At 44.2% G+C, this 136,448-nt stretch overlaps 1 protein-coding gene and 1 pseudogene across 1 annotated transcript; both read left to right on the top strand.

The window, feature by feature from the left end:
• The first annotated feature begins 2,239 nt into the window (after window positions 1-2,239).
• RAB4A (RAB4A, member RAS oncogene family) lies at window positions 2,240-82,317 on the top strand. Its single transcript, XM_088472508.1, has 8 exons — window positions 2,240-2,482; window positions 35,367-35,447; window positions 36,003-36,117; window positions 39,922-39,984; window positions 54,688-54,842; window positions 62,823-62,918; window positions 66,436-66,573; window positions 77,924-82,317. The coding sequence occupies exons 1-7, from the start codon at window positions 2,452-2,454 to the stop codon at window positions 66,549-66,551; spliced, it is 657 nt and encodes a 218-aa protein (XP_088328634.1). The 5' UTR covers window positions 2,240-2,451; the 3' UTR covers window positions 66,552-66,573; window positions 77,924-82,317.
• Window positions 10,572-12,372, top strand: LOC148523916 (uncharacterized; annotated as a pseudogene).
• Window positions 82,318-136,448: the final 54,131 nt, after the last annotated feature.

The following is a 136,448-nucleotide window of genomic DNA, read 5'->3' on the forward strand; positions in this document are numbered from 1 at the left end:
CCCTAGTGTAGCAGAGCCCCCTCTCCATAGACAGATCATCTCCACCTGGTATAGCAGACCCCTCCCCACAGAAATATCATCTCCCCTTAGAACAAAATGAGCACACACCACCCCACAGACAAATCATCTCAGTATTGCAGCACCCCTCCCCCACAGAAATATAATCTCCCCTTAGAACAAAATGAGCCCACCCCACAGACAGATCACCTCAGTATAGCAGACCCCCCCTCCCCCACAGAAAGACCATCTCCCCCCAGTTCAGCAGATCTCCCCTCCCCCCCCTCCGACAGATCATCTCCCCTCACTCCCTCCCCCTTAAACAGATCATCTCCCCTCCCCCCTCCCCCTTAGACAGATCATCTCCCCTCACCCCCTCCCCCTTAGAGATATCATCTTCCCTCACCCCCTCCCCCTTAGACAGATCTCCCCTCACCCCCTCCCCCTTAGATAGATCATCTCCCCTCACCCCCTCACCCTTAGACACATCATTTCCCCTCCCCCTTAAGACAGATCATCTTCCCTCACCCCCTCCCCTTTAGACAGATCATCTCCCCTCACCCCCTCCCCCTTAGACACATCATCTCCCCTCACCCTTAGGCACATCATCTCTCCCCCCTCCTTGATGTTCTCCCCTTAGCAGGGCCCCCACCCCAGACATCCCGAGTCTCTCGAGACGGACCTAGTCCCATTGCCCTGCACTGCAGCTAGCCAGAATGTCTCCTCTGCGCTCTGCCGTCTCCCCAGGCTGTGAAATTAAACTTGACACTTCACAGCCTGGGGAGGGAAGAGTAGAGTGGAGACAGACTGCCTGGGCGGCCTCCCATCCCCACCGACGCCGCAACTAACTTCCGCCACTGTCACCCGCAGGCCGCTCCACTTCTTTCCTTCTTCACTCCGCGGCGTGTGACGTCGACGGCATGCTGGGCGGGGCTTAAATAGGCCGCCACTGGCCTCGCGAGAGATACTCAGGCAAGGCAGAGGTAGAGCTGACAGGCAGCCGGCCCAACTGCCTGTGAAAAAATAGTAAGTCTGTGTCAGGACCCAGCGGCTGCGGATGACGGGGATAAGGGGGCGGGGCCTCAATGGAAAAGCGGCCCCACAACCAACCGGCCCACCGGGATTTTCCCTGCAGAAAGTAACTGCCAATCCGCCCGACTGGGACTGGTGCAAAATGGGCATGGCCTCCAATAAATTGGGTGTGGCCTCATCTTACTGGGGCATGCCGAAAGTCACAGGGGCCTGGCCTCGCAGCCCACCCCCGTCTTTCAGTAAGGTGGTGTCTAAATCCCCTTCACGGAGAGGACCCTGACGACATCAGCCAGTGTCCAGCGTCATTCCCTACCATCCAAGTGGGCATAGAGGGGGAATATAACCATGTGGCGAGTGGACAACTTACTCATTTAAGTGGAGACAACTTTCTTCTTTAACTGGCCTTAATGGGCGTGAACTGCACTTTCGCCCTCACTCAAGTCACTTCCAGGTCACTAACATGAAGGGGAAATAAGCTCTACCCTTTCAGTAACCCCGACCAAGAAGAGCTGCTCAGCCAGGGTTTGACACCGCCCCGGCCCATCTGGCCATCAGCCCTGGTGGCATTTGTCGGAAGTGCCAGATCATGGGCAGAGACACAGGGGGCAGGGCTGAGACTATAGGGAGGAGACACAAGGGACATGGGGGTACAGGCAGGACCAATACTGCTGCCTCATGGATGTCCTGGCAAGAGGGGGAGGACCCCCTATTTATGTGCCCAGACTCCACGAGGGCTTAATCCGGCCCTTGATAAAAGTTAGCAGCTATGCCTTTCTAGCCCTGCATCTTATTTTATACTTGTCTCCCAGAGCACCGATCCTCCCAATGCAATATTTAATATGAAACTCAGAACATCAACACTGTGAAAGACGGAACATGCGCAATAGCGAGAGAACAACTTCAGCAACATCAGCTCTGACCAGCGCAGCAGGTGCCCGGTCAGAGAGGTATGTTTCCCCTTCTGTATTCGTACCTGAAAGTGACGTGCAGTGAGGGCGGAAGTGCGGTTTCCTGCCCACACAGTTCGCCAAAAAAAGAAAATTGTCCGCTCGTAACGCTTCGGGCTCACTAGCTCACTACAAGATTATATTTCCCCTATATGCCCACTTGGATGGTAGGGAATGACGTTGGAAATGAGCTGATGACGTCAGGGCACAGAAACTGAAGGGGATATAGCTGTAACCGTGCCCGGTCACGTGATGCCGAGCACGTGTGCTCTGTTTTGGTACGTTCCTGTGACTCGAGCCGTGCCAGCGGCTGTGTATTGTGCGCATGCGCGCTCGTGTCAGTGGTGAGGAGGGGGAATAATCATGCGAGGGAGAAGCGGCGCAAGTACGTGACCCAGTGATCTTCCCCAGTAACACCGGCCTGGCCCACCAGGCGCCGCTGACACCCGAGTGAGCCGCCGAGAGGGGACCCGACATGTCGCAGACGGCGATGTCAGAGACTTACGGTACGGAGGCGGGGACTGAGCTACGGGGTGTATGTTGCATATGACCGCACCACTAACCGGTGATGGCTGCGGTCTAGTGTGTTGTCCTGTGGGAGACAGGAGTAGGGGTGCTGGTTCTCTGCTGCTCGCTGTGTGTAACGCTCCTGTGTGGGGAGGGGGCAGGCAGAGCGTGTCCGGGTATACTGCTGCCTGTATTATACACCGTGCAGCTGCTGTCTGGCCGGAGGGGGTTTGAATAAGGTAGGGGAGCTGGGGACACTGAGGTGACAGGGGCTGGAGAGTAGTGCAGCGAATGCTGGTAATAGGAGTGTCGGCACCCAGACCGCCGCAGCATGTGTGTCTCTGTGCTGGGGGCATGGGAGTACATAGGGCAGTGCTGGGGGCATGGGAGTACATAGGGCAGCAGGACTATTCTCTATGGATACATAAGAGCTACTGTGTGTAGGAGACAGTGAGGTAAATACAGCTGATAACACTGCGTGCACCCTCCAGCCTCATCTCTCCGCAGTTAGTACGGGGAGCTGTAGGTGGGGTTGCAGGAATGTTTAGCGCATGTAGGTGAAGGTCCTATAAGAAAAGAGCAGAACAATGGAGGTACTTTTGCAAGTGGCTGCTACAAATAGCCTGTCAGGGTGGTAAAAAAGCCTGAGTTAGTGTTAATACAGCGCCCTTATACAGTAAAAGTCTATTTGGAGGTAATTTTCTGCCCCTAGTGATTCATAAGTTTGCTTAATTGTCAAACATTCTCTACCCATGTAGCACAGGGTCAGTTTTTATATTACCTCACAAGGTAGTCTATTTTTGAATTATATATTCATCATGATCTACACTTTTTTTATTTTTATACATGTACTAAAAATTATATTTACACTAGGGTGAAGTAAGACTCCCTCGTTGCTTGTGGCATGTTTGTAGCATGGATTCAGCAAGTTCCTGGAATCATTGCTTCGAGATCCTGGTCCATGATAATTTTATAGCATCACACAATTCATGCTACAAATCTCCTGTTAAACTGTATCAAAACACTGCTCTATTTATTGAAATCTGAAGACTGCGCAGGCCATTGGAGTACACTTAAGTCATTATCATGTTTGTAAATAATCCCCTTTTACACCGGAGATAAAACCCGGGTTTTTGAAGGGTTAACCCGGGCAACTCCCTGGTGTGAAAGGGGAGAGAGTTGGATCGCCGGGTCGAGTGACCCGGCAATCCAACCCAGGTAACTAGCAGGGTTTAACACGGGCGTAGCCCGTGAAACCCTGCGGTGAGAACAGAGCACTCCGGGTCACGATGACCTGGAGTGCGCTGCTAGCCAGCTGATTGGTCCGGCTTCAGTGGCGCTTGGAGATGACGTCATCTCCAAGCGTCCACTTTCACTCCGCAAAAGTCGGGTCTATGCAGACCCGACTGCGGTGTGAGCGGCGCTGACTCTGGAATATCCCCAGTCGGCACCGGCAAAATTCCGGGTCTGATCCGGATAGGAACTTTGTTCCAACTCCGTGTCAGACCCAGAATTTAGGTGGAAAAGGGGTATAACTTGAAAGGATATGAGCTTATGGTGTGTTTGTGTTGTCCTGCTGGAACTAGTTTTTAGAAGCTGGCTAGACTATGTAGACTATGGCCATATAGGGATGTACTGTACATGATCACAATCTCAGGTAGGCTGTGATGTTTAAGAAATGGTCAATTGACCTAATGTGTGGCAAGAAAAAAAAAAAAAACACTATTACACCACCAGCTTGAAACATTTTCACAATGCACTATGGATCCATTGATTCATGTTGTCTATGCCAAATTGTGACCCTACCATCTGCATGTTGCAGCAGAAATTGATGTTTGTTAGATCAGATACATTTTGTCCAATCTTCAACTGTCCATTCTTGGTGAGCCTGTACTCACAGTAGCCTTAATTTACTGTTCTTAGATGCAGGAGTGGATGCCAATGTGGTCTGCTGCTGATGTCCATCCATTTAAAGGTTCAACTTGATGTGAGAGATGCTATTCTGAGTAACACTTTTGTACCGCATGCTTATTTGAGTTACTGTCATTCTGTCATAGCTTGAACTATTGTGGCCATTTTTTCTCTCATTAACAGTGTGTTTCTGCCTATAGAACTGCTGCTCACTGGATGGTTTTTGTTTTGTTCACCATTATACGTGTATGCAAACTCTGAAACTCAGTCTCAGGACCCCAAACAAGTCACGTTTTCCAGGTCACCCAGCAGGTGTATTCAATACTCACTGACACATTTTAAAAGACCCACAAGTGGAGCTAATTACTTCACTTGTGATTCTTTGAGGAGACCTGGAAAACATGCACTGTTGGGGTTCCTGAGGACTGTTTGAGAACCTGCGCTCTAGAGACAATTGTGCATGAACGTCTCTGGAAATCATTAGTTTCTGAGATACTCAAACCACCTGTCTATCTTCAACAATTATTCCACATTCAAAGGGACATTCCATGGTAAATCATGTTACAAAGTAACATAGCAAATTATTAGCAATTCCTTTATACAGTTTTTAAAGCATGACCTATTTTATTATATTTTGTTTTTTAGTAAATAAAATTAATTTCACAAATTCCTTTTGCTGCTGACAGCCATGGAAATAACTTGCTATGTCACTTTGTAAGGTGAGTTAGCATGGAATGATGCAGGAGTTTAGCTATATGGAAATGCTGCTGGCCATCGCCATGATGCTTGGCAGTGCACATATCAGCCAATTACGGTAGTGTTGACATAGAAAGTTCTGTGTGCGAGTTAAATCTCCCACTAAAGCAAAGGTTCCCACACTCTGCCGTTAAAGTCCAGGTTTTATGGATATCCATGCTTGAGCGCACGTGACTTAATTAGTACCTCAGTCAATTTGATTTAATCATCTGAGCTCAAGTCTGGATATCCTTAAAACTTGAACTGTAATGGTGGAGTTTGGTAACCTCTACTCCAAGGGTTCCCAGCTATGGTACTCAAGGCACACTAACAGTCCAGGTTTCAAGGATAGTCATACTTGAGCACAGGTGTCTTAATTAGTACCTCAGTTATTTTATTTTGATTTTAACCATCTGTGCTGAAGCATCAATATCACTAAAACCTGGACTGTTGGTGTGCCTTGAGGACCGAGATTGGGAAACTATTATCTACCCTGTAGTAATTTGGGGTTTAATTGTTCAGTCTAAAGATCAGAATCGAGAAAAGATGTGACTAAACAACAACTGAACCTCTTGGCTATGTCTGCATACTTTTGTGCATTGAGCTGATTCCACACGATTGGGTGATAAAATATTTTCAGTAACGAGAACTTCTACCTAATAAAGGGCAGCTGAGTGTACTTCCAACTGAAAAAGTTGTTATGAATGAAATTACTTCCCTCACACCCCAGTATAACTGCTGCCAATTCAGTCTCACAAGGGGTAATGAAAAAAAAGTTACCTATATATTGCTGATCTATCATGAAAGGTGACAGTGGTGACTATTGTAAGAGCTCTGAACAATGTAGATCACAGATTTTCAAACTCTGTCCTCAGGACCACAAACAGTTCATGTTTTCCAGGTCTCTTCACAGAATCACAAGTGAATCACCTGTGGATCTTTTAAAATGTGCAGTGAGTAATGAATACACCTGTGCACCTGCTAGGTGACCTTAAAACACCATGAACTGTTTTGGTCATTATGACCGAGTTTGAGAACCACTGATGTAGACCTATAGGGGAATTCAATATGGAGCGATAAGTCCGTTTTTGTGTTAATATCGCACCTATGACGTCATTATCGCAGGTTTTAGTTTTACACTGTATTCAATTTCAAAGACTTCTCGCAGGTTCGAAAAGTCTTTGAAAAAAAACTGGGATAACTTTTCACCACTGAATAGGTGGCGAAAAAAAGTGCAGAATTGGGGTTTAGGGGTGCAGGCTTACAAAAAATAGCCTGCACCCCTGGGAATGACATTTTAAAAAGAACTGTGTCAAAAAAAATAAAAAAAATAAAATAGGGACACCCCAAAAAATTAATTTAAAAATTGGGGTGAAAAAAAAAAAATGGGGAAAAAAAGTGTTTAAAAATAGGGAAATAGGTTCAGGGCTATTCTGCAAGTATGCGGCAGGTGTATTCTAGAATAGGCTATTAGCGGCAGGTAGTTTATCGCAATTTCGTAGTTTATCGCAAATCCCACTTCGCCAGGTACCGTTTTCGGAGATTTTATATTGAATACGGGGATAAAGTGGGCGCGCGCCCTATACTTTATCCCTGAAAAATCTCCGATGTGAAGCGAAAAGTCCAGCACGGATTTTTCGCTCCCATATTGAATACCCCTAATAGTCTGATTGCTTAATACAACTTCAGGCACCATGTGTGCTATGCTTGAAAGGTGTCATGTAGCTCAGGTGCTGGCTGCATGTTTTGATATCATATTGCACTGTTTAAGATCTTAAATATTACAAGAGGCATGCATGGCTCTCTTGTCCTTGCCAACAGTTGCAATAGGTGTTTTCAACTCCAGTTTTCAAGTACGCCAAATAGAATGCTTTCTGGATTTCATTAACTATGCACAAAAGAGTCCATATAGGTTGCTGGGCCATTAATTATATTGTCTGTATTCACAGACCGAAATCCTTAAAACATGACATGTTAGCGGCGACTCCAGTCTGATGGCTGAGGATCACTCAGCCATTAATGGTTTTATACTGATGGTTTAAGACCTTCAATTGTACAGCCTTTGAAAACCAACCCTATGTAACAGTGGGGTAGATGTCTGAAGCAGTGAAAACAGTGGAGAAGAGTGTAAATGGAGCAATCAGCTTCTACCTTTCAGTTTATAGACTGTACTTGATAAATGCTACCTCAAAGCTGATTGGTTGTCATGGGCAACTTCTACACTGGCACACTTCTCCACTCTTTTCACTGCTTCATTCACAGACCTCAATATGTTTTTACTTATACCCCTTTTACACCGGAGCTAAAACCTGGGTTATTGCAGGGTTATAACGGGCAGCTCCCTGGTGTAAAAGGGGAGAGGGTTGGATCGCCGGGTCGAGTGACCCGGCAATCCAACCCAGGTAACTAGCAGGGCTTAACACGGGCGTGGCCCGTGAAACCCTACTGTGAGAACAGCGCACTCCGGGTTACGATGAGCCGATTGGTCCGGCTTCAGTGGCACTTAGAGATGACGTCATCTACAAGCGTCCACTTTCACATCGGAAAAGCCGGGTCTATGCAGACCCGACTCCGGTGTGAGCGGCGCCGACTCGAGGAATATCCCGTGTCGGCGCCGGCTAAATTCCGGGTCTGATCTGGATAGGAACTCTGTTCCAACTCCGGGTCAGACCCGGAATTTAGGTGGAAAAGGGGTATGTGTCATATTATGAAGGTGTTATTGGTAGCAAGGATGAGCACAGACGGGATGCAGTCAGGATAACGGCGGGCACTAACCCGCCCGCGGATATCCCAACTCTGACAGCCTGACGGGGAACTAAAGACAGGCGTTGAAATCCAGACGCCTATCATTAACCCCAAAACAAAATACAGACATCCGGCATACCGAACGAAGGTTAGCCGGGTGTCTTAGTGTCTAGCCGCGTGGGGAAGGGGTTAGGTTTAGGGGCCCCCAGGAGGGTTTCAGTAGTGAGAGGGGTGGGGGTTAGGCACCACTAAGGGAGGGTTAGGGTTGGGGGGGGGGTTTGAGAGGGGAGGGTTAGGTTACTCACCAGCCCCAGTCGGGAACTAGGTCCGTTGGGGGGAAAGCAAAATGGTTGGCAATGAGTGATGTACAGGTTGAGTCTCCGATATGCAAAATACTTGGGACCAGGGGTATTTTGGATATCGGAATATTCCGTATTTTGGAATATTTGTATACCATATTGAAATGTCTTAGGAATAGGGCCCAAATCTAAACACAGAATGCATTTATGATTCATATACACCTTATACACACAGCCTGCAGGTAATTTTATACAATATTTTCTATGCTTTTGTGGTTCAAACAAAGTTTGTGTACATACATGAAATTAATTTATGTTTCATATACACATTATACACAAAGCCTATAGGTAATTTTATCCTTTATTTTTAATAATTTGTGCCTTAAACAAAGTTTGTGTACATTAAACCATCAAAAAGCAAAAGGTTTCATTATCTCAGTCATGCTAAAAATATTCAGTATTTCGGAATATTCCGTATTTCGGAATATTTGGATATGGGAGACTCAACCTGTACTATAGAATAATATATATTGTTCCCGCTAGGCTGTTTTAGCGGGGTGCTGCGCCCTGCCCAATTTTAAAGGGACAATGTGTCCACTAAAATAGCCTGCCCTGTGCCTTCCCCACCCGCCGGCTGCAGTGTCCCGTAGATGGGAAAAGTTGCAGTGACTTATCTCCGGTTGAATAGATGTTGTGTGCATGCACGTGAGGTGAGAACTTGGGGGAAGCCCAGCACCTCCTTAAGTGTTGGGCATGCCCCCAAGTATGATGAATTTGGGGGTGTCACAAGGACACGCTGTCTCCCCAGATGGCCATGTCCATTTTTGGGGACTGCGCGTGCTATTGGCATGCACAGAGACTCCCTGCCTGCAACCTCAGTGCCCTGCCCACGGCCTAGCAGGAACACTAATATATAGTTTGACATAGTTACCATGACAAAAAAGTTATCATTTTTTGGATACCTAAGGTAACATTTTGTCCTAAGCTTTTAAAGGTGTTCGTGTGAAGTACATCACCTATTGCCAACCATTTTGCTTTTCCTCAAAATTGTAGATATTACATTTACATAAAATGTAATCACTGTCATATGCAGTTAGTACAAAACGTGACAATTAAAATGTATTAGAAAATGTAATTTAAAAGTAAATATTTAATCACCATTTAATTTGCTGAAATGACTTACAAGATTCTTCATAGGGCTTACTTTACAAATAAATTGATATTTTTTATAAGGCCTCTGATTCTAATGGAGCATACACACGGTCAGATTTGTCAGATGAACGATTTTACCAAAGTTTTGAACGATTTTACCAAAGTTTTGAACGATTGAACGTTTTTTGACTGCATTAAAATGAATGGAATCGTCCAAGTCTGACTGCAAACACATCAGATATCGTTATCTGACAAACGGGAACGCGCATCGTTCATCGTCCATCGTTCAGGCATGTCAGATTTTCCTTCAGGTATGAACGATTGAACGATTTTTTAATCGTTATCGTTCAGATCTGAAGAAAAATCTGACCGTGTGTATGCACCATAATTGTTACAAGTGTCTTCAATCTGAAGCTGACTACCTTCACTGCTTGTGGTAGCAAAGTTCAACACTTCTGTTCTCAGGTTCAACCCCATGTCACACACGCCATCAAACCCTTTTAGGGTCCCTTGTGAATGGGCTTTTTGGAACATCTTTTCTACTATTGTCCAAAGTGGCAACTGCTGCTGCGAAAAATACCATTTTATCCTAATGGTTCTCTACTAAGACGCCTGGTATTCAATGCTTTACCCGTATCTTTTCTATTCATTAATGGCTTGGACCAAGGCATCTGTAAATAACAAGGGTACAGTTGGCTTCCTTATGTAAACACACTTTCCTCTGAAACAAAGAGGGGCATGTACTACGCCTTGGAGAGAGAGAAAGTGAACAGTGTACCAACCATACTGTGTTTGTCAAATGGAAGGAGCTGACTGGTTGGTACTTTATCTCCACTTCATCTCTTTCCAAGGCTTAGTACAGCTACACCTAAAGCTGGGTACACACTGACAGATATATTGGCTGATCAATTAATCGGCCAATATATCTGGAGCCCGTTGGCAGTGTGTACCAGCGATATGTCTGTGAACGACGTCGGCTGTGCTGCACAGCCGATGGACAGCTATATCTGCAGACATATCTGTCCATCGGCAAGTGTGTACGGGCGATCAGCCGACCGCCCGTACACATGCAGCCGCGGCAATCCGCAGCTGCTTGTGTACCCACCTTTATACCCATTTCACTTTGCTAAAATAATCGGGATATTGCCGGGTCGACTCGTGTCAAAGTGCAGTGTGAATGTGCCACCAAAAATATATCGGGTTGAACACTGGAACGAACTGGGTTGAAGTGCCGTGTGAACAGGCCCTACACAGGTTATCCTAACCGGGATTTGGCAAACATCACTGATTGGATGTTCCTGTGTCTCCCTTGATGAGGTCAGCAGCCAGAGTCTTGGACACACGTGCAGCACACTGCAGACAACAAAAGAGGCAGCTGTCCTGCAGTAAACGGGTTTAATACCATTAACACCACTACAGCCATGTCCATTTGGAGTTATGAAGAGGTAAGGGAGTTGCTGGCCAAAAGGGGTGAGGAGGAAATTAGAAGACAGATGACAGGCACTGTCAAAGACGCTGTTGTTTACAAAATATAGCAAAGATGCTGGAATCCCGCAGCTTCTACAGGACACAGCAGCAGATGATCAACAAACTTAAGTCACTACAGAAACATTTTATGAAAGTACATGACCACAATAGAAGTAAAAGTGGAGCTGCTCGCTTAGATTGGCAATACTACGACCTGTGTGCCACTGTTTTTGGACACACAGTGCTATGCACGCCTGTCAGTCTGTCATTCAGCTTAGCAGCTGGGGAAAGCAGTCAGGCCTGTGCCACCAAAACTACAGCCACGTGCCAGGCTCACAAGCATGCCCGCCCTCACCACTGTTACTACTGGATGTCCGCCAACACTATTGAGCAAGATTCTGCGGCCCATGATGACAGCATTTCTGCAAGCATTGAGGAGGTTGTTGAGACACAGGCCGGTGCCAGTGGGATGCCCCAAATACCCAAACCCCAGCTTTACGCGGAAACAGTAAGTATTACATTTAAACATAACACACTTGATTACATGTATAAAGTGGTGAAAAAGGTGGAGAGGTGTGCCAGTGGAGAAGTTGCCCATGGTAACCAATTGTTCTCAAGGCTAACTACTCCACTGGCATAGTTCTTCACTTTAAAGTGTTTTTTAAAACAAAAACACAAAGATTAATTCATTGGGCGGAATTCAATTGATTTCGCGGCCCGCATCTCCCGTCTAAAGTGACAGGAGATCGCGGGCCACTATTCAATTGTGCTACCGTTTCACGCTGATCGCACCCAAAGTGGTCGGGTTTAGCCGCGTAAAACGGCTAATCCCGACCAAAGTGGTTGGCGCGATCGCGAAAAGTGATGTTTGGGCGCCCAAACATGTCACTTTTCGCACATTTCAGCTCTCATCCCCCAGGGGCTGCGAGCTGAAATGTAGCGCTTGGCAGCTGATCGCGCCCGACAGGAGCAAGAATAGAATAGCTCCGTCGGGCGCGATAGGGGATGAAAAGAATTGAATTCCGCCCATACAGTTCAAACAAAAAGCAAAATGATATCTGTTGCAGAGTGTAGCTTGTGTGCAGGTGGGAGAACACCACTGCTATTTTCTATATGCTCACTGATGATGCTGTTTTTTTGGTTTCTTCCCTCCGTATATACGGTTCCGCCAAAGAGGAGACCCAATAAAACCGAGCAAGCTGCCAGAGTCATGACTACTGCCCTGGTCGACAGGAGATGGACGCTGCAACGTCTGCACAGGAAGACGCTCATCTAGACAGGTTTCTACAGGCAGAGCGAGATATGCAAAATACATTTATTTCCCAGCTCATGGGCATGCTGGACCGTCAAAGGGAATCCCAGCAATTCCAGATGGCGTTTCTAGAGCGAATGTTCAATCGCAGTCAAGGCCAGGCCACCGTACCACCACAACAGCAGGGTCCACACTACCCAAATCTGCCTTATCCCCAGTACAATCCTGCCCCGTACTATGACCGTGGTTAACCACCTGAATGCCAAGAAAATCCTGAGTATTCTGTTTTCAGGAATTTACCATAACTCTGCATTTTGGTTTTGAAATACTTCCCCTAATACCTATGTTATAGTAGGCCTTTCTGTAATATGTTGCTAAAATGTTATGTTTTACATATTTATGCAGATTTATAACTTGTTCTAATATGTGCATATCATGTTAGGAGGCAGTGTTTTTTGGTACAAATATGCTTTTTTGAATGTTGTATTTTTGTGCATTACCTTTTCTATTTTTACAATTTTAAAATGTCTTTTGAACAATATCTCACACACATTGTAATGTGTGTAGAAGTACAAAATGATAAACAGGTACACTGGTGGAATCTAAAAATAAACATGTTTCATTTTTTCAACAACACATTTGCCTTTGTTTATCTCAGTAGTGAGGGAAGGTTGGCTGCTAGAGCTGCCCGGATGTGTCCTGCACTACAGCTATGGTCCCCGACATAGGCCAAACATTCTCATTCAGGGAAACCAAAATCTGCACAGTCCTGTGGCAGAAATTGCTCCTTCCTAAGCTCACATATGTTGTGCAATATACAACATGCAGCTACAACGTCAGGCATGATCATGAGTCCGCATCACAGCGCTTCATCAGACAGCGCCAATATCCTTTAAAGTGGCCATATGCATCCTCCACGGCCATCGTGGCTGAACTTAGGGTGTGGGTAAATGCAATTTGATCTGGGCTCAACTGTACATGTTGCGTGAAGCCCTTCCTCAGCCAGCGCTGTAAAGGGTAGGATGCATCCCCAATGATGTTTGCCGGGATCTCCATCCCATCGTCAGTCTTGGCTTTCTATTGTAAAAAAAATAAAATATATCTAAGGTGGAACAAGTATAATCACATGGAGTTAGCTGAACAATTACATGTACATCAATGCAGAATCTACATGTGTGCATTGAGTCTGATAGTGCCCTGGGTCTTAAAACTATTTACACATAATGGTTGTTTTTAGCGCATTACATAGTTGTAATAGAAATGATTTAGGGTTAGATATCACAGCATGTACACTTGAATAATTGGTGGGTAAGTTTGAGCTGCCGCAGCTGACACCTGCAGATAACAAATAGACTGTCCACAAATTGCCTGCTATGACGCGAGTTGAATATGACACAGTCTGAAAATTAAGTATATTTTCTTACCTCTCTTGGGAAAAGCCAGCCACCTCTTTTTTTCCTCTGCTAGGCGGAGCAGATTGGAATTTGCGAGGACTCTCGAGTCGTGCTCATCCCGGCCATCCAATAAAGACATCTGTGAAGCTAAAATTAATGTATATTTAGTTTTTAAAGGAAACAGATTGGACATATGCACACAATATAAAACACACACTGGTCAAAAAAAATGCTCACCAATGCTTGTGGTCCACTACGGCCTGTAAGTTGTAGGAATGCCAGCCTTTTCTGTAATAAGTCTGCCGGGTTTCACGGGAGCAATGATCGGGATGTGTGTCCCGTTGATGGCACAATCGCACTTTGGATACCCATGCCTCAGGAACATTGGATTGTGTCCTCTAAGCGCTCTCCTTGCGGAAGGGAGATGAACCGCTAATAGAGAGTATTCTGCAATGCCCGGGTCACCTGGTAGACTATGTTGCAGACTATGGATATCCCAACTCCAAACAAGCACTGTACTCTCCAGGGGTAGCATACCACTGCAATGCAATGGCTATCCTCCTGCTTGGCTCTCTGTCTATTGAAGCTGGTGGACTGCTTAGAACATGTTTGGGTCAGTAGGTAAAAGAACGTAGCACGTGACATCCGAAAGTGGGTCATCCACTGCGCATCCTGAAAGGCTTCCACAGTCACCATGAAAGCTTATCCGTGCTTGCGGTCTGTAGCGCACAATCTTTGGTCTTTTGACATGTTCAGTTTCAGGATGGTTGTCACGGTAGATTATATGAGGGCTCTCCTCCTGCGCAAATATTGGCATTGAGTGGTAGACTTCTCAGCCACAAACTGCGCCATCCTCCTTTTCCTAAAATAAGTGTACAGTGTCAGAAGCTGAATGAAACGGCAGTAAAGCACAAACACTCATGAACAAGGCTACACACGGGCACTCTGTCGGCCATGATTGCTCCAATTTCTTTGAGCAGTCCCCACCCCTCCCTTTTGTGACCTTATCTATGTAAGTTTGAAAAAGAAAATTTTAATGACATCTCTAGGGTTCTACAGGGCTGACCCAGGTTCAGTGTGAACGGGGCCGACCCGGGAATAACCTGGATTGAAGCAGTGTGAAAGGCATCTGACCCGGGTTGCAGCCGGCTTGGACTCTGCTTCGAAATCCTGTGTCGAACCCAGTTTGTGATGTGAAAGGGGTATTAGTCTCCTGAATTTTCTGAAACTAATACTGGGTACACAGTATGCGATAGGTCGTTCATGGGCTGATTGAACGACATATCGCATAGTGCAACGGTGGGGGTGTACAGAGTGGTTATTCCATGAAATATAGGACATACTGCATGAAAATTAGATTATATAACAGCAGATGCCAAGACATCTTGAACTTCATTTCTTTCTACTGATGAACTTAATGTAACTGTCACAGTGACTTCAGATGATGTGCTGTAGTTAACGTTGGTGACTGGTTCTATGTTGAATATGATGGAGTTATAGATGGTGAATACTTAGTGAGCACAATGGAGTAAGCTGACGGCAACTGGAAGTGGCCATCATCACCAGATGAAATATTTTATATATCTTCACAGTTAATCAGGAAGATAAACAGGCATACACTGATTAATTCACATGGATTCTACAGGCTTGAGTCATTTGTATCAACATAAATGTAACATGAGTCATATTCATATGTAAAAGGAGTCGCTTGTCAAAATTGATATAGTATAGTTTGGTTCACATTCAGTTTTTTGTTTGTGTCAATCATAAGGTTAGGGTCTTATAATAAGTGTATAGTATAACAATCATATTGTAAAAATAGTTAGGAGAGCAGGTTTAAATAAATATATAAGTTCCCTCAGTTCCTATGTCCATTCTGTGGTAACATAAGTCACGCATATAAACAATAAAATGTAACTACTAAGAGTATAAATTTGTTCTGCTTCTAAGCATTAATTTTGAGTACCCCATATATTAGTCCTTTTTTTTAAATGTTTCATTTCAGAATCATTAGTGTGTGTGTGTGTGGTGCATTTAACGCGAGTCACATGGAATGACCCAGACAATATGTCTGTAAAAACCGTGGTTCACAGATATAGCGCATTGACCCTGCAGCACAGCTGATGACGATATATCTTGCTGATATATCGGCACATCTGGCTATGTGTATGGGCCGAGACCGCCTGTACACTTATTGCAGGGACCACTGGTGACTGAACTCAACTGGGTGGGTAAATTTAAATGGCTGCCCAATTGTGTGATGTCAGCGCAGACACATTGAGTGGCCAGTTTGTAGGTGTGTATTGGCTTACCAATTGGCCGCTTGGTCTCCGGATCCCTGTTTTGGCGGATAAGTAGCCCAGGTGTGTTCCCACCTTAAGTCTAATGTCCCTTTTAAACAGTGTTTCTAAATTATTTTGTGGTACAATATAGTTGTGTCGAACCGTTGTTGTCATCGTTCTAATAGTTATCGTATATACCTTTTGCTACTTGGGTGTTAGATTTGTGAGAAGTCCTGCCATGTATAGCAGTTAAGCTATGTTTTCGTGTGACTGTAGCTTTATTTACCTTCCTTCTCTACATTGCTCTTGCTGTTACATCTTTGTTTGGAATAATCCATACTATTTATGTAATTCTGTATACATCTATTGTCATTTTTCTGCTGTTTGGAACCGTGTACTGCTTTGACTTAAGACACACTTAACAGATATATCTGCAGATGATGGTTATTCATACACACTGAACAACCATCATCTGTCACGCCCCCTCCCCAGGCCTCTGCAGCAAGTGTACGAGCGGTAATTTTTCAGGAGTGGCAAGGCCAGGGTCTGCGTCAACGGACGCAGTTCTCTATCCTCGCCAGCCAGCCAGCCAGCCAGCCTGAAAAGCGGCCTGGCACCATCCACAGGTGATCCCAGCCTGCAACCTCAGTCACAGTGCCGGAATCGCAAATGCAGCAAGGGGTTTCGTACACCACATACTACAGCCATGGCCAAAAGTTTTGAGAATGACACAAGTATTGGTTTTCACAAAGTCTGCTGCTTCAGTTTTTATGATGGCAATTTGCATATACTCCAGAATGTCATGAAGAGTGATCAGATGAATTGCAATTAATTGCAAAGTCCCTCGTTGCCATGACAATGAACTTAGGGCTCGATTCAGACCCACTCGCTAGATGCGTTTCACGCAGCAAAAGTATGCAAATAAGCGATCGCACGGCAAGGCGTTAGCATGCCCACTATGTCTTGGCGTGTGATTGTGACGTGTATGTGGACGCCCACCAGCCTGTCTTAAGATGCCCATTTATGCACGTCATCTCCAGGATGTGTATCCAACCTTCGGTAGCACCGCTATATACAATGTGGTTCTCGGCAGGCCTTAGCGTGGCTTAGCTAGCGTCTTAACGCTGAGGTCCGGGACTGCAATTGGGTCACAGAGATGTCAGGTAAGGATTCCTCTCGGGGAATCATGCGCGAAGCAGTCTCGCGCCTCCGGTGTAGAGACGCATCGGAGGTGGGTGCGGGTGAAGGCCTCGTCTAACGTGTCCTCACTAAGGCAGCCAGGGCCATATGTCTGTTGCCAGAGACGGGTGGTAAGACTCACTAGAGCGCACTAGTCAACGTCTTGCTACCTTGTAGTTCAGCGTACCCGACCGTCAAAATCGCAGCCTAGTGAAGATAGGCGCTCCTCCCCGCCAGACGCAAACTTCCGGTTACGGATTCCTGTGTCTGGTTTGCTATAATTGACCACCTTGTGTGTGAGATGCGCACAGTTTAGTGTTTGTTCGTGCACTGCTGAAGCGGTTGGTCTAAGAGGTTTGGTCTGTCTCTATATACCTCTCCCTTGGGTTTGGCATATAGCGCAATCTATATCCTACCATCACCCCTCAGGGGGCTGGTCAGTTGATCCAGAGTTCATATTGCTGTAGTAATTGTGCGTTTTTATGCATTGTGTGTGACTGTATGCTAGCTGCTGTATGTACACTGCCTATGTTTTCTAAACTGTCAGGTACAGCTATCACTGTGTTTCTCCTCATCCCTTTGCTGGTGTGTGGGGTGTTTCATTGATTAGTCACATTGCATTTAATACTGTAAACCTTATACCATTCATACCTTTTTTTGACATGTCTGAAGGTAAAGGTGAGGATGGGAGACCTCCAGTGCTTAAATCCTCTAAGTCCTGTTCTGCAGGCCTGTCTGACCAGGATGTTAATCTGATTGGGTTCTGTAAAAACTGTTGTAAACAGTTATTGAATTTATCTGGTGCACCTGCACCAGCACCAGAGTCATCCTGGATGGCTATCACATCTGAGGTTTTGTCCTATCTGATAGGCAAAACCACGGAGGTATGGGCTCCAGCTGCTGTAGTGCCTCATGCTATGGAGTACTCACAGCATGTACATCATCCCATGTGCTTGCCCCCCATGAATCCCTGTTGGATTAATGCGGCTGCTCACTCTAGCCAGAGTATATTACCGTCATCAGCCTCTCCGCAGGTGGATCGACCAGTGGAAATAAAGAAGCAGGGGCACAAAAGAGGTTCTCGTCATGTCTTACCTCAGGAGTCTGACTCATCGTCCTCCATCAGATAATGAGTCTCAGAGCTCTGGGTCGGTTTCAGTGAAAGAAGACCATCAATCTTGTGGATGTTCCCTCTCTAGTAAGAGTGGTGAGATCTATCCTCAATATAGAGGAAGAGGCGGTTGCTCTGACATCTAAGGAGGTAATCTTTAGACGTCAGGCGGTGGCGAAGGATTATTTCCCTCAGTTGGGGCAGTTGACAAATCTCATGTGTGAAGCATGGGATACTCCTAGTAACCATTTTCATGCCACTAGGAATGTAACCTCTTGGTACCCATTTGCACCGGGGGCGTGTAGTAAATGGGAGGTTCCACCAACGGTAGATGCTTATGTGACAAGGTTAATCAGGAGCGCTACGTTGCCCATTCCTGCAGCATCCTCTTTAAAAGAGGTTATGGATAGATAGCTTGATAATCACTTAAAATCAATCTTTTCAGTATCGGGGGCCGTTACCAGACCAGCTACGGCTGTATCCTGGGTGGCCAAGGCTATGGAGGATTGGACGAGGTCTCTGGAGGAGACTATAGTAGATCCAACAAAAGAGCAGCAGTCTCTTCTCGGTCAGATGCAGGAAGCGGCTATGTATTTGGGGGAAGCAGGGATTGACGCAGGCATCTTGGCTTCTAGGATTAACTCAGTGGCAGCCCGAAGAACCCTTTGGCTAAAAAACTGGAAGGCAGATGCAGGTTCTAAAAAGGCTCTGGAGTCTTTGCCTTTTACAGGCAAAGTACTGTTTGGACCAGGATTAGATGACCTAATGACCTCGTTGGCAACACTGTCTACTTCTAGAAGGCAGTTGTCATCTCTGTCCTTTCGCCCACAGAGTAGGACGAAGAAACAGTCCTCGGCCAGACAGGGTCAGTCTCATAGAAATCGCGCCCAAGAAATCTTGGTCAACCAAACGTCCGGCTTCCAAGCCAGACGTCGGGAGACTGGCGCCTGGCATCCCGATCGAGCGGATGCCGGGCGCCGCGAGCGGACAGCCGCTGGGGGGGAGGGTTAGGTTTAGGGCACCCAGGGGGGACTTAGGGTCAGGCACCCCCCCGGGAGGGTTAGGCTAGGGGGAGGGAGGGTTAGGGTTAGGCACCCCCCCCCGGGGGACTTAGGTTTAGGCAGCGGGGAAGGTGGGGTATGTTAGGGTTAGGCACCCCTAAGGAGGGTTAGGGTTAAGGGGGTTAGGTTAGATTAGTTGATACTTACCTTACCACGATCGGGATTTCCAGCGCTGTCGGGCTTCCGCTGCCGGGTTCTACTGTTTTGTCGGGCTGCTGGGATTCGAACTCCCGGCCATGCGGCAGCCAGGATATCATACCGATTCCCAGGGAAAGGGCTATTACTCAAATTTATTTTTGATTCTAAAGCCCAATGGGTCGCACCGCCCCATTCTGAACCTAAAATCTTTCAACAGATTGGTCAGGGTGCCAAAATTCCATATGGAGACTCTACGGTCAATTATGCTGGCGATGGAGCCAGGAGACTTCATGGTTTCACTGGAAATACAGGATGCCTATCTGCATGTCCCGATTGCAAGATCCCACCAGGCCTTTCTCAGGTTTGCGCTGGATCAGGAACATTACCAGTTTCAGGCTCTACCCTTCGGTTTGGCCACAGACCCTCGGGTATTTACAAAGATAATGGCAGTCATAACGGCTCGTCTCAGGCAACAAGGAGTCAGGATACTGCCATTCTTAGACGAGCATCTCTCAGGAGATGTTACAATGTCATGACCATTGTTTGTTTACAGGAGCACGGCTGGGTAATCAACTGGAAGAAGTCTTCTCTTTCCCCAACTCAGCAGATGCTGCACTTGGGGGCGCTGCTGGACTCTGTGGAACAGAGGATCTTTCTGCTGGAGGACAAGATTGTAGCACTACAGTCTCGTGTGCACAATCTACTGTGCAAGCAAACCGTGTCAGTTCACTTGTCTATGCAGATGCTGGGCTCCATTGTAGCCACATTCGATATGGTGGCTTATGCCCAGTTCCACTCCAGGCCCCTACAGCTGTGGATCATGGCCCAGTGGGATAGTCAGTATCATCGGATAAAGCATCAGATTATTCGCATCTCAGCAGAGGTTCGGCTCTCCCTTGCTGGTGGCTGGAGACGACTCATTTAGACAAGGGTCGTCCGCTATGGATTCCGGAATGGGTGCTCCTCACCACGAACGCAAGTCTGCGAGTTTGGGGAGCAGCGATGGGTCATCACACCTTTCAGGGAAGGTGGACAGACCAGGAAAGTCATCTACCAATAAATCTGGGCAGGCCTGTCCAGGTTCAGTCCGACAATGCGACAGTCTCTCTCTCTCTCTCTCTGTCTCTCTCTCTCTCTGTCTCTCTGTCTCTCTCTGTCTCTCTGTCTCTCTCTGTCTCTCTGTCTCTCTCTGTCTCTCTGTCTCTCTCTGTCTCTCTGTCTCTCTCTGTCTCTCTGTCTCTCTCTGTCTCTCTGTCTCTCTGTCTCTCTGTCTCTCTCTCTCTCCCCTTAATTATTTATATATCTCAATAGTTCACAGTTGTCCACAACGATTGTATTAAAAGCTTTACTGTAGTTGTAATTGACAGGAAGCTGAAAGCTTTGCAGCTCATAACCTAATGTCATTGCTGAAGGTAAATTGATTAGACAATGGTCCTAATAGAGAAGCATATCTCAGCAGAAACATTACCTAGAAATAGTATACACGTACCACTGATATCTGTGCAGTTGTGTGCTTGCCAGGTAAATTACAGAAAATATGTTCTGTGTTAAAACCTTCAGACTAGTGTACTGTACAAGAATGTGCTATTTCATGTTTTCTGCATGCCAACAGTAAAGCATCATGTGTGGGGTTGCTTCTCAGCCAAGGGAGTTGGGTCACTCACAATTTTGTCTAAGAACGGAGCCATGAATAAAGAATGGTACCAAAACATCCTCCAAGAGCAACTTCTCCCAACCATCCAAGAACAGTTTGGTGACGAACAATGCCTTTTCCAGCATGATGGAGCACCTGGCCATAAGGCAAAAGTGATAACTAAGTGGCTCGGGGAACAAAACATCGAAATTTTGGGTCCATGGCCAGGAAACTCCCCAGACCTTAATCCCATTGAGAACTTGTGGTCAATCCTCATGAGGCGGGTGGACAAACAAAAACCCTCAAATTCTGGCAAACTCCAAGAATTGATTAGATAAGAATGGGCGGCCATCAGTCAGTATGTGGCCCAGAAGTTGATTGCTAGCATGCCAGGGCGAATTGCAGAGGTCTTGAAAAAGAATGGTCAACACTGCAAATATTGACTCTTTGCATAAACTTAATGTAATTGTCAATAAAAGCCTTTGACACTTATGAAATGCTTGTAATTTTACTTGAGCATACCATAGTAACATCTGACAAATAGGTCTAACAACACTGAAGCAGAAAACTTTGTGAAAACCAATACTTCTCATTCTCAAAACTTTTGGCCATGGCTGTACAGTTAATATAGAGGTTCATCTTCATGATTTTTGTAGCGCGTCCTGAGTCCTTTTGGAAAAAGTGCTATATAAATCCTTTTATTACTATTATTATTTGGATTTTTTTTTTTGTTTACCATGTTTTATATATTTTTTTTTTTATACAGCACTGCAGATATTTGTGGCTTATTATAAATAAATAATAATACTCTAGGGTAAAGCTGAGAGTCTAAGGGGCAGATTCGATTAGGTGATCTTGCAACTTGTATGTTTTAAGGTGGCAATTCAGCTGTTTGATATTATTAACTCTAAAGTCGTCAGGAAAATTTTGTTTTGGTCGACCAGCCCAGAGGCTGTTGTTATCGCGGATTTCTAGTAGGGCTTTGGGGCTGGCCGTGAGTACCGGGCACACCTTAACTGCAGCGCGTCAGGCATGTAGCACGGGTGAAGCCGCTAAACACGGTTAATCCATTGCATTAAAGCGCGATCACGACCTGTGCTGGCTGGTTGCGCAAACAATTGAATTAGCTCCCTGACCACTTTAAACAGGAGCTAATTCTCTCAAGCAATTGAATCCAATGGAGGAAATTCAATTGTTTTTAGCGTGGCTGTAACTAATGAGTACCCGACGGAGCAGTTCAATTGCTGCTCAGATTGGACACTAGTGCTGCAGCTGCCCATCATTTTTGCTTTCACCCTCCTGCAGTGACTAGCAGAAATCGGGGAATGGTCAGTCTTTTGGGCGTCCAAACGGCATTAGACTGGTTTTATCTGCTTTACGCGGCTAAACCCGATGCATTTGAGTGTAACAAGCATTATAAGCAATGGGTACCCGTGGCAGTCGGGCCTACCAGCATTATTGAATACTGACTAATGGGGGCCCATTACGTATGGGGGCCGAAACTATTTAATTGCCCCATATGAGTCTTAAGCACTGACATCAATTCAATTAGCATAGTCGTGGTAAATGTTGGCGAGTTAAAACAGGGTTTCTACATCAGGGTCCATAGGGTATCCACAGGATTCCTTGGGGTATAGGTGATGACGTCAGGCATTGGGCACCATAGAGTTAAGTTTTCAGCCTCCCAGGATGCATCAGGGTCCCACTCCTATACCCCGCCCCCGAGCCAAGGCATCTCAGTTTCGTTGGTGCCTGTCTCAGAGTCGGAGCACCTGTTTAGAGGGGGGCTAAGAATAGCCCCTGAAGTTTCTTTCAAGGCAGCTGTGGCTGCACATCTGGGAGTACAGCATGGACAGTCACTGCTGACGTCCATGCGGTCTCCTCTACACCCCGCCGGTACCAGAACACCGGTACTGATCCGGGGATGCTGGTAAGTGTCTGGAGTCACGGCTAGCGGTGACCCCAGATGCTTCAGACCATGGCCGGACCTAAGGGGAGCAGGTAAGCAGCGTGGGTCCCGCGGTGGGTCCCTGCTGAGAACATGGTCCACAGTCCCCAGGCAGAGGGGGCTCCCTGGGGACTGGCTGCAGCATGGAGCCAGGTACTAACCTGCGCTTCCACTATCCCCCTGGGACAGCGGGCCGCAGCTGAGCGGCAAGCGCTGCGGTGTCCCAGGGGTTAATTGCATGCCAGGGGAACGCGCCTTCCCTGTATACAGCCGGCGCCTCTCCCGCTGCACACAGTCCTCTCTGCGCTGCCGATTGGTCCTGTGGCAGCGCTCCTCCCCCGGGCCGGCCTCCTGTCTGCTCCTCGGTGGCCATCTTTGCAAAGCATGGTGAACGCTGCTGGAAGCTTCTGATCGGTGGCATTGCGGTCTGGGTCCCCCGGCATACCTCTCCTCCGTTGGCTTAAGGTAAGTGTATGCAGCGCTGTGTCCTACCAGACTCTGTAGTTGAGAAACAGCGCTGATAGTGCAGGGATTAATTTCTTCTGCATTGTATGTGACTTCTGCTAGCGCTGCTGCCTGTACTTTCACTTTCTACTGTCAGCCATTTCACTGTCACTGCTCTTACTCTTTTTAAAGCCCTTGCGGTGCGGTGATTGCAGGGTGTTTCTCCCACTATACTAACAAGTATCAGTGAGAGGGGTCACATACTTCCCATCATGTCTGAGAGTGAATTTCCTCTCCAGCTTATGTGTATTAAGTGCAATGTACTAATGTCGGCAGTGTTATTTATTGGCGCGGCCAATTACTGTCACGGCTCCGGTAAAGGAACCTCCCTGGGTTTGTTTCGCTAAGGCGCTTACAACCCTAGTGGGCCAGTTAGCTCCGCCACCTGTGGTTTACGCAGTTGGGTTTGTCCCAGCAGTCAGTGGTGTCGTCACCCATGCAGGGTTTCCCGAGACAACTGATGGTACCCCACAGTCTCCCGATATCCCCTCCCCAGGTTTCACAGGAGCCTGCGTGGGTTAATTCTCTGACAACTTCAGTACAGCATTTGTCGGATGTTTTACAAGGGAGTCTGTGTTGCGGCCTGTGGTGTCTCTGTCTGCTCCTTATGAGGATGACGACGTGACGTCCGATGATGGGGAGATTCTGGATCTATCTGACCAGGAACCTCTCTGTACTTAAGAGTCAGACACTAAGTCAAAGGTATAATTCCTTGCCTTATTCGGGCAGTCCGCACGGCTTTAGTTATTGAGGATGATGATCCTCCGGTGTGCAAATCCAAATACGCCTTTTCCAAGGATATTAAGGGTGACTCCGAAGTGTTTCCTCTTTCTGGTCAGTTAGTAGACCATTTAGAGAAGGCGTGGAAACATCCCGGAAAACGGTATTGGCCTCAGAGGCGCTTAGCCGTGGCTTATCCGTTTGCTGACAATTATTTTTCTAAGTGGGAATCCCCTCCGCAGGTGGATTCTCATGTGACACGCCTAGTCAGAAGTGCCACTTTGCCCATGCCTTCCATGTCCTCCTTGAAGGATGCTATGAAATCTGCCTAAAGTCCATTTATTCCCTTGTGGGGTGGGCGTCCAGACCGGCTATGGCCATGTGTTGGGTAGCCAGAGCTATGGAGCGCTGGGCTGATGGTTTGGAGGCGTCTTTGGACTCTGACTGTTCGGCTGAACAGGCCGAGTTGGTGGGCAATCTCCAGGACTCGGCCACTTACATCAATGAAGCGGCCTTGGATATCCGTATCCTCACCTCTAGGATTTCTGCTGTTGCTGCTTGTCGCACCTTATGGTTGCGATCTTGGAAAGCGGACACTGATTCCAAAAAGGGCTTAGAAGGTTTGCCTTTTAATGGAGAAGTCCTATTTGGTCCGGATCTGGACAAAATTGTAGCTACGCTGGCATCAGCCAAATCTGCATGTCTCCCGTCTGCTACGGTCCCTTCAAGTTCTGGTACGTCGTCCTTTCGGCCTTACAGGGCCCAGGGTAGGCCTAAAGCACAGTCTTTTCCCCGACAGGCTGGGCCCAAGAAATCGGCCAAGCCCAGGAAACAGACCTGGAGTACCAGACGTCCAGCCCCTAAGTCAGATGACAAGCCTGCGGAACAAAGCTTTGGAACTGCGGAAGGTTTTGCACACTATGCTCCAGGCTGGAGTTATAGTGCCTGTTCCTTTCTCCCGGAGGGGCCAGGGTTTCTATTCCAATCTGTTTTTGGTGCAGAAACTCAATGGGTCTTACCGTCCAATACTCAACCTCAAGGCCCTCAACAAGTCCTTGAGGGTGCCTCGGTTCCTTCTATGCCATCTGGACCTGATGATTGCAGTGCTGCAGCGTCACGGCTGGTTGATAAACTGGCAAAAGTTCACCCTGACCCCGTCTTAGAGGATCCTGCACCTCGGGGCCTTGTTGGACTCCAGGCAGCAGCGGATCTTTGTGACAGAGGAAAAGATCTCTGCTTTGCAGTTGAGGGTGTGCAGTTGTCTGCAGTGTCGCTGAGTGTCTGTGCACTCGGCGATGCGGTTGCTGGGCTCCATTCTTCCGCGGGTAATCTGGAAATTCAAACAGGAAGGAGGTATGCTCCTGATAGCTCCCGAGTGGCTCAGGCGGCACTGGTTCTCGTACCTCCAGAGTATGTCAGTTGACGTTCCTCTGCGGTTACCACTGCGGCTGGACCTGCTGTCACAGGGTCCTTGTCTTCACCCGGACCTGACTCGGCTGTCTTTGACGGCGTGGCTGTTGAGACGGCCATGTTAAGGTCCAGGGGGTTTTCCGGCTCTGTGGTGCAAACCATGCTAAGAGCTCGGAAGCCATCCTCTGCAAGAATATACCATCGTGTGTGGCATACGTTCTTCCAGTGGTGTCAACCTAGAGGTTATGCCCCTCGGGAGTTCTGCCTCTCTAGAGTGTTGGCTTTCCTACAGGCTGGCCTAGACAATAGGCTTCGCCTTGCTTCCCTGAAGGTGCAAGTGTCTGCCCTGTCAGTCTGGTTCCATTGTAGGATTGCTGCGCTCCCTGATGTGCGCACCTTTATGCAAGGTGTTCTTCGCATTCAGCCATCTTTTGTTCCACTGGTGGCTCCTTGGGATTTGGCTGTGGTCCTGAGAGCTCTCCAGGGACCGCCGTTCGAACCACTGGCCTCAGTGGACCTTAATTGGCTTACAGCTAAAACAATATCCTTCTGGCCATTGCTACGGCCAGACGTGTTTCTGACTTAGGGGCTCTCTCCTGTAGACCCCCATTTCTGATTTTTCATAGGAACAGGGCGGTGCTGCGCACTCGTCCTGGATTCCTTCCTAAAGTGGTTTCAAGTTTCCACATCAACGAGGACATCGTTGTGCCGGCTTTTAATTCACCTGATCTTTCAGTGGGTGAGGCCACTTTGGATGTTGTGCGGGTCTTAAGGATTTATGTTGACCGCACTTCTTCTTTTAGGAATTGGGACGCCTTGTTTGTCCTCTATGGCTTCCGTAAAAAAGGTTGGCCTGCTTCAAAGCAAACTTTGGCAGGTTGGATTCGTATGGCAAATTCAGAAGCTTATCTTCGTGAAGGCCTTCCGGTTCCATCCTCTGTGAGGGCTCATTCCACTAGGTCTGTGGGTCCTTCGTGGGCAGCTCGACGTGGTGCCTCTGCAGTCCAGATCTGCAAGGCTGCCACGTGGTCCTCTGTTCATACCTTTGTGAGGTATTACGCTTTTGACACCTTTGCCTCTCAGGATGCTTTCTTCCGGCGGCGGATTCTCCTTTCAGCACAGGAGCGTCCCCTCCCTTAAAGGATACTGCTTTGGGACATCCCCAAGGTATCCTGTGGATACCCTATGGACCCCGATGTAGAAAATATGAGATATGGTAAGAACTTACCTTTGTTATCTCTATTTCTACGAAGTCCATAGGGTTCCACAGGACTCCCACCCTGTCGCACCTGTGGTGCAGATGGGCTTTACTCTGGTCACCGGTTTTTCCGTCTCTTTCTGGTGAGAATGTGATTCTTGTGTGTGTCCAGATCTTTCTTCTCTCTCTTCCTTCTCCTCCGGCCTAGGGCTTGGCACGTAACTGAAATGCCTTGGCTCGGGGGTGGGGTATAGGAGGGGGACCCTGATGCATCCTGGGAGGCTGAAAAGTTAACTCTATGGTGCCCGATGCCTGACATCATCACCTATACCCCAAGGTATCCTGTGGAACCCTATGGACTTATATTTTCTTCATTTATACTGTATCGTATCAGCTTGTGATCATAAGGTGACTCTACCATATTTGCCAGTTAGAGCAGAGCCCAAACTGTGCGAGCTTCCAATTCCCCCTAGTAGTGAAGCAGATATTCTAATGACTATTATATTTAATATATTAAACAATTGCGAAGGTGAATTTCTGTTAACCCAATAAATAGAATTCCTTTTTCTGCTGTAAATTACAGGAAGCATTATAAACACACAGATAAATAACGTATAAGAAAGATTGCACACAAAATGTTCCATTCTTACAGATAATCCATAATATATAAAACTGCATCACAGATGGTATTAACACACAAGCCTATTGTTTCCTTACTGTGTGTATAGCTGTGTGTTAGCTCAGTATTCTCATGTGGGGCAGCTGTATCCTAATGTAATCTAGCAATGATTTCTTATAGATCCTATAACATTCTAGCACCGTTTCATTATCACATAACTGCTGGTGACTGGTCCCATCTTTGTCAGTAATATCTCCAAAATACAGCCAGCATTACCCCCATAACACTATGGGCCATATTCAATTTGAGCTGAAAAGTCTGTTATGGCTGCCCATATGACGTCATTTTCGCCTGTTTCAATTATCCCCATATTCAATTTCAAAAGTCTTTGTTAAAAAACGGGTATAAGTTTTCACCATGTAATAATACATCACGAAAAAAAAGTGCAGAATTGGGGTTTAGGGGTGCAGGCTTAAAAAAAATTAGCCTGCAGCCCTGGAAGTGTCCCCTAAAAGTATTGTCAAAATTTATTTATTTTTTTTTTTTTAAAAGTCCTCAGGACACCCCAAAAAATTCGATTTTCCGTAAATTCCCAGGACTTTTCCATACTTACCTTTCCATCGGGTCCCGTTTTCGCTGGATCCAAATTGAATACGGAGGCACGTGCCGATACTTTATCCCTGGAAAAACCTCTGATGATGGTGAAAAGTCCAAGCTCGGTCTTTTCGCCTTAAATTGAATCTAGGCCTAAATCTGTTTCCATTGTGGGAAAAAGAGGGGAAGAGATGCATGCTAATGACTGCCCATATGCCGCCATGTGGTCAGTACATATGCTCTACAATCTCTAAATTAGGGAGTACCCCTGGGATTGTTTGTTTTAGGGCTAATATTTACTATATGTATACATTTTCCTAATATTAGTAATAAGCATGTTAATGGTTCATTGTTTGTAATGTCACCATAGCCACTTTTGGATTTCCTACCTTTCTGGTACACTCTCCTATTTCAAGGCAGGGTTCCCCCAGGTGTGTTTTGGTTAATATGTGGGAAAAGGGCACAAAGTGCCCCTCTCCGTCTAAGGGCGATGCGTGGTGTTTACCAGACAATAGCTACTAAGGGGGCCACGTATTTTGAAAGAGGGGAGCACTCCCCGCTTTTATATAGGTGTTCTCCCACATTTGCAAGTGTATTTATGGGCATGACCGGGCACGAAGTGCCTTACCACATATATACGGAAAAGATATGTTTTATGTACCGCAGGGTAATATTGGGGCTGATTCAGAGCACATCTCCGATTCTAAGTGGTCTGTGCAAGTGCAGTACGGGTCTGCGATCCTGCACGCAGGCTACAGCAGCAGACTGTCAATCACTGACTGTTTCTGGACGGGGAGGGGGCAGCCTCTGTTTCAGAAGACGGTGGTGTCTCCAGCGCTGCGATCAATGGCTTGAGTAACCCGATGGTTGAGAATCAGGCAGATGATCCGATCCTGCATCCATGGTGCAGCTCAGGTCAGTAAAGCATGCTGGAGGTGTGACACCTCCTGTAGTATTACCATAATAGTGCTATCGCAGCTGCTACCATGGCAATACCACCTGAGGCTGAATCACCTCCATTGTCCAGTAATCACCAGACAATAATTAGTAGGGGGCCACATCATATGAAAATGGGGATTCACCTCTTCCAAACATGGGTACCCCTGATATTATTGATGCCAGGATATGGGAGACCTTCTCCGTCCCTGTACTCCATGATTTTTCTGTAGTGAAGTCCCACTAGTCATCTGCTGTTTTAGTGTGTTGTACATGTGGTTGAGTAGTGGGACTCGACGTCTGCAGTGAAGGGTTTAATAAATGCATAAAAAAATCTTTTTAATAGCAATAAATGCAATGCAGGTATATGGCCTTGGGATGCTCTACATCGCCACTGGGATGCATTTCTATTTTACAATTTTGGCTTTACCTCCAGTTGATTTGTATACACTCATTAATTAAATTTAAATCCCTCCAAATTAGTCACATTTTATAAAGCGGTGAATGGCTTATTTATACTATAATCATGCAAGGACCCGATCTCCTATTTATTATAAAATGTAATAAATGTGACTTATTGCTCGATGAATAACTGAGTATTCTTATACATGCTAGTGATCTCTGGTTTACATATTTCTACTTCAGGGTCCATAGGGTATCCACAGGATACCTTGGGGTATAGGTGTGACGTCAGTCGCAGGGCACCAAAGAGTTAAGCTTTCAGCCTCCCAGGATGCACTAGGTCCCCCTCCTATACCCCGCCCCCGGGCCAAGGCACCTCAGTTTAGTTTGGTGCCCGGCCGGAGTCGGGTGCACCTGTTGGAGTGGGGGCTAGAAGAGCCCCTGAAGCTTTTTCTTCATGCAGCTGTGGCTGCACATCTGGATGAACAGCATGGACAGTCAGTCCTGACGTCCATGCTGTCTTCCCTACACCCCGCCGGTACCAGAACGCCGGTACTGATCCGGGGATGCTGGTGGGCGTCTGGGGTCACAGCTAGCGGTGACCCCAGATGCTCCGGACCATGGCCGGATTCAAGGGGGACAGAGGTAAGCAGCGGGGTCCCGCGGTGGGTCCCCGCTGATCACATGGTCCTAAGTCCCCAGGCAGGGGGCTCCCTGGGGACTGGCTGCAGCGTGGAGCCAGGCGACCAACCTGCGCTTCCACTACCCCCTGGGACAGCGGACCGCAGCAGAGCGGTAGCGCTGCGGCGTCCCAGGGGTTAAATGCATGCCAGGGGAGCGCGCCTTCCCTGTCTCACAGCCGGCGCCTCCCCCGCTGCACACAGCCCTCTCTGCACTGTGCTGACTGGTCCTGTGTCAGCGCTCCTCCCCCAGGCCAGCTTCTCTCTGCTCCTCGGCGGCCATCTTCTCTGCAACGCATGGTGAACGCTGCTGGAAGTCTGGAAGGAAGCATCGTGGTCTGGGTCCCCCCGCATACCTCTCCTCCGCTGTGGCTCAGGTCTGTGTATGCAGCGCTGTGTCCTACCAGGCCCTGTGTCTGTGTAGTTGAGTGATCAGCGCTGTTAGTGCAGGAATTGTTATTTCTCTGCATTGTATGTGACTGTGCTAGCGCTGCCTGTAACTTTTCTTCTCTAAACTGTCAGCTTTATTACTGTCCCTGTTCTTTCTGCTAAAGCCCTTGCGGTGCGGTGCTGCAGGGTGGTCTCTCGCCTATTTAATACTTAATTGGTGAGAGAGGTCACATACGTGGTGCCATCATGTCTGAAAGTGATTTTCCCCTCCGGCTACAGTGTACCACGTGCAAAGTACCGTTAGCGGAGGGGGAGGGTAGCGCGGAGGGCCTTTGCCGGCAGTGTTTGTCCATGGCGCGGCCTATTACGGTTACAGCACCGGTACAGGAGCCGCCCTGGGCTTGTTTCGCTCAGGCGTTAACAGCTTTAGTGGGCCAGTTAGCTCCGCAGCCCGCGTTTACTCCGATGGGTTTGTCCCAGCAGTCTGTGGTGTCGTCACCCATGCAGGGGTTCCCACGACAATTGGTGGTACCCCACAGTCTCCCTATTTCCCCGCTCCCGGGTTCTCAGGAGCCAGCGTGGGTTAACTCCCTGATGAGTTCTGTACAGCACTTGTCGGATGTGTTGCAAGGGGAGTCTGTGATGCGGCCTCATAAAAGGCCGGTGGCGTCTCTATCCGCTCCTTATGAGGATGACGAAGGGACGTCTGATGATGGGGAGATTCTGGATCCTTACGATCAGGAACCTCTCCATACTAAGGACGCTGATGCTAAGTCCAAAGTATATATTCCTGGACTTATTCGGGTGGTCCGCACAGCCTTGGTGATTGAGGACGAAGTTCCCCCAGCGGCTAAATCTAAGTATGCCTTTTTCAAAGATGTGAAGGGCGATGCCACAGTCTTTCCTCTTTCGGGTCAGTTGGTGGACCATTTAGAGGAGGCGTGGAAACAACCTGGCAAAAGATACCAGCCGCAGAGACGCCTGGCGGTGGCTTATCCGTTCGCGGATAATTATTTTGCTAAGTGTGAATCCCCTCCACAGGTGGATTCTCACGTGACCCGTCTTGTCCGTAGTGCCACATTGCCGATGCCATCCATGTCCTCCCTTAAGGATGCTACGGACCGCAAGGTAGAAATCTGCCTGAAGTCCGCTTATTCCCTTGCAGGGGGGGCAGCACGGCCGGCTATGGCCATTTGCTTGGTTGCCAGAGCGATGGAGCGCTGGGCGGATTCATTAGAGGCTTCTATTGAATCCGACTGTCCGGCCGAACAGGCGGAGTTGATTGGCAATCTCCGTGATTCGGCCACCTACATCAACGAGGCGGCTCTAGACATTAGTACTCTGGTGTCTAGAATTTCTTCAGCAGCGGTAGCTGCTCGTCGCACCTTGTGGCTGCGATCCTGGAAGGCGGACGCAGATCCAAGAAAGGTCTGGAAGCGTTGCCGTTTACCGGAGAAGTTCTCTTCGGTCCGGATCTGGATAAGATTGTGGCCACGCTGGCGGCAGCCAAATCTGCTTGTCTCCCGTCGGCCGCTGCTCCTTCTGGTTCTGGACCATCGTCCTTTCGGTCATCTAGGGCCCAGGGCAGGCCCAAACCACAGTCGTTTCCTCGACAGGCTGGCCCTAAGAAATCGGCCAAGCCCTGGAAACAGGCATGGAGTACCAGACGTCCGGCCCCCAAGCCAGATGACAAGCCTGCGGCCTGACGGTCCGGGTCTCCCCTTGGGGGATCCCAGGGTGGGAGGCCGCCTGCTGCAGTTCTCCCGGTGTTGGTCGTTCACTACGACAGACACTTGGGTTCTGGAGGTGGTCTCTCACGGGTACGCCCTCTCCTTCCGGCACAGACCCCCGGCTCGATTCTTCACCACGGGTCTACCATCAGACCGGAACAAGGCTACGGAGCTGCGGAAGGTATTGCACACTATGCTCCAGGCTGGAGTTATAGTGCCTGTTCCATTCTCCCAGAGGGGCCAGGGTTTCTATTCAAATCTATTTTTGGTACAGAAACCCAATGGGTCATATCGTCCGATTCTCAACCTCAAAGCACTCAACAAGTCTTTGCGGGTCCCGAAGTTTCGGATGGAGACCCTACGGTCCATCATTCTGGCGCTGGAACCTGGGGACTACATGGTGTCATTGGACATACAGGACGCTATGGCGGTCATGGCGGCTTCTCTGCGGCTGCAAGGAGTCCGCATGTTGCCGTACTTGGACGACCTGTTATTGGTGGCAGGATCTCCAGAGCTCCTGTTACACCACTTGGACCTGACCATTGCACTGCTGCAACGGCACGGCTGGCTAATCAACTGGCAGAAGTCCACTCTAATCCCGTCTCGGAGGATTCTGCATCTTGGAGCCTTATTGGACTCGGGACAGCAAAGGATCTTCGTGACGGAGGACAAGATCTCTGCTTTACAGTCAAGGGTGCGCAGTTGTCTGCACAGCCGCCGGGTGTCCTTACACTCGGCGATGAGGTTACTGGGCTCCATGGTGTCGGTGTTCGACATGGTGGAATACGCCCAGTTTCACTCCAGACCTCTGCAGCACCTGATCCTGTCCAAGTGGAACGGGCTGCCTCAGTCTCTGAAGTTCCAGACGATTGTGCTCACCCCGGAGGTTCGCCTGTCCCTTGCGTGGTGGTTAAAGACGACCCACCTCAACAAGGGACGTCCGTTCTGGGTTCCAAATTGGGTCCTGTTGACAACGGACGCCAGTCTCGGGGCTGGGGAGCAGTTTCGGGTCCACACTTGTTCCAGGGCAGGTGGACGCCGACAGAAGCGGAGCTTCCAATAAATATCTTGGAACTCCCAATAAATATCTTGGAACTCCGTGCGGTCTTCAATGCTCTCCTGCAGGCACAGCGGTTTCTCCAGGGTCACCCGGTGCAGGTCCAGTCGGACAATGCTACCACCGTGGCCTACATAAACAGGCAAGGAGGAACTCGCAGTCGGGCGGCTCTCGTAGAGGTCTCTCGGATCCTGGTTTGGGCGGAGCGCAATCTTCCGGCCATATCAGCGGTCTTCATCCCGGGAGTGCTAAATTGGGAGGCGGACTTTCTAAGTCGCCAGGACGTTCATCCAGGGGAATGGTCCCTGCACCCGGACGTTTTTCAACTACTGGTGGACAGGTGGGGTCTTCCAGAAATCGACCTCATGGCGTCCCGGCACAACAACAAGTTGCCGGTGTACGGGTCTCGCACAAGAGACGAAGGGGCGTCTCTGGTGGATGCTCTGTCCGTCCGGTGGTCGTTCAGGTTCGCATACCTGTTCCCTCCGGTCTCCCTTCTTCCACGGGTAATCCGGAAATTCAAACAGGAAGGAGGGACGCTCCTGTTGATAGCTCCCGCGTGGCCCAGACGGCACTGGTTCTCAGACCTTCAGGGTCTGTCCGTGGACAGTCCTCTGCGGTTGCCGCTACGACCGGACCTTCTGTCTCAGGGTCCTTGTCTTCACCCGGACCTGACTCGGCTGTCTTTGGCGGCGTGGCTGTTGAGACGGCCATGCTGAGGTCCTGGGGGTTTTCCAGCTCTGTGGTGCGTACCATGTTACGAGCTCGGAAACCGTCTTCCGCAAGGATATACCATCGCGTGTGGCATACGTTCTTCCAGTGGTGTCGACCGAGAGGTTATGCACCGCGGGAGTTTCGTCTGTCTCGGATTCTCGCCTTCCTGCAAGCGGGACTAGATCATGGGCTTCGCCTTGCTTCTTTGAAGGTACAGGTTTCGGCCCTATCTGTCTGGTTTCACCGTAGGATTGCTACAATCCCGGATGTGCGCACCTTTATGCAAGGTGTTCTCCGTATTCAGCCGCCCTTTGTTCCACCTGTGGCGCCTTGGGATTTGGCTGTGGTCCTGAGGGCTCTCCAAGGACCGCCGTTTGAACCACTGGGCTCAGTGGATATTAAATGGCTAACAGCTAAGACTGTTTTCCTTCTGGCCGTTGCTTCAGCCAGACGTGTTTCTGAGTTAGGGGCTCTTTCTTGTAGACCCCCTTTCTTGGTTTTTCATGGGAACAGGGCAGTGCTCCGCACTCGGCCCGAGTTTCTTCCCAAAGTTGTTTCCCAGTTTCATGTTAACGAGGAAATAGTTGTTCCGGCCTTTAACTCACCGGGTCTTTCCGTGGGTGAGGCCTCTTTGGATGTTGTGCGGGCCTTAAGGACTTATGTTGACCGCACTTCTTTGTTTAGGAAGTCGGACGCTTTGTTGTCCTCTATGGCTTCTGTAAAAAGGGTTGGCCTGCTTCAAAGCAAACTTTGGCAGCCTGGATCCGTATGGCTATTTCTGAAGCTTATCTTCATGAAGGCCTACCGGTCCCTCCTTCTCCGAAGGCTCATTCCACTAGGTCTGTGGGTCCTTCGTGGGCAGCTCGACGTGGTGCCTCGGCAGTTCAGATCTGCAAGGCTGCTACGTGGTCTTCTGTCCATACCTTCGTGAGGTATTACAGGTTTGACACCTTCGCCTCTCAGGATGCTTCCTTCGGGCGGCGGATTCTCCTTTCTGCACAGGAGCGTCCCCACCCTTAAAGGATACTGCTTTGGGACATCCCCAAGGTATCCTGTGGATACCCTATGGACCCTGAAGTAGAAAATATGAGATATGGTAAGAACTTACCCTTGTTATCTCTATTTCTACGAAGTCCATAGGGTTCCACAGGACTCCCGCCCTGTCGCACCTGTGCTGCAGATGGGCTTTGCTCTGGTCACCGGTTTTCCGTCTCCCTCTGGTGAGAATGTGATTCTTGTATGTGTCCAGATCTTTGTTCTCTCTCTTCCTTCTCCTCCTCCGGCCTATGGCTTGGTAACTAACTGAGGTGCCTTGGCCCGGGGGCGGGGTATAGGAGGGGGACCTAGTGCATCCTGGGAGGCTGAAAGCTTAACTCTTTGGTGCCCTGCGACTGACGTCACACCTATACCCCAAGGTATCCTGTGGAACCCTATGAACTTCGTAGAAATAGAGATAACAAGGGTAAGTTCTTACCATATCTCATATTATTTACCTATTACTCTGCGCCAATATTTTTGGAACATATTTCTCCATTGTGGTTTTTTTTTTTTTTTTTATAATTTCAATGTAAATATATTTTGCACTGCAGTGTTTTATACTTTACAATGGCAATGTTTTTCAGATTTTCTTTTTAAATTTCTGGTTATTGGAAACGCTGGTACTGGAAAATCCTGTCTGCTACATCAGTTTATTGAGAAAAAATGTAAGTTATTTAAATATTAGCTAAATAATCATTTTATGTGAATCATGGACTCATGTCTTCCTCCTGGACATAACTCTGCATGCAGGCGTATACATGTTCATGTCCCTTTTTTTTTTTTCACATTCTATTCTTTAATTTGTGTTTAATATGAGTGATTGATGGACAAAGCTAAAACATGTAAGGTGTGTCTGCCTTGTGACATCTGTCCCAACATTCCTGCTCCTCTCCTTTATATGTATACAATATTTAACAGTATTATATGTTAGTGCTCTATCTTTATTCTGTATACAATACTTGCATAGCCATAGACTGTAAGGCAGCATAATCAGGATGCAGTCATTTATTTAGTTGCTATTGGTTTTCTTTACCTGAAATAAGTGTGAATGCTAAAGCAAACTCTAGTTATGTGTGGAATGTCCAAGTTTACCCATGCTTTTACCCATGCTTTTACCCATGCTTTTACCCATGCTTTTACCCATGCTTTTACCCATGCTTTTAGTCTTTTAGCTACAATTTTATTACTTTTGTTATGTATCAGAGTTTCGTTTTTTTCAGTTAAAGATGACTGTAATCACACAATAGGGGTGGAATTTGGCTCTAAGATTATAAACGTTGGGGGTAAATATGTGAAGTTACAGATCTGGGACACAGCAGGACAAGAGAGATTCAGGTATGATGCTTGTGTTACCAATTATTTATTTTGAAAGTGTTTCCAGGTTGTTCTGCAGTATATTTACCCAAAAGCACAGCAAGAAAGGCAACTATTAGATTGTAAAGGAAATCTTCAGTCAAGTTTATGATTTATTCAGCATGCAGTGTTCATGGTCCGTAGAGTAATTCACTGTACATTGTAAAAAACATATATCTTAGAACAATATCCTTACAGGTGTATAAATCCCAACCCCTCCCCCCCCTGCCATGTCAATAGGTCCCCATTGTAATATTACCCGTTCCCAGCATGCTCCCTCTTCCATTACTCACCCAAGTGTCAGTGATACCTTTTATTGAATTAACTCCACACTTTTTGTATATAGATCCCCTCCAGTGTGCTTACGTTTTCCCCCCTTGTCATTAACCGCTTCCCCCTCATGCTGAGAGCAGCTGCATTATGTAATAACCCATGTGCTGGGTATAATTCAGGGCACTGGTATAATTGTATACCTTGATAATATGGTGAGATATCTGAGCTAGCTGTATCTCAAGTACATGAAGAATACAAATATCATGGGATAAGTATAAGCTTCTTGTCTACATTGTGGTTGGGAGGTGTGGGGCTGTAGTGCCACAAATCACATCAATGCAGCACTGCCCCCTCATTGTTATGATTGTAATTGACATCATAAGTATTTAGCAGTATTTGGGAAGCTGGTGTACTCTATTTGGAGTCTGGGAGAGCTCCCCAAAATTCATGAGTCTCCCAAACATTCCAGGAGAGTAAGTTCCTAATATTAGGAACATCCTTTTTAGTGTCATCTAATCGTTAATAATTCTGATCAGCCAATAAAGTGTTTTGTTATTCCTGCAGTAATTAAAAGAAATATGTTTCAGAACTAGTTTAATAGCCAATGTAAATATCCATGGCATACAGATGGTATCTCCAATGAGAGAGATTTATCAGTTTGTGTGTTAAAAAATGTGATTTCATTAACCCATTATGTTGTAGGTTAGAAGAAAATGTAAGTTGAATTTGGATGTTTGGCACAAAGGACTATGCTTTCCAAATAGCTGGCCCCATCCTCTGATCTTTCTAAGATATATCTACTTTAAAAAATGTTTCTCTCTGCTACACTTAGAGGATTGGTGATATTTTGATTAATGCTTCTAACTGCGTGCGGATAAACATCTGAGCTCATATATAACCTAATCACATGGGCTAAGAGAAAAGCAAGACTCCTATATAACCTAACATCTAAATTAGAAGCAACTGTCCCTCCTGTGTGACAACTGATAACGTAATTGGAATACTGTGCACATTTATGTCCCAGCTTGCTGCTTTAATTCCTTTGCCAACTTTGTGCAGAGTTGTGCTTTGTACAAATGGGATGAGATGGTCTATTCTTTGCACTTACATTTGCACAGTGCACTATATAAGGCTTGTTAATCAGCAGAAGAAATGGACCTGTAATTATGCAGCATGATGAATATCTACCCTATCACCACCAGAGATTAATACAATGTGGAAATATGTTATTTGTGCTTGTATTTTATTTGTTTTTTTTGGCTTGCAATCAAGTGTTCTCTATTTACATATAAAGTATACCAGATTTGGAGCACTATTCATCAGTGCTTACATTGTTGTCGTTGTTTTTAGTAGAGATCTTTTAATTCCACGCAGCAATATGTTGTATAGTTATGACAGGAGTTTAATGCTCATTAAACATTTAGAAAACCGCTTTAATTAAGTGGACTGTTTGCTATTTAATAGATTTTTTCAAAATTGTAATTTATTTATTTTTTTATTCTGCACATATATACGTGTGTGCAGATGTGTCCTCATACACCTAGCCTCAAAACACCATGCGGCGCGAGATGCGGTGAGATGGAACTTCAGGTTGGCGTACTTGTTTCCTCCAGTCTCCCACCTTTCAAGAGTCGTCAGAAAGCTCAAACAGGAGGGCGGCAGGATGATACTAATAGCTCCTGCCTCGCCCAGGAGGCAGTGGTTCTCTGATCTAACACGTCTATCTATAGACAGTCCGTTTCCACTGCCTCTACGGCAGGATCTGCTAATACAGGGTCCTTGTCTTTACCAGGATTTACCTCAGCTGGCTTTGACCTAGTCAGTCTTGAAGGCCAGTGGTTTCTCTGCTTCTGTGATTCAGACGATGCTGAGAGCAAGGAAGCCGGCTTCTGCTCTCATTTATCACAGAATTTGGCATTAATTTTTTCTTTCAGGGGACTGCAACCTCCATTTCTCCCACTGGTGGCACCGTGGGATTTGTCTTTGGTTCTCAGGTCTCTCTAGACGCATCCCTTTGATCCCTTGGATAAGGTGCACTTAAGATGGCTAACAGCGAAGACGCTTTTTCTCCTCGCCATCTCTTCAGCTCGCAGAGTTTCTGACTTGGCAACACTGTCATGTCGCTCCTCATATCTGATTTTTCATCAAGATAGAGCTGTCCTCCGTAACAAGGCGGGCCACCTCCCTAAGGCGATTTCCCGTTTTCACATTAATGAGGAAATTGTAGTCCCGGCCTTCAAGTCTTCAGACTTGTCTACAGGTGAAGCTTCCTTGGATGTGGTTTGAGCGCTTTGTATTTACGTAGATCGGACCAGTTCCATCAGGAAATCAGATTCTCTCTTTTGTGCTATATGGATTTCACAAGAGAGGTTGGCCAGCAAACCAACATACGTTGGCTTGCTGGCTTGTATGACAATTTCTCAAGTCTATACACTGATCTCCTTGTTCTTAACAAGGTGACCACACATTCCACTCGGTCGGTTGGACCATTGTGGGTGGAAAGACATGGCGCCTCGGCTGAACAGTTTTGCAAGGCAGCAACTTGGTCTTCCGTTAATACGTTTATCAAATTCTACTCATTTGATACTTTTGCCTCCCAGGATGCTTCCTTTGGGCGGCGGATTCTCCTCTCTGCGCAGGAGCGTCCCCACCCGTAAACCGGAACTGGTTTAGGACGTGCCAAATACAGAATTATGGTATAACATACCTTTTGATAATTCCCTTTCTTATAGGTCCACAGGATACCCACCCTGACGAACCTGGCCTCATTTGGGATCTGTTCTTTAGGCTTTTATTCACAGATTCCCTCTTCGCATGTTGAGTGTTTCTTGTGCAATTTTTCTTCCTTCTCTACTCTTTCTTGCCGTAAGGCTTGGTTACAAACTGAATGCCTGTGGCTGGAGGCAGGGTATATAGTGAGAAGGAGGACCAGTGCATGCTGGGAGCTCCAAAGCTTTGCTGTTTGGTGCATTGGATGCAATCCAACTACATACCCCAAGGTAGATCCTGTGGACCCTATGGAACTCGATGAAAAGGAATTATCAAAGGTATGTTATACCATAATTCTGTATTTTTCCTCCAAAATTGTGTCTTAGTTGCAATTTGACTACGACGCACCACAAGACTGCACTGATATGCAACACTGTATCAGTGTGTAACTTAGTCTGTAAATGAAGCACAACTTGGTGTGGGAAAAAAGCTGCAGCTGCTGCATCGTAGCACTTCGTAAACAGATTCAGTCGCACACACATATATATATATATATATATATATATATATATAATAAGTGATGCATATCAGATTAATCTGTGCACCTTAGTCGCATCGCATTGCGACTAAGACATTTTCAGCTGAACAAGATGCAAAAAAAAAAGTCTGGCGCACCTAGAGAGGCTATTTGCTGAGACTTGAGCAACAGTGTATGAGGACACACCTGTATGTACAGCTTTAGTTTGTCATCCCTTCTAACTGTGAAAAATCCAAATAAACGGTATATTATTGTTTATTTCCCAGGTCTGTTACGAGAAGCTACTATAGAGGTGCTGCTGGTGCATTACTTGTTTATGATATCACCAGGTAAGTTGAAATCTAGAATCTTAACATTTTAAACCTCGATAATACACAGTGTTTTATTTAGGTATCCTGTATACAGAACATACTTTACAAGCCTTAAAGCTACATTACAGAGCCTATTAACTAAATTTTACCAGTCTTTTTCCACTCGTATGACTGCTCCATACAGTTGTTTATCCAAGGGCTTTCTGGTTCTCCTTATAGTCCTGGACGAAAGCTAGGGCTGTGTGATGATGCGGAGGAAGTGTGAGCATGTGATCAAATCAGTATCGAAAATTTCCATGACTGCACTTTGAGTGAGCCTCCCTTTTAACCTTACACCTCCCGCAAGAACTTAAGTTTTTTTTTTTATTGCTGCCACTTCTACATTAAATGTATATTTTATTGGTTCACCTTTCTAATACTGAGTTTGGGGACCCCCTCTCTGCCCCCTGCTCCTAGAACAGTCTGATATTTTGAGACGGATCCAACAAGGCTCTGGGACATTCCTCAGAGATTTTAGTCCGTGTTGGCATGATAACCTCTTTCAGTTGCTGCAGGTTTGTCGGCTGCACATTCATGCTGCATATTTCCTGTTCCACCACATCCCAAAGCCAGTGTTCTCCCAAGAAAATGTTGCCAGCCGGTTGGCATTAAGAAGTAGCCAGGTGGAGTCAGTGTAATCTGGCTGCACCCGTGTGGTATTAAGAAGTAGCTGGGTGAGGTCAGTGTAATCTAGTTGGACAAAGATATGTCAGTCTGGGTTTTATGTAGATCCGTCTCGGGACCCTTAGGTATGACGGATGTGCATAGGAAATGAGGTGGTTTGAATACTCATGGGTATGAACAGGTGCTAGGTACACTAGTGACAGTGTAGCAACCACAGACTTGTGATATTCATGGATGCTGGACTGGAACTGGAGTGAACAGTCCAGGTCCACTGGGCAACCCCTCGTCTAGTGACCCGTGAAAGCCAGTAAGACCAGAGATATACTCCAGGAACAAGTGTGACCTCCGGAACTCAGAACAGTATAATACTGGTAGATAGAAACTCAGAACTCAAGCCAAGAATCAGAGTCTTATGTAGTCACAGTGCAACGTGTGGAAGCTGCAACTCTGGTACTGCTATGATGCAAGGCACTGAAACTGAGAGTCAGGATTAGAAATACTGCTTACTGGACACCTCAGTGTACAGACTATATACAGCATACTGAACCCTAGCACTAGAACCAGCACCCTTCTCTGTACCAGCCCAAGACAATAACACAGCACAGAGAAACCAATACAGAGTCAGCACAATAGTACAACCTGATAACCTGGAAACCACTAAGCACAGAGTAACACAGTTTCTACTTCAGGGTCCATAGGGGGTCCACAGGGTTGACCTTGGGGTATAGCTGGATCTGGATCCATGGGCACCACGCAGTTAAAGCTTTTGCTGCTCCCAGGATGCACTGGGTCCATCCTCCTCTATACCCCGCCCCCGAGCCACAGGCATCTCAGTTTTAGTTGGTGCCCGGCCGGAGTCGGGTCACCCTTAGCGCAGGGAGGCTGCTTAGCAGCCCCTAAGCTTATTTTATTTTAAGCGTTTTCATTTATTTTATTTCTTTTTTTATTACTCTTCATAGCGGCAGCATCAGACTGCTACACCCCGCCAGCGCTGCAACGCCAGTACAGGTCTGGGGATTGCAGCGGGACCCCAGAGTCTGTACTAGCCGGACTCTGAAGTAATCCTTAGGCTGCTGCCGGTGACCCGTGTGTGCATGCAGCCTTCTGCCTCCGGTCTCTGGGGACAGACCGGAGGTGCTAGCAGTGGCGGCGGGCCTCCCTCTCCGAAGGAATACCCCGCGGGTCCACTAGACCTCCACGGATACATTGCGGCAGTGGTGGCTGGCATCCCGGGGGTTAATTGCTAGCCAGGGGAGGCAGCCTTTCCTGTCTAGTGGCTCCTCCCCTCAGCTCAGCGCGCCTTTCCGCTCGGGTCTGGCGACGCTGAGCTGTATTCCTCCTGCGGACACTCCTCCTCTGAGGTCTCCGGCGGCCATCTACTCTGGCAAATTGCAGATCTCTCAGGCAGCGTACGGACTGGTCCCCGTGTACCTTTCCCCTGTTAGGACAGCTTACACAGCACTACAGCCCTCCCAGACACTGCAGCCCTCCCAGACAAGTTGTTTGTAGTGACAAGGTGCAATGAGTATTAACTTTCTGCATTGTATGTGACTTTTGCTAGTGCTGACTGTTTGTGCTTTATTTCAAAATACAGTCTATACCTATCCCTTTCCTTCTCCTACAGCCCTGGCATGTGTGTGTGGGAAGGGCTTTTCTTGGATCTCACTTATATAAATTCATGTATTTTAGAGGTCGGTCACATACAGTTGTGTGCTACACGGTGCCATATCTGTGGGCTTGCGGGTGCGCCAAGAGTAAAACCCTGGGCTTCCCTGTTGTGTTGAGAGATAGATAGATATATATATATATCTATATATCTATCTATTATAATATAATTTATCATGTCTGATAAGGAAGTTGAGCTCTCTGCGGCTCCCACTCTGCTCTCCTGCAGACGCTGAGGTAAATATGGAGGATTTATCTCAGGATGGGCTGTGTGTGAGGTGCCGTCAGTTACCTGGTCCCTCTAACCGCCCAAATTCGTGACAGGATCCTCCTTGTGCTGTGTTTTCTTAGGTGCTGCTTCAATCGCTGACTGCCTGGCGGGTCCAACTGCTCTCCCCCATAGGGGGTTACCCCAAACAGCCACCCACCCTTCTCAGGGTATACCGCAATTATTGCAGTATCCCCCTGGGCCTCAGACTGTTAATCCATATACGGGGTTACCTATGTATATTCACTCTTCTCTGGTGACGCGGCAGTCCGTCATTCCCTTCCAGGGTCTCCCGCTGGCGGGTCAACCACCATGTGTGGATGTGTTCTCCAGTTCAGTCCAGAGTTTGGCGACCTCATCTTCAGCCTTTCAAACTATGTTACGGAGTGACAAGCCTCAGAAGGCGTCTAAACGCCCTGTTATGTCATCTCAGTCTGCACAACTATCACACTCAGATGCGTCCTCGGATGAGGGGGAATTGCCTGAGGACTCTGACTTGGACTCCCCTGTCTGGGAAGTGGAAACAAAATCTTCCATTAATGTGCCGGCATTGGTGAGGGCGGTGCGGCCCCTAAGTCCAAGTTTCCAAATTTTAAGCAGTCAAATGTGACTTCAGCTGTTTTTTCTCTATCTGACCAGCTGACTGATCATATGGCGGAGGCCTGGCAGTCGCCTAGTGAGAGGTTCCAGACGCAGAAACGTTTAGTATCTAGTTGCCCATTTCCTGCAAGTCCTTGCAAAAAGTGTGAAACCCTGCCTGCGGTGAATTCTCATGTTACTCGCTTAATCAAGAGTGCTACCTTGCCTATGCCTTCCATTTCATCCCTAAAGGATCCCACAGACAGGAAGGTGGAGACTTGTTTAAAATCAATTTTTTCTCTATCAGGGACAGTAGTCCATCCGTCCAGAGTTTCGGTGGCAGTGGTCTCTGCTCGCCAGTCTTTGTGGTTCCGTTATTGGAGAGCCGATGCGGATTCCATGAAGGGCCTGGAGGCCTTACCCTTTAATGGGGAGATTTTGTTCGGCCCTGACCTGGACAAAATTGTTGATTCCCTGGCAAAGTCTAAAGCTGGCCACACACTAGACCAACTTACATCCAACCAGCCAACTTGTTGATTGGTTGGAATGAAAATCTGGTAACGTATGGGAATAACTGATGATCAGCAATTTGCTCCTAAATGCAAGAAACAGATGAAAATGGTCGTTCAGACAAATTTGTTAAATGTTTGATCTAAACTATTTGTTCATACAACATTTTTGGTCCATTTTCCGGCATTTGGGAGCAAATTGCTGATCATCATTTGCTTTCATCCCTTACCAGATTTTCATTCCAACCAATCAACTAGTTGGCTGGTTGGACAGATAATCTTTAGATGTGTGGCCAACTTTAGTCTGCGTTTCTGCCACCAGCAGCTGCGCCTTCTAAGGCTAGGACCTCGGCCTTTCGGTCCTTTCGTACTCAGGGGAAGTCAAAGGGTCAGTCCTTCCCGAGGCAGTCGTCAACCAAGGCAGCCCCTAAACCAAAGAAGCAGGTCTGGAGCACTAGACGCCCTGCTTCCAAGCCAGAGGATAAGCCTTCAGCCTGATGTGGTCGGGCCTCTCTCTAGGGGATCCCAGAGTGGGAGGCCGACTTCAATTCATCCAGTGCTGGTGCAAATACCACCACGCATGCTTGGGTACGAGAAGTGGTCTCTCAGGGGTACGTCCTTTCCTTTAGTCGCAGACCCCCCTGACAGTTCTTCTGCACGAGTCAGGACAAGACTAAGGCCTTGCAGATTCAGGGAGCCATAGAGTCCTTGCTGAAAGCAGGGGTCATTGTTCCCGTTCCGCTTTCTCAATGCGGAACGGGTTACTACTTTTCTCAGTTTCTGGTTCCGAAACCAAATGGGTCTCATCGGCCTATCTTCAACCTGAAGTCGCTGAACGAGTTCCTCAGAGTGCCCAAATTCAGGATGGAAACTTTGTGTTCCATCATTCTGGCTATGGAACTGGGGGATTATATGGTCTCCCTGGACATCCAGGACGCCTACCTCCATGTTCCTATAGCATCTTCACACCAGCGGTATCTGAGGTTTGCTATACTCCAGCTTCACTTCCAATTTCAGGCTCTGCCCTTTGGCCTTTCCACGGCTCCAAGGGTGTTCGCCAAAATTATGGCTGCCCATCTGCACAGCCAAGGTATACGGCTTCTGCTGTATCTGGACGACCTCCTATAGCTGGCAGGCTCTCCGGAGGTACCTCTACAACATCTGCATCGGACGATCGCTTGTCTGCAAGCGCACAGGTGGCTGGACTCTCGTCAGCAAAGGATCTTTCTGACTCCAGAAAAGATTTCTTCCCTACAGCAGTTGTCTGAAGAGTTCCCAGGTGTCTGTTCACTCGGCAATGAGGGTTCTGGGGTCCATGGTGTCAGCATTCGACATGGTGGAAGGGCCTGATTCTATCCAAATGGAACGGGTTATAGGGTGCGCCTGTCGCTTGCTTGGTGGCTTCAGACGTCACATCTCGCCATGGATAGGCGTTCCTTTTGGATACCGGACTGGGTTCTGCTCACGACAGATGCCAGTCTCCGGGGTTGAGGTGCAGTGACGGGTCCACTTTCACTTCAGGGCCGTGTACAGGGCCTTCCAGTTGTCCAGTCACGCTCTTCAAGGAAGGGCCATGCAAGTTCAGTCTGACAACGCCACCACGGTGGTGTACATCAACCATCAAGGGGGGACTCGCAGTCAAGCAGCGATGTGGAGTTGTCACGCTTCCTGTCTTGGGCGGAGTGCCATCTTCTGGCCATCTCGGCAGTCTTCATTCCAGGAGTCCTCAATTGGGAAGCGGACTTCCTCAGCCGTCGCGACGTGCATCCCGGGGAATGGTTGCTTCACCCAAAGGTATTTCAACTACTCGTGGACAGGTGGGGACTGCCGGAGGTGGACCTCATGGCCTCCCGTCACAATCACAAGCTGCCCGTGTACGGGTCCAGGACAAGAGACGCCAGCGCAAGCCTGGTCGATGCGCTGTCAGTGAAATGGATGTTTCAGCTGGCGTATCTATTCCCTACGATATCCCTGCTGCCTCGGGATGCCGAGGCAACCTATCAGTAAAATGGGCCTTCCAGTTTGCATACCAGTTACCTTCAGTCTACCTGCTTCCTCGAGTTCTACGGAAGTTCAAACAGGACGGCGGCACGATTCTGCTGGTGGCTCCGGCTTGGCCCAGACATCCTTGGTACTCCGATCTTCGGAGCCTCTCCATCGACGCTCTGTTTCTTCTGCCTCAACGTCGGGACCTGTTGTCTCAGGGGCCCTGTCTTTACCCGGATCTGAGTCATCTGTCTTTGACGGCGTGGCTCTTGAGACATCCGTCTTAAGGTCCCTGGGTTTTTCCAGCTCGGTCATCAGCACAATGCTACAGGTGCGTAAGCCTGCTTCCACCAGGATTCACCACAGAGTGGCATACTTATTTTCAATAATGTGAGTCCAGAAACTACGATCCTCAGGCGTTTCGTGTTTCTAGGGTTTTTGCGTTCTTCAGTCTGGTTTGGACCTAGGCTTACGCCTAGTTTCTTTGAAAGTTCATGTGTCTGCACTGTCTGTGTGGTTCCAGCGTAGGATAGCTACTCCACCAGATGTCCGCACCTTTTTCCAGGGTGTTCTCAGGATTCAGCCTCCCTTTGTTCCCCCAGTGGCTCCTTGGGGTTTGGCGGTGGTGCTTCGGGCCTTACAGGGTCCTCCATTTGAACCTCTTGAGTTGGTGGACCTCAAGTGGTTGACCGTTAAGACTGTTTGTTTTTCTCCTGGCGATTGCTTCGGCCAGAAGGGTGTCAGAATTGGGGGTGCTTTCTTGTCCTTCTTTTCTGATTTTTCACCAGGACAGGGCGGTGCTTTGTTCTCGCCCGGGTTTCTACCTAAAGTGGTTCCACATTAATCAGGAAATTGTTGTGCCGGCATTTCAGTCACCTGATCTCTCGGCTGGTTAGGCTTCCTTAGATGTGGTCCGTGCTCTCAAAGTTTATGTGGGCCGGACTAGTTCCATTCAGAAGTCTGATTCCTTGTTCGTCCTCTTTTTGGTTTTCACAAGAGGGGTTGGCCTGCTGGCAAGCAAACTTTGGCCCGTTGGCTTCGTTTGGTTATTTGTGAGGCTTATGCACAGGAGGGTTTGCCTGTTCCGGCCTCTGTTAAGGCTCATTCTACAAGATCATTTCATCAGGGCCGGCCGGCTGTGGCTCTCTCCTCCTCATTGGCAGCAGAGACAGCACAGCGGGCGTGCAGGGCTCGGCAGCAGACAGCGCAGCGCCCCTGCATGGCTCTCTCCCCCTCAGCTGCAGCAGGCGGGGCTGTCATCGGACTGGTTACATCAGCGCTGATCTGAGAGGACCCCAGGGCTGCCTTATCAACTTGCCTGTCACACGACCATAGGGACTGCCCCTCCAAACTCTACCTGGTGACATACAGACAGCCTCCCCCTCTTCTTGGCTGCTGGAGCCCTCAAAGAACTAAGGACCTGATTCAGAGCCGGACGCCCTGACAGAACGCTCGCTCTGAATCAGGGCCGTCCTTCTGGATTTTTAGAGTGGCCTCCTGGCCGCTCGTATAGCTGTGGGTGACCACCCACAGCTATAGCGAGCGGCCAGGAAGATGGTCGCGACCATCGGGGCTTGCGAGACCATCGGGCTTGCGACGAGACCCTTGTGGTAGGGTCTCGTTGCCGCAAGCCCTGGAGTGCTTTCGGCTCTATCAGAGCCGAAGGCACTCCCACTGACATCACTTGTGATGTCAGTGGGGCTGGCCCCAGACGGTAGGCGTTCCCATAGGAGCGCCTCCGTCTGGGCAGCCATGCCCCCGGCACGCCCCCGAAAGGGGGCGTGCTGTCACTCGCCATCGACAGCACACCCCCTTTGGGTCCGTCGTGCGCATGCGCACTGGGCCAACATCGACCCGCTTGTCAGCGCGGGTCTGAATTAGGCCCTAAGTGTGATGGTGGCCCATCTGCCTATGTATTGTGATTTCAGTTCCAGCCGTCACATTAGGGGTGAGTTAATTACATTTTTGACCAAATATAGCAGATGAATTTTCAAATTGATAATTTTGTATGGTCCGTGAATTATTTTTTAAATATCCAAATGTCCCTTGGCAGAAAAAAGGTTCCCCACACTTGGCCTAGGGGAGTATGTATCATACCTTATAAAGAGGACAAGTAGAGAAGTTACCCTTAACAACCAATCAGATTCTAACTATAATTTATCTAGTACATTCTATAAAATGATAGGTAGATCCTGTCTAGTTTCTATGGGGAGCTGCTCTATTCCTCTGTAGAAGGTTTGATACATTTCCCCTCTGGTGTGTTTTTCTTCTGTAAGTCGCCATTAGAAGATGGGTAGACTGTGGCCAGAGTGAAATGCACATGGTCAGAAACAGTACTTGGGTAGACTGTGGCATGTAAACAATGCTCATTTGCAATTAAGGGGCCTAGTAAGTGGCAAGAAACATTGTGGTCTATTTACTAAGCCTTGGACGGAGATGAAGTGAACCGAGATAAAGTACCAGCCATTTAGCTCCTACTGTCAAGTCACAGGCTGTTTGAAAAATGATAGGAGCTGTTTGGCTGGTACTTTATCTCCATCCAAGGCTCAGTAAATTGACTCCATTATCCACACCATCACACCACCAACATTCTAAACGTTGCCAGATGGTTAAATGGGTTCATTTTGTTTACACCAAATTCTGATCCTTCCATTTGCATTTCAAGGCTGAAGGTGAAGGTTTGGCTGACCAGGTGATGTTTTGCAGTCTTCATCTCTTAAGATTTGCTGAGCCTGTGTCCACTGTAGCCTCCATTTCCTGTTCTTAACTGACAGGAGTGGAAGCCAGCGTTGTTCTGTTGCTGTTGCCCATCCACTTTGATGTGCTGTGAGAGAATCTGCATACCACTGTTGTAACACACGGTTATTTGAGTTATTTATTGTCAGCTTGTCAGTTTAAACCAGTCTGACTATTCTCATCTACCTCTTATTGACAAGACTTTTCTCCAACAGAACTGCCACTCACTGGGTATGTGTATTTTTTGAGCTGTTGCCTGTGAACTCTAGAGATATTTGTGTGTGAAAATCCCCAAATCTGCAGTTTGAGATACAAACGTCCATGTCTGACACCATCAACCATTGCACGGTCAAAGGCCTATTTTTTTTCCTATTCTGGTGGTTGATCTGAACAACAACTGAACGTCTTAATCATTTATGCATGCTTTTAAGCATTGCCACACGATTGGCTGTTTAAATATTTTCATTAACGGAGACCCGGAGCGACTGTTTGCCCGTCGCTATCCGGGTCTCGCACATGCGCACGACGGAGCCGGCTCCGTCGTGCGCATGCGCACTGGGCCACCATCGAACCGCTTGCGACTGCATACACACTTACCAATGTCTGCCACAACGAACAATGGAGGGGGTGGGGGTGGCGCCATGCTGCATTCGGCAGCATGGCATCTGTAACGATATCCCCAGATTGAGTTTCAAGTTCAGCCAACTGGGGGTATTGTTGGTCGTTCAGTGCATACACACTGGATGATGTGAACGATAACGATATCCTTATCGTTCAGAAAAATCGTTTACTCTGTATGCCCCTTTAAGCTCTGTCAAGATTATACCAAATTGTGACAATTAAGATATAGGCCCGTACTCCATTAAACTCAATGCAGTGTAATAGGCAAAAAAGATTCGCCTATGAATAGCAGGTGAAAAGAAGTGCAAATTCTTTATTTTGGGGTGCAAACGTGGGGAAACGAGCCAGAACCCTTGGCACACTCCCCCAAAAAACAAATCTAGCAAAAAAAATGTATATAAAAAAGTACTTAAATTTTTGGGGGGACAAACACAAAAACTAGCGAAATAGACTTCTTGGGGATCTGCAAGGATGGGTTAGGTGTTTTTGGGATTGCAGGTGTATGTAACAGGTTCGTTTTTGAAATTTTTTAAAAGTTCACTTGATAAACCTTAAAATATGCTAGCACCCATTTTCAAGTACCTCAAATTTGACTAGACTACTTATTTTCACCCAAAAATACTGCATTATGGCATTATTCACCACTTTTGCAAAGATGCTAATAAGAAGCAATTTAAACTACTTGAGTACCCCAAACACTTTAATTAGGGCTATTAGTATACATGTACATTGATTCCTATGTTAGTGCATCTTTATTTGGGGTACAGACTGATTTCCCCACTTCTGACAGTTCTTTTCGCCTGTTCCGCATTCGGCGCTTTCCGTTTTTTCGTGCTTAGGAATTGAACAGGGCGAAAAGCGAGGATGCGCACGAAAAGTTTTCGCCTCTGAAATAGGCAAAGAAGACGGAAAGTCGGACAGGCGAACCCTTTACGACTTTTCGCCTCTAATTGAATATGGGCCTAAGAAGGAACTTGAACTTGGTATGTACCTTTTAATTTGTTACTATTTCAAAATAGATAAACATTACAACACATAAATATATACAGACATTCCTCACTTAGCGACCTACCTGTTTAGCGACCGTACGGACATACGACCAGCGCTCCGACCAGCTTGCAGTGTTAAAAAAAAAAAAAGACTCTGCTGCTAGAGGGGGCCCTGGCTGTGGCGCGGGACACACAGGACACCTTTCCTCCCATAAGGGAAAGGACTGACGGGATGTGGCACGCTCTCAGAGGAGGAGGGACACACACAGGCACATGTCACTCTCAGCCTGGGTCCTGATGCTTCCTGGCCACTATACATCCTCGTTTAATGACCGAGTCGTAGGAACGGAACTCGGTCGTTAAGTGAGGAATGTCTGTAGGAGTTTTTTTCCTTCTGTATTCTTTCTTCTTAATGCTTTTACCCCTGCTAGGAATATATACAATACATACAGTACCTACTAAATACCATCCCCTTCTATGGCCCGTGTTCAATTAGAGGCGAAAAGTCGGAAAGGTTTCGCCTGTCCGACTTTCCGCCTCCTTCGCCTGTTTCAGAGGCCTATGTTTAGAACAAGTACATTAAATATTTGTATATTCAGTTGTGTTCTGATTTAATGATTAACAAACATTCAACAAAAACTCAGCAAGTTCTTTTGAGCACTTGAGTAAAGTAATGTTAACATAATTTTAAAAGGCCATTCTCTTAACTGTGATGGAAATTTCGTTTTAATTAGTTGTGTGTAAAAACAAATTACTCCGGTTATATGGCTGATGTTGTAACTGGAAAACTCTTTACAGGCATTAAGAAACCAAGAACCGCAACACACCTGCTGGAATTTAGTAGCATTTTGAAAGAGCACTAATCTCTGCTCTTCTGTGTGTTGTGAGCAGGACTATGAATGTAATGCTGGCCATACACTAGTGCGATTTTGCTCCAATTGCCCAATTTTCGACGCGTCGTATGGTAATTCGTGTGGAAACCATGTAGTGTTTAGGGTACGATCCAATGCGCGCTCCCGCCGCTCTTAAAACGTATCGTATGATCAGATGTGCAGCCCATATTATCTATCGTATGCAGATCGTGCCGTGCATTCAACCGCCGTCATTTCAGTGACATTTTCCTGACGATCAGTGAGGCACACAATCGATCATATCATGAGATCGTTTGTACATCTTGTGTCACTCGTGTGGCCAGGGAGCTGCCGGGGAGTTCAAGAGAAATCGTAAGATAAATCTCATCTTATGCTGGTCGTACTAGTGTATGGCCAGCATTAGCGTAATGCTTTTATATGTTCTATCTTTGGTTAAAGACATTTCTGTGGGAAACAGTGAATTTGTAACATACAGCAGATAGTTGTGTGGCCAAAATGTATCACTTCAACCAGCATTCAGGAAGGAAAGTAATATAAATGTAACCTTTTTTCATGTTAGGGGGTCAACTATACTGTTGCTTTAAAAAAAAAAAAAAAAAAACAAGCTTACTGTGCCTTTAAGCAAGGTATGCTGTAAGAAATCTTGGTTTTAAAAAGATCAGTTGAGGCACTTCATATCCCTTTTAGAAGTTATGGAGATCAGAGTGCTAAAACTATATATGCTGTAATATGTCTTAATCTGACCCCTGTATGATTTATGGCCCGTACACAAGGGACGATCATATATCGTTGTCTGATCGTCCTGCATGTGCTGGATGTTCGATATCGAACATCCAGCACATGCACCAACCCCCAAACTACTATAATGACCTGTCGCGGGTCCCTATAACAGGCTAACCTGGTCGATATCGATCAGGTTGGCCTGCATGCAGGGGCGATGGTCGATATCGACCATCCATGCCTGCGATTCGATGGTCGTTGGAGGGGGCTAAAAAAAAGGACGATATAAACGATCAAACGATATTTATCGTTTATATCGTCCTCCTTATCTGACCGTGTGTATGCACCAACGGAGACCTAAAAGGAAACATTGTGCAGACTATGGCAATGATGAGCAGGCTTACAATAATGAGCGTGATCACTATACCAGGGTTACTGAAGTATTTCCACTTCCCTGGGTTTGCTGTCAGTTTAAAGGTCTAAGTCAGGGGTGATCTGTGATCTATTTATAAAGCTAAAAACCTTTTGTGGTCTATCAAGCCTGAAAAAGAGGGCGTGACCTTGCAGCAAGGGGCCTGGGGTCTGTCCTACCAAAATCACACATAGTATCCCAATTCAAATTACGCCACACAGTATCACAATCTTATTCACATTACACCACATAGTAGTGTCCCTTATTCACTTTGCGACACACAGTAGTGCCCCTTACACATAATAACCAACAATAAAAAATATTTTTAGAACAGATGTGCGGCGCCGGCCTAAACAAATGGATACACAATGATACTTAGACCCCTTGTGTTGCTTTGATATAGAGGTGTCGATGTCCACCTTGTAGTCCCTTCGAGCTCCTGCTCATGTGTGGTGAATTTTCCCAATGTAGAAAAAAGAAAAAACAAGCAGAATAGAACAATCAGGGTCTATTGCACACAAGTAATGTGAAGCTAAACATCGGTCATAACGTCCATATAGGGTGTGTTATTGGTGCGTACCCCACTCACATCTAGTAGGAATTATAAGGGTATCTTTTCCTTTCCCTTCCATCCAGACACTTCCCCCAGTAGGTACTTTAAACAGCTTGATAGTGCATACCTTCACTTACAGTTAATTAGGATTCTATGTTCTCATCAAGGTTTCTTTGTCTTTCCCAAAAAAACTTTTGAAATTTTTCACCATCAAAGGTTCATCCTCCCCTCACATGAACATTGAATTTTGAAAAGGAAGAGGGAACGAACCATATATCAGGAAATATTTTTTGTAAAAGAAAATTTGAAAATATATTTAAATAAAAAAAAAAGTGAAATGATTTAACTTGTAAAACCAATGTTGGACAAAAGTTGGTATGTATAAGTTCAAGTACAGTGTAGTGGGATATCCGGATTCTCCCCCCAAAACTGACTCAAATCAAATAAGTCCAAAACAAAAAGAATACAAGCAGGAATCAGTCCATACCATATCCATAAAGGTCTGGACTGATTCCTGCTTGTATTCTTTTTGGAGGGACCTTTATGGATGTGGTATGGACTGATTCCTGCTTGTATTCTTTTTGGAGGGACCTTTATGGATGTGGTATGGACTGATTCTTGCTTGTATTCTTTTTGTTTTGGACTTATTTGAGTCAGTTTTGGGGGGAGAATCCCTTATGCAGTGTCCCCAGAAGTAGTGCCCACAGTAATGCCACTTATTAAATGCCCACAGTAGTACCCCTTACACATAAAGACAAACACACTACGAACCTGAATTCATCTCTCCCTTCACCCACTGCGGAAGGCGGAGCTCAAGAGTGAGCTCCAGCCTCCGGCTGCAGGGAAGGAGCTGCTGGGTGCCCACTGGTAACATATATTCTCAGCAAGCGCCCAGCAATTGGAGTACTCAGTGACAGTGCCTCTCCAGCCCGGTGCCTCCCTGCGGCACAGGGGCGGCTAAGTGCATTGAGCCGACCCCTGGTCTAAGCTATCCTCTGCACACTTGGATACGCAGGTGGTCCGGATGGGCTCTGGGCCAGCCTACAGGCAATGAGAGCCCTCCAAAAACTGAATAAACACCTCTATATGGGATAAAAAAACTAAGACGTGAGAGTTAAATAGAGCAAAACCACTTTGTGGCACATGCAGGTGCTGGCATATTAATAATGATTAGTATTATTATTTTGTGCTGCAGTATTGCAGGTTTTTCCCATATAGAATTAATAGATACTTAAATTTAGAAGGAGCGAGATTTTTTTTTTTTTTTTTACTGCATTTCCAGTAACGGAATAAAGTATAAAACACAGGATATGTAAATATGTACAGCACATGTGTTTTTCAGCACAAAGAAAAACCTGTCTACTGCTTTTTTGCTTATTTTCCAACTTTACAGGAAGTGTGTGTCCTCCCAGACATTAGTGATTAGAATAAAACGTTGTGAAATACCAGTGTTTGAGTACTAAAGTTATTACACAGTAACTGTAAAAATCTGTGTCTTAATTCCTGCCCACTTCCATATGACACTCTTCTTCAGAATATTTGGTTTATTTATGTTTAGAACATTCCTTGAATGGAATGCAGTTTACAAATGTGATAGAGAATAAACCAGTTTCTCCCGGAGTATTGGAGTTTGACCTTGAAGCTTTGAGGAATAAGAATCATGTTTATGAATAGATTGAAGCCCAAGTGTTCACTCCCGAGCTTAGAGGGAAAAGCCCCAAGCACTTACTTTACTACAGGGCATTTATTAATATTTAGTTATATAATGTCAGCATATTCTGTTTTGCTTTACAGTTGAGAACAAAAGCAATAATAAAACAAGACTGGGTATTGAGAGAGACAACAGATAAGAGGGCACTGTTTGCAAACTTACAATCAGTAGAATAATAGGTTCCAGCCAAATTACAAGAGTAAAAAGTGCTTGGTGGGCTATATGATCCAGTTGCCCAGCAAAGTTGGTCGAGTTAGATAAATCTTTGATTATGGAAAGAGAACACCTAAGAATTGCTGTTGTTTGGTAATCCTTTAGAATGCTTTCTAGTCTGAAAGGTTAAGCGTAAAAGGGTAAACTCTTTTATTACAGAAATGTTTCTAGATCCTAATGTTCTCTATTGCTTGAAATGTAAAGACATTTGTCTCTTTATGCAGTCGAGAAACCTACAATGCTCTCACCAACTGGCTGACAGATGCTCGAATGCTAGCCAGCCAAAACATTGTAATTATACTGTGCGGGAACAAAAAAGATTTAGATGTTGACCGTGAAGTTACATTTTTAGAAGCTTCTCGATTTGCACAAGAAAATGGTGAGTACACTATGTGTTGCTATAATATATAGGGAGTGAGGGTGGGACTATTGAGTAATGAGTTATCAAAAAATGTTCCTGTCACCATGACAGAAAATAAAACCTAGTGACAGAGGGCATTAAGGAAACTTTCTGTCTGCTGAGACGGACATTGTACAGATGATAAGGCAATACTTAAGGTGCTCCTTACAGTCCTGGTCTTGCTTTCCTTTATTGCACACTGATCATGATATTGGAGGCAGTAGCTGGTCTCCCGCTCTTTCTCCAACCTCCAGGAAAACGGCAAAATGTGGCACCTGAGGTTTACCATTTTAGTGTTGAAGTGAAAATGCAAACAGGTGCACCAGCAGAGGCCGCTCCTGTCTGGATGTTTTCTGAGTACAACCTGGTAATTCTTATCAAGGTTTGATATAAAACCTATATATGCTGTCTAGGTTTAGAATCGCTTAATGATTTGCAACTTTTTTTTTCTATTCCGCATTGAGTAGCAACTATCTGTTATTGTTCTACACTAGGATATAAATAGCTGCAATGGAGCAAGTGGTAAATCACTGATGCCGCAATTATCATGAAAGCATTTTGAAGTGTTTTAGCTTTCTCTTGCCTCTGATATTTGCCAGAAGACAAATCTTCCAGTGATCAATATGTTTACTACTGTAATGGCTGCGGTGTGCAATAGTAGTAAGATGATATGCATTTCATATAGTTTTTTTGGCTTGGCAGTTTAAGGACTAATAATTAAACAATGCAATACACTATGTTTTAGGGTAATAGATGATTTTCAGACAATTCAACTCTGTCATTGCAAATGCCTAAATTTGAAAAGATGCTTTTTATTTTTAGTTCTCCGTGTAAACATAGCTAATTTTCCAATATTAATTGTGGATAGTGAACTATTGTTATGTGCCAAAGTAAAGTTTGTGTTTATGTTCTGTGAATAATGCTGGTGCCATATATGTACATCAGGTTGAATATAATAGTGGCAACCAATGAATATTTAAGTTTTTAAGCTTGGCTGGTTCTTATTTATCAGTTTTACTTTTCCATTGATGATTAGGAAGAGTTTTATATTTTCATTTATTTAAATGTCATTCAAGTCCACAAATTTAAAGTTCTCTTTTACAAGCACATAACTTCCCTATTTCTACTTCAAGGTCCATAGGGTATCCACAGGATACCTTGGGGTATAGGTGTGACGTCAGTCGCTGGGCACCATAGAGTTAAGCTTTTCAGCCTCCCAGGATGCACTAGGGTCCCCCTCCTATATCCCGCCCCCGAGCCAAGGCACCTCAGTTTAGTTTGGTGCCCGGCTGGAGTCGGGTGCACCTGTCGGAGTGGGGGCTAGAAGAGCCCCTGAAGCTTTCTTCAGTGCAGCTGTGGCTGCACATCTGGATGTACAGCATGGACAGTCAGACCTGACGTCCATGCTGTCTTCCCTACACCCCCGCCGGTACCAGAACGCCGGTACCGATCCGGGGATGCTGGTGAGCATCTGGGGTCACAGCTAGCGGTGACCCCAGATGTTCCGGACCATGGCCGGATCCAAGGGGGACAAAGGTAAGCAGCGGGGTCCCGCGGTGGGTCCCCGCTGGTCACATGGTCCTAAGTCCCCAGGCAGGGGGCTCCCTGGGGACTGGCTGCAGCGTGGAGCCAGGCGACCAACCTGCGCTTTCCACTACCCCCTGGGACAGCGGACCGCAGCAGAGCGGTAGCGCTGCGGCGTCCCAGGGGTTAAATGCATGCCAGGGGAGCGCGCCTTCCCTGTCTCACAGCCGGCGCCTCCACCGCTGCACACAGCCCTCTCTGCACGCTGCCGACTGGTCCTGTGGCAGCGCTCCTCCCCCAGGCCAGCCTCCTCTCTGCTCCTCGGCGGCCATCTTCTCCAGAACGCATGGTGAACGCTGCTGGAAGCGCTGGACGGAAGCATCGTGGTCTGGGTCCCCCCGCATACCTCTCCTCCGCTGTGGTCAGGTCTGTGTATGCAGCGCTGTGTACTACCAGGCCCTGTGTCTGCGTAGTTGAGTGATCAGCGCTGTTAGTGCAGGAATTGATTTTCTTTGCATTGTATGTGACTGTGCTAGCGCTGCTGCCTGTAACTTTTCTCTAAACTGTCAGCTTTATTACTGTCCCTGTTCTTTCTGCTAAGCCCTTGCGGTGCGGTGCTGCAGGGTGGTCTCTCGCCTATTTAAGTTATAATTGGTGAGAGAGGTCACATACGTGGTGCCATCATGTCCGAAAGTGATTTTCCCCTCCGGCTACAGTGTACTACGTGTAAAGTACCGTTAGCGGAGGGGGAGGGTAGCGCGGAGGGCCTTTGCCGGCAGTGTTTGTCCATGGCGCGGCCTCTTACGGTTACTGCACCGGTATAGTAGCCGCCCTGGGCTTGTTTCACTCAGGCGCTTACAGCCTTAGTGGGCCAGTTAGCTCCGCAGCCCGCGTTTACACCGATGGGTTTATCCCAGCAGTCAGTGGTGTCGTCACCCATGCAGGGTTTCCCACGACAATTGGTGGTACCCCACAGTCTCCCTATTTCCCCGCTCCCGGTTTCTCAGGAGCCAGCGTGGGTTAACTCCCTGACGAGTTCTGTACAGCACTTGTCGGATGTGTTGCAAGGGGAGTCTGTGATGCGGCCGTATAAACGGCCGGTGGCGTCTGTCGGCTCCTTATGAGGATGACGAGGGGACGTCTGATGATGGGGAGATTCTGAATCCTTACGATCAGGAACCTCTCCATACTAAGGACGCTGACGCTAGGTCCAAGGTATATATTCCTGGACTTATTCGGGCGGTCCGCACAGCCTTGGTGATTGAGGACGAAGTTCCCCCAGCGGCTAAATCTATGTATGCCTTTTTCAAAGATGTGAAGGGCGATGCCACAGTCTTTCCACTTTCGGGTCAGTTGGTGGACCATTTAGAGGAGGCGTGGAAACAGCCTGGCAAAAGATACTAGCCGCAGAGACGCCTGGCGGTGGCTTATCCGTTCGCGGATAATTATTTAGCAAAGTGGGAATCCCCTCCACAGGTGGATTCTCACGTGACCCGTCTTGTCCGTAGTGCCACATTGCCGATGCCATCTATGTCCTCCCTTAAGGTTGCTACGGACCGCAAGGTGGAGATCTGCCTGAAGTCCGCTTATTCCCTTGCGGGGGGGGCAGCACGGCCGGCTATGGCCAATTGCTGGGTTGCCAGAGCGATGGAGCGCTGGGCGGATTCATTAGAGGCTTCTTTTGATTCCGACTGTCCGGCCGAACAGGCGGAGTTGATTGGTAATCTCCGTGATTCGGCCATTTATATCAATGAGGAGGCCCTAGACATTAGTATTCTGGTGTCTAGAATTTCTTCAGCAGCGGTGGCTGCTCGTCGCACCTTGTGGCTGCGATCCTGGAAGGCGGACGCAGATTCCAAAAAGGGTCTGGAGGCGTTGCCGTTTACCGGAGAAGTTCTCTTCGGTCCGGATCTGGATAAGATTGTGGCCACGCTGGCGGCAGCCAAATCTGCTTGTCTCCCGTCGGCCGCTGCTCCTTCTGGTTCTGGACCATCGTCCTTTCGGTCATCTAGGGCCCAGGGCAGGCCCAAACCACAGTCGTTTCCTCGACAGGCTGGCCCTAAGAAATCGGCCAAGCCCTGGAAGCAGGCATGGAGTACCAGACGTCCGGCCCCCAAGCCAGATGAAAAGCCTGCGGCCTGACGGTCCGGGCCTCCCTTTGGGGGATCCCAGGGTGGGAGGCCGCCTGCTGCAGTTCGCCCAGTGTTGGTCGGCCACTACGACAGACACTTGGGTTCTGGAGGTGGTTTCCCACAGATACGCCCTCTCCTTCCGGCACGGACGAGTCTACCATCAGACCGGAACAAGTCTACGGAGCTGCGGAAGGTATTGCACACTATGCTCCAGGCTGGAGTTATAGTGCCTGTTCCATTCTCCCAGAGGGGCCAGGGTTTCTATTCAAATCTATTTTTGGTACAGAAACCCAATGGGTCGTATCGTCCGATTCTCAACCTCAAAGCACTCAAGTCTTTTCAACTGCTGGTGGACAGGTGGGGTCTTCCAGAGATCGACTTCATGGCGTCCCGGCACAACAACAAGTTGCCGGTGTACGGGTCTCGCACAAGAGACGAAGGGGCGTATCTGGTGGATGCGCTGTCCGTCCGGTGGACGTTCCGGTTCGCATACCTGTTCCCTCCGGTCTCCCTTCTTCCACGGGTAATCCGGAAATTCAAACAGGAAGGAGGGACGCTCCTGTTGATAGCTCCCGCATGGCCCAGACGGCACTGGTTCTCAGACCTTCAGGGTCTGTCCGTGGACAGTCCTCTGCGGTTGCCGCTACGACCGGACCTTCTGTCTCAGGGTCCTTGTCTTCACCCGGACCTGACTCTGCTGTCTTTGGCGGCGTGGCTGTTGAGACGGCCATGCTGAGGTCCCGGGGGTTTTCCAGCTCTGTGGTGCGTACCATGTTGCGAGCTCGGAAACCGTCTTCCGCGAGGATATACCATCGCGTGTGGCATACGTTCTTCCAGTGGTGTCGACCGAGAGGTTATGCACCGCGGGAGTTTCGTCTGTCTCGGATTCTCGCCTTCCTGCAAGCGGGACTAGATCATGGGCTTCGCCTTGCTTCTTTGAAGGTACAGGTTTTGGCCCTATCTGTCTGGTTTCACCGTAGGTTTGCCACAATCCCGGATGTGCGCACCTTTATAAAAGGTGTTCTCCGCATTCAGCCGCCCTTTGTTCCACCTGTGGCGCCTTGGGATTTGGCTGTGGTCCTGAGGGCTCTCCAAGGACCGCCGTTTGAACCACTGGGCTCAGTGGATCTTAAATGTCTAACAGCTAAGACTGTTTTCCTTCTGGCTATTGCTTCGGCCAGACTTGTTTCTGAGTTAGGGGCTCTTTCTTGTAGACCCCCTTTCTTGGTTTTTCATGGGAACAGGGCAGTGCTCCGCACTCGGCCCGAGTTTCTTCCCAAAGTTGTTTCCCAGTTTCATGTTAACGAGGAAATCGTTGTTCCGGCCTTTAACTCACCGGGTCTTTCCGTGGGTGAGGCCTCTTTGGATGTCGTGCGGGCCTTAAGGACTTATGTTGACCGCACTTCTTCGTTTAGGAAGTCGGACGCTTTGTTTGTCCTCTATGGCTTCCGTAAAAAGGGTTGGCCTGCTTCAAAGCAAACTTTGGCAGCCTGGATCCGTATGGCTATTTCTGAAGCTTATCTTCATGAAGGCCTACCGGTTCCTCCTTCTCTGAAGGCTCATTCCACTAGGTCTGTGGGTCCTTCGTGGGCAGCTCCACGTGGTGCCTCGGCAGTTCAGATCTGCAAGGCTGCTACGTGGTCCTCTGTCCATACCTTCGTGAGGTATTACAGGTTTGACACCTTCGCCTCTCAGGATGCTTCCTTCGGTCGGCGGATTCTCCTTTCTGCACAGGAGCGTCCCCACCCTTAAAGGATACTGCTTTGGGACATCCCCAAGGTATCCTGTGGATACCCTATGGACCCTGAAGTAGAAAATATGAGATATGGTAAGAACTTACCCTTGTTATCTCTATTTCTACGAAGTCCATAGGGTTCCACAGGACTCCCGCCCTGTCGCACCTGTGCTGCAGATGGGCTTTGCTCTGGTCACCGGTTTTCCGTCTCCCTCTGGTGAGAATGTGATTCTTGTATGTGTCCAGATCTTTTTTTTCTCTCTCTTCCTTCTCCTCCTCCGGCCTATGGCTTGATAACTAACTGAGGTGCCTTGGCTCGGGGGCGGGGTATAGGAGGGGGACCCTAGTGCATCCTGGGATGCTGAAAAGCTTAACTCTATGGTGCCCAGCGACTGACGTCACACCTATACCCCAAGGTATCCTGTGGAACCCTATGGACCTCGTAGAAATAGAGATAACAAGGGTAAGTTCTTACCATATCTCATATTATTTAGTCTCTTAAGGCGCATATCCACTACACTATAAATTGGACGATTGGAACAATATCGTTATCATTCATTGTCCCCAACATCGTGCAGTGGACGACCAGCGATGCGCGCTCTCGCTGGTCATTGACTGCATCTATCATCGCCCGTACTTGCAGAACCTGACAATATCGTCAGGTTGCCCTGCAAGTACGGGCGATGATAGATGCCGTCAACGACCAGCGAGAGCGTGAGGGAAGGTGACATCACTAAACGATATATCGTTCAGTGTGGGGTGCTCAATGTCATTAATGACATTAAGCACATCACTGCCGGGGAAACACTAGACGATATCGCTCATGGAGCATATCGTCTAGTGGATACCCGCCTTTACCTTAATGATCAGATTATTGGACAGTTGTAGACCATAGCAAATTGCTTAAATCACTTTTCAGAATCGAAAACTCACTCTTGGTTTTATATGCTTTTTGGCTTCAAAAAGATTATAGAAGAACTTGGCTTAGAGTATTTTTAAGTAGCATGAATTCAGGCATTTTCCACTGTACGCCCTCCTGCATTGGGCAGTTATCTTCTGTGGAACTTTCTTATTCAAATCCTGTCATACCATCCTATCTATACATTTTTTACAAATAAATAAAATCACTATACACTCATCAGCCCTAACATTAAAACCACTGAGAGGTGAAGTGTATAACAATGATTATCTTATTACAATAGCACCTGACAAGGGGTGGGATATATTTGGCAACAATTGAACACTGCTTTCTTGAAGTTGATATGTGGAAGCAGGAAAAATGGCCAAGCATAAGGATCTGAGCGACTTTACAAGGGCCAAATTGTCATGACTAGATCACCAGATCAGAGCACCTCCAAAACAGCAGGTATTTTGGGGATTTAGCTTGTCTGCTATTATTAGTCCTTGGCAGGCATAACATAGGATTTCCCTTTCCCTATGCCAGACTTCAAGAAAATTTTTCCTAGTCTGGTTGTTAATGGATGAAAACACTAAATATTACAAATCATCCATATAACCAGTTATGTTGTCCCAACAAAGCAACTGTATACTCTGAAGGAAAAACAATCAGTTTCAACTGCCCCTTCATTTGGCTTACATCCTTTCCATATGCACTGCAAACTTGTCTGTTAGATTTCTGCATTATGTTACACACTTGGATTGCCCGTCCCACCGACAGACTGACTAGTTTGGTAAGTATGTGCTGACTGTGTCTGGCCAGAGGAAGTGATGTTGACGTCATTTTAACTGCTTCCTTTGTCCAATATATGGCTCTGGTGTGTGTATATACTAGAGAGGTATTGATGATATATCTGCAAGTGCTGCGTATACAATATATTTGTGATCGAGGGTGGATCCAAAAGTCTGTATCCTGACCATGAATAACAGAAATTTAAGCTGAAATGGCATTTATTTTTCGACAGACTCCATTTACTTCAATACACTTCTCCCATTGATGCTCCAACCTCTTGATTCCGTTCAGGAAAAATTCCGGTGATTGGTCCTCAAACCAGTTTTGTACAGCAGTCATGACCGATATCACACACACAAGTCTTCCCATGCATATGTCACTTGTGCTAGAGTATGAATCTCAGTAGGCGTCCTCTTCTTTTGCAGATATTTAATGACGACTCGAATTTCAATTTTCGCAATTTTTCAGTATTCTTCATATTTCAACTTTTAGTGTTGTTCCGTTTATTAATCATTATCTGCAATAATAAAAAGATTTGTGCTGTAATTTTACAGTGTTCTACTAAGACCTCTAGTACATACATACATACAGTAAATCAATACGGGGCGGCATCTACTACTACTATATCAGGACATGGACTTTTAGATCCACTCTCGTATATCAGGTGTGTACACGAGACAACGGTTGGGATGATATATCGATCATTAGCTGTACGAATGACAGACTCAGCATTAGTCATTCTGTACGTTGAAATCCGTTCTCTCTAAAAAGTTTATCTACTTAAAAAAATAAATATAGTAAATGTTGTTCATTTAAGTATGCCGCTAGAATTGTTCTGGTGGTTATTGCTCCTTTCCATATGTATTTTTTCTCTGCAGAATTGATGTTTTTGGAGACAAGTGCGCTTACAGGAGAAAATGTGGAGGAAGCATTTGTACAGTGTGCAAGGAAAATACTGAATAAAATTGAATCAGGTACAAATAAATAGTTATAGACACCTGCATTTCATAAGGCACACCAAAATATGTTGCATTTTCTCTATCTTCCAATTTGGGGATGTGGAGATGCCTTGGGTGTAGACGTCGCTGTCCTGTGGTCGTCACCTCTGCGAACTGTGGGACACTGGACCCCATGGGTAACGTGCCCAGCATCGCATTTCGGGCAGCCTCATTTCCCACCAGGATTGAAACTGCGCTTGCATCTGCCCCCCATTTGCTTCTAGTTCCTAACTTTGCTTCTACAGCCCGGAAACACAGCGGCAGGGGGGTGCAGTTAGGTCACTCCCGGAGGGGTCGCCGATAACCTAAAGGGACAGGCTGCTGCCACTCTGTACTGCAGAGTGTGGGTAGCAGCATAGGCCTCTGTGACTGGTACACAGTGGTCAGGAGAGGACCACTACAGGTAAGTTTCCACTGACTGCTTAGCTGAAGGCAGACTTGGTAAAACAGGCAATGATAACCCTAGAGATCTATCTGGTAACTAGGTGAAGAAGGTGCTCTAAGCAGCCATTTGCCTTTGTAGCGGCCTTTGTACTGCCTCAGGGCCGTAACTAGGGTGGTGCGACCAGTTCCATGGCACAGGGCCCTGCAGAGCAGGGGACACCATTTGGGCCTGTCAAATATCATCATTCTCGCTTGTAGCTTCCTCTTATTTTATCTGCAGCATCTCCTGCCCTCCTCTATCTCTGCCCTGGCCATTCCTCATGAGGCCATGGTCCTTTTATGGCTGCGCATCTTATGTCCCAATATGAAAAATAAGGGGGGTGCGTGCACCAATGCTGCTTCTTGCAAAGGGCACCAAAAAGTCTAGTTACGGCCCTGTGCTGCCTATATGTATTATTGTATAACAACAATTCATCTGTTGTGTATTGCCAGGATTATTTTTCTCATTACACAGCTTTCACAGTGCTCACTGCTGTAATAGTAGTGGGAGTTAGCCCACCAGAGATTAGACTGGCACAATAATGTGTGTGTGTGTGTGTATATATATATATATATATATATATATATATATATATATATAATCTCCAAGGAAGTCCTGTACGTAACAAGAACAGACGGCACTCACCAATAGCCAGTAATTTCTTTTATTCCATATCTCACATGGGTGAATAACCTTAATCGACGTTTCGATCCCGGAGGACCTTTCTCAAGATAATCATCACCTGTATTTAGTAGCGGGTAGTATCACCAACACACGTGTATCACCCATGACATCATACCATGTATTAAACACACAGGCCCCAATTTATACCATACCCATTACCGCAGCGCGCCTGATCCCACGTGCAGCACATCACGGAAGTGACAAACACTTCCTATCACATGGCTCAGACATCACACTGCGTCACAAACCGTTGCTATGCAACCACTGAATGCTAATCACGGACGCACTACGCACACGATACAATAATACACTGGGTCCCGGCGCGTTGCTAGGCACCAGAGAAGCCACTGATTTAGCACATGAAGCTAGTATAAAGTCAGAGTGACTTATCTATTAAAGTAACGGCCAAATAAGTGAGCGTTAAATATAGCACCCCTGATGAGCATACCAGGATAATAAAGACAATATTATATGCCCAGTGTTACAGCGCGTCGCTATGCAACCCACGGATACCAATCACAAACGTGCAGTAAACACATGTCCAATTGATCTGCACGTCCAGTGCGCTATGCCCAGGCGCGTTGCTATGCACTTTTTTTTGCAGAAAATGTGTCTAAGATGCGATGTGACTAGGCCGCACCAGCAGACTGTGCTGATTCATTTGATAAGTGACACTTGTATATCTGTGTGCGATTGAGTCTCTGAATCTGTATACGAAGTGCTACCATGCAGCGTCCACAGCTTTTTTCATACCAGGTTCTCTTGTGGTGCATATACCGACTCTGGTGCACACAGATACACACGTGTTCAGCACAGTTTGCTGGTAAGTACGTCCTAGTCTCATGGCATTTCTACTTAGACGTATTTTCATTAAAAAAAAATACGCCTGACGCTAGCAGAGTATATATACGTAGTATAATATGAAGTAATTTTGATGCAGTTTTCACTATTCTACAGTGCATTTGTCGAGGAAGGTTTAGGTATATGCAACATTAATGTATGACAAAGGGCAAAATTGTGATGACTAGACTGGGTCAGAGTATCTCCATCTTGTTTAGTGATCCCTATATGTAGTGGTTAGTTCCTACCAAATGTGGTCCTAGGACGGACAGTTGGTGAACCGGCTACAGGGTCATGGGCTACCAGAGTTAATTGATGCACGTGGGAAGTGCAGACTAGCCTGTCTGGTCCTTTCACACAGAAGAGCTACTGTAGCTCAAATTGCTGAAAAAGTTCATACTGGCTATGATAGAAAGGTGTCTCAACACACCGGTGGATATGTATGAATGTCCGATATGGGGAAGGAGTGGTATCGGCGCACATTATGTGCGATGCCACTTCTCCTTCCTGCATTATTGCAGGGTTTGCTATGCGCCCCTGTCATCAGCACTGCATACAACACGATAGCAGCGCCAATGTGCAGGGCAATGTTTGAACGGTCAGTGGCACTGAACGTTCTGACAGTTGCAGCTATCGATACCGACAGTTGCAGCTGTCGTTGCCCTATCACCACAATAGGGACAGCACTGTCCCTGCTGCGACGGCTCCGGGGGCTGCACGCGAGATCTCGGGATGCTTGCAAGATCCTGCGCATGTCCATTGGAGGTCGGATGGTAGACACAGCGCAGGCAGGGATCGTGCATACATCTCATTGGTAGTGCTTCCTGCTTCGCCTTGGTAAAGAGCTATAATACATACTCCCCACAGTGCATAGCTGCAGACTGAAAAAAGAAAAAAGTGTTTTGCTAAGGCCACCTTAATAATACACTTCAAAGGCGCTACAAAATTTGAGATGGAACATCATGGAATAATATATTGATGAGTACATAACTGTTCACTTTGTGGTACACAGATATAAAAGTTATTTTGGGACTCTCTTATAACTTTGTAAAATCATTACACTTATTACCGTAGCATCCAGCACCTGTAGAAGTGGGGACAATTCTGCTGCTCATCAGCACGTGAGACTGTTTCGGCCTCACACATGACCCACAGAGGTTCGGTAGTACAGTTAAACATGACATTTTTATGGTTTTGCAGGTGCCAATAATGTCAGTGCTTTGAGGTCTGGTAGTGCAGTTAGAAAATGACCACACACAGGTAGCTGATAACAGTAATGTCCTGACTGCAATTACAACATTTTTGGTAGTATCCGTATCAAGCATGAGACTTGCTTTGGGGCCTCATGCAACGATATTTTAGTGTCATAACTGACTGTTTTTAAGGTTACTGATGGTGGTCATACAAGTCATATGGAAGTAAATGTCACCTGTTTAGATCATTATCCTCAGACTTTTGCACTTGGTGTGTATATACAGCTAGCATTTGAAGAGTGCAATTTTGAATTCTGATGATTTTTTTTCTTTTTTTTTTTCTTTTCTTCAGGTGAACTTGATCCAGAAAGGATGGGGTCAGGTATTCAATATGGAGATGCTGCTTTGCGACAGCTGAGATCACCACGACGAGCACAGTCACAAAGTGCACAGGAGTGTGGCTGCTAAAATTTGTTCCATATTTCATAAGGTAAAATATACTGTAAATATCAATATTTTATTAAGCAAATACAGTAAAGTCTCCTGAGGGAAATATGTTTTCTGCATGTACTAACTACCAAAGACTTTCAGTAATTTCTTACGGTCTATTTGTAGAATTGGTATCAGACAATTCACACACTAGAGACCAGTATGAATTGTACACTAGCTCTTTAGAGAGTCATGAAAGCATACTAGCTCTCCACAGCTGTTCATCCACAGTGGTCAACAGTGGTAGGTCTTCCTATAACTTTGGCAAATCTTCAACATTAATGTTGCTTAAAACTATTTTTTATAAATTAAAATGTGCTGCTGATTGATTTGCAGTTATATAAAATTGTGTCGGCATGTCAACACCGATATTTTTCACTATTTGTCTATCCCACAGGTTCTCAAACTCGGTCCTCAGGACCCCAAACAGTGCATGTTTTGCAGGTCTCCTCACATAATTACTAGTGAAATAGTTAGCTGCACCTGTAGATCTTTTAAAATGTGTCAGTGAGTAATGAATACACCTGTGCACCTGCTGGGTGACCTGCAAAAAGTGAACTGTGTGGGGTCCTGAGGACCGAGTTTGAGAACCATTGGTCTTATCCTATATAGCTGTGGTTAACAAACTTTTTTTTTTTCTGCCGTGACACACTGAAGATTTACAGTACATCCACATACGTGATTCAAAACTTTCTGAGCATTGCCTCAGTATATCATTGTTGGTCACAGTAATAACACCAGCATTAACATTTTGCACAATCCTTAGACCTAGCAGTTGGTGCACAGACCCAAGGTGTTTTAGTTGAACTGGTCACTCGGCAACAATTTTATTTTGGTTATCTGGTTTTCCTGGCAACTGCGTCCAGGCCTTCAGTTACCATATTTTGAATCTGACTGATTTCCACTTTTTCTATTCGTTGTTTGACTTTGCTTATTGTATAGATTGAGGTTCACACCAGACAAAAGGCCTGATTCAGAGTTGCAGGCTATTCTTGCGCAAATGCCATTTCTTACGGATTTGCTTTTACGAAAATATGCAAGTGTCAGTTTAAGCATTCCCCTTGTGCAGTAACGTATGACAGACTGAGCAAACCTTTCGATGCCCACTTTGCATATCTGAGCCATGCTCAAGTCCGCTGGTAGATCCGGCCACTCTACCATCGACCCCAGGCGCAGTGCCCTGGATACCACAGCCTTATTGTTTTGTAAGGCATGCTGAGGCCAGGGTCTGCCTCTTAAAACACAGGTTTCCTGGCCCCGGCAGAGGAGTTCTGGCGGCAATTCTGAGTTAATCTTAGGCTTACTCAGATGGCCGATGCTGCGTATTAGAATGCAGCACTCTGATCCGTAATGCCAGCAGTGGCCGTCTTTTGCCTTCGGATGCATCATGCAGCAATAGCATTTTTTGAATTTCTGCTACCTCCAAAGATGTACCAGTGATGCTAATAGCATCCTTCTCTGAATCAGGCCCATAGTCTCGAAACCTAGTGATGGCGTATACAATCGCACAACTAGGTTCGCGTGTGTGCCTTATGGTTTTCCTAGACTTTTTGGACATGCTCAGTAGCAAAACATAGCTCAACTGGACCTGGTTCAGACGTGGATGCAATGTTGATGTTTGTGCAAAGTATTTTCTAGGTGGTTTAAAACCTTTTGTTGCTCCTATTCGAGCTCATGCTCTGTAATTGATCGCTTATATCTGTGTTTTCACTTTCTGACAGGCTTCCAACTGTCTGCATATCTAGCATCACAAGTTTTTGTGGTGTTGTAGTGCCTAGCTTGTTTTTGGTTCTTTCTTGACAATATCCAAGTATAATACATGAAATGGACTTTGGATCCAACTTGCGTCACTTTTGTTTAGGGATATGGGCATTTGCTTTTCAGCCAAAGACACGGAGATGATTGACACTTGGCTTTCTACTGGACCACGTCTCCAATGGTGTACCTTTTAACTGCTACTGTAGATGTGAGATTCTTGATGTACACCACATGGTACTGCCTTTGCTCAGAATCTCTTATCCAGACCCAGATCAATTAGCATAATCTGTACTCTTTCAATTATTGTTCAATTTGCTCTCTCACGCACACCGTTCTGCTCAATTGTGTAGGCGATCCTTAGTTGGTGTTGAATGCAATTCCTCTTTAGAAAGGTAACTAGATATCTGTTCTTATATTGTCTATCGTTGTCAGACCTAAGCACTTTTATTTTTAGGCCTGTTGGACTTTCCACCAAACTCTTGTATTCTGCAATTTTACTGGTTACTTCACCCTGGGCTTTCAGGAAGCATAGATTTGTCATCCTTGTAGTATCCTCTATGAGCGTCATGAAGTAGCTGTTACCATTCATTGATCACTTCCATTGGTTCAAACACATTGTCACGAATCCGGGCTGACTCACAGATACAGCAATCTGAAATCAGCTGGATGTGACGCTGGCGGACCTCGGTCACTTACCAAAATCCACGATTCTACTGCTACCACGAAAGAAGTTTCTGGAGCCTTTGCGTTCTCCGAACAATTATTCATAAATCACCTTCAGTTACACACAGGTATGTAGCATGGGCTGCACAGGCTCAGAGGGTCAATTAGAATCACGAAGAAGTATTGTAGATTAACTCCGGTATCCATTTAGCCCCGATAGTTTTATGGAGACAAAAAACAGGGATTTCTACTTCAGGGTCCATAGGGGGTCCACAGGGTTGACCTTGGGGTATAGGTTGGGAACCAAATCCGGGCACCACGCAGTTAAAGCTTTTAGCTCCCAGGATGCACTTGGGTCCACTCTCCCTATAACCCCGCCCCCCAGCCAGAGGCACCTCAGTTTAAGTTGGTGCCCGGCCGGAGTCGGGTCACCGTTACTGCAGGGGGGCTGCTTAGCAGCCCCTAAGCTTAAAAGAGTTTTATTTTATTATTTTTTTTTTTTACTACTCTTCAGAGCGGCAGCGTCAGACTGTCCAATGGACGTCTGAGCTGCCGCTCCTACACCCCGCCGGCGCTGCGACGCCAGTACAGATCTGGGGATCGCAGCGGGACCCCAGAGTCTGTACTAGCCGGGCTCTGGAGGAATCCCTGGGCTGCTGCCGGATCGACGGGGACAGGTAAGTCGCGTGGTCACCGCTTGCGGTGACCCGCGTGTACATGCAGCCTTATGCCTCCGGTCTCTGGGGACAGACCGGAGGCGCTAGCGGTGGCGGCGGGCTCCCCCTCCATGGAGGCATACCCCGCGTGTCCACAGCCCACCAGGGATTATAGCGGCAGCGGGAGCCGGCATCCCGGGGGGTTAATTGCTAGCCAGGGGAGGAAGCCTTCCCTGTCTAGCGGCTCCTCCCCTCAGCTCAGCGCGCCTTTCAATACTACAGTCTGGCGTCGCTGAGCTGCTTCCTCCGCGGGCCACGCTTCTTCTGAGGTCTCCAGCGGCCATTTTCTCTCTGTGGTGCTGCAGAACTCTTAGGATGACAGTGAGCCCAGTCCCCCTGCGTACCTGGCCATTTTGGGTGAGTGTACACAGCGCTATAGCCTTCCCAGACACTGAATCTGGGCAGTTGAATGTAGCGACATTGTGCAGTATATTATATGTCATGCTTATGTATGTATATATATTTTTCTGCATTGTATGTGACTTATGCTAGTGCTGACTGTCTGCTTTTTCTCTCACCTGTCAGTGTATATCTATCCCTTTTCTTTATCTGCCCTAATACAGGTGTACCTGGGGTGGTTCTGAGACCTCACATATATATATTTGTTAATATCTGTGAGGTTTGTCACATACTGTTGCGTGCTGCACGTTGCCATATTTTAGATGGAACTGTGAGTTGCGTACGCTGATAATGGGTTCCTGCAGCTAATCTTAGCGTCAGTCAGGACCGGTATGGCGCTGCTTAATATTTCCGTCAAGATAGTCAGATATATCTGACCAGGAGATTGCACACGATACTGCACCCATTATTGCTATCCTGCAAGTCATAGCCTGCAGGAATTAGTGCGGAGGATTTTAACTCAGAAAGGTTTACGTATGCGGCACCATCTGGTGCCGGGCCCCTTGCACGACCCCCTTAAAGGGCGTTGTTTCTCAGGATCCTCTCCTTTGAGGATCGCCGGGCGGGCCCCATTGTCGTCACTCGCTTGGAGTTACTTCACCATACTGCCCTTTTGAACTCGGGGTATCTCGCAATTTCTTGCAATTTACCCCTGTGTCACAGACTATCGCTCCCTGCCGGGGTTTTTCACAGTACATGAATTACCTCCGATACCACATCGGTCTGTCATTCCCCTTGCAGGGATTACCACAACGGCCACCCTGGTGGATGTCGTTTTTATACGAAATACTAATTGGCGTGATATACGCCCTGTGGTTACTGACCAGTGGCTCTGCCGTGAACTGGATGGTATATTCGGCTCTTTCCCTCTCACATGGGGGGGAGCCGATCTCAAGTATTATTATCCCTGCTTTGGGGCTGGTAGCCAGGCTCATTCTGGATATAGAGAATGTCGATCCTGCACCAGTATCATACATCTCCCGTTTTCTGCCCAGCGGGTGGATCTCATAGCGGGAGTCTGGCTGTCCCCAGATACGAGGAGTCACAAAGGCCTCCTGTTTCCCATTCCCTGAGGGTCCTCACAAGTAATGGAAATTCCCTTCTGGGATGGATTTGTATGTTAATCATCGGGTTACAGGCATTAATACGCCTCCCATCCCGGCCTGGACGAATTTTTACGGATCCGTAGGTGGTAACTTTGCCTGAAATCAATGTACTCGTTTTCAGGGCCTGTTGCCCGTCCTACCATGGCCATCGCATGGTGATGCTTTTGTGACGTTTTTCCCCTCCAACACGTCTGAGGTTCAAATATCTTTTTGCCGCTCACAAAATATGCAGTGGTCATATGTGGGATTACCTCATGGGATGCCGGTCTTCTAACTTTCAGGGTTTCGGTGGCGTCTGTATCCGCCGCAGTACCCTATGGCTGCGTTATGGGAAAGCAGAGGTGCACACTCCTTCCAGGGGGAAGTTCTTGTTTGGTCCTGACCTTGACAAGATCGTTGCATCATTGGCAGTATCACTAATGGGGAGATACCGTCTTTAGCTACTCCCACTACATTCGGACTAACTCTGTTAAGTCTTTTTGTCCTCAGGGTCAGCCTAAAGGCCTGTTTTTTCCTAGGCTGTCGGCCTCCACGGGGGCCACCATATCCAGTACCGAGCAGTCCTGGACTTCCGGACGACCCTGTTTCTACACCTGAGGATATACCCTCAGCCTGACGGGACAGGTCTACATCTGGGGAATTTCCAGAGTGAGGTACTGATTCTCAACGGCCTCTCATTGCTCATGCAGCCTCCTCACAGGCATTGTTACACGGGCCCTTCTTCAGAACTGATCAGGGCCTTACAATCCCAGAAAGCTATACAGTCTTTGTGGTAAGCAGAGCTATTTCGGCCAACCTCACTATCTCAGTGAGGGACTGGTTGTTCTACTTTCTTTTTGGGGCGGTGACCGACTGGTCCTCCTTTGCCTATACTCTGTCTCAAATCCCTGAATCAGATTCCAACGGTGCCTTGACTCAGGTGGAATCGTCCATGCTCCATCATCCGATGTTTGGAACCTGGGGATTTTATGGTATATCCGAGTATTCAGGATACGTACCTACGGGTACATACAGAGCCCTCTCATCAGCATGGGTTCAGGTTTGCTGTGCCACAGCAACACTTGTAAGTTTCGGGCTCTGCCTTTTGGGGCTGTCCTCAACTCCACCGGGGTTTACCAGCTTTATGGATTTTCTGACAGTTCACCTGTTCAGTGTATCCGAATGCTCCTTTCTCTGGACGGTCTCCTACTTTTAGCAGGATCACCAAGGTACTTTACCGCCAGGTCAGGATAACCGGGGCTTCTTCTCGTCACAGAAAAGTCCTCCCTGCATCCCTCACAGGGTTTTCTTCATCTGGGAGCACTGCTGGATTCTCAGAATCTGAGAATTTTTCTGGCGTAAGACAAGATCTCCACTCTTCAACTTCGAGGGTGCGGATATCTACGCAGTCGACATATGTCATTACTCTTTGTGATGCGCGGTCTACCAGAGTGTCTACCTTTTGGTAGGGTGGAATGTGCTCAGTTCCATTCCAGGCCTTGCCATAATTGACTCCCCTCCAGATGGATCGAGTTTTTTCCATCGGATCGCTGTTCGAACGATGATACTTTCTACGGAGGCGAGTTGGTCTCTGTCCGGGTGGCTATGGCCATCTCGTCCAGGGTGTTCTTTGCTAAAGACAGTGTCTGGTCCGCATTCATTTCGGGGCAGTTGGACGTCTGTCGCTTCTGCCCTGCCACTTACCTTGTTGATACTTTAAGCTGTCTTGGACTTTCACTCTGGCCTAACCCATTTGTCACGGTTAACCTGAATAGGTTCAGTCCGACAGTGTCACAACAGTGGCTTCCATCTAGGCAACACTGGTAGTTGGGTGGCAATGTTAGGAATGTCACCCATTCTGACATAGTCCAAGGGTCTTCTCCTGGCCAACTCTGCGGTGTTTATTCCCGGAGCTCTCCATTGGGAAGCGGGCTTCCTCAGCCGTCACGGCGTGCATCCCGGGGACTAGTCTCTTCTCCAAGAGAGGTTTCAACTCCTGGTGAGCAGAGGGGGCCTCCCTGAGGGGATTGATCCCCATGGCCTTCTGACTCGATCACACATTACCGGTGTTACAGTCCAGCTCTAGGAGTACTGAAGCTACCTTCAGTGACTCTTTGTCAGTGAAGTGGTCCTTCCACTTTGTGTACCTGTGTCCTCCGGTCTCCCTTCTTCCTCGAGGTCTTCGGAAGTTTAATTCGAGACGGAGGGGCTTTCCTTCTGGGGGCTCCAGGTCGTCCCAGACATCATTGGTACTAAGATTTTCGGAGTCTCCTCCTCGATGCTCCGTTCCTACTGCTTCACTATCTGGACCTGTTGTCTCAGGGTCCTTGTTTTTCCCTGGATCTGGATCGCTTGTCTTTAACTGCGCCCCTACTGTGGTCCTCGGGCTTCCCTGGCTCTGTCTTCATTGAGATGTTTAGAGCAGATAGGCCAGACTTTGCTGGGATCTGCCACGGACTGTGGCATACATAATTCTTATGGTATCGTACCTGTCGATACGATCCTCCGGTGTCCAGGATTTCCAGATATTCTGGCATTCCTTCCAGCTGGCTTGGGTTTCACCCTTGGCCTGGCCTTCCTGACAGTGCGGATCTCTACACTGTCGGTATGGTTAAGATATGGAATTGCTCCGCTCTGGTATCCAGTTCATCCTTTGGAGTGTTTTCTGGATTATGTCTCCACTTGTCCTCCCTAGGGACTCCTGGGGAGTTAGTAGTGGTTCTTTGTTCCCTCCGGGGACAGTCAATGGAACCGCTGGTTGTGATAGCCATTACATGGTCTATTGTTTAAGCTCTCTCTCTCTCTCTCTCAGGGTGTTTAAATCAACCAGGAGAGTGTCTGAATGGGGAGCGTTCTCATGTGGCTCCCTCTTCTGGAGGGCATCATGTCAGGGTGTGAGTTGCTCTCGCCCTGTGTTTCTTCTTAAAGTGGTTTTTAGGTTCCATATTATTCTGGAACTTATGGTATGGCCATTCAGTTCCCAGTCCTCTCGGCTGTTGTGGCCTCATGGACTGTGGTCCGGCCTCTTTGGCTTTATGTGATCCGTTCAAGTTCCTTATGGTAAGCGGACTCCTTATTGGTGGTCTGCGGTTTCTGGTTTTAACAGGAAACGATGGCCGGCCTATAATGAAATGTTGACTGGATGGCCTCGTATGTCTTCCTCAGGGGCCTACCCATGGGTGGGCATTTCTGTCGTTGAGGCTTGTTTTTTTCTCGGGCCGTGTAACCCTCGTGGGCGGCTCGTCGTGGCGCCTCGGCTGTTTTGCCTTACTAGGTGTCCACGTGGTCTTCTGTCCATACCTTTTTAAGGTTCTAGGCATTGGTTTCCTTTGCCTCTCAGGATGCTTCCTTTTTGGCGACGGATTCTCCTCTCAGCACAGGAGCGTCCCCACCCTTGGTTGAACTGCTTTGGGACATCCCCAAGGTCAACCCTGTGGACCCCCTATGGACCCTGAAGTAGAAAACAAGAGATATGGTAAGAACTTACCTTTGTTATCTCTGTTTCTACGAAGTCCATAGGGTCCACAGGGCGCCCGCCCTGACGCACCTGGCTTCATATGGGCTGTGTTACTGGTCACCGGCTTCCCGTCTCCTTTTCTGTGAGTATGGTTCTAGAGTGTTCCAGTTTTCTCTCTCTTTTTCTCTCCTCCTCCGGCCTTTGGCTACTTACAATCTGAGGTGCCTCTGGCTGGGGGGCGGGGTTATAGGGAGAGTGGACCCAAGTGCATCCTGGGAGCTAAAAGCTTTAACTGCGTGGTGCCCGGATTTGGTTCCCAACCTATACCCCAAGGTCAACCCTGTGGACCCTATGGACTTCGTAGAAACAGAGATAACAAAGGTAAGTTCTTACCATATCTCTTGTTTTTTCATCGATAATCCCCATTTTGCCAATCTTTTTTTTTTCCCCATATCATATTATTTCGGACGAAAAAATAGGATGTTTCGACCGAAAACACACAGGATCCGTGATAAGCTCACGTAACTATGTTTTCGCTATTGCTCTGGTGAAAAACTGCACTTTTCATGGATTATTTTTTAGGACAAGTGTTGACGTCGGGCGGCACTTCGGGGCTCATTGGATATCCCTGCAGCGCTACTTTAGCTAATTGGATACTGTTGTAAATGTATTTAAGCCAAAAAATATTTTCAAGGCTTCATTACAAAAAATTAGTAAATAAAATTACATACAGATTATACATGCAAATAATTTCTAAAATAAAAAGAAATAGAGTTTTAAGACACTTACAACTAAAGGCCCTCATACATCAGCAATCTGAAGACCACAATTGAACAATTTGAAGATGTATTGCCCAAAGTTAGGATTTCCCAATCTACCAATTTGCGCCCATACATTACAGATCTTTTTTAGTGATTTGCAGATCGATTGCAGCGCAAACAGATCTGCCAATATTGATAGGCCCATCCTTTTACTAGTAACGGTCTGCAAATCTGCTGCTCATGTCCATTCACTAGCAATCTACAGCCCCAATCCATCTGTGAAATCCAACAGCCGATCTGATTAAGCAATTCCAATCACTTATTGGTTGCAATCTGCAATCTGTGAAGCCCATACATTGCAGATATTTATACAAAATTGATAGCAATCGATTGTGGTAATTCTGCAATTTGCAAATGTATGGGGGCCTTCAGTCCTTAGCACTGCTGAGTGCGGGGGCTTTCCACACATAAGAGGTCTAGGTGCATCCACAGCACTTCGTCTGCTCCCCAATGAATGAACATTGAATGCTGGGTGGCATTTCTTTTTATAGATCTCTAATTCTTTGTTCCTACAGGTTCTCCCTATCAGGGTCAGCAGGGCTTGAGATCAATAGAAGGCCCCCTGTTTTTTCCAATACAGGTTACCTCTCCAAACCAACAGGGTACTGTCCTGTTGGGTTGGCAACAGTACAGGACCCTCTTCAACCCCCACCTTCTTGGGTCAATGTAAACATACAGTCCTCAGCTTCTTTAGCACAACACAGATGCATACAGGATTGGACCTTGCTTTAAAAAGAGGTCTGGTGTTGGATTTGCAATCCAGGGCACTCTGACTGGAAGCATCATAAAATAGAGAGCTAGTTGTTCTCCACACATGACCTCATACTGTGAGGTATATACATTATTTTTGTTATCTGAGAGCTGTCTACTAGATTACAGTTTACAATTACCTCTTGCTAATCAGTCTTTCCTGACATACACACAGAATAGCAATTGACATGTAATACATTTAGAGAATACCGTATTTTGGAAGGGCCTAGTGTGAGTAATCCTGGAACACATCCATGTGTTGTAGGTCCAATGGTGCTTTTGTTCTGGACACTGACTTTGGAAAGGGGCAACGTGTTTGCTTATCCTTACAACTTTCTCATTTTGGTCTCTCTGGTTGATCACTGACATCCCTGTCACCACTCCGTCTAAAAGCTTCTGTACGTCGTTATACCTTAGGTGACCCAGTCTACTATGTCACCATGGACTGGTTGGAATCTAAACAGCCATTGCACAACACTCCTCAGTGTTTAGGATGTACATTTGTCACCGGGTTGCTGTTACAATTATAGTCCCTCTTTTATTGTACACAACACACTGTCACTCTGCAGATTTGGCACAAATAGTACATCTGCAATGTCTGTGGCAACTGCTTCGCCCTGTTCCTCAAACGCACAGTAATTGTCCTTTCGTGGCATTTAGGACTTTGGGGGAGATGTATGAACCAGCGATATGCAGGTTTACTGGTATCTGTGTACGTTATAGGCGCTGTGTACTGCTTTTCCCCAATGTATTAATGTGGGGTTGGGTGGTAAATGAGATGGTCGCTATGCACCCCCATCATTATCGGTGCCGCTATCTACAAGAGCGCGCAGATGTGCTACCCAATGTATAAGCGGTCAGTGGCACTAAGGGACACAGTCCCAGGGACACTGCTGTGGAGTAAACTGTTCAGAATGCCACAACATGTATTTCCTTCTAACAGTGCTTCTCTTGTCCGTCTGTGCTGCTTGTCTGTCTTCCCAGAGCACGGTCTATGATTGAACCAGTGCTTTATAAATCTAGCACATATTTAGAAGAATGTTTTTTGTGTCCTGAAAGCTTGAAGTAAAGAAGTATTAAAGGTCTATCAATTGCTCACAATCTTAGTGGGGGTTTTTACTGTAAGATTGGTAACCACAGCATTTGGCTTCTCCATTTCTCCTAAATGGTATTCTACTTTAGTTGATTTATTTACTAAGGTTTTCAATTGTACGTGGTAATTGGGATTCCCGATGCTATGTATTTTTATTTACATAAAAAAATGGAAGGAGGAGCTAGGTGAAATCTGGACAATTACAACCCAGTACATGAAAATGCTTGTGAGCACACTGCTTATGTACCCTAATATCCCATCAATCAGCTCAGTGAGAGTGTTACATGGACAGAGGTTACATAGCTCATCAAGTAACTAACCTGTCATCAAAACCTCCCCAAATGCATTGTTTAAAAGAATAAAGTTTCAGTGCAATGTGGATGAATGTCTGATGTTTGATTCTTACACTACATTGTCCCGTCTTCCTTGCATGGCAAACCCACAGTTCTGCTACTTGGCATGTTGTCCTAAACATATAGCGGAGTTATCCTTATATGTTTGTCTGCATTTATCTACAATCATTGACCTCACTTAATTTAATATTGTTACTCTATGCTTTTCTATTGGAAGTGTTATCTTATTATTATGTGCATCTTTTTGTTTGTTTAGGTGTGTATATAAAGCTGGGGCTTACAGAAGAAAATGTCTCCTGCACTTGTTCTGCTAACTAAGGACTGGTTAAAGGACAGCACAAGGGAAGCAGAGTGGTGTGGATGGCAATGCACAGCTGGCTTCATGAAAATGTCTGACAACTAGTAACTGGAGAAAACCCATACCTAAATGTACTTTATCTATACATTTTGTATTGCATATTGCCATCCCTGTATCTATCTTCTAATATATACAATATAAACTGTATGAATTAATTTTAAGAGCATGGTCTATTTCACTAGATTTTCAAATGTGATTTAATTTTTCTTTCTCCTCTTTAAGTAATTAGAACCAGAACTATCTAGGTCTCATTTGCTGTGTGAACCAATATTGTCTTATAACACACAACTTTATTTTCCTAACGTTACAAATGTCATACATGGTCTGTGTTGTCCTTTGTACTAACAGAACGTTGTGTGCTTCATTCACTGACAGGCTGTATGTAAGGTAGACTTCAGTAGCTTCATTAAGATGGAGCCTGGAATATCTATCTACATCAAGTGCCACTGCAATCTGTTATGTCCTGCCATTTCCTGTATGATCACCACAATCACCTTGTATTTCTGCATTGTTAGGTGGTTAGGGAACCATATCACACAAATTAATTTAAGGATGTATATATAAATGCTGCAGCCAGTTCTATTCATGGCAAAGACTATTTTTGGGTTCAACGTATTTAGGAGAATTACCTGTGGGGACATTATTATCACACAAAAGGATTCAGTAAGCCATACATTTTAGTTACATGTTCAACATGTCATGAGGTTCTGCATATGTAAACATAACATTCTATTTGGGTATGTATAATACTGTTAATTTTAAGTCTTAAAAAAACTTTTTTTTTCTTTTTTCTCATATAAATTTCTAATCTACGTTTTACCTGCAGGACCACCGGTGTTTGATTTTTTTTTTTTTTATGTGCGTCTTAGGATAGAAAGTAAATTTTATTTGTGACAAAGGTATAAAGAAAACCGCCTTGTTCTTGCGGTAACATAGTGTTGAAGTGTCAGTGCTTGCTGTCAGTATTTATTTAAGGGCAAATTTAATATAAACCGCATGTAATGTTATCTTGGGGCTCATTTAGTAGCTTGGTGCAATGTAAACCAATGTGCCATGTCTTGTAGTGACCAAACACATTTTAGCTTTTAAACTGTGCTCGGAAAAATTGCAATTTTTTTCCTTGACGTGTTATGGCACATCTGTGCACATAGACCATGTTATTAAATATGTATGTTGCATTTTATTTTTCATATTCCACTTCACTAGAACCAATAATGCAGCAATTGATGGCTCAGTTCAGTAAGGATATATAGTGTAGTCCCAAATGGCCAGTATCTCTTTCATTGACCACTGTTATCAAACTGTGCAGTTTACTTAAGAAATAATATTGGGGCACATGGGGGTGTATTTACTAAAGTGCTGGTTTTTAGAAGTGGAGATGTTGCCCATAGCAACCAATCAGATTATAGCTATTATCTTCTAGATGGGGCTAGATAAATGTTAAGTAGAATCTGATTGGTTGCTATGGGCAACATCTCCACTTCTATAAACCAGCACTTTAGTAATATACCCCCATGGTCTCAACATAGTTCTTAGTCCTAAATCACCTGGCTAGTATTTCTGACACCTGATCTCTTCTAATGGTTCTCACTGAAGTGTAGAAATCCTTAAAACCAGACATCTTTATAAACTGGAATCTAGACACTTCAGTCCATGCTTTTCCACTGATGTATACATTATAGTATTTAATATGTATATCTGCTAAGTGTACAGTCTTAATGGATTAGTCCAGAAATAGGACCACGGGATAATTTATTATAATTGTGTCCTTCAGTAACAGCATATTTCTTGTTGAAGAACATTATCTTTTAGACAGAAATATATAAAAATAAAAGTGTAATTATCTGGATAAGATAATAACTAAAGGAACTTATAGTAAACTGCTGCAAAGGAAATTCTGTATAGACCAAAGTAATCAATGCCATTCTAACTGTGCTTTTCAATAGACTATAAAATGTGTGATTGCTGTGACCAGCACCACCTATTACATAATATGCTGTCTATCTATAACCTTTGCTGTACACATCATGATGTGCTTATATTTGAAAGCAAAAACATTTATCTTAATTCACTTGGTTTAGTTATTAATCTAGGGCAACTCAAATGGGCTCCAAACAAACTTTACAACAGAAGTAGCAGTGTACCATTTTGTTAGGTGCACATGAAGTAGAGAATGACTGCCTCTGTACAAATTAAGGAAACTCATAAATAAAAAGCTGACTAGAAAAATAAGTACGTACTTTTGTCTTTTTATATGTGGTACAATTGTAGGCAAGACCAACATAAAAAGGTATATTATATTTGCCTTTCACTCTACATATGTATTTGTGATGCAGGAAAGGCAATGTTTGCTGTGTTATGATTGTGCCTGAAGTATCATAAACTTTGTGTGAATGGTACTAATACTGTACATAATTTGTGGGGTAAGGATGCCTATAAAAAAAAAAGGTAATGGTTGTATAATACTTGGGGACAATTTTTATTAAATCAATTTTAGTCCAATCAGGATATCCAGATTTACAATAAACAACATTGAGGCATTTAAATGCATTAATCTATCCATATGTCTATATAAATGGGAATGTCATGCTTTTCCTGATGAACCTTATTGTTTATAGAAGACCAAAGAGAGAGGACTGACTGTAGGAAGTCGCATTGTGCACTCCAATGTTATTATTTAGACCTGTTTTTTTTTTTAATGTGCCACTAAAAAACACCAGTAGTGCTAATATCCAGGGTCCTTTATATATTTTAATTTTGCAGTAGTTACAAATGAATTAAACTAATGTCACAACGGAATACTTTGCTTGTCAATAAAAGCCTGAAATCTGGCATATGTGTCACATGTTGCTTATACTGCTGTCTGCAACTTATGGATTTATATTGTGTTATGTGTTACAATGTTCACAGCATTGTGGCGAAATCTGTGTCTGTGATGTAACATGAAATATTTGTTGATGCACATCTCTCCCTTTCCGTGCCGTGTCACTATGGGCCTGATGCTGAGTCGAAAGGAAATTCAGTATATGTAGAGTTAAACGCATCTTGCGTTGTGCCCATTCTTACTGCTAGTTATCAGTGTTCACTTGCACTAGCCTATACTTGATGCAAAGATATGCCTGGAAACAGATACATTTTCACTTATGATGAACACTGCACAGCCCGCATTAAAGCGTCTACACCACAGGTTTTCAAACTCTGTCCTCGGGACCCCCAACAGTGCATGTTTTCCAAGTCTCCACACAGAATCACAAGTGAAATAATTAGCTACACCTGTGGATCTTTTAAAATGTGTCAGCGAGTAATGACTGCACCTGTGCACCTGCTGTGTGACCTGTGTGGGGTCCTGAGGACACAGTTTGAGAACCACTGGTCTACACTGACAGTTGCCTGCATCAGAATGTCCACTTACCTCTGTTCCGATAGAGTGCCGCCAGTGAAGTGCACAAATCCACATTGCCCACACCTGCATATGCTCTGGAGCATGTGCAGTGCAAAAATATGTAAACTGCTACGACAACTGGGTATGTTCAAAATCGCATCAGGCCATATGATCCTACCATGTTTCCCCGATAATAAGACACTGTCTTATTTTTTTTGTTAAAAAAAAAACACCGTAGGGCTTATTTTCGGGGTAGATTTTATTTTAATTAACATTGACAGCAGTGCCCCTTATGCAGGCCCCCCTTATAGAAGTGCCCCTTATGCAGGGCCCCCCCTGTAGCAGTGTCCCTTATGCAGCCTCCCTTATTGCAGTGCAAGCCCCCCTGTAATTGATCTCCCACCGACCAGTACGGTACTTGCCTGACTCGCCGCCGTCCGGGATGTCCCTCTCACTTGCGCACTGACTGGATCTAACATGATCTAGCCGGCGCGGCCGCACAGGATCCTCAGCGTGCAGGTGACGTCATGACGTTACCTGCGCACTGCATGACTGGGAACGCTGGCCTCTGAAGCATTCCCAGCTCAAAATGGGATTTTGGTATGTCTTATTTTCGGGGTAGGGCTTAATTTGGACTGGGTTACAAAAGTAAGGGTAGGGCTTATTTTCGGGGTAGGTCTTATCGGGGAAACACGGTAGTATCAAAAATTGGATTATTTAGTATAAATATGGTATAAAATGGCTGTTGGGAGAAATTCTAGTGGGCAGTTGCTGAAAAAAAATTAGGTTTCTCTAATATATCTTGGTACATTGTTTTTTATTTTTTTTTATTTTGGCACAGCCAGTTGTCAATGTATATCAGGCCTTGCCAACCTGTGACTCTCCAGCTGTTGTGAAACTACATGTCCCAGCATGCCCTGCCATAGTTTTGCTATTAGAGAATACTAAAACTATGGCAGAGCATGCTTTGACTAGTAGTTTCACAACAGCTAGGGAGCCACAGGTTGACCAGGCCTGATATAAATCATGCACCTATATTAACAGCAGCTACATTTAAATGAAAATCTCAGTGCAATATCAAGACTAAAAAAATTGCAGTTCTATTATTTCCCTCTGCCTTCTGCATGCTGTCAGTCTTCTACAAATGGTTTTATGGGATGTCTAAGGGCTTCAGTAATGTGTGATATCTCCAACAAATATGAATGATCTTGTGTTTTATTTTGTGTATGGGAAATATTCTATCATGATTTAAGCATCTATTTAATAAAGTAACACAATTGTCAAATGCAATTATTTGTTTGGCTGTTTACCATATGACAACTTTATTGGGTGCTTTAAAATTAGTGGTATTTAAAAAATCAAATGGTCATCTGTACAATTCGTCAAGTTAATATGCTATACAGTTAAATCAAATATGGGAAATTCTATTACTGGCATATGTTTTCTTTTGAAATGTGATATGGCATTTTGGGCTTTAGTTATTTTTTTTCAAAATCTAAGTTTTGGAATTTTATATGGTGACAAGGTAGTCGTCTTCTATAATACCAGTAGCCACATTCATGTTCACTGCATGCAGTTTGGTATTAAGCAGCAGGGTACATATTGTCCTTGATTATTACACATTTTTTGGTTATTAAAGTAGTAAAAAGCGAATATCTGCGTAGTGAAAAGTTTTACAGTACTTCAAGTGTTTATAATAAAAATAACAGCATGCATGCCAGTCCTTTATGTCGCAGCATGGGCAACGTGTTCCCAGAGGTTTCATTCCAGAAAACATACTCATTCCATATTTATTCACTTCAAACTATCTAGGCTAATACATATGCATAATTATACATAGCACGTCACTCCAATACCTGAGAAATCAACAGGTATCCGGTTTTAAAGAGAATTGCCTGAATTACATTTGTCCATAAGAGCTCATTATGTAAAACAGCCTCTTTGGCTTTTATTTTTCTTGGAAGTGGTCAGTCATCATCTTTTTGCACATCAAATATTTAATTGTTTCCTTAGTGACCACTTTAGTTGTTCTCAACCTTGGGTTTTATCATCTTGTGGTTGAGAAAGTCCTTGTCAAACACCTGTGTGCTAACAATAACAATTCAGTAGCTGCATCAGAAAAGATAACAATTTAATTTGTTGCAGAAATAAGCTTGCTCGTCAATTCCATAATGATTGCATCAACTAAATGTTCTAGTTCAAATCATAGTTCTAAATACTTAATATATTCTCTAATACTCCTTTCACATCGCAAACCCGGCTCTGACACGTGATTTTGAACACTGGTTCTACCCAGCTTCGACCCGGATCAGACCCCTTTCACACTGCACCTTCAACCCGGGTTATTCCCGTGTTGGCCCCAATCGCACTGAACCAGGGTCAGCCCTGTAAAACCCTATGGATGTCATTAAAAAATGACTTTCAGGCTCACAAAGATAAGATCACAAAAGGGAACACAAGGCAGGGATGGGGACTGCTCACAGCATTGCAGGAATTATGGCTGATGGATTATCACTGTGTAGTTCATGAGTGTTTGTGCTTTACTGCTATTTAATTCAGAGCATGATGCAGCTTCTGACAACATAGTGTACAGTTCGCTTCTTCATCAATCCAGTTAGCCATCACTGTAATGACCGTAGTGGTATTAATCCCTTTGCTGGGGGATGTTTACAAATAACATTAATAATACATCTATGCATGACCACACAATTTTATATTTCATCATCTGATGGTACACTCTAATTCAGGGTTGTAATACAGTTCTTCCTTGACCTTGGTATCCATAATATCATTGCTTACCACCATCATCTCTGTTTCCCCTTGTACATTTTCCACACTTCAATACATTAGGAACACATTTGCCATTTAAGCCAAATACTAAGATAACAATAGGAGCTTACCCACAAAAGCAACCAGTTCCTGGGCCCACTCTCCTAGACCGGAGAACCATTTCACAGGGTTCAACCAAGAGAACAACTCTTCTATCTTTTCCTCTACTTCAGCCAGTGAAGCATTATGGTTCTTTCGAAATTCCCATTTCAGTTGCAGAATTTCATCCATCTTCCGGTCTATCACCTCCTTGGGGTCACTAGTGTTATTTGTGATGTACGTGCAACACTTGACACCAAATTGGGTGGCTAAAATTACACAGTACCCTCCAGTGACAGCTGTTAAATAATTTAACACTAGGCTATGTTGTACAAGTTCTTTCTTATAAGCCTGTAACTTTACCTGTATACCTGAACGTGTCATCGTACATCTCTGTGATATGATCTATTAATTTAGCAAGATCTTGGATGTATCTAAAATTTAAAGTACCCCGAGTGATCCTGGTGGGCTTTAGTGCTACCAAAATTTGGAAACCAGTTTCACTAATCAACTGTGTAGCTGCATGTATGTTACCAGGTATCATGTTTCTTTTGTCACGGTGTTCATAATGCGTATGAAGATATGGAGATGGTGTGTTTTTATGGATACCAAGCATTTCACCATGTGTAAGTGTCATAACCTCTGGAAGTACCCTTCCCAGATAACATAAACCTTCGGAACTCGGAGAGAGCCACTTATATGCTTTCCTTCCACATATAAAATACACATCATCTGGGAGTACATAAGGAATAGAATGCATCATTATCATCGGACACAATTCTGTGACAAATAATCCTACCCCAGATTTTCCCATTTGACTACTACATGTTTTAGGTTGTACAATAACTGCACAGTACCCTTCTGGTACTCTACCAACCATTACCTTGGTGGAACTAAGTGTATACTTATACCAGAAGTGTCTTCCACTGGTAATGTTGCGTATAAGTCCACCATCTACTGGTTCATTATCAGCTCTGTGTGAAAAGGTCATTGACTGTTCCCGGACACCTCCCAATTTCCTGGTTTATTAGAATTGGTGATGTTTAAACATAATGGGGATCTATCCACCTGGTACTGATGGAGCTTAAAATTTGAAGGCTTGGACATAATACATTTTCTGTCCAGCGTCTTCCCCTTATGTAATTCAAGGACCTCAGAGACATTTAATGGGAGTGGTACTAGTCCTACATTATGTTGCCTCTGAGGCACGTGAGAGCATACCCAACATTCAGTCTGATTTAAGACTTTGCCCACCAAGGCATGATAATCCTCTACTGGATACCCACCCCAATACTGGTTATACTTGGGCTGGCACTGTTGGAGACATCTCTCATTGATTAGTGACCCACAATACTCTCAAATACAGTATTCCTCGGGCAATAACCCCTCACTGTCTCCGAGTTTCTGGGATAACAGATCTCTTAGCAATTACTGTACTGAGTTTGGTCAGATACCACCCTTGTGAATGTATGGCTCCTTCTCCCGACTCCACTCCATCGATATCACCATCGACCTCTCCCTCCATCATCTGCCCACCGGTACAGAAACAGGTCATCCCAAACCAAACAAGGATGATAAGAATACCGGAAGAAAATAGGAGCACAAACCCAGCCTGCCATTCCATTGCTGGAATAGTGCACTGCAAATTTCTCTAGCTCAGATATCTCACTCTCCTTGAACAAGCTCGCAATTGACAGGTCTACGTTATCTGCCTCGACTCCGCCTTGTATCTCCACCAGTTGATTGACTTTTCTGCGGTGAGTGGAATGGACCCAGGTATCTCTCTCTGACAAATTTCAAGGATGTTGTACTTGTTAGCAACACTTGATACGGACCTTCCCACCAATCTATCAGACAACCTGAACGTAAGAATTTCTGATAATAAATTCTCCAGGTTCAACATCATAACAGTTTGTTTCTGGCATATCAATTTCAGATTCTGCTGCTGCTGTTTCAACTGTTTACTCATTGTTATAAGATACTTCACAGTAACCTTGTTGTTACTCTTCAAATCTTCCTGTGGACTTACAATCAAATGAGGTTGTCTACCAAACAGCATCTCAAAGCGGGACAGATTAAGAGGGGGTCTAGGAGTTGTCCTGATGCTATGAAGGACTAGCGGTAAGGCTTCTGGCCATCCTAATCCATTTTCTGTCATGATCTTACTCAGTTTATTTTTAATAGTACCGTTCACTCTCTCCACCTTCGTACTGGCCTGTAGTCAATAGGGGGTGTGAAGTTTACTATTAATACCCATCAACTTACACATGTTCTGGAAGACATCACCTGTGAAATGAGTACCCCTATCACTCTGTATGATTTTAGGGATACCGTACCTGCATACAAATTCCTGAACAATCTTTTTAGCAGTAAATGCAGCAGTATTAGTGGCAGCTGGATATGCCTCAACCCAATTAGAAAACACATCTGTACAAACTAATACATACTTGAGATTCCTGCAGGGTGGTAATTGGATGAAGTCAATTTGTATTACCTGAAAAGGTCCGTCTGTTGGAGGGATGTGGGATGGCTTGGTTGGTATTGTTTTTCCAACGTTCTTCCTCAAGCATGTTAAGCAGGACATTGCCCTCTTTTCGGCTTGGGAAGAGAAACCTGGTGCACACCAATACGCCCTGACCAACTTGCACATACCTTGCTTTCCCAGGTGCGCTGCCTCAGCCAAGCTTGGGTAGTATGCCTTGGGTGCCACCGGCTTACCTTGTCCATCTCTCCAGAGTCCAGAGAACTCCTGTCCACATCCCTTTGATCTCCAGACTGCCTTTTCCTGAATGGAACACACATTTTGCATCTCAATTAACTTATGCGTGTCAATTGCCTGAAAAACCATCATTTGATGAACTGGCATGTTAATTCTTAACACTGCTGCCCATTTGGCAGCTTCATCTGCACTGCTATTGTCCAGTGACACCGGGTCTTCTTCACATGTATGGGCTTTACATTTGATGACGGCTACTTCTTTTGGTAGCTGAATTGCTGTCAGTACTCCTTTTATGTGGTGTGAGTGTGCGACTGGCGTACCTGCTGCCGTCATAAAATTTCTAAGACGCCATAGAGCCCCAAAATCATGTACTACCCCGAAGGCGTACTTGGAGTCAGTGTAGATGTTAGCTGACTTACCTTCTGCCAGTTCACACGCTCTCTTTAGTGCTACCAGTTCAACCACTTGTGCTGAGTGAGGTGGAGAAAGTGGTTCGGCTTCTACAACATCATAATCATTTACAACGGCATAACCTGTGCATAATTCTCCTGTGTCAGTTTGTCTATGACTACTCCCATCCATGTAAAACATCAAATCTGCATTTACTAGTGGTGTATCACATATATCTGGTCTAGCAGTAAAGGTCTGATTTAAATACTCCATACAATCATGTGTGTCACTATACCTGCAAAACTCACCTTCAATCAGCAACTCACCTCTCTCCACCCTTTGTGCATCTCTTGGCACATATGGCAAGTACGTTGCTGGATTTAACGTATTACATTGTTTAATGGTAATATTTGCAGGTGCCATTACAGCTAGTTCCCATTTTGTGAACCTAGCTCAGGAAACATGTCGAGCTTGGGCAGAATTCAGCAGTGCAGACACAGCATGCGGTGTATAAACAATCATATCATGACCAAATATTACATCCTCACTCTTATCAACCAGAAGAGCGGTCGCTGTTACACTTCTTAAACACGTTGGGCGTGATCTTGCCACAGTGTCCACTGGGGCACTGTAGTATTTTACAGGTCTGCTATCATAATTTTTTTGTGTGAGGGCACCTGCTGTGCAGCCTTCAGCTTCCGTACAATATAACTCAATAGGGTTTTTCATAATCTGGTATTGCCAGGGCAGGTGCTTTTGTCAGACTATCCTTAAGGTTAAGGAAAGCCTGCTCTGTTTCCTCAGTATGTGTGACACGGTCAGGTTTTGAGGATGACACCAGTTCCTGCAATGGTAATGCCAAAATAGAAAAACCTGGGATCCACGTTCTGCAGTATCCACACATGCCCAAGAAGGTACGGATTTGCTGCTGGTTTTGCGGCAGTGTCACAGTCTGTATGGCCTGTATTTTGTCAGTTGTCAAATGTCGTAGCCCCTGGGTTAGACAGTGTCCCAAGTATTTAACCTTAGTCTGGCATGGCTGTAATTTGTCCTTTGCAAACTTGTGCGCTGTTTGTGAGAGATGAAGCAACAATAGTTTAGTATCATTCAAACATGACAAACGAGTCAGAGCACAACAATAAATTGACTACATATTGAATTAGAACAGATCAATTGGTGGGTTGAAAAGATTTTAAACAGTCGTGTAAGGCCTGGGAGAACATACTGGGACTGTCTATGAAGCCCTGGGGAAATCATGTCCAAGTGTATTGTATGCCTCTGTATATAAATGCAAATAGGTACTGACAGTCAGGGTGAAGAGGGACAAAGAATGCAGAACACAGGTCAATGACAGTGAAGTGGGTTGCAGATGGTGGGATTTGCATAAGGATGACAGGTGCATTTGGCACTACAGGGAATTGGCTCTCAACAACTTTGTTTACACCCCTAAGGTCCTGTACTAACCTATATCCCCTCCCCCCAGCCTTCTTTACTGGAAAAATGGGACTATAGGCTGGACTAGCTGTACAAATTAAAATCCCCTGTTGTAACAACCTCTCAATTATGGGATAAACCCCTAACGCTACCTCTGGTTTTAACGGATTCTGAGGGATTTTTGGGGCTTGCCTACCACTTTTAAAATTTACAACTACAGGAGATACATTTGCCATCAATCCAGTGTCCTTTCCATCCTTGGTCCAAAGTGAACCCGGTATTTGGGATAACATTTCTTTTACTTGGTAGGGGCTTTTTTCTGAAACGGTAGAGTGAAGCATTAACCTTGGTGGAGTGTCCAATATATCCCTTACCTCATGCGCAACCTTCTCTGGGATATCTAGGAATATACCATCAGGGGTACAGTAAATGACACACCCCATTTTACATAACAAATCCCTTCCCAGCAGGTTAGTAGAAGCTGCCGCTCCCAGGAGAAAAGAATGCCTGGTATGCAGTGGCCTGATAGTAACCTCTGCGGATTTGGTTAAAGGATAATGCTGCACTTTACCCGTTACTCCCATTGCTGGTACTGTTTTGTTGGTCACCTGTAAATTTGATGGAGAATTTAGAACAGAACAGGTCACCCCTGTGTCTACAAGAAAAGAGTGTTTAGTACCAGCTACATCTATTGTCACTGTAGGCTCTTCCCTAGTACTCTCTGTTAACCTGACTGGCTGTAAACTACAGGTATGACCTGACCCCTAGAGCTGACTATCATTCTCCAGTAAAGCATTCACGGCCAATATGTGAGTAGGTGACTGCTTATAATCTCCTGCATTCTGTGGGTATCCTTTTGGTGTGAATTTATGCATTTTCTTATTATTTGTCCCCAAATTCCTCTCTTGACAGTGTCTACTTAGGTGTCCTCTCGGGTTACATATGTAACATCTTACATTGGAAAGTTGTCGCCGTGCAGGTTGTTGTGCGTGGAGAGGTTGTGGGTGGTGTGGGGTTTGTGGCTGGGCATGTTGATATGTGTTTTGTTGTGTTTGGTATGGGTGTTGTGGCTGTGTGTACAATCCTTCTAAAGCTTGAATGCTAACAGCCATTAGCTTCTCACTTTGTGTTTCTCTCTTCCTGAGGATGTTTTTATCGTGTTCTATAGCTGATTCCCTGAGGGTATCTACAGTAATCCCCCTCCAGTTAGGCTGAGAGGTTTGAACCCTGGTCTTTAGATTGTCTTTAAGACCATCCATGAGTACCGTGACAGCTACTTCCCTATGATGGGTGTTATCTTTTATATTTTCTATACCTGTATATTGGGTGATTGTCAGCAGCGCTTGGGTGAAATAATCTGCTGCAGACTCACTCTCTTTCTGTCTAATGGTAAAGATTTTACTCCAGTTCACTACCACTGGGAAATATACGGCCAATTGGGTAACTATATACGGGTGATATTACTTTGATTATTTTCAGCAGTTAAAGGGCCATCTCCATCCAATACACAATCCGTGATAAACTTTTTCACGTCGGTATTGGCTGGAAGACATGCACGTAATACCACTCACCAATCTTTGTGGGTTGGCTCATGAGCATTACCTAAATCTTTTACAAATTTTTGGCACTTAGCTAATTCTTTTGTAGGGTCAGGAAACTCTGTCATTTATTGAATGTAGCTCTGCTCTTGTCCATGGACAATGCATTACTACACACCATGTCCATCCGGATTCCCATTGGGAACAGTTATTGTCCGGACAGGATGCGTACCTTCCGCTTTGCTATTTTTAAGGTTACTTATGGGAACTTTTACCTTGGTACTCGGGGGGTTCAATCTGCTACTTTGGCGCACTATATTACCTTCCAGTTTCCACGGCTGATACAGCTGGTGGAATCATTTCTGTTGCTACATTTGGTGGGGTCACTACTGCTGATACAGTTGGTTCCCTTTCTAGGTTTAGTGCGGTCTCTAACAGATTTACTGCATATGCAATGGCTGAAATTTCAACAGATTCATCATCTATATACACATTTTCCTTATAATTACTCAGGATAAGGTATAAATTACTTGTTACATTTTTATAATTTTTGGTATCTGCTTTACCGTTGCCTTCCACCTCATAGGGCGGTGGGGGCGTGCATGCGCTAATGCCTATATATTGTGCACCTCTACCTTGCAGTGCGTGTATGTTCTTTTGAGGCGGCACGCAACGCTAACCAGCACCGCGGGCGTGCCTCCCTGTGGTAAATGCGCAATGCTGTTTTGTGTTGCATGCATGCTCTTTTGTGTTGTGCTCGCAACGCTACTTAGCGACGCAAGCACTCCACTTAACCATGTGTTCCCCTCATGCTGCCACAATTTTAAACAGTCATTATACTTTACACGTTTCTTTAGAGATTTCACCATACAGATGCCATCCCTAACATTATTCAGCACCTCCATATCAAAACTGCCAATTTTAGGAAAAGGTTTCACACATTCCTTGGTCATCTTAATCCATTCCATACATCACAGTACGCAGTTGCATACGCACCATATTTTGTATACATTATATGCCTTGCCAAACCTGTCGGCCCTTCCAAAAGCAGCACATCGTCCACCATACCCAGCGTCAGCCTGGCACCCATCTGGGAAAACGTTAAGCACTTTTTGCTAGTATGTGGACCGGTGAACGATTCAATAGAGCTACGTTCACGCACTCCTATCCCGTTGTGCACAGGCGGCCTGCTAACCGTTATGGACGGCTTGCACAATCAGGGTACAGAATAACGTCTTAAACGATTAGACTGTCCCGTAGCTTACCCTGTTTGAGTACTCTCCCCTGTTAGAATTTAAGTGTTCCAATAACACCCTTTCCAATGATTTCATCCACTACACCTAAGCTACAATCACGGTCTGCCCAACTGTGCGGTCTAGTCACAGAGTCCAGAGAACCTAACTGATCAATGGGCCCTGCGATTCCTATTGGGAGCTGCTTTTTGAAAACCCCTTGTTTTCTTCAAGGTACAAAATCCCTGTCCTTGCTGCAATACACCTGCTTACACATGCTGAGTCTTTTAGGCCCAACACACAGTACCTCGTCTATAGGTTCCGACACACAGTCCCTATCTTTCACTTTACAAGCACACGTTTGATCACACACACTTTTAGTTTTCTGCGCAGAAAAAATAAACTTTTCACTAGTATGGCAGTATGATACAGAGGTTTTAAAAAATGTAATCGCTATCAATATGACAATACTATCAGAACGATTGTTTGAAACACGTGGCAGCAATACAGGAAACACGTATACGCTATTATGCGAATCGCACTTTAGAGTCGGGACAGACAATAAAAGAAACAAACTTTTCTCCCCTGCCCCAGGTTCTTGCCAGCGCTCCTTGAAAACACACACAATAGCGGATATCGGTTTCACAACACTGAATGGTGCAGGTTTTCAACACACTGCGTTCTTTCCTGCATATGGCGCCCTTCCACCCTTTGCTACAAAATCAAGATCCGGTCGCTATCGTGCGACTTCTCGGTAGCTTGGCCTCCAAACTATGAGCCCCTAACTATGAATACCCCTTAATCGCTAGTCGCTTTTAGCGCTGCAAGTCACATAAGAAATAATTGCTTTCCAGCCCAACTGTGTTTCCAAAGCACAAAAGTTATATTATTCACATAAAGGATAATACGCACTTTGATCTAAACAATTAGCGCAAAGAAGTAAATACAAAAGGTACAGCTTGATACATACGCATGCACACCGGTCCCAGCATACAGTCGTCAATCCTGAGGTCTATGGTAATCCAAGAGAATGGCTACTGACTGGGACCGGTGAGCAGGTTATATACCCTACAGATCATGATAACAAACATAATAACATTGGTTCTTGGTCTTTGTAGTACGCTGTAGTTCATAGGATAGTTCATATGTTGTCACTAGGGGTATGTCCCAATTCTCCCAACAATGTCTTGAGATTACATTGTCTTTCTTTAACTGGTTTAAGACACTACATACAGAGTATACATTCTAACCAATAATTTCCTATAATCCATAACCATCGAACGCAAGATGTGACTCCCTCACTGATCGATTCGAATATCTGGAAATAAAACAGGGTGTCAGTATAGTACCAAACATGCCATGTCTACCATGTTGTATACCTTAAATATCATATACGCACACTTTATACCATAATGATTGTCTAACAAAACCTTTTCTATATGTGCTTGCATAAGTAATAGTGAGATAGTTACAGAAATACATAAGTATGCGTTGTGCGTCTGAGCACAGCGCAAATGTTGCAGTGCGTGTATGTATTATGCACAATGCAATTATGCCCTGTGTGTTTGTGCATTTTATCTTACATACGCTAATGTACGTTGTGCGTCTTCATATTAAAATAGTTACAGTGTATGTTTGTGTGCATGTGCGTACGTATAAGAGCGTCTATGTGTTCGCATTGTGGATACACATGCGATTGCCTATGTGTATGCATGTGTGTGCAAATGTGCATTAGTGTTTGTGTCATGGATTAAAATTTTATATATATATATATATATATATATATATATATATAAATAATATATATTACCAGTAACTGGTATTTTTTTTAATATTATATCCATCTGAATCTAATTACAAAAGGTCATATAAAATGAAATTTGGATGTGGAGCAAGCCTTGGCAAGAAGTCTGATAACTTTAACAAAGGCTTTCCTATGCTTATTTAGAATACAATTGTCAGTTCTTCTTAACCATATCAACATTGGACACAAGGCATATAATTGCTAACAATAGTCAAACTTCTGATAATTGTTTCTAACTCTGCAGTCAGAACACTTCAATTGAGCATATCAGTGTCTGTGTTACATTTCAATTGCCACAGACATACTGTATGCAGAGCTTCTCAATATATATGCAAACACTCACAGTATCTTTGTGTATTTTTAATTACTTGTCAGACATACTCCTGTTTCTCACACACTTGGCTAAACCTTGAATGAGAATATATATATATATATTTGTGCGCATCGGCTTGCTTCCGATGCAGAGTAGCGTCCAATTTTTACGCTTTATCATCCCATAAATGACTAGATCGTCAGCTAATAATTGCAAACGATCATAACCAATTATTTGACTTTGATAAGGGGTAATAGTGCGATTAATACAGGTGTACTATTGTTTTTTTTACAGTGGGACTACAGGTGCCACCGTGTAAGCCCTTTGGCACATGTGGAACTACTAGTGCCAGCAGGTGCTCGACACCCGTACCCCCACTGTAAAATAATTAGTAAAATAATAACAGTACACACCGTAGAAAGTAGAGTTTTATTACAAACTAAACACATTCACACATACCTTCTCCCCTGTGACAGATCCCCTTGTCCAGTAGAATTCCCATGGTTTCCCTAAAAAAATTTTTTTCCCAATACTCACCTATCTCCTGGCGTAGCTTGTTCCTCTTGTCCAGTAGAGTCTGGGATTTGGCAACATAACAAAATGAATAGCCTGGACCATTTTGGACACGGTAGAGGTATGTGTTTCCATCAGTTACTGGGCCACAAGTCAATCGGAGGCCAGTCTAGCTGATTGGCTGCAAGCCACATTGCTGTCAATCAAGGGCCGCTTATTCTACAGTGGCATCTGATTGGCTGGCACGCAGGCTAATGACATAAACCACAAGGGTCTCCATCATTTACCAGGGTAGAGATGTATATGGAAACACATACATCTCTAGTGTCCGAAATGGTCCGGGCTATTCGTTTTATGTTGCCAAATCCCGGACTCTACTGAACAAAGGACCAAGCTATGCCAGGAGATAGGCGAGTATTTATTGGATTTTATTTTTTTAGGGAAACTGTGGGAATTCTACTCGACAAGTGGACCGATCACAGGAGAAAAGGTAAGTATGTGTGAGTGTCTCTAGTTTGTAATAAAACTTTATAAGGTGTGCGAGTACTGTCATTATTTGTTACTCCAGCTGTAGTTCCACAAGTGCCAAAGGGCAGGCATGCTGGCATCTCTAGTCCCACTGTAAAAAATAGTACACATATATTAATCCAACTATCACCCCTGCACCCACCAGCCAGGGGCGCAGGGAAGAGCCTCAGTCTTCAGTCTAAGCCTGCGGTGCTCCGGGGAGGGGAGACCCCTTTATGGGGAGTCCCTACCTCCTGGGCTTGGGCTGACTAGCTTGGGGTGTTAATGCTATGGCCGGGGTGACCCCGGATGTGGCATGACCACTCTGGCTAGTTTGAGTCCGATGCTGGTTTTAAAAATACGAGGACCACCACAGCATTTTTTCCCCACATTTTAAAAACCAGGACTGGCTCCTAAAATATGGGGGAACCTTACACGTTTTCTCCCCCATATTTTTAGTACCGGGACTGGCTCAGGAGCCTGGGGCTGGTTATGCTTTGGGGGGTGGGGAACCCCATGTTTTTTTTAGATTAACCCTTGATTTTATTAATCTTAACACACAAGCAGCCTGCACATATCTCATTGATATGTGAAGGCTGCTTGTTTGGTAGTGTTTGGCTACGGTCAGAGACTGGAATCTCTATCTCATTCACCATCGGCAAACTCGTTTCAGGTAAAAACGCAAATCTTAGTAAATTTGCATTTTTCTTTTTACAAACCTCTCCTGAGTCCCGGTGATGCTCAGAGTGTTTATTCTCAAGCAATCTCAGACCAAAACACGATTCTTAGTAAATTTACCCCTTTGAGTCATCTTTTTTTCTAAATTCTGTTTTTGTCTTTTGTAGCTCTGATGCTGTGTAAGGCCCCATACACACTGGATGACATTCGTCGTTGCCGGCATCGGCATGTGTATGCATTTGACAAAGCCGGTACCCCCGCCGCATCCGACATTGCTGGGTACACACATCGTCCAGTGTATACCCGGCTAAGTCATGATCCAAAGGGGCTTTTGTCATAAAGATTGTAATAACAGTTCCTTGGCCTAACAGCCATTGGTGATCAATATATCTAATTTGAGTTTAGTGAGTGTTCTAATTCACCTACAGCTGTGAAAATACCCCACTCAAAACTGTGCAAACTTCACCAAGCAGCACTCCAACATCTGGGCCAACCCAAGGCTGTCTTTCCAGACCTCCTTAGGGAGTATCAGCTCAGTGACCTACACATCTGTCATGTGACTACTTTCCACAAAGCGCCATGTGTCTTTTTTTTTTTTTTACAAAAGTCGAAATCTGTGCTCTCCTTAATATAAATAATGTGGCTGTCCATATTTATCAGTGTCGAAGCTGGATAATTGGCTGAGACAGAATCTGTTTAAAATTAAATCTGCACGACGCCATTTTGCGAATGGCCGCAAGACGGCATTTTGCAATTGGCCGCCCAGCGCCATTTTAGCGAATCTCACACATTAGAAGTACATACGGCGATGCTATTATTTAGCGTTGTGCGATTCCCACGCAATAGAAAGATGTTAAAAGTACTCATTATATAAATAGACAGTTACTAAAACATATTATATGATCAACCCTGCAAAACACGTACCATGGTATACTCCACAAAACACGTAGTTGCACAACGCTAACTAGCGTCTTTTCTTAATACCCCAATACTTACACTCTACACACTTACATAATAAGGTTCCCTAGCATTAAAGTTAATATTTAAGGTTTTATTCATTATCAGTAATGTTGTGAAATACATGTTATTTGATATCAAAGGTTTAGTGCATGATAAGCAGACCGTGTTTGGTGTCATTCTAAACCACTGTGTCTTTGCAGATTTCCAGTTCCATCGGGGAAGAAATCGCAACATGTGTCTGCAAGTTATGGATCATAGAGAGTTAGGGATTGAAATGTTTCCTGTAATGCAGCCAGTCTAATTTGTTATGCAGCGGGAAAACGGACACAAAGATGTTGGAGGTTGGAATGTGACCATACGAATTGACCTATGAACTGTACTGTAACAGAAGAACCAGGAAGAAGAACCAATGGAATCATGCCAAACTGTTCTATTGTATTGCCTATCCCAGTAAGAGTATATATGTGGGCTCTCTGAAACTAGATGCTAGTCTTCTTGCTTTGCTGTTGACGGAGGTTTCATCTTTGATTCAGGGATTTGGATCCAGAGCGCATGCGTATGTAACGACTGTACCTTGTGACTGTATGATTTATTTGCGCTAATTGTATTTAGAGCACAGTGTGTAACCATCTGCTTTCATATTGAATAATAACTTTTTGTGCTTTGGAACCACAATCAAAGTCTGAAAGCAATTATTTCTTGTGCGACTCATAACGCTAAATAGCGACAATTTTAGAGTGTATAGATAGGTAGGAATCGATATCAGTCTCAAAGAGAGCAGAAAATTTGAAAAAGACCATATCTATGCCCATGGAAGGGACTTGCAACCCGGCCTTTCTAGAGTGCTGGCCAGATCACTTCTCAGGGTGAGTCACTATAGGAGAATCCTTTTCGCTATATTTCCCTTACAGATCAAGCACTTTCCTCTGTTATAGTAAAAGAAATGTAAAACAATTGCGATACACGTTAAATAGGGCAGCAAAGGAACAAAAGTGATTATCACAGATCACAACAGTGGTATACAATAAAAGAGAAAAGATGTTCCCAAGCGTTTCTAATGGGAGTAATACAAATCACTGAGAAGAGAGCAGGGCCGGACTGGGACTAAAAATAGGCCCTGGCATTTAAAGAGCAAACAGGCCCAACTTGCGACAGCATCTGGCTCCTGGCATAGACTCCTCCCCTTACTATTCCTGGCCCCTCCCACTCTTTAGTCTATGCTCTTACAAATATAATTAATATTAGAAACAACATACAAGTACACATCATTCTCTATTAAAAATTTAATACCTACAACAGAGCTCATCCTGCAGGGGTTTCAAACATGTGCCATAGTCAGGTATTACTGGTGTATATCACACGCAAAGAAAAGGGAAGGCATTTTCCCAAATGACCAAGGCCTAGCTTAGCAATTGTACAGGATTAGATAGTGTTCACTGCAGGAATTTTTTTAGGGCAGAGGTGCTGAATGCAGAGGACACATCTGTGCACATTTTAACAAAAGATCGTTTGTGCCGCAATCCACAAGTGAATCCAGGTATGGTCTCAGTGGGAAGGTGTGTAACCACATAGTAGTACCCCCAAAGCAAATTATGCCACACAGTAGTGCAACTTAGTCACATTATTATTATCCTCTATTTCTATGGCGCCATAAGTGATCCGCAGCGCCTTACAAAGTACATAAACAAATAAGTGCACAAGAAACCATTGACTTACAGTACAATAAAATACAGGACAAGTATATGCTGCATTAGCGATCATAGCGCTCAAAATAAGCAGCAGGGAGTCAGCAATCAGCTGTTAGAGCTCTTTTGAGGAGTAAGAAATAAAAGAAAGTATAAGGAGAAGCACATGAGGCAAAAGGGCCCTGCTCGTGAGGGCCTACAATCTAAAGAAATTACACCGCACAGTAGTGCCCCTTCATTACATTACACTGCACAGTAGTGTCCCTTATTCACATTAAATCACACAGTAGTGCACCTTTTTCATGTTACATCACACAGTAGTGTCCCTTTTTCACGTTACGTCACACAGTAGTGCACCTTTTTCACGTTACACAGTAGTGTCCCTTTTTCACGTTACGTCACAGTAGTGCTCAATAGTCACGTTATGTCACACAGTAGTGTCCCTTAAGTTACATTACACCACACACTAGTGTCCCTTCATCACACTACACTGCACAGTAGTGTCCATTATTCACATTACGTCACACAGTAGTGTCCCTTCATCACACTACACTGCACAGTAGTGTCTCTTATTCACATTACACCACACAGTAGAGCCTATTCACGTTATGTCACCCAGAGCCCATTCACGTTATGCCACACAGTAGTAGTACCCCTTATACATTATGACACACACAATAATGCTTCTTATAACACATGCCACTCACAGTAATACCCTGGCATCTGCAGATGGCCTCTGTCAGCAGATCATGAAGTGTCCAAAGAATTGCATCCAGTCCTTCCAGTCAGCGTCTCGTCCGCCCTTGCCGTGCTTCTCGTCCATTGGCCAGCCGCATCATGACATTACCGCAGCCACACGTGACACTCCAGTGACTCCACCATGTCCTCAGCATGGTGCCGCCAGGCAATCCTACTGGCAGCTCACAAGAGCTGTCAAAATGTCATCCAGCCAATACTCCCGGGCCGCGCATCTCATACCCGGCTGTGTCACTATAAAATGATGTGGCCAAGGGCTGGATTAAAAATCGCGAGAGGGAGAGGGAGAGAATTAAAAAAAAAAAATACATAGCGGCCTATTCATCGTCACCTAATTTTTACAAAAGCAGAGGAAAATTAACATTTTCACCAGCAATTGTAGAAATTAGGTGTTTGGGCACTTGTCTCCTCTGAAAGGAACAGTGAAACACTTTGGGGAGACAGATGATTTTCGGATCAGCTGTCTCCGCGCTGGAGCAATGATGAATTGCTCCGGCGCTCGCATAGCGTTAGAATGTTAATTATCAGGGTCCGATAATTAACATCAAATAGACCCCTAAGAGAGGGAAAGCGGTGAGGGAGAGAAAGACAGGGAGGGGGGGGAGGGGGAGAGGGAGGGACAGGGAGGAGACAGGGTACTGGTGCGTACACGTTGCGATTTAAAAGAATTGATTTGAATGATAACGATATTGTTACTGTAATCTTTCAAATTGTTCTTTTAAATGGTCCCTATCAACTTACCGTCGACCAGCGATGCGCAGCCACATATGGACGATAGCAATATCGTCCATCGGGCGTGCATGCCAGTCAATTTGCTCGATTTCGAGCAAGTTACTATAGGGACCCGCGATCGATGATGGCAGATCGCTATAGTAGTTCGGTAAATTGGTGGTGTGCTGGATGATCGATATTGATCATCCAGCATACCAGGGAGGGTGCATAACGATCTCCCAACGATATCGTATCGCTGGTAGATAGCTACGTGTGTACAGAATTGTTTTACTGCGCTATGCACTGTTGGATTTACAAATTTAGAAAACTCTATATAAGGTTTGCTGTCTGTTTAATTAAACAGGAGGCTTGAATAAAATGAAATAAATCTACTTTAATACAATGGTCCACAGATAGACACTAATAATCAAATGTACATATATAAAATCAAACAGAATGAATCAATCATATAGTAGCAAGGATCAAATGGCTCTCTAGCTTAAGTGCATTGCTAGGAGAAAGTAACTGTATCACTGAGATTCTACAGCATAACGTTCTAATGTTCAGCTCCTACACCAATGGCTACAAATGTAGCAATTAGTTTCCAATGGTGAGGCAGCTCACTTGCACTGCTTAGATTGCAATCACTACTGGCGTCCCAGTGTGAAATGCAGTCACGCTGGAGGATAAACGGGTAAGTAATGACAGTTGGAGTATCTCACCCCTGGAAATCCGTGATCACAATAATATCCGTCCCAGCTCAGCCCGTCTGGACGTTGTAATTCCGCGGCTGGATGAAGTCGGATGCCGTACAGCCAGGGACAGATGCTGCTAATAAAGCGGTGGCTGTGTGTCAGCTGGCGGTGAGCCCGGCTGGAGACAGGAGCTGCTGGTGAAGCGGTGGCTGTGTGTCAGCTGGCGGTGAGCCCAGCCGAAGACAGGTGCTGCTGGTGGAGCGGTAGCTGTGTGTCAGCTGGCGGTATGCTCAAAAAAAACCTCCAAATAGGCGTGCGGCAAGTAGTTGATATGCTGTGGAAAAATCTCAGATGCCTGGGTGAAGACAGTCTTGAGAAAGTCCCGGTTTCCACGGGACGAAACGCGTTGACGTCATCACCCAGGCATCTGAGATTTTTCCACAGCATATCAACTACTTGCCGCACGCCTATTTGGAGGTTTTTTTTGAGCATACCGCCAGCTGACACACAGCTACCGCTCCACCAGCAGCACCTGTCTTCGGCTGAGCTCACCGCCAGCTGACACACAGCCACCGCTTCACCAGCAGCTCCTGTCTCCAGCCGGGCTCACCGCCAGCTGACACACAGCCACCGCTTTATTAGCAGCATCTGTCCCTGGCTGTACGGCATCCGGCTTCATCCAGTCGCGGAATTACAACGTCCAGACGGGCTGAGCTGGGACGGATATTATTGTGATCACGGATTTCCAGGGGTGAGATACTCCAACTGTCATTACTTACCCGTTTATCCTCCAGCGTGACTGCATTTCACACTGGGACGCCAGTAGTGATTGCAATCTAAGCAGTGCAAGTGAGCTGCCTCACCATTGGAAACTAATTGCTACATTTGTAGCCATTGGTGTAGGAGCTGAACATTAGAACGTTATGCTGTAGAATCTCAGTGATACAGTTACTTTCTCCTAGCAATGCACTTAAGCTAGAGAGCCATTTGATCCTTGCTACTATATGATTGATTCATTCTGTTTGATTTTATATATGTACATTTGATTATTAGTGTCTATCTGTGGACCATTGTATTAAAGTAGATTTATTTCATTTTATTCAAGCCTCCTGTTTAATTAAACAGACAGCAAACCTTATATAGAGTTTTCTAAATTTGTAAATCCAACAGTGCATAGCGCAGTAAAACAATTCTATACTCTTTTCTGATTTTGTGGAGACTTCTGTCTCCAGGTTTTTGACCAAACCTGTATTACTTGCAGCTGGCACTGATTACAACCAAACAATTTTTGTATTGAGCGCCGGGGTATTTGCAGCTTTGACTGCAAATAGTTTTTTTCCTTTCACAGCTACGTGTGTACGCACCATAAGAGAGGGGGGAGAAAGTGAGAGAGATGGAGAAATAGAGAGGGGAATTCAATTGCAGGCAAAGGGTGCAAATTGCCATTGCCACGGCGTTTAAATGCCAGCAACGGCAGCCCCTCTCGCACCCGTCGCACGGTCAGCCGAATGCTCGATTCGCTCAAAAGTGCTCGTTAACCTATGGGGTAGCGAACACTTTTGAGCGAAATCCCACTTCCGTTAAGTGCGGCAGCTGCCACGCAGATTCGACCGGGCGAATGTATTTGCTCCTAATTGAATTCGCCTCAGAGAATGGGAGGGGGGAGGGAGGGGGACAGGAGTAGGGGACAGAGGGCCCGATTCAGACCCGGTCGCAAGCGCTGTGTGCTCGCAACCAGGTCGATGGTGGGCCAGTGCGCATGACGGAGCCGGCTCCGTTGTGCACATGCATGAGACACAGATAGCGACGGGCAATCCGTCGCTCCGGGTCTCTCACCAAAGGGGGCGTGCTGTCGATGTTGAGCGACAGCACGCCCCCTTTGGTGGGCGGGTCGGGGGGGTTGCTGCCCAGATGGAGGCGTTCCCATGAGAACGCCTACCATCTGGGGGAGGCCCCACTGACATCACAAGTGATGTCAGTGGGAGAGCTTTTGGCTCTGTTTGAGCCGAAAGCTCTCTGGGGCTTGCAGCCACGAGACCCTACCACAAGGTTCTCGTCGCAAGCCCAATGGTCGCGATGGTCTTGACCATCACGACCATCATCCTGGCCGCTCGCATTAGCTGTGGGTGGCAACACAGGAGGCCGCTTCATTAAAAAAAAAAAAAAAGACGCCCTGATTCAGAGAGAGCGCTCTGTTAGAGCATCCGGCTCTGAATCAGGGCCAGAGAGAGAAGTGGAGGGAGTCAGGAAGATAGATTGAGACGGAGGAAAGGAGTGTGTGCACGCTCAGTCGTTACCTCAGGTACCATCTTTTGAAAAGGAGGCGGGCATTTCGCGGCACAAAGCTCCACGCCCTACTCACCCGCGAATGCTTGTGGGTGCTGAGAGCACCTCGTGATACGCTCCACGTCCTGGAGCGCACCACGTGACTGCTTCTACGATCAGGAAGTGTTGCGTTCCAGTGATGATTAACCTCGTGATGCGCTCCAAGTCCCGGAGCGCACCACGTGACCGTCTCTCAGGCCATGTAATGTTACGCTGCGTTCCATTGACTGGAACGCAGCGTGCAACTGATGATAATTATGGGATGGCTCTGGCTGTTATTGCCGCTCCACGTGATCGTACCTCATGACCAGACCACGTGACCTATTTGCCTATGTCGCGTCCTAATGAACGGAGCGCTGCCAATGTAATCTTTAAAATAAGTTAATAGTCCTTATCCATAGCGCTTCTCATAGCTAGGGGTATATAGCACTTAGGTTTAATGTGCTAAAAGAATATTCCACACTCTTCAGTATCTCATGTAATGGACATATGTCCAGGGCACTGAATGGATGAATCATATGTTCATAATGTATAATATCCTGCATGTACATACAAAGTGCGTTGTGGCTATAAATATGCAATGGGTCCATTGTCATACAAACTACAACATAATTAATAAAAGCAGGTATAAAACGCATCCAATGGTTTATGTTGTACATATAAAAATAAAGGCACAGGGATTGAAAATAAATGAATCGGAAGTTGTAAAATAGTGGAATAAAACTTCAGGGTAAAACGAAGGGTAAAATCATCATAGACACAGCAGTACACATAAAATCATAATAAATATCCCTTCAACCAGAGGAATAAAATACATAAGAAATATGAAAAGCATAACAGATATATAAAAGATATGAATGAATACATGAAAGATATAAATGACTTATCATAAGAACCACTTGAGTTCAAAGTCAACATTCAATCCATGTGGTTCCAAGTTTTTCACCTCATAAATGTATCTCATTTCTGCTTTGGCTAGAAATGTTCCAACGCCCTTAGTTCGCCAATTACCCTCCACTTTCTTTATACCCATGATGTACCTAATATCATTAAACAGAGTTTTGGTGTTGCTGGAAGTGTTTAGAGAGGGCATGATTGGTCACACCACTCCTGATATTACGTAGGTGCTCTGCCTACCTTTCCCTAAGTTTCCTCAAGGTTTTGCCTATATACTGTAGACCACAGGTGCATTCAATCATATAAATGCAATTATTGCTATTACAAGTCATGAATTCTTGTTTTAAACTTCTTAAGATTAGACTTGGAGTCAAATGTTTCTAGTTTTGTGGTTTGTTTGGTTGTGTAGTACACACCAAACATGAGCCACACCTATGGAAGCCCATTGTCTTAATTCTTCCAGTTCTTTTTTTATGGTACAGTGCTTTTAACTAATCTATTGTTAATATTGGGTGCTCTTCTATAGGTGAACAATGGTTTTTGTGGAATCATTTCCTTCAATAGGATCTTGCTGAAGAAGAAACCAATTTTTCCTAATAATATTTTCCTTTTTTTATATTGATTATGGAATGTAGTGGTAAATGTCACTTTAGGTTTCTTTTCCTGGCTATTTTTATCCTAATATACTAGGAGTTCGTTTTGTGGGATTTCACCTATCTCTTTATTAGCCTTTTCTATATTGTCATTATCGTATACTTTAACCAAGAACTTTTAGCATAACGTTTCTGCTTGTTCTATAAAATTATCATCTTTTGTACAATCTCTGCGAATCCGTTGAACCTGACTTCTAGGAATATTTCTCAGCCATCTGGGATGATAATGGCTTTTTATATTAATGTAGGAATTACTATCCGTGAGCTTGTTGTAATTCCTTGTAGCTATGCCATCATCTGATGAATAAATAACTAAATCTAAAAAATTTACTTCCTTCTGGCTAATATTAAAAGTAAGGTGGATGTTATACTTATTGTTATTGAGGTTCTCACAAAATTTCTTTAAATCCTCCTCCTCACCCTTCAGATAAAAAATATATCATCTATAAACCTAATCCAAACAATAATATTATCTATGTTACAGTGTATATATTAAAATCAATAATACTGGCAATGGCCTGTGTGTACAAAAAGAAATAAGGAAAACACACCCCTATCAATGGCGCCCGAACAGGTCTGCTTTTAAAATTGTGGAAATCATCATTAGCACCCGAACAGGTCTGTTTATAATTGTGGTAACTTATCATTGCTGCGATTTACAATTTTAATTCCCACAATTAAAAAGGCAGAGAGCACCCACATTTTTTTTTTGTTAGGTTTGTTTTTTTTTGTTTGTACACAGGATGCCACTTGTAGAATGGCAATCCAGTGATGCCTGATTTAATTATAATTCTCACAGTATGTTTGTTTTCATTTTTGAATGGTTGCACAAGATATGTAACAGTTTCTCTTTCCAACAAGCGTATTTTGCAGGATTGCAAGGCCTGAAGTTACAGTGAACAGCAGGCTCTAAGCAATGGTGACTCCTGGATATACAAGGTACCCTGTATTAACCCTTTCTGTGCTGCATATATCATATCTGCAATAACACACTACAAAAAAAATAAACACACTCACACTTGGTACAATAGATCTCTTTACAACATCATGGCTGCATTACCATGAGGCTCCACCATCCCCCATTCATAGCAACACAAAAGCACACAACTCACACATGCAAATATATACACAAATAATTGTTTTCTCTGATAGATTGCAATCCACAATTTATTTATAGATATTATTAATCTGCCGGAAGTGCAGGAAAACATTTATATCCCTTAAAATATACATACAGTATATCCCCCCCCATACATACATGCATGTACACTTCTCACACATACATTCACGGTATATCACTCCATTTATTCACCCTGCAGCATATCTGCAGTGAAACTTGTGCATTAAGGTCACACATTACACATTGGCACATGTACAGTGCATGTTTTAAAGTACTGGAGAATTCATAATTAATCTGCAAACACAAATATGAATAATAATTTTTGATAAAATATAAATGTTTCATATATTTGAAGCAAATGAATGTAAATTGGAAATTCATCTTAGTGATGGTAAAATTATTTTACCTATTGTACTACAATGTATTGCAGGATTGTTCCAATGTTGTGTGTTCTGATAATGTCACAAACATTACAATTGGCAAATTTTATGATGTTTGGTAGAATAATCATGATTTATACAGGAGCTAGAATTCAGCACCAATGTGAATTATGATTTGCATTTATTACCTTCTATTGTTCGCAATGTCTGATTGTGAACAAAAGGGGGGGTTTACACACAATCTCGGAAAACAGGGATCTGTGTAATATGGCATTACTGAACACACACATGGCTGCAATACAGAGGTTTTGACGTATGTGTGCTATACACATGAATTCGGTCATCTGTGTGTAGTCTGTATGTACTTCTGAAAAATCCTTGCAATACAACAGTTTATAGATTTATTTTAGGTTAAGAAATCCACTTCTGAGTAAGTTATAACATGTGGTATGTTATAATGTATTATCTGTGTATTAGATCGCATGTAAACCACATATAATCTTACAGTTATGATTTGAAGGTTTGCACAATATGCATAATACATTGTTTAAGATAATCAAGGACTTGATGTGTTTTGTCAAGGAATATTAGGGCGGTTAGTGGCCCTGTGAAAGCTTGCATGTTTAGCTCACATGAAGCTTTGGTCGCTATACATGCATAGAGCATAAGCGATGACGACCCAGTGTCTGGGGTCTGGTGGTATAGGACAGGATACGTAAGAAAACTGTATGGAAAGGTTAGCAAGGTTCAGAGAGAGATGAATATCTGAGAGGTCACGGATATTTTTGACGTGTCCCATAATAATGGTAAAGCAATTATTCTTTATGATGTAAGGCATTCTGTTGTTTTAATTCTAACCATTACTTCCTATAGAAGCATGTCTTTAATAGTTGTCTGAGCGGGTACTGCATTTTGGTGACGCGGTAAGAATTTTGAGCAGAGAAGCGCGCACTGAGAACTTGAATGGCGTGAATTAGCTACTCTCGCTGGGTGATCTCAGATCTGTAAGATAAATTCTCCAATCTAGTAAGGATTGAGGACTTCATTTCCACAATTACAGACAGGAAAAAGTAATACACCAGCAGTGTCAGACTGGAACAATGGGGATCACCAGAGGTTTTCTCTACCCCTATGGTCCAGTCTGACCCTGTATACTAGTCATAACTCAGATAGATATGGATTTCTGTAAATAGATTAAGGAACTCGCAAAGGGAGGTTAGTTCTGTGACAGATATATATATAGGTGACACTAGTGTGAAGCTTAGGATCAGGTGATGTATTGCTAAGCAGGGTATGATTAATTGGATCATATAGCAGGTTTGCAATGAGTCCTGTAATAATCGTTCTATATATATTGGTAAGCAGAATGGAGTTTAAAAAGACTAAATCGCAGGTCGGTGAAGTCTGTAATAAAGGTAAAAATGGATAATTTCATTTAAGATGCCACAGATGTTAGGATGTCTAAATAATTGTTTTCTTTTAGGTAAACAGGTCATGTGGTAAGTATATATGACTGCAGGAAACATGATTTTTAGACAGCGATATACATTACATTATAGATATTAAGAGACAATGTGATATGCGTAATACTCAGAACGTTAGACATGGGATATTCTTTAGAAGTAGGGATATCACATGAAAAGCAGAAATAAGGAAATCTAGATTGGTCGTTACTGCAGTAAATAAGGAGACGTCCTTAGGATACTGATTACAGGTGATAACGGATTTAACTTTTATGCTTATAGCAATGTTTATGGTATATGCAATTGTTCTTAAGACTGTATATGGTATAATATGGGTTAAAAACAGACAGGTGGTATAAAATCCTGCTCATTTTAAATCCCAGGTGTATACAGGTAAAGTATAATGGTATAAATATGTATGTTGGAGTAAAGGATTAAAAATTCCCCTAGTGGTAGAAAGTAAGTATTGCAACCCCTGACCAAATTCATAGGAATTTGAAGATGGGTGGACAAGGTATTTTTTGTAGTATCTTGGAAATATTAATAGCTGAAAATATTGTGTATTTCTCATGAAGTGACGTATGTGGTAAATGCCATCCGAACTGTTGTAAGTGGCAATAGCTCATAAGGAATAGTGTTTATAGATCCCAAGTGATAGTTAGTAACAGGCACAAACATGATATTGTTGTGTTCATAAATCCCTGTAAAATCTAGTTAAATTGCGGTGTAGGTATTATGGATAACCCAATGGTGGAGGTTTCATTCACCAGAACAGGGGGATTGACATAGATCATAAAAATATGCATATGATCATACTGTTTCAAATTGTTGCAGTGACAATAACTCAGCGGAATGAAAGTTTTTTTCCCCAAAACACCTGTTGTAATTTTGATGTTTTACCTCTTGTGACCAGTAGGGACACTCTCAGGTCCTAGGAGGAGGAGTAGTAGAAGGGGAAATACACATCCATTTCCCAGCAGAGGTGGTAATGCCTGGAATTACTAAAGGTTTTCAATGAAAAAAATTACATTTAAGGTGGTTTTAAAATGGTCTTATAGTTAAACAGGTTCCGCAGGATGATTTTCTGTTATTACTAAGTAATTGGGTATATCTATTAACAGTTTGTATGTTTAGAATAGATAAGATTTAGTTACATATTGACATGTCTGTATTGTGTACATTAACATTTCTTTCTATTTTCGCTTGAACATCGGAATGCAGGTCAAAGTAGATCAAATGGCCCAAGACTTCCCTGATTCTCCTCAACAATTAATACACAGATTATTGTCAGGAGAAAAGGGGGGGTGTTATATGGGTATTTGAAGGTTGAAATTTAGAATTTCCCAGATTAGGGATTTTTTTTGGAGATTTTCATAGAAAATGAGAAAACAAAGGCATTGTAGGATCTTGAATGCCACCTAGTGGAGAAAACTAAGTAAAGTTGAGTCTGTAACACTCATCAATGTTAATGATATGTGATTTTTGAAAACTCCAATATGGAGCAGACAAAATTCTAAACTATCACAGTGGGTGGGGAGGGACTGCTAACGCACAGAGAATCTGTTTTTCGTCCATGTAGGGAAATCAAGTCAACAACAGGATATCTGAAGACTGCAGACAGATCGGATGGAAGACAAGACATCAGATTTGGTAGGAAAGATGGAGACATTCAAAAGTACTGATCTCTCAATTTCTTATTTTGGGCTGACGAGGCCCAGCTGCAGACAGACGATATTCCTGGCAGATGACTACACAAACCCTAAGATGATCGAACGGAAGGTGATCAGACGGAACACAGACCGGAAGGACCAGGATACACATCATCCAAAGCAGATGTCCAAGATGACAACACGCCAGAAGTGCACCCTCATCCCATGTGGCGAAGATGACAACTATAGGCTTTTGATTCCAAATGTTAATAAAACTTAGGAAAGGGTTTGGTTCACATATGAAAGATTTTTTATCCTTACATACACTCAAGGTTTTTTCCATCTACGTATGCGAAGCAGGAGAGGACCATTACTTCTCCGCCCTTTCATTACCTTTTATTTTGAACTGTGAAAATTACATTGTTATGATTCTCTCCAAACTGAATTCTCTCTCTTCTCACCACCTGTACGATCAACGAACAAACACATACACTAAAATAGTGATAATACACAAGCTTATGTCAGTTCAACTGTCAGATGTCATTGAACTCACAACAGGGGGAAATGTTACAGTGTATATATTAAAATCAATAATAATAATTCCTTATACAATTAGAATCAAATATATATATATGTGTAATTCAAATATTCCAGAGATAGTCAGGTCCCAAACAAGTTTACACAGAACTGGTTATTCCAGCATATCAATAGAGATGGCTAAATGATACTACAATCTAATTAGCATTTATTAAGGTGTTCAACTCCACAGCATACCCCAAACAAGAGGCTTTTTCCTCTTGAAGCTTCCTCACAGGTGATTGGACATGAGTTTCAAAGTAAAGGATTGAAACACCCCCTTTTTGAACACACCTATCAGGTAATAGGAAAACAGTTGGATTTTCACAGAGATCAGACAAAGGGTCACTCTCAGATGCTGGCAGACACTCTGGGAACACAAATGCTTGCAAGGACACACCAGGGAGACACAGGCAGAGCAGACCCCCCCAGAAGGAGTCCAAAATGCAGCTTCATTCCCCAGGGGCCTGGAGATATCTGCTCATAATGGCTAAGTAAACTGTACATTTGATGCCTATATGATATCTATAACTAGTTTGAATTAATCTGTTTATAGCTTATATAGATAGTTTGTAGTGATTTATGTAGTGATTAATATTGTGGTTCATAGTGGAATCTTTGTTAACGGCCAGGTTATCAAGCTGTAATGCTTTGAATATGCCTTGAATGGTTAGTGGATTTGTAGCAAGTTTGTCTCAATCTGTAGGAGACAATATGTAAAAGTTTGTAGTTTGGTAAGGGAATTCATAAGTCTGTGTTAGCATACAGTGGATGATATGGTATAGTCTTTGTCTATTCACATGTGTTTAATGGAGACTGTAGTTCGTTCATACGATCCACCATGTGCTTTAACAATAGCACTGTCTGAGAGAGATAGGTTTAATGTGTGTTGTATTCTTGTGGTCTGACTATCATTGTGTAGTTAAGATTAAGATGGAAATTGGGTAAAATATTGCAATCTGTAGATATATAATTGTTTGATATCAGCTGGTGATGAAGGAACCCGTAACTCGGTAGTGGTCAATTAATTACATTGTACTCTGAAACATTATATAATGGAATCTGGTTGAAATCAGGTTGAATTCAGCTAGTGGTTGTGGTCCCATGGGAGTTGCGGATTGCTAGCCATATTGTGATAGTATTGTGACGTTATATATTATCATAGTTTGGGGATTTAAAGATTGCTACCTCCATGTGGTGTGAACAAAGCAAATTCCATGTGCTCCACGTTTCCCCATTGAATCATGTGCTTGATTCAATGGAAGTTGTGAATTACTAGTCTTGTGATCATAGTTATAATTCTACCCAGTTTTGGTGTTGTATAGTACAAATAGGTTGTTATAGATATTATAATTATGATCATTAATGGATATATGATTTACAGAAGTTACAACATTATGCAAGTTTTCTTACTTTCAAAATGGAGTTTGCCTAGGGATTATGAGGCTTGCAAACAAAGGAAGAGTATGTGCTTCGGCCCTTCCCCCTCCCCACAGTCTAGTGGGTACTGGATGAGGTCTGTTGTAGGATGGTATTGTTGTATATTGGAATCAGCTTGTGTTGTACATGTCGGAATAGTAAATGGTGCAGTGTTTGCCTGATGTGTTGGCATATGATATTCAGCTTGCATATTTAATTAACTGTGGCATTATGGGAGATTTCAATGAGGGTTTTTCTGACATTCAAAATGGAGTTTGTGTTCAGAGACCATGCGGTTTGAACAATAGGACAAAGGGTCCCAACAACCCCCACACATAATCTCACACAGCAGCCATTTCCTCTCTTTCTCTCTCTCTCTCTCTCTCTCTCTCTCTCATCTTTATATCGTCTATATTGTATTTTAACAAGCATTGATTTTATGAAGATTGATTTGATGAATATAAAATATATTTTACTTATAACATTTTGTGTGCATCGTTATCTTTATGAAAGGAAATTATCCAAATGATTTAAAAGGTATATAATTCTGGTTAACACTTTGCGAAGTTCATATATTTATGTTACTTATAACCTGATAGTTATTATATGAAAAATAGAATAATTTGCTTCAGATATATTGGGATTAAACAGGCTGGCAATGGCCTGTGTGTACAAAAAGAAATAAGGAAAACACACCCCTTATCAATCTAAAAATGGATTATTATCCCAGATAGTCAAATCCTCCCACCATGCCATGAATAAATTAGCGTAAGCCGGCGCGATCCAACTTCCCATGGCAGTTCCCTTTCTCTGTATATAATACTGTCCATTAAACTAAAAATAGTTATTTATTGAGAATAAAATTAAGAGAATCCTTAATAAAGTTTATCTTGTCCTCACTTATTGTATCAGAGTTTTTCCTTATAGCTTGTTCCACTGATACCTAATTTATGATCTATAATGGTGTACAATGCTGTAATATCCGCAGTGGCTAAATAGCAGTGGTCAGGTATAGGGGTGTGTTTTAAAACTCTAATGGTGTCTATGGTATCTTTTACATAAGACTTCACCTTTAAAACCTCCGGTTGTAGATTAAAATCAATAAAATGTGCCAAATTTTGATGTAGTAGAATCAGTGCCAACGATTATGGGTCTACCGGGGGGATTAATGGTGTCTTGTGAATTTTAGGTAATAAGTAGATAACTGGAAGAACTGGGTGATCTTTGATCAAATATTCCTTCTCATGTTTAGTGATAATGCCCTTTTCTTCGTATTGAGAAATAAGATTGACGTTTTTTTTCAATGCGTTCTGTCGGATTACCCCTTAATAGACTATATGTGTCCCTGTCTCCCAGTTGTCTTACTATCTCTTCATTATATTTGGTGGTGTCCATTATGACTATACCCCCACCCTTGTCTGCTGGCTTGATAGTAATATTTCGATTTTTTTCCAATTGCTGTAAAGCATTAAATTCAATCTGGGATAAATGATGTGTCATATATTGATTTGCCCCTAGTTTTTCTACCTCTGTGCACACAATTTTATTAAAGCTTTCCAGAAAGCACCCTCTACTATACGTGGGGTTCAATGTGGATTTTGGTCTGAAATGGTTACGTATATCTGGATTGTATCAGGGTCTTCTTTGGCTTTATTTTGGTTTATAAAATATTTTTCAGGCATAAGTTTCTGATAAACTTCTGTATGTCCACATACATATCAAATTTGTTCATCTTATTAACGGGGCAAATTTTAGTCCCGTTTGCAGTAGACTTACCTCCTCCTTTTTCAATATATATATATATATATATATATATACATACATACATACACTTAAGTTAAATATTTTTGTAGATTCATTTTCCTTATCCCTTTGTGTGGATGTATCATTTTGGTGGGATTTTTTTTTTACTTTTCTCCCCCCTCCTCTTTTGCCCCTATGGGTGCGTTTTTTTCCTTACTTTAAAACTGTTTTCGCATTCTGTCCCTTTCCAAAAAAACTTTTTTGTCTAATGTCCTGAATGGATTATAAGTGGGTACTTGGTAGGGCGGGCGTATGTTGCGTGGTGGTTCTCCTATTACCTCACCTTATTCTATACCAGTTGGTATATTCATTATCTAGACTCCTGTTTTGGCTATGTAATAATGTTTCCTTCCTTCTCCATATTTCCTCTGTTACACTGTACCTGTGAACACTGCATTAGGCAGTTATTTGATAATGGCATTGCCTCTTCATTTTATCTCCGCTGATATTCCTGGGAGCTCTAATATTCAGAGTGGGATAAAAGATTTAGGGCCCGATTCTGAATTGGTAGTAAATGGAAAAAGTGTATGTAACTGTGCCCCTGGGCAAACAATGTTGCAATGCAATGGGTGTAAATACTGGCTGCTTTTGCATGTAGCCCACAAATGTGTAAAAACTTTATCATTAAATGGCAGTTTAATGTGAGTTTGGAATCACCCTTGATAAAATCTGAAGCTGGGTACACGCTATGTGATGTGTACCCAGCCAAGGGCACGATATATTGCTTGCGCCATACACATTACATGACCCGTATATATATCTTCCCATGCTGCATTTGGTGGCATGGCATCATTCATTGCATTGTCCCATCTACTGTGCAGAAGAGCTGATGGAACGATGCGATGAATGCGCAGCGGGCACATGAAATAAAGCATACTATCCGATCCGCACGATATATCTTACAGTGTGTAACCATCTTAAATCTCTCTGCATATTTGAAATCTGCCCCACCTACAACGTGCATGGTTATACCCCCTGATATCAGTGCAGATCTCCCACCTATTTTTACCCTACAGAAGCTCAGACATCATCTCAAAACTATTGTAGCTCCTGTCACATTGCACATAGTGATCTAGTGCTACACCAGCTGGACCTGTGCTCTCCACTAATACAGTGACAGTAAATCGCACCATTCTTTCCCTAAAACCTGTGCAATATGCATTAACATCCCAGAGGGCGGAAAGTAATCCGACTACCGGTCACTAAATTTGCTGCCTCTTTGTAATGGTGGGTACACACTATGCAGATACAGTATATCTGCAGATGATGGTTGTTCGTACACATTGAACAACCATCAGCTGTGTCTGTCCGCAGGTCCCGGGATCCAGGAGGCATGTCCCGGTGGGCGGGGAGCAGGTCCTGCCCCCCTCCTCACAGCTGCCGCTCTGTGTGTATGGGCGGTTTGCCAACCACCCGTGCACATCTGCCGATGGATAGTTATGTCTGCAGACATATCTGTCCATCGGCTGTGCAGCACAGCCAATGCGATATGTCGGTGAACGCCGACATTCACCGACATCGCGGGTACACACTGCCCGACGGGCAGCAGATACATTAGCCGATCAATTGATCGGCCAATGTATCGGTCAGTGTGTAGCCAGCTTTACTCTGCTGTAGCTGCAGGCAATTGTTTTGTACTTGCTTCGATAGCTTGTGTTTGAGTTACTGTCCAGCTTTTTCTAATCTAGCAGCCAGTATCATCACTTGTGGCACTGAATTTGTCTTCTACATGATCCCTTTACCGCAAAGTACAATTATATTTTCCACTCCCCCCCCACTGCCTAAACCTAAGTCTCCCCCCATCCCTCCCGCAGCCTAAACCTAACCCACTCTCCCCCCGTGCCTAATCCTCCCCACTAACCCCACTACTTGCCGGTGCCGGGATTCTGACTGGTCAGGATTCCAGCGCCAGCATTCTGAGCGCTACCATCCTGATAGCCGGGATTTTGAATATATTCTGTTCTTGTGCCTAAAGTAAACCACTTAGGGATATCTTAACCTTCACACCCTTCACACCCAAATTCTTTAATTGTCCTTCACAAGACAGTAAGACTCTCAGCTCTTCTGGTCATCAGGACAGCTCCCCCCCCCACCCCACCCATGCATGAGAAAGTTTACCCATCCTGACTTCTCAGCATAGTATACTTAGGTCTGAACCACAAACTCACAAGAAAACAATTGTGGAAACCCCTGATTTTTTTTCCAAGCAGAAGAATAAATTAAAACAAGGTTACCGCATCCTAATTGCTCCCTATTACTGATCAAATGTCTGATAAATCTGCAGATAATGCTGCTCCTCTGACTAAGCCTTGAGCTTATGGATATGATCAAAATAACCATTCAAACAAATGCTGCAAAGCCCAGTATGTAGATTCCAAGAAATAACCGATCATGGAATCACAGAAATTCTCTGAGAGTACTAAAGAGCTATGTTGATCTTTGAAAATATGTCCATGAGTAATTGTATACGTAAGAAACATCCTGTACCTGAAGCTCGTCCTAAATACTTTGTAGGAATAATCCTTCTATGTGTACCCAATGCTGTTACTGATGATCTTCAACTGGGCCTTCAATGCCAAGCCGTCCCCCAAACCAGTTTTCTAGGAATGTGGTGATCAACTTTCGAAAGAAAAGCTCGTCTTTGGTTTTAAATCCTCCAGTGGTCCATTATTGTTACCATAACCCACAAATTCAATTAAAGATACAACACTTAAACATAATTAAAGCACTATAATTTGGCCTCCCTTTCCTTGTGATCAATAGTGAACACCCAAGAACAAGGGTTAGATCTTTATTATTTGGATATACCACTATCTTCATCAGCGCCTACATTGTCACCTGGAACCACAAGACGCAAGATTCCAGTCAAAACCAATAGGGTGCGGGAATCTTAAATTGCAGAAATTTTAGAGAGTTAGCAGGAAAATGTAAACCAGCATTTTTTTGAATGGCACATCCTGCAACCTATTACATTTGGTCCTCTACACTGCTTGACTGAGACCATTCCAGAGTTATAGTTAGTTTTTATTTTTATGCTGGTCTTTCTCTTTTTGTGTTTTCTTTAATCTTATCAGGTTATCTCATATGCATGGCTCTAAGTATCTGCAAGTAGTGATCCTGACTTCTGTTCTACTGTTTTCTTACTTTGTTTAAATTGATGTCTTGTACAATATGACTCCCAAGTTCTAAGCCTTCTATCCCTCTCAGCCTACTTCTCAATAATCTATAGATCTTTCCATGCCTAATGCCCAAATTCTGCATTAGCATGCATATTCCATATGCGCTTCCTTAACAGGCACTAAATGCCAGTTAATATTTTCTTATAGATTTTAACTTTATATGTCAGATGGAGATGAGGTTATGAGTGCGTTATGCAAAATCTCCGATAATAAATATGGCCACTGCTGAGTATCAGTTATCTGTGTTGATGTACATGTATGGATTAGGAGCTCCTATTAGTTTATCTCTCTCTTTCATATGATATGTTATGTTCTGCTATAGAGAATGCTGTTGTACTAGTGGAAACTTGTTGACCACAATGGAGTACACGTTTAACAATTGTAGTGTTCTTAAAGTGATTTTTATCACCACAATGCTGCCTGGTGACAAAAGTTATGGCTAGGATATACTCTGAAGTACCGATTTTTAAAATTTGACTTCATTATGAGGTTTAGAACTCCCTCCAGAGTCCTCTCCATTTTTAACAGCCCTGTATACAGAGATACATCGGTATATCTATCTGTATATTTTTCCTTCAAACATTTATTTTACATTCAGGGTATTATAGTCCTGGTGACAGCTTGTGTCTGGGCTGGTAGGTGCCAATATACAGTAATGGCTTTTGTTCGCTGTTTGTTTGTACCCACCTTGACAAAGCTGAATGTTTATAGCAAAGAGCAGTAACCGGTCATCTCCATAGTGTATTAGATCACATAGGTAAGGACAACAGCAAAGGTACAACAGTACCATTACACAGCACATGCAGGAGTAGTGCGAAACAGAAAAAACAAACTACAGATATAGACAACAAATGTCAGAAATTCTTCCAATTCCCCTAGAGGCACCCTTTACCAGCAGGTACAGGTTTGGCTCTAACAGCTAGTTAGAATCTTAGTTCCCATGTGAGGTTAGGTGAGATTGCTTCTATAGTATATGTTCTATAGATCCTGGCCTCTTACTCATTCGGTAAGGAACTGGCTATAGAATATTGGGGGTTTTTTTTCTCCCAAATCCAGTGCTAGCTTGGTGCCCCAGAGTATGGAGTTTTCACAGGGTTGGAGGGAGAGGTGTGCTAGCAGTGGCATCACACAGGGTGGCACAGTCGCTACCTGCGTCCTCTGCATATAGCTAGCAGCTTGCCTCAAATGGCCTTCTGCAGGCAGTAGCTCTGCTTCGGTGCAACTTGCAGCATCCAAAAGATGCTCCGGTCTTGCACCCTGAAACGTGTTGATCCGCCTGGAGGGTCTGGCTCTGCCTTTTTATCATGTTAACTAAGGCAATCATCTGTGAACGACCCATGTTTAACACCTTACCATCATTTATGATGTCACTGAGCTGGTCATCTGTCTATTACACCACCCAACAAAAAAAAAATTTTTTTTTTAGTTGCCAAGGATATTTGAACAACTTCAGAGTATTTTTGGGTTGCTAAATTCAAAAATGACAGTAGTTTTTTTTTTAATTGGCTCTAGTTTTTGAGATAATGGATACCCTGAAGTAATAGGGAACTTAGCCATGCATGCATATGGGAATATATAGGAACATTCTAAAAGGTGAGAGAGAATATTCTAGAATGTTCGCAGAGTGAACATATACAATATCTGTTCCTCTGTATATAAGTGATCGGCCACCCACACAGCTGTCAGTTGTCTATTGTGTTTTACTTGTTTGGCTCTAATTTTTTAGATACATAATCTAGCAAAACCAATGTCCTATTCAGAATCAGCACCACAACGCTACCCCAAAATCGCTCTAATATGATTGGCTATAAAATAAGTGTGATCGGTGTTACAAATATGTTCACTGAGGTTTGATTCCCATTTTACAGATAAAAAACACACACTATAATGCCCAATCAATATACACCTGGTCATGAAGAATGTGTATAGAAATCCCTTTATGCTTACTCGACTTATTCAGCCTTGCACTATTTGTAGAAAGACATATCCTATAACCATAGGCTTGACATATCATCTCTTTAATCCAGGACACACATGAATTACACAGTTCTGTGGCTGGCTGACTTCAAGTCTGCATTTCAACCGGTTTTAATTAGCCACAGAAAATGTGTAATTCGCATGTGTCCCAAATTAATGAATGATATGGCAAGTCTATATAACCAAAATATACTGGGTTGCAAACATTATCACAGGTAGAGACCTCTGGATTTGTTGGAACCATGCACATTAAATTTTACACTTATAAAATGATTCAACCTATGTGATCTGTAGTCACAGTGATCTGTAGTCACAGTGTTTACTGCACAGAGATAGGATAGGTGCCTAGTATCATGTATAACCCCTTCTAGCACAGCAAAATGCAGCAACTCGACGTGGCATCCATTCCACAAGTGAACGGAAGTCCTCTGGATAGATACTGACCCTGACTGGATAGCTTCCCACAGCTCTCTGATATTTGTTGGTGCAGGATCTTGGGTGCGAATAGACCTCTCTCTTCCACGTCCCATAAATACTTGATTGGGTTCATGTTGGGCAAATGTGGTGGCCACACCATTCGTTGTAACTCTCCAGAATGCTCCTTGCACCAACTCGGGACTGATGAGATGGTGCATTACCCGGCTGACGTATTTCATCATTGTGGGGGTACATGAAGTCCATGAAGAGCTGCATATGGTTATCAAGCAATGCAATGTAGCGGTTACCAGTCAATGATTTGTTCAGGCGGACTCAACCCATACCATGTGTACATACACACCCCACCAGCCTGCACAGTGCATTGTTGACAACAGGGGTCCGTGAATTCATGGGGTCTGCACCACACACGAACCCTACCATCAGCCAGAAACAACTGGAACTATAACTCATCGGACTGCGCCATGGTGGCTCTTCTACTCCCATTTCCCATGGAAGCTAAAGACGCTACACTGACCTGCTGGATATGCATCAAGTACCTCCTGCATTGAATGTGGATGTGATTTGAGCCAGTGTCGCTTGTCTTTTACCAGAGATAATTCTTGCCAGACACTGCTGGTCACGACCAGTAAGCACACGTGGTCAGCCACTGCGCTGTCCACAGTGGCTACTGCTATCAATTATTTATTCCCATGACACCGTAGATTGAGGAATGTTGACTGTCTACACAAATTCATAAATGAAACGCAGGCGTGTTAGTGCGTTTGAACACCGTTACTGCAATTCCAAACGCAGCTTGGGCCATCATTGCGTGCGATGAGGTTAGCAATTTCTGAGTAAAGTCAGACCTTGTGCAAGTGTGCGTGAGGCTGCAATGGTACTCGATGTTACCGATGGTTTAGCAGACTTGCTAAGTATTACGATGTGTGTCCTCATGTTTGCAATCGCAATGCTGTTGCAGCCAATCATTAGCATATTTTTGTAGAGAGACTGCGTGCGCAATCACAGACGCTATCGCAATAGCGATCCTTGCTGAATCAGGCCCTTGGTACAGATTATTTTTCCACATAGTCACCATACTTGTTTAAGCATTTGTCCCAACGACACACCAAGGCATCTATCCCGGCATAGAAGAAATCAGCACCTGAAGCCAGGACATGACGGTTTGCTGAACTTCACAGTCAGTTGCGAATCACCTTCCACCCAGGAGGTTCTTCAAAGGCCCAAAGAGATGGAAATCACTCAGTGCCAGGTCAGGGCTGTAGGGAGGATGGTAGCGCCAACGACTCATCTGTGTGGTTGTCTGAGTGTGGCCTTGCATTATCGTGCAGTAATACGATGCCGATTTGCAGCAACTCAGGTAATTTTCATCAAATTGCCCTCCACAACGAGCTCAATGTGTCACAATAATGGACAGCATTCACAGTATATCCCTTGGTGATCAAAGAGAAGCACACTCTTGTGGTCCCAAAACACGATTCACATGACCTTCTTTGCTGATGTAGTTGTTTTGAATATCTTTGAAGGTGGGGATGGTGCGTGTTTCGATGTCATGGGTGCTTGCTTCATCTCTGGTGTCACATGACGTACCCATGTTTCATTGCCTGTAACAATACGCTGCAGGAACTGCACTCCCTCCTCATGGTACTACATTAAGTGCACAAGCAACAATCTCATCCTATTGGCTTTGTGAACATCTGAGAGTTGCTTCTGTAAACAGCGTGAACACTTTTTCCCGTACCCCAGTTGCACATAAACGATGTAGTGCACAGTACCCACTGCGATGTTTAGTTCATCAGCAATATCACTAACTTGAATGGGTCTGCCCTCCTGAATACGACCTTCAATGCAGCAAATTGTCATCTGTGGTGGACATGCTTGGCCGGCCAGATCGCTGCTCATCTTGAACATCTGTCCTGCTGTTATCAAAGGCAGTGCACCAAACCGGTTTCCATGTCATGACGTTATCACATTCATTGCCAACTCAAAAAGTTAGTAATGAATGTCAGCTTCTTATGTGCCCTTTAGACGCAGAAATCTGGTCACAATGGTCCTCAATGTTGACCATGTTTACGGCAGCCCCACCATCCAACTGATGTTGGGACAGTGTGACTGTTATGTGGCGCAGTCTAATGGCTGTGAGAGTAAGCCATAGTCTACCTGTTCTGGCCTGGTAGGAAATTAGAATAAAATTGAGAACAATACACGTGAGAGGTCTTGTTTCCTTACTTATTGAACCACCTCAGTATAATGGTGAGCATCTGTCATCCTACACTGTGACCAATATACAGGGTTGTGAGGCAGCAGAACAGCAGGGAGTTGATGTAAATGAAGATGCTGGATCATGACTGTCACATTTATACAATCAGAAAACATCTGGCACCAGTAGTATTCTTCTTGGGACAAAACTGATCTAATACTCAATGCTTCATAAAACAAATCAATCAGCCCTCCTCTTAACTCAACCTCTTTGTCCTACCACCTACTCTTGATCAAAATTCACCCTCCTGGTTACTTCCTCCACCCTTAGGCAGAGACCTCTTCCCTCATGCTTTTCACTTAGCACTAGTCCTGCCACCAGTGGACTTTAGTTGTCCCTCACATCTCCGACTCAAGTATGTCCATCCACCTGTTGGGTACAAAGTTTATGTAGGTGTTGATTTACTCCCCCTTACTACTACTTGCTTTTACTAGCCACAGGTAGTCGCTTGTCCCTAACTTTCACTACATTCTTCCAGACTCCAATCACTCATGCAATCACTCATGCATAAAGCCATCGCAGAGTGAGTGATAGGAGATCAGCTTTTGGGGGCGGTGACGTGGGAGTGGTCGGAGACGCGCAGGCATGCCTGTCCATTTGAACGCGATTGCATGAGCGTGCATAAATTAGCCACTGCGACAGCATATGCAGTTTGAGGACTCACTATGGTCGACGAAGTTAGCAATTTCTGAGTAAGGTCAGACCTGCTGTAATTCTGCATGAGGGGCCGATGTTACCAATGTATACGCAGGACTGCAAGGTATTACGGATGTGAGATAGCAGTAGTAGGCGTTTCTATGCTGGCTGTGCGACGGCTTTGCAATTGCATTCATTAGCATATTTTCACTGCAGACCTTCGTGCGTATAACAATCCGTAGTGAATCGGGCACTTTAATCTCACCCAATGTCCATTTCTATTTGGATCTCTAGACAGAGACAAAGGAATTCTGGTTGTACGATCATTCTAATTGCACTTTAATAAACACTAAAAGGTGCATACACACAACGATTTTTATGAACGATTATCGTTAACGATATCGTTTAGTCGTTGAAAAAAACTTTCACTTTCTGAGTTAAAACGATGAACGTTTCTAGTTCAGTCAGACTGACCAACTGAGAACGATTTTCATTAAGGGAATATGCAAAAATCGTTTGTAGTTCAAAAAAATCGTTCATTACACTTTAAAAAATCTGACAGATAATCTGACAGAAAATCGTTCATAAAATCGATTTTATGAACGATTTTCTGTCAGATTATGAACGATTTTTTTGAACTACAAACAATTTTTGCATATTCCCTTAATGAAAATCGTTCAGTTGGTCAGTCTGACTGAACTACAAACGTGAACGCGCATGAATGATAATCGTTCATCGTTTTAACTCAGAAAGTGAATGATTTTTACAATGATTGAACGATAAACGATATAGTTAACGATAATCGTTAAAAAAATTGTGTGTGTATGCACCTTTACGGTTCACAAATCTCACAAAAATCCACCTACAACATTTATTTTCATATTGGCACAAATAACACAAAAATAGATCACATTTGAAAAATGTACTTTGCAAACTTCACTCAGTAATGTGCAATTTATTACACAATGCATAATTGTACAATAAAAAGTACAAATATTATATAAATTATATACACACACGTTGCACTTCAATAAATCAGCAGTATGTGCACCAAGACTGAAATGTACTGGTTTTGTCAGCAAAGTACTTAATGGCTTAAATTGCTTTGTATTATTGCAATTTTTCACAGTTCATTACTTGTTCAATAAAAGCAAGTTTAAAGAATGCATCCAATTCAAATGTAAATTGAAAAGAAAAATATATAGGCATTAACATTTTCTTTTAACATACAATATGTATTCGTAAATTTTTGTGACGCACATTTTTGCTTCTAACAACTGTTTGAATGTGTTTGTTAATTTTTATCCAGTGAAATGCAGTTAATTAAGATCTATACACCACACTTTACTAAAGAGCTATGTTGATCTTTGAAAATATGTCCATGAGTAATTGTATACGTAAGAAACATCCTGTACCTGAAGCTCGTCCTAAATACTTTGTAGGAATAATCCTTCTATGTGTACCCAATGCTGTTACTGATGATCTTCAACTGGGCCTTCAATGCCAAGCCGTCCCCCAAACCAGTTTTCTAGGAATGTGGTGATCAACTTTCGAAAGAAAAGCTCGTCTTTGGTTTTAAATCCTCCAGTGGTCCATTATTGTTACCATAACCCACAACTTCAATTAAAGATACAACACTTAAATATAGTTAAAGCACTATAATTTGGCCTCCCTTTCCTTGTGATCAATAGTGAACACCCAAGAACAAGGGTTAGATCTTTATTATTTGGATATACCACTATCTTCATCAGCGCCTACATTGTCACCTGGAACCACAAGACGCAAGATTCCAGTCAAAACCAATAGGGTGCGGGAATCTTAAATTGCAGAAATTTTAGAGAGTTAGCAGGAAAATGTAAACCAGCATTTTTTTGAATGGCACATCCTGCAACCTATTACATTTGGTCCTCTACACTGCTTGACTGAGACCATTCCAGAGTTATAGTTAGTTTTTATTTTTATGCTGGTCTTTCTCTTTTTGTGTTTTCTTTAATCTTATCAGGTTATCTCATATGCATGGCTCTAAGTATCTGCAAGTAGTGATCCTGACTTCTGTTCTACTGTTTTCTTACTTTGTTTAAATTGATGTCTTGTACAATATGACTCCCAAGTTCTAAGCCTTCTATCCCTCTCAGCCTACTTCTCAATAATCTATAGATCTTTCCATGCCTAATGCCCAAATTCTGCATTAGCATGCATATTCCATATGCGCTTCCTTAACAGGCACTAAATGCCAGTTAATATTTTCTTATAGATTTTAACTTTATATGTCAGATGGAGATGAGGTTATGAGTGCGTTATGCAAAATCTCCGATAATAAATATGGCCACTGCTGAGTATCAGTTATCTGTGTTGATGTACATGTATGGATTAGGAGCTCCTATTAGTTTATCTCTCTCTTTCATATGATATGTTATGTTCTGCTATAGAGAATGCTGTTGTACTAGTGGAAACTTGTTGACCACAATGGAGTACACGTTTAACAATTGTAGTGTTCTTAAAGTGATTTTTATCACCACAATGCTGCCTGGTGACAAAAGTTATGGCTAGGATATACTCTGAAGTACCGATTTTTAAAATTTGACTTCATTATGAGGTTTAGAACTCCCTCCAGAGTCCTCTCCATTTTTAACAGCCCTGTATACAGAGATACATCGGTATATCTATCTGTATATTTTTCCTTCAAACATTTATTTTACATTCAGGGTATTATAGTCCTGGTGACAGCTTGTGTCTGGGCTGGTAGGTGCCAATATACAGTAATGGCTTTTGTTCGCTGTTTGTTTGTACCCACCTTGACAAAGCTGAATGTTTATAGCAAAGAGCAGTAACCGGTCATCTCCATAGTGTATTAGATCACATAGGTAAGGACAACAGCAAAGGTACAACAGTACCATTACACAGCACATGCAGGAGTAGTGCGAAACAGAAAAAACAAACTACAGATATAGACAACAAATGTCAGAAATTCTTCCAATTCCCCTAGAGGCACCCTTTACCAGCAGGTACAGGTTTGGCTCTAACAGCTAGTTAGAATCTTAGTTCCCATGTGAGGTTAGGTGAGATTGCTTCTATAGTATATGTTCTATAGATCCTGGCCTCTTACTCATTCGGTAAGGAACTGGCTATAGAATATTGGGGTTTTTTTTTCTCCCAAATCCAGTGCTAGCTTGGTGCCCCAGAGTATGGAGTTTTCACAGGGTTGGAGGGAGAGGTGTGCTAGCAGTGGCATCACACAGGGTGGCACAGTCGCTACCTGCGTCCTCTGCATATAGCTAGCAGCTTGCCTCAAATGGCCTTCTGCAGGCAGTAGCTCTGCTTCGGTGCAACTTGCAGCATCCAAAAGATGCTCCGGTCTTGCACCCTGAAACGTGTTGATCCGCCTGGAGGGTCTGGCTCTGCCTTTTTATCATGTTAACTAAGGCAATCATCTGTGAACGACCCATGTTTAACACCTTACCATCATTTATGATGTCACTGAGCTGGTCATCTGTCTATTACACCACCCAACAAAAAAAAAATTTTTTTTTTAGTTGCCAAGGATATTTGAACAACTTCAGAGTATTTTTGGGTTGCTAAATTCAAAAATGACAGTAGTTTTTTTTTTAATTGGCTCTAGTTTTTGAGATAATGGATACCCTGAAGTAATAGGGAACTTAGCCATGCATGCATATGGGAATATATAGGAACATTCTAAAAGGTGAGAGAGAATATTCTAGAATGTTCGCAGAGTGAACATATACAATATCTGTTCCTCTGTATATAAGTGATCGGCCACCCACACAGCTGTCAGTTGTCTATTGTGTTTTACTTGTTTGGCTCTAATTTTTTAGATACATAATCTAGCAAAACCAATGTCCTATTCAGAATCAGCACCACAACGCTACCCCAAAATCGCTCTAATATGATTGGCTATAAAATAAGTGTGATCGGTGTTACAAATATGTTCACTGAGGTTTGATTCCCATTTTACAGATAAAAAACACACACTATAATGCCCAATCAATATACACCTGGTCATGAAGAATGTGTATAGAAATCCCTTTATGCTTACTCGACTTATTCAGCCTTGCACTATTTGTAGAAAGACATATCCTATAACCATAGGCTTGACATATCATCTCTTTAATCCAGGACACACATGAATTACACAGTTCTGTGGCTGGCTGACTTCAAGTCTGCATTTCAACCGGTTTTAATTAGCCACAGAACCTGTGTAATTCGCATGTGTCCCAAATTAATGAATGATATGGCAAGTCTATATAACCAAAATATACTGGGTTGCAAACATTATCACAGGTAGAGACCTCTGGATTTGTTGGAACCATGCACATTAAATTTTACACTTATAAAATGATTCAACCTATGTGATCTGTAGTCACAGTGATCTGTAGTCACAGTGTTTACTGCACAGAGATAGGATAGGTGCCTAGTATCATGTATAACCCCTTCTAGCACAGCAAAATGCAGCAACTCGACGTGGCATCCATTCCACAAGTGAACGGAAGTCCTCTGGATAGATACTGACCCTGACTGGATAGCTTCCCACAGCTCTCTGATATTTGTTGGTGCAGGATCTTGGGTGCGAATAGACCTCTCTCTTCCACGTCCCATAAATACTTGATTGGGTTCATGTTGGGCAAATGTGGTGGCCACACCATTCGTTGTAACTCTCCAGAATGCTCCTTGCACCAACTCGGGACTGATGAGATGGTGCATTACCCGGCTGACGTATTTCATCATTGTGGGGGTACATGAAGTCCATGAAGAGCTGCATATGGTTATCAAGCAATGCAATGTAGCGGTTACCAGTCAATGATTTGTTCAGGCGGACTCAACCCATACCATGTGTACATACACACCCCACCAGCCTGCACAGTGCATTGTTGACAACAGGGGTCCGTGAATTCATGGGGTCTGCACCACACACGAACCCTACCATCAGCCAGAAACAACTGGAACTATAACTCATCGGACTGCGCCATGGTGGGTCTTCTACTCCCATTTCCCATGGAAGCTAAAGACGCTACACTGACCTGCTGGATATGCATCAAGTACCTCCTGCATTGAATGTGGATGTGATTTGAGCCAGTGTCGCTTGTCTTTTACCAGAGATAATTCTTGCCAGACACTGCTGGTCACGACCAGTAAGCACACGTGGTCAGCCACTGCGCTGTCCACAGTGGCTACTGCTATCAATTATTTATTCCCATGACACCGTAGATTGAGGAATGTTGACTGTCTACACAAATTCATAAATGAAACGCAGGCGTGTTAGTGCGTTTGAACACCGTTACTGCAATTCCAAACGCAGCTTGGGCCATCATTGCGTGCGATGAGGTTAGCAATTTCTGAGTAAAGTCAGACCTTGTGCAAGTGTGCGTGAGGCTGCAATGGTACTCGATGTTACCGATGGTTTAGCAGACTTGCTAAGTATTACGATGTGTGTCCTCATGTTTGCAATCGCAATGCTGTTGCAGCCAATCATTAGCATATTTTTGTAGAGAGACTGCGTGCGCAATCACAGACGCTATCGCAATAGCGATCCTTGCTGAATCAGGCCCTTGGTACAGATTATTTTTCCACATAGTCACCATACTTGTTTAAGCATTTGTCCCAACGACACACCAAGGCATCTATCCCGGCATAGAAGAAATCAGCACCTGAAGCCAGGACATGACGGTTTGCTGAACTTCACAGTCAGTTGCGAATCACCTTCCACCCAGGAGGTTCTTCAAAGGCCCAAAGAGATGGAAATCACTCAGTGCCAGGTCAGGGCTGTAGGGAGGATGGTAGCGCCAACGACTCATCTGTGTGGTTGTCTGAGTGTGGCCTTGCATTATCGTGCAGTAATACGATGCCGATTTGCAGCAACTCAGGTAATTTTCATCAAATTGCCCTCCACAACGAGCTCAATGTGTCACAATAATGGACAGCATTCACAGTATATCCCTTGGTGATCAAAGAGAAGCACACTCTTGTGGTCCCAAAACACGATTCACATGACCTTCTTTGCTGATGTAGTTGTTTTGAATATCTTTGAAGGTGGGGATGGTGCGTGTTTCGATGTCATGGGTGCTTGCTTCATCTCTGGTGTCACATGACGTACCCATGTTTCATTGCCTGTAACAATACGCTGCAGGAACTGCACTCCCTCCTCATGGTACTACATTAAGTGCACAAGCAACAATCTCATCCTATTGGCTTTGTGAACATCTGAGAGTTGCTTCTGTAAACAGCGTGAACACTTTTTCCCGTACCCCAGTTGCACATAAACGATGTAGTGCACAGTACCCACTGCGATGTTTAGTTCATCAGCAATATCACTAACTTGAATGGGTCTGCCCTCCTGAATACGACCTTCAATGCAGCAAATTGTCATCTGTGGTGGACATGCTTGGCCGGCCAGATCGCTGCTCATCTTGAACATCTGTCCTGCTGTTATCAAAGGCAGTGCACCAAACCGGTTTCCATGTCATGACGTTATCACATTCATTGCCAACTCAAAAAGTTAGTAATGAATGTCAGCTTCTTATGTGCCCTTTAGACGCAGAAATCTGGTCACAATGGTCCTCAATGTTGACCATGTTTACGGCAGCCCCACCATCCAACTGATGTTGGGACAGTGTGACTGTTATGTGGCGCAGTCTAATGGCTGTGAGAGTAAGCCATAGTCTACCTGTTCTGGCCTGGTAGGAAATTAGAATAAAATTGAGAACAATACACGTGAGAGGTCTTGTTTCCTTACTTATTGAACCACCTCAGTATAATGGTGAGCATCTGTCATCCTACACTGTGACCAATATACAGGGTTGTGAGGCAGCAGAACAGCAGGGAGTTGATGTAAATGAAGATGCTGGATCATGACTGTCACATTTATACAATCAGAAAACATCTGGCACCAGTAGTATTCTTCTTGGGACAAAACTGATCTAATACTCAATGCTTCATAAAACAAATCAATCAGCCCTCCTCTTAACTCAACCTCTTTGTCCTACCACCTACTCTTGATCAAAATTCACCCTCCTGGTTACTTCCTCCACCCTTAGGCAGAGACCTCTTCCCTCATGCTTTTCACTTAGCACTAGTCCTGCCACCAGTGGACTTTAGTTGTCCCTCACATCTCCGACTCAAGTATGTCCATCCACCTGTTGGGTACAAAGTTTATGTAGGTGTTGATTTACTCCCCCTTACTACTACTTGCTTTTACTAGCCATAGGTAGTCGCTTGTCCCTAACTTTCACTACATTCTTCCAGACTCCACCGTGCCTTTGGTAGCATCATTAGGTTATTGTTAGCTTATGGTATCCTATGCATTGAGATATAATAGTTTTGTTTGGCGCTGCAGGCACCTTGTGGCATCATATAAATAAAAGATAAAGGCCCTCATTCAGAGCCGGACGCAAGTGGCCGCTCGTACGTTCGGCGTACGTACCGAAATATGTTAATTTAAGCGCTCGCTCGTAATTTTGAACGCAGCTAAACTTCCTCCCCAAAGTCTACCAACCCCTCCTCTAGCTAACGAGCGTGCCAAATAGCGAGCGTACATCCCCAATGTGGTTTGCAGGGAATGCACGCACAAGTACAAACCGGAAGTGGGCCTGTCAGATTCCGATTACCTGCTCGTTTATTCTGCCTACCTCCCTCAATCGTATCATGCCAATCAATATATCAATTAGCTTAATTGCTCGTAAAAATATATATATATATTTTTTTTGACATGCAATAAACTTTACTCTTGTCCGTGTTTATGTTTACCCGCAGAATACGTACGGCTTAAACATTCGCTTTTATTTGTCAAAATACATGTTTGAGGCAATTATCCATTTGTTTTCTGTGTTTTTACCCACGCATATTTTACTGGGTTCATTTCTTTATTTAAATTAGCTTACGCATGTCACTGCATCAAGCCTATCATAACTCTCAATAGATTTGTGGCCCTGTCGAACACATGACTCATGCACTAACCAATAGAATTGGTCCTGTTAATTACCCAAATACATTAGCCAATCAAATTTTTTTTCTGGTCTTTATTAAAATTGTTTTAAAAAAAAGGGCTCTTTAAGGAACACTTTAAAAATTACATAAGGATGCAAATTCTCCTGACCAAAGCAAAATGGTAAAATACACACAAACATGATGACATTATTGTTACAATAGCACAAAAACAAAATTCAAACAAAAAAAAACATACTTACAAATGTACGCTAATTGATTGTGTAATCCTGAAATTAGCAGCTATGATTTCCACCTGCGTACGGTTTTGTGCTAACCAAAAAAACTCTTTTCAAAACACATTACAAGCTGGTTTTCAATTCAAAATTGATTGTTTTTCTGACAAGCCGTGATTAATCGATGAAACATCGTGGAGGCCCGGGACAGAGGACAAGGCCATCGCCAATGTGGTCGAGTAATCCAGACCCCAAGCTGTGCGAGCAGTTTGAACGGAAAGAGGATCATCCAGTGACGTATGACTTGGTACGAACACATTTGACATTCGCATCAGATAATGTATGTACGCCCCAAAAACGCCTCGCCACGCCTGCATTTTTCCATCTCCACCCCCGTCAACGCCCAAAAAAATGGCCTGTTCTGTCAATCACATTTGACATGTCACTTCCTGTTCGCAATTTGACGAACGAGACAAAAAAAGCACGCAATATGCCGTACACACATGTGCAGTGTTACACCGACGCATGCGCGGTTTCTCAACATCGGAACGCAACGAGCGTACTGCTGTTAACGAGCGGCTCTGAATGGGGGCCAAAGACATTAATTACAACTTTGCCAAATCCCATGGATACATATGGGCTTTAGTAATATACAATCAAAGTTATTGCTCAATTAGAACTCCCATTTACAATTATTCAAGTTCTACGTACTTTTACATCAAAGAATAGCAACTGCAACAATTTATGCAGATTAGTGCGTACCACGCATGCATATGCATCGCAGTGCATGAGTTAGCACTGCAATCACTCATGCATAAAGCCATCGCAGAGTGAGTGATAGGAGATCAGCTTTTGGGGGCGGTGACGTGGGAGTGGTCGGAGACGCGCAGGCATGCCTGTCCATTTGAACGCGATTGCATGAGCGTGCATAAATTAGCCACTGCGACAGCATATGCAGTTTGAGGACTCACTGTGGTCGACGAAGTTAGCAATTTCTGAGTAAGGTCAGACCTGCTGTAATTCTGCATGAGGGGCCGATGTTACCAATGTATACGCAGGACTGCAAGGTATTACGGATGTGAGATAGCAGTAGTAGGCGTTTCTATGCTGGCTGTGCGACGGCTTTGCAATTGCATTCATTAGCATATTTTCACTGCAGACCTTCGTGCGTATAACAATCCGTAGTGAATCGGGCACTTTAATCTCACCCAATGTCCATTTCTATTTGGATCTCTAGACAGAGACAAAGGAATTCTGGTTGTACGATCATTCTAATTGCACTTTAATAAACACTAAAAGGTGCATACACACACAACGATTTTTATGAACGATTATCGTTAACGATATCGTTTAGTCGTTGAAAAAAACTTTCACTTTCTGAGTTAAAACGATGAACGTTTCTAGTTCAGTCAGACTGACCAACTGAGAACGATTTTCATTAAGGGAATATGCAAAAATCGTTTGTAGTTCAAAAAAATCGTTCATTACACTTTAAAAAATCTGACAGATAATCTGACAGAAAATCGTTCATAAAATCGATTTTATGAACGATTTTCTGTCAGATTATGAACGATTTTTTTGAACTACAAACAATTTTTGCATATTCCCTTAATGAAAATCGTTCAGTTGGTCAGTCTGACTGAACTACAAACGTGAACGCGCATGAATGATAATCGTTCATCGTTTTAACTCAGAAAGTGAATGATTTTTACAATGATTGAACGATAAACGATATAGTTAACGATAATCGTTAAAAAAATTGTGTGTGTATGCACCTTTACGGTTCACAAATCTCACAAAAATCCACCTACAACATTTATTTTCATATTGGCACAAATAACACAAAAATAGATCACATTTGAAAAATGTACTTTGCAAACTTCACTCAGTAATGTGCAATTTATTACACAATGCATAATTGTACAATAAAAAGTACAAATATTATATAAATTATATACACACACGTTGCACTTCAATAAATCAGCAGTATGTGCACCAAGACTGAAATGTACTGGTTTTGTCAGCAAAGTACTTAATGGCTTAAATTGCTTTGTATTATTGCAATTTTTCACAGTTCATTACTTGTTCAATAAAAGCAAGTTTAAAGAATGCATCCAATTCAAATGTAAATTGAAAAGAAAAATATATAGGCATTAACATTTTCTTTTAACATACAATATGTATTCGTAAATTTTTGTGACGCACATTTTTGCTTCTAACAACTGTTTGAATGTGTTTGTTAATTTTTATCCAGTGAAATGCAGTTAATTAAGATCTATACACCACACTTTACTAGTTGCAACAATAAGCCAGCACAAGGTGGAGATGTCTGTAAACACATTATGCCCCATTTTAAATACATACATATTAATTCTAGATGCTTTTCTATATATTCTATTTGTGTGGAATTAAATGGTGAAAAACAAAAATGTGTGTGCCACACTTTACAGTGACTGCTAGAAAACCGCATTGCCTAGTTTTTCAAGTGAGTTTTGCATGCTCAGCCTTAGCTGCTTGGAAGCTATTGTAATAAAATTGTAATAAACTGGAAATAAAACGGATTTCAGCATATACCGCACACGTAGCCCAAAGAAAGTTCAAATTGCACCCCAAAGCTGCTTTCATATGGTAATTGGTTAAGGGAAATGCTCAGGGGTTACATTTACTAAATCAAATTTTTCAATGCTGGGGACAACTTTTAGGGCTGGATTTAAAAGTTCAATAGTAACACACACAAAAGTCATCTGATTTTGCATGTATTACAATTACCCTTTTAAACCGAGCATTGTAAATATACCTCTAGGATTGTGTTAAAAAATACAATCCGTACAGTTTTTTATTTTTTATTAGCTTACCAGTAATAAGACACAAGGGGGTATATTTACTAAGGTGCGGGTTTTTAGAAGTGGTTTTGTTGCCCATAGCAACCAATCAGATTCTACTTAACATTTATTTAGCACCTTCTAGATTCTAGAAGGTAATAGCTAGAATCTGATTGGTTGCTATGGGCAACAAAACCACTTCTAAAAACCCGCACCTTAGTAAATATACCCCAAGGAGTTAATTTTTCCTTAGCATTTAGATTCAAGCTGCCATGAAGGACTTACAGTGGTAGGGTCATGCAAATACCATGGTACCCGCCATCATACGACATGATTTAGTGAGCAGAAAGGCTTTGTAACATTCTAATCCAAAAACCCTGCTCCTTCTACACCACCTTCCACCTCAGCAATCACTTGGCCACTGAGGAGTTTAGTAACTGACTGGCTGAAACAAAGATCTGGTTACACTCCAACAAGTACAGGCTCGAGTCTCCCATATCCAAAATGCTTGGGACCAGGGGTGTTTTGGATAACGGAATATTCCATATTTTGGAATAATTGCATACCATAATGAAATATCTTGGGAATAGGACCCAAATATACACACAGAATGCATTTATGTGTTATATACACCATATACACACAGGCTGCAGGTAATTTTATACAATATATTCAATAATTTTGTGGCTCAAACAAAGTTGTGTACAGAAATGAAATTCATTTATGTTTCATATACACAGCCTGAAGGTAATTTTATACAATATTTTTAATAATTTGTGCCTTAGACAAAGTTTGTGTACATTGAACCATCAAAAAGCAAAAGGTTTCATTATCTCAGTCATGCCAAAAAATTCTGTATTTCGGAATTTTTGGATATGGGAGCCAGAAGTTTCCATAATAATCTCACCAAAAGATCAATAATTCAGGAAACACTGAGCTAAAGGAAAATCTCCTAATAAAAAAGAAATTAGATACAATTTGCTGTATAAAAGTGAAATTAAAAATGGTTTAATTACAGAAAATGTTCTGCACAAAACTACTGGAATGATAACATATTTGATATTAAACCACAGAGTTTCCATTAATATGGTATTTTTTTTTAATCTTTTAACAAAATATTTTGTCCCAGTGGCGCTTACAGTATATATTCCCTACCACATGCACACACACACATACAGTACACACATATATCACACTAGGGTTATTTTTTTGTTTTTATATCTATTAATGGTAATTAAAACAAAATATGGTTATTAACCAGTAAGTTTTTGTATTGTATAAGGAAATCAGAGTACCTGTATGAAACCCACGCAAATACAGAGAGACCATACAAACACAACACAGACAATGCTGTGGAACAGTAATGCTAACCACTATGTCAACCATGCTGCCAAAGAAACAACAATGCCTCCAATGGAAGAAAATAAAGTCTCGGGTATATTTACAAAATGCAGGATTTTAGATGTGGAGATTTATCTAGTACCTTCTAGAAGATATTAGAATCTGATTGGCTGCTATGGGCCACATCTCCACTTCTAAAAACCCACACTTTAGTAAGTATACCCCTCAATAACACTGATCTCACACAGACAAAAACGAAGGAATATACGACTGTACAGTATATTGGCTCTTACAGTATGTATAATACAAATCATAACCTCCCCCCCCCCCCCCCAAAGAAAAAAAAAAAATCAATCACAGGTTGTGAGTTATTGTTTCTTAATTTTTGAAAAACTGCAGAAGTTTGTACAATGAGGGGATTTTGGTTCTTACCTGCTAAAGATTTCATGGGGACACTGGAAGCCTGGGTATAGGTGGAGCTGAAGGAGTATGGACACAATAGAGTTAATGTTTAAAGCAGCACAGGCTCCTCCTCCTCTATAACCCACACCCTGCCTGATACAGGCAGTAAATACTATCAAATCCCAAGGACATTGAGTAGGAGTAGAGAAGGAACAGACCAGGCAGGCACACAAAAAAATATGGTGGACCCAGTGAGAGACATGTGTGCATGAAAATAACGCCTATCCAGTCAGGGGCGTAATCCCCTTTTCAATCCCATCCATGGGGAACACTGGAACAATAGAACATCCCAAAGCTGCCCCCCCCTAAGGGAGGGAATACTCATGTGCTGTGTGTATGACTCTTTGCCCAAAGTTAGAATCACAAGTGGTAAAAGGTGTCATATTCTGCAGAATTTGATGAAGGTATGCACACAGGGCCACGTAGTAGCTCGGAAGAGTTGTCCTGCAGAGACACTTTGCCTAGACACCCAGGGGGTGCCCACTGACTGACGTGTAATGGGTTCTAACTAGATCGAGAATTGGCTTATTCGCTAGGAAGTATCCAATAGGCCAGTGTCTGATTGTTAGCTGGCTAAACCCGTTTATTGAAGTCACAGAGGGCACAAAGTGAATATGATTGGCAACATAAATGTAGAGGACCCGCACTATGCCCAGTAAATCCAAAAAGGAATCCTGTAATTCGGTCTCTGGAAGAAAGGGTATCACGATTTCTTGGTTGAAATTTAGAAACCACCATTAGAAGGTAATCACCTGGTATGGAGAACTGCACGGTCTCAAAGATAAATAAAAAAAGGATATTTATGATAAAGCACTTACAGTAAATCATACTCCCGTCAAGCTGAGGAAATAGTTGAAAGGAACAGTCTTCCACGTGAACCAAGCAAAGGTCTACTGATTCTAGAGGCTCGAAAGAGGAGTCAGGAGGACCCTCAGAAATAAAATTAAAACCCTTGGAGCAACTGGGGGAAGGAAGAGAGGTTGAATATCTAGTATCCCCTGAAGAAAAATTTGAACAGCTGGAATGCAAACTTGTGCTAAAACATGACTAGGGCAGAGATCTGCACCTTTGGAGGAAGAGAGACAAAGATCTAAATCTAATCCAGCTTGTAAGGATGACAAGACCCAAGAGATTTGGAAGACTGACAGAGTAACAAATCAAGTAACAAATCAAAAACAGATTGTCAAAACCGATAAAAGGCTACGCTGACACCGTTTATTTTTGGCACAAATCACAGTTTGTACTACCACATCTGAGAAAGCCCATAGCCTTTAGAAGGGCTGTTTCAATAGCCACCCTGTCAAAGACAACCCAGAGACTACCTACAAAGATCCATGACCCAAGCCCTGAATGGCCAGTCTGGAACAAACAGTATGGCTAATCCACCCTCATTTCAGCTTTGAAAGAATTTGAGATAGCATTGAAATCGGAGGGAAGATATAAATGAGGAAATGTCCATGGGACTGAAAGTGTCTACCAGTGGGACTTCTGGATCTCCTGTTCATGTCTGGATAACCCCAGCGAGCCATGAACATCTGGAACACACTGGTTTGTAGCACTCCCCTGTGTGAACATCCTGATGACTGAGATAATCAGCCTCCCAGTTCTGGCTCCATAGAATGTAAACTGCTGAGAGAGCGGGGAGAAAGTGTTCTTTCCTACAGAGAATCCTGCTGACCTCTTGCATGGCACCTGGACTGCGGGTGCCTCCCGGGTGGTTGATACATGCAACCGCATTGTCCAATTGAACTTTTATGCCCCTGGATTGAAGAACTGGCTTTGCTTGACAAAAAGCATAGTAGAGTGTATATATTGATTGGGAGAAGGGATTTCCATGTTGTGCAACAGCCCTGGAAGGTGTGGTGGAAAGTCACCGCACCCCACCCCTCAGACACGCATCTGTAGTGAGCAGGATCCAATCCTGAATTAGGAAGGGCCTCCCCTTGTCCAAGTGGGAAGACTGGGGCCACTACAGCAGGGAGTAATGTACCATCTGGGACAAGGGAATGAGCTGAGGCCACAGTTCCCCAGAACGTGCATGCAGGGGTGTTCTGTCTCCCAACGCATCTGCAATGACACAATCTTCTCCCTGGGTAGAAAAACTAATTGGGCCCTGGAATCCAGCAGAGCTCCAGATGAAGCATCCATTGTGAAGGCAAAAGGCTGGCACCATTTGATGAGCCGTCCATGTGGCTGAAGAATCTGCACCACTAGGTTTTCCTGAAGATCAACAGGAAACTAAGCCACAATGTAAGAGATTATCTGGATCCCTCAAAGATGGAGGTTGGATGCCATCACTTATATTACTTACACAAGAAGCTGTTGATACACCAAACAGTAAGTCTTGTTACTGGAAATGGTCTGAGAGAACAGCAAAACTGAGTAACTGCTGATGGTCCTCCCAAATGGGAACATGTTAATAGGCATCCATGATATCCAGGGATGCCATGAAATCCCCCGCCTCTAAAGGCCTGTATAGTAGACTGGAGGGATTCCATCCTGCACTTTGGAACCCTGAGAAAGATATTGAGGGATTTTAAGTTGAGTGTGGGTTGGAATCAGCCATTCAGCTTCTGAACAAAGAACAGATTTTCCTTTTTGGAGAAGGTGGAACTGGGATGATGACCTTATGAACTTCTGTAAGGCATCTGCTTTGGCGAGGTTGATTGT

Source organism: Taudactylus pleione, unplaced genomic scaffold (assembly GCF_031769625.1).
Source record: "Taudactylus pleione unplaced genomic scaffold, aTauple2 ptg000125l, whole genome shotgun sequence".
NCBI classification, from domain to species: Eukaryota; Metazoa; Chordata; class Amphibia; order Anura; family Myobatrachidae; genus Taudactylus; species Taudactylus pleione.

What these genes read in the sequence shown, in the direction of transcription:
- RAB4A (XM_088472508.1), top strand. Translation starts at nt 2,452, where the DNA reads ATGTCGCAGACGGCGATGTCAGAGACTTACG. An exon ending in TCAGTTTATTGAGAAAAAAT is followed by an intron (nt 35,448 to 36,002) that starts GTAAGTTATTTA and finishes CGTTTTTTTCAG; the next exon opens with TTAAAGATGACTGTAATCAC. An exon ending in TCGATTTGCACAAGAAAATG is followed by an intron (nt 54,843 to 62,822) that starts GTGAGTACACTA and finishes TTTTCTCTGCAG; the next exon opens with AATTGATGTTTTTGGAGACA.